This window comes from Sminthopsis crassicaudata, chromosome 1, assembly GCF_048593235.1.
Source record: "Sminthopsis crassicaudata isolate SCR6 chromosome 1, ASM4859323v1, whole genome shotgun sequence".
NCBI lineage: Eukaryota > Metazoa > Chordata > Mammalia > Dasyuromorphia > Dasyuridae > Sminthopsis > Sminthopsis crassicaudata.
In genome coordinates, this window is record NC_133617.1 from 64,999,338 (window position 1) to 65,124,925 (window position 125,588).

The window sequence follows — 125,588 nt, forward strand, 5'->3', positions numbered from 1 at the left end:
TGAAAAACTCAAAAAAGCCTGGGAAGGACATGTCTGAAGTGATGTAGAATAAAAAAAAGCAGTCAAGAGAAACATGAACACTACAGTCTAAAATCAACAGCAGCAACAAAAGCCAAGCCACACACTGAAGAGATCTTTGTGGTTACTTTGTGAATATGTAAAGCTTTTGTCTCTTTAAATAATTGATATATAAATTTATAAGTACAAACAGAAGTTTATAAGTACAATCACTTAAAATAACTTTTTTTCCCCAGTTTTGTCTAGTTTTTATTCTATTAGTTTTGTTTGTATCTTTACCATCAAATATCTGAATATTGTGCTGATCAATAGAAATTAAAGCTTTTATTTTTAAAATACATAAAATGTACATATACCTAAAATATATGTATTTTAGGAAAAAATCCTCCTCATTCAAGCTTCCACTTCAAACTTTTCTTTTAAACTGTAACATCTTGCTCTTACTGTCCCCACTTTTGTTTCTGAACACAGAGAGATAAATGGATAAAGAAATGGATGAATAGATCTCTCCAATAATTAATCAGCAACTATTTAGGAGAATATTTGCCTGTCTCCTCTTCATGTTCTGTTATCACCACCCCCCACCTATGTCCCAATCCAATTTTGCCCATTCCTTCCACTATGCCCTCTAGAATTTCTGTTAATAGCAAACAAACTTCCTCTTGAACTTCTTTCTTTCATACTTTCACAGAGATATGGCTCCCCTCTGCTGATATTGCATTCCTAGCTATTCTCTCCACTCCTAGCCTCTAAGAGAAATTTGCATTTTCTTCAATTATGAATTTTATTTTATTTCATTTGATGATGAAATATTTTAATGTTTTCCCCTCAAAATCATCCAGAAAAATAAAGTTTTTAAAGTATGCTTTGATCTATATTCAGCGTTCTTAAGTTCTTTCTCAGAAGGTAAATAGCATTTTTAATTGTGAATCCTTTGGATCAATTAGGAGTTTTAAAAAAATATTTTGCAGAGTTCATAGACTTCACCAGACTGCCAAAGGGGTCCATGACACAAAAGGGTTAAGAACCTTTTTCTATTCCTTTTCTCTCTCTGTGTCTGACTGTCTTTGTCTCTGTCTCCCTCTCTCTGTCTGTCTCTGTCTCTGTTATTATCAGCTCTCATTTCTGTGCAGATCTATATATCCAGTTCTAGTCTCTCACTTAAGTTTTAAGTCCCCTATCACCAATGTCCACTGGAAATTTCAAATGATGTTTTCCATAGATATCTTAAGCTCAATATATTTTTAATTGAACTCATTACCTTTCTCCCTAATTCTTCTGTTCTTCCAAATGTCCCTGTTTTCTACCTTCACAGCGTTCCTCTTATCTGATCCCTTTTTCTCTTCCCACAGCTACCATCTTAGTTCATGCTTTCTCTTGAGTAGTTTATTGTTACCTGACTGGTTCCTCTGGCTCAAGTCTCTTCATCACAGACTGCTGCCAATCAATTCCATTGGCTTCCTTTTCTCTCCAGGAATAAATCCTCTATTTGGGCTTTTAAAGCTCTATATAACTTGGCCCAAACTCATCTTTCCAGTCTCCTTGGATATTATTCCCTTTACCAAATGCTGTAATCCAGTTAAACCATCCCCTCTGTTCTCAATTTGTAAAAGAAGATTTGTACTGGAAGACGGTCTGTCTTCTCATATTTCTTTCACTCAAAGTAGTCATACAAAGTAGTAGGTGGTGCCGTGGATATTGCTGGATTCAAATTTCCCAAGATCCTAGTTCAAATCTGTCTCCAGACACGACCTAGCAGTGTGAGCCTGGGCAAGTTACTTATCCCTGCTTGCCTCAGTTTTCTCATCTGTAGAATGGGCTAGAGAAGCAAATGGCAAATCATTCTATTATCTTTTCTAAGAAAACTCCAAAGGGGATCACAAAAAAATCCAAAATGACTAAATAACAATATTATTATTCTACAAGTTATGTTCTAATGTTCCTCAAGCACTGATATTCCATGCTATACAGACCTGCAAGTTCTGATAATCTATAAGTTAAGTCATGTACCCAAAGAACTACATTATGAAGGAGTGTTAGGAAGTGTCCCAAATATGATAGGGGCTCTGAGGAGAAGAGAAAATCCTATGATAGATGAGTGAAACAGGGAAGACTTCCTGGAAGAGAAGGGCATGTGAGCTGACTGGTGAAATGTGATCAAGATTTATACAGGCTGAGACTGAGGAGGGCTGGGAGTTGTGATGATTCTCGGGCAATGGACAACAGGTGTCTAGATGGGGTGGGAAGGGCTCGGTCCTGGAATCTGGAGGTCTGGGGAGGACTGGGTTTCAGGGTGCCAAGGCTATTTAGTAGAAGGGAAGAATTCTTGGTAAGTAGGGGAAAGGTCATGGCAGACCTGAGGAGCTGGAGACTTTGAGCTTTGCCCACTTTGGACTGGAAAAGCACAAAACATTTAGATAACGGTCACCCCGCCTCCTCTAAACACACCTGGGAGGAGGGGTGGACTCAGGATTGGTCCTTTCTCCTGTCTCTCACTCCAATCCTCCCACCCCTACCAATTGGTCCCCAGGGGTGGGATTTCAGCTCTCTCTTGGTATTTTTTAGCTCTCACCAGAGTGGAAGTGTTGTCATAAAGTTGAGCCAGCTGGGCTTTGGCAAGTAAGCTAGGGGAGGTATTCGATGCCTGGTGGTTCGGGGAGTTGTGATCCAAATTTTCCCCCAGTGTGGGGAAAGGAAGAAGAAAACTTCCCTGAACATCCTCTGCTGAATGGGGATTTAGCCTCAGAAAAGGTGAGGAGGGCTGGAAGACGCAAGGGGCCGGGGGAGTGGGAGCAGCTGGAAATCCCAACCTCTCTAGGCCTCAGCTCTCCCTTCTGTACTAGGCAGTGGATTATACGCACCATCTCTAAGGATCCTTCTGGCTTTAAAGACAGTGAGTTCTTTGGGCCAGGAGTAGCTGTCACAGGGACAGGAGGCAGGCTGGAGGAAGGGGTCTGGGCCAGTGGTAGAGCGGGATACAAAAGTGGTAAAGTTGGGAGGCATCTTGAAACAGTTTATTAAAGCTGGAGATGGTAGGGGATTTGAAGATTTTCTATGTCGACCTCCTCCTCGTTATACAGATGAGGAAATTCGGGCCCAATACTTGCCCAAAGTTGGATAAGTGAATTTCTGGCAAGGATAAAAATAGGATGGATGTTTATCCACCCTGCTCTCCCTGGCTACCTGCTCTCCCAATCACTTATTCTTCCTCCTTGGAAGCTTAGGACATATGAGTAGGTGCCCACAATGCTTGGCAAAATATGCAGTCAGGCTTTAGAAAAGGCTAAAATAAAAGGCTATTGCTTTCATTCAGTAGAAACAAAAAGAGAAGAGAGGAGGAGAAATGAGAGAGAGAGAGAGAGAGAGAGAGAGAGAGAGAGAGAGAGAGAGAGAGAGAGAGAGAGAGAGAGAGAGAGAGAGGGGGGGGGGGAGAGACAGAGAGGGAGAGAGAGAGGGGAGAGGGGAGAGGGGAGAGGGGAGAGGGAAGAGGGGAGAGGGGAGAGGGAAGAGAGAGGAGAGAGAGGGGAGAGAGAGGAGAGAGAGGGGAGAGAGGGGAGAGAGGGGAGAGAGGAGAGAGAGAGGGGAGAGAGGGGAGAGAGGAGAGAGAGAGGGGAGAGAGGGGAGAGAGGGGAGAGAGAGAAAACACAGAGAAGACAGGAGGGGAGGAAGAAGGGAAAGGAGGAGGAGAAGAGACGGAAAGAGAGAATAACAAGTGATATTTTTACGAACCTCCTTGGAGTCAGTATATTCTTGTGAAGAAGATACTAGAAATATTAGCATTCTTATTTTATAAAAAGAGACTTGAAAAGACACAATTTTTACTAGATACCAGGAGTGGGATTTGAATCTAGCCCTTTTCGGCTCCAAGTCCTGAACTCTGTTCACACTGCCTTTCTCTAATGAGATGAGTAGGCACTAAAAGGGGGAGCTCAGACTGGGGGTGGAGGCAAAAGGTTCTCCATAAGGGGGTAACAATCAGCCTCATCTCTCTGAGAAAAGCTGGTCTGGTTCAGTACCCTGAGGGGAGGGCAAGGGGAGATGCCTTAATATTCTTTTTCCCTCTTAGTTCCAGATGGCCTCTTCTTGCCCCATGGGGTCCGTTGATAGCCTGGAGCTTCTAGACCTTCTCTTTGACCCACAGGATGGGGTCTTGTGGCTCATGGAGTTGGGGGACTCTGACTGTGCCCATGCTGAGGACAAAGTGAGTTCCTCCCAATCCCACAAGTCCTTGGAAGGAAGACCTCCTTCCAGTTGACTAAGGAGCAAAGCCAGATTTCCAGACTCCCAAACAGAATTTATACATGGATCTAGAACTAAAAGGAATCTTGGAGAGCTCTTCTTACTGTCCTGCCCAAGCCCCACAGTAATTGTTCTGTTCCTAACCACAGTTCTAGGAGGGGGGAGTAGAGTGCCTGTTCATCACCCTCCCCAGCTCCAAGCCTTCTTTACTTATGTTTTCCTCCTATTTTGGTCTCCAGCAAACCCAGTTGGCTCCAGAACCAGACAAGTTCCTTAGCTCCATCTTAGGAGGTGGGGACTCTATCTCCAGCTCCCCGATCTGGTCGCCAGCTGCTAGTGACAGTGGGATCTCTGAAGATCTGCCCTCTGAGCCTCAGGACAGTCCGCAGTGTTTTCAGGCTGGAACCAGCCCAGATGGCCAACAAAAGGTTTCTATGCCTTCCTACCGTCATGGTGGCCCCTGCCCTGGCTCCACTGGGCCTGAAGGACCAAGAGCCCAACAGCTAGAGTCATCTGTGTCCATAGATCTGGGTGAGTTCTGACAGTGACAAGGATCTTTATGAAATCTTATCAGAGTATCTCCTCCCTAAAAGGTTTTTTACTAAATTTATTGATAAGGATTAAGAACAGGGAATAGGGGACTCAAGAATTAAATTCAAGCCTATCCATATGTGCTATGGGGGAGATAAGAAAAGAGCAAGACCTTAAAGGAAAAGTAATAACTCTAAGAAGTATCTTTTCTTGCCCTGTTTACCTGGGGCAGAAATGTGGAACCCAGATGGCATCTTCCAGGGCAGCCCCGATCAGACAGGCTCGAGTCCATCCTGCACCCTCACAGTCAAGGACCTGCTCCTGTCCAGTAATGCAGACCTGGTGAGCTCCTTCTTCCCATGCTCCTGAACTGTCCCCTACTTCCCCTTCATGCTTTGTCTCCTGGTAACTTCCCACCCAAGACCTCCAGCTCCATCCCTGAGTCTTGCTCCCAGATTAGTCTCATTGTCCTGGCTGCCGTCCACAGCCGTCAGATGTTCTTGTCCATATCTTGTCCATAGCACAGAAAGTCAGAGCTAAAGGGATCTTAGGGGATCGTGGAAAGAGCTGGAAAAGATGTTGGAGATTAGATGCACTCTCTCATCGGCCAAATAGGAAGTCCCCTCCCAGAGGAGGGGAATGAGGAGCCAGCGGTGGAAGAAGGCCTTAAACTGGTGCTCTCTCCACCATGACAAGGCCCTCTTGGCAGGTGGGCCATCTGAAGTTCAGAGGTGAAGGCTACACAGCAGACCCGGTTAGTGGCAGAGATGGGACTTGAACTCAGGCCTCCTGCCTCCTAGGTTAGGACTCTTTCCACCACATTCGGCCACTCCCTTTGACCCTGAACCTTCAGCCTCCCTGGCACGGAGCCCATTTACTCCCTCCCTCCTCCCCCTCAGTCTCCCTTGCCAGCTTGGGCTCTGCATAAGCAGCTTTGGGGGATGGTCCTGATCCTTGACTGTCCTCTGAGACTTTGGGTCTGCCCGCAGCAGCAGCAGGGCTCTCCAAGTGTGCAGCGGCCCAGTGTTGGGCAGAGCCAAGAACTGGTGCTGACTGAGGATGAGAAGAAGCTGCTTGCCAAGGAGGGCGTCACTCTGCCCACACAGCTACCCCTCACCAAGGTGAGCCCCCTCTATCATCCAGCAGCCACTCTGAACCTCCGATCCTCACTTTCAGAAGCCCTCTTACCATCGCCTGTCCACCATGACCAGGGAGAACAACTCACCTCAATGCACAGCCCTTTCAAGTTTATGGATGGCTTTCCTCCCAAGTCTGTGAGATCCTGATGTGAACATCACTGCTCCCACGTAAATGAGGAGACTTAAAATCAGCTGAAGTGACTTGATCAAAGTCACATGGCTAGCAATTGTGGGGACTAAAATCCAGAACTCCTCATTCTCAGCCTAATGCTCAGTCTATTTAATTCATTTTTCACAAATATCCCACTGCATGACATCTTAGTTCTGGAAGACAACTTTACAGACTATCTTGGAAGCTTATACACAGAACTATGGGACCTGGACAGTTCTGAACCCCAGTTCTGATACTTGTTAGTCATGTGGCCCTGAACATAGTTTGTTAACCTGTCACAGCCTCACTTTTTTCATCTGTAAATTGGGGATAACACTATAGACTTCAGAGGAGTGTTATAAGGAAAAATGATCTGTAAACTTTTAGACAGTAGAGAAATGTGAGTTATTCTCCTCACTAATACTATGGTATGCTCAGAGAAAAATTAATGTGACAAATCATGAATTAGATGTTTAATGTTACCCCTCCTAGGAGCACTGTTTAACATGGGGAATAAATTAGTAAATGGAGGGATTTCAGGTGATCTGGGAGGAGACAGTTTGATGGAGAGTCTTCCAGTTGCCCCACCACATGCCAGTTATGCTTTTGTGCTACCAGAGAGCCAACTGTTCCCTGTAGGCAGGTGGTTAGTTCTTATCACCTTAGATATACCCATCCATTTGGGGGCCAGGCCAGCAGGTACAGGAGACAGGTTCCCAGACACAGCAAATCAACAAAACATTGTCTTGTACATTGGTCTTGTACAGAGTTCCTCCTAACCAAAGGAATCAAATAGAGGAGATAGAAAAATAATGGGACCTGAAGTCAAATGTCTTGAAGATTTTGACATGTTGCAAAAATAGGGATTGCACCAAAATATTTCTAAAAGCACTTTTTTGATATCTCAAAAATAAAAATAAAGATTCCAGGATTCCAGGAACCTCCTGGCAGATAACATGAGGCAGAGAGGCTGGGATTCTGAGGATCAGGAGAGCTTGGGACAGTGGGGGCTTGGGCTGCCAGGACCACAGACTGCCCCCTTGACTCCTCCATGTTTTCTCCGGCAGTATGAAGAACGAGTGCTTAAGAAGATCCGGAGGAAAATAAGAAATAAGCAGTCAGCACAAGAGAGCCGGAAAAAAAAGAAAGAATACATTGATGGGCTGGAGCTCTGGTAATGAATTTCCCTGACATCTGTTCTGTGCTAGGAATAAACTTATTTCTCACAATGTCCCTGATGAGAAAGGATGCCAGGGATTGTTGCCCTCATCTGACAGATGAAGGAATTAAGGCCCAGGGAGAGGAAGGCCTTGCCCATGATCATATACAATAAATGAGTAGCATAACTATTTATTCTGAAAGGGACCATAGAATGGTGCAATCATTTCATTTGCTGCAGAAGGAAACTGAGACAGAGGAGGTAAGTGACTTGTCCACAAAGGGCTGTCAGTGACACAACCAGCACTAGAACCGAGATGCTCTGACTTGGTACTGGGTTTCATGTGGCTCCACATTCTCATTTCTCTCATTCACCTTGGTTCCTAAGGAAGCCTGAGCCAAGAAAGACAACAGATCCTTTGAGGAGGGAGCTAAAAGGAGCAAGAGATAGGGAGAAAGGCCCATTGAAGTAATTAAAGATGTTTAGCCTGAAAAAGAATAGATTTAGGGGGATAGATTACTTATCCTCTGGCCCCTAACTGGCCAGGAATGTCCCTCAAGGCACTCCTCCCTCTACATCCTCTTCTGGAAATGGCAAGGGTTTTATTATGTCTGTTCCAATGACTCCCAAATTTACATATCGAGCCCTAATCCAGTCCCACATCATCAAATGTCTGCAAATTCACACCTCAAATTCAATGTTATCTAAAAACAGATTTTCTTATCTCCCTCCAAGTTTCCAAACAGCAGTCACATTTAGTTGTTTCTACTTCTGCAACATCTCCCGAATCCATCCCCTTCTTTCTTCTCTACTCTTGTTTTGACTCTCATTATCTTAGATTTGACCTACTGCAATAGTCTCCTAATTTGACTCTGTCTCAAATTTCTTAAATCTGTTCTCCACCTTGCTGCCAAAGTGATCTTCCTAAAGCCCCATTCTGACTGTGGCTACTTCATTATTCCAAAAAACCAAGTGGCTTCCTACTATCTCTAGGAGCAAATATCAACTGCTCTTCATAGGCTAGCTCCTTCCTATTTTCCAGTCTTCTTACGTTTTTTTCTTTCAATACATTTTTATTGATATTTTTTGTTTCTTACAGTAGCAGAGTATCCCATGTATTTTGTTCCCTTCCCTCCCAAAGAGTCAATGTATATAATCAATACTATTTTTAGACAGCGGAAAAAAAAAGTCAGCACAATTGATGGCTACATTGAAATTTTTAAAAGTCTAATTTGTAACACGTGTGAACCTGCCCTCTTTACAAAGGGGTAAATTGGAAGTGTTTTTTCATTCTTTGTCATTCAAGTTCCATTGAATCTTTATAATTTTGTTACTTTTACTTTTGTTTTTTTTGTTATGTTATTATTTCCATGTATATTTTTGTAAGTTAATATGTTATTTTCTTGGCTCTGATTTCATCTTATATTAGTTCATACAACTCTTTCTCATCCCAGTAACATTCCATTACATTTATATACCACTAGTTGTTCAACCATCCTCTAATGAATGAATTTCTATTTTTGATATGTCAAAAAAGTGCTTTTATAAATATTTCAATGTACTCCCTATTCTTGCAGCATGTCGAAGTGCACAGCCCAGAACCAGGAGCTTCAGAGGAAGGTCTTACACTTGGAGAAACAAAACTTGTAAGTGTGAACATTCCTTCTTCCAGCACCAACAGATACAGGGAGGGGAGAGATGCCAGCCCAGCCCTATTAGCCCCAGAGCCCCGCCAAAGAGCAAGGCCTTCACAGCCCAACTCTGATCCCAACTGTTCTTCACAGCCACATTTCCCCTCTCCCCCCAACATCCACCAACATCATTCCTGTCTCATCTCCTCAGGAATGCTCTCGATTCCTCATCCCTCAAGGGTCGGGTCAAGTTCCATTTTCTTCAGAAAATCTTCCCAGATTCTCCCCACCACCACTACTCTTCTCTGATCACCTAGTTCTCTCTACCTCCTTCATTTGGCGAGCCCACCTAACCATTTGGAACTTTTTTCCTACTTTTAAACTTTTGGTGTATTTGTGTCTCATCTCACCACCTGGATTGTAAGGTCTTTGAAGGCTGGGCCTGGGTTGGCTCCTTTAGAATACCCCCGGGAGAAGGGGGTGGTCAGTAAAAGAATAGTGAACTAATTCTTCCCAGTAGGGCTTCAAATGCAATTTAAAGAGCTGCCTGAAGCCTACAACATGCTTAGGACCCTGGAAGGTCAAAGGAATTTAGGGATAGCTGGAACCTGAAAGCTGGCCCCTGCCACCAAGGAATTAAGAGTTTAGCTGGGGAGACAAGATTGATCCACGAAACGAGGAGACCATAGCTCATGTGTACAACCTGCTGGATATGTGTCATCCCAGGACCAAAGGGTGGCTGACCTCAGAAAGACTCTTCAGCACGCAGTTGGCTACCAGGGGATAAAATGTTCTACTCAGATCAATTCATAGTGACTCCTAACCTAATTGGAAAATCAGTCAGTGTAATTGGAAAAAACTTCAATCTGTGTCCATGGGAGGAACCTCCACACAAACAGAAATCTGCCACTGGGGTTTGGAAGCAAGACCCTAGGAGTTCAGATTCCAAGTCTAGCTCTGTCACCTCTTTGCCATGTCTCTCTTTTCATCTTTGGGCCTTGGTTTCTCTTTAAGGAGTGGAGGAAAGGAGGGGATAGACTTGATTTCTTTTTTTTTTTCTTTTTTTTTATTAAAACTTTTTATTTACAAAACAAATGCATGGGTAATTTTTCAACATTGACTCTTGCATAGACTTGTGTTTCAGATTTTCCCCTCCTTCCTCCCACCCCCTCCCCTAGACAGCAAGTACTCCAATACATGTTAAATATGTTAAAATATATTAGACTTGATTTCTAAGAGCTCTTCTGTCCTAAAATCTGGGAAGTGATTTGTGAGATTCAGTCCTTTAAGACAGCCCCGGAAGTTACTTAGTGTATACATTCATGTCCTATTTTACACAAAAAGAAATTGAGACTCAGAGAAAATGGCTTGGCCAAGATCACACAGCTTATAGCCAAGTCTTGAATTCAGATCTTCTGTGTGCAACATTGATGTTTTTTCCATTACAGAATATGGTGCCATGGAATTAAGCCAGAGTTAAAGGAATGAGGGGGAGACAGAGAGACAGACAGACAGACACACACACACACACACACACACACACACACACAAAGAGAGAGACAGAGACAGAGAGACAGAAAAAGACAGAGAGAGTGCGTGAGCACACTTTGGAAAGGAGATATTGTGGGAAGATTTCTTCAAGGAAGCAGGGATTTAACTGGGCTCTGAAGGATGGGATTGGGCAGGGGGAAATTTGGGAAAGGTAGGGAAGAACATTGATCAAAGTGTAGGAAGCAGAAATAAGAGCTGCCTGGGCTTGAGACACCTAAATCTGGGCTCTGTCTTCACTAGATTTTTCCTTGTACCCTGTTCTTCTAGGTCTCTCATGGAGCAACTGAGGAAACTCCAGGCCCTCATGGTACAGTCGACCAGCAAATCAGCCCAGACCGGCACCTGTATAGCGGTATGTTCCTTCTCCCCTCCAAAACCTTTTTCGGTTACTTTTTCTGGGAATCCTTAACCTGAACGGTGAAATGCCAGAAAGCTGCCCCCTAAGCTGTGCCTGAAGAAAGAGGCAGAGGATACAAGGGACAATGACTTTCTGATTCAGACTTTTAGCTCCAGTGCAATCCAACACACATTTGTTGAATTGCTCCCATGTTCAGGCATTTTGCCAGGTGCTGGGAAACAAAGGCAAAAAGAAGCACCATCCTAGATCTCAATTAGACTTAAATTCTACCTGAAAGGGCAAAAGAGTAACTCCCACAGAACTCCACAGGCCCATTTGAGACTCAATAACTCAGAATGAAGAAAGCGGAGAAAAGATCTGATTAACTTCTGAGATCATGAGAATCAGAGATCACAGAAAACAGAATGTCAGAGCTGGAAGGAGTCTCAGAACATAAGAGCACCAAAGCCAGAGGTGTCTCAGGGAAGACAACAGAATGTTAGAACTGGAAGAACTTTAGACCTGAAGAGCACCAAAGCCAGAAGGCATCTCAGGGCAGAAAACAGAATGTCAGAGCTGGAAAGGCGCTGAGAGAGACCCCAGAACAAGAATCTCAGGGCCTAGAACAGGTAATACCAAAGCTGGATAGGACCTGAGAAGGCAGAATGTCAAAGATGGGAATACAAAGGAAAAAACAAGCCATCTGCCTGTGAGGTGACACAGTGGAAGCAGTGTTGGATAGGGAGTCAAGACCACTTGAGTTTAATTCCCTCCTCAAGCTGTGTGACTTTGGGCTGGTCACTTAACAACTTAACAGCCTCAGCCTTCTCATCTGTAATATGGGGATCATACTAACAAGGTTGTGAAGATCAGGTGAGGTGACAGGTAAATTGCCTTGCCCTCCCCAAAGTACAATACAAATGCTAGCTATCATTATTGCTTTGAAGGAACGTACAATTTTCTGGGGCTTTTGAGCACTGAATAAATGACTATTGGATTGGATTTAATATGGTTAGAGCAGGAAGGGAGCTTAGAAATGATAGTTGCCAAGTTGAAGAGCCTGAGGCCAGAGATGGCAGAAAGGAACAAATCCAGGGCTCTTTCCACTGCACAGAGGAGAAAGCAGAGAGGGGAGTCAGAGGGTGAACAGGACCTCCGTGGTCAGCACACAGCTGACCATCAGGCAGGGGAGGGCTGGGCTTTTCCTACTTTGGAAGTCAGTTCTGGAGATGTGGGACAGGAGCCTTGGTGTCCGTGACCTTTGTTCTTCCCACCTCAGGTCCTGCTGCTGTCTTTTGCCCTAATCATCTTCCCTTCCATCAGTCCTTTCGCCCCCAACAAAACTGAGGCACCTGGAGACTTTATGCCAGTCAGAGGTAGGTCCAGTGTATTCCCCTTTCCCTCCCTGATTTTCCTTTGACCACTTGGGACCCCCTCCAACGTGACCCTACTGAGAGTTAAGATCAGCAGGAGCTAAGATTGGCATTGTGCTAAGTACACATCTCATTTGGTCCACACAACAATCTTGAGAGATAGGTGCTGTTATAATCCTCTTCTTACAGTCAAGAAAACTGAGGTTGTAACTTGTCCAAGGTCACATATCTAGAAAGTGTATGTGGCTGGATTTTAATTCAGATCTTCCTGACTCTAAGCCCAGCATTCTCACCACTGTGCCACCTAGCCAAATTATAAAATACTAAAAGTATTAGGAAAAATATTAAAAGTGTATCTCTATAGAATTTAATTTATAGCAAGTATCTTGAAAAATCTCACAGTAACTCTGGGATGAGAGTATCAGCCTCATTTTATAGATGAGAAAACTGATGGGCACCAGTTAAGTGACTTGATGAAGGTTGGGGGAAGGAAAAGAGATTCCAAAACTAGGAATGAAGATGAGCTTCTAGGGCTTTGCATTGGTTTCTGCGGGGTCCCAGGGACCCTGCAGTTTGCCCTCCCTACATTTCACCTCTGCCAACTCTCTTCCCTGACTGCCCTCTTCTTGCTCCCAGTATTCTCCAGATCATTGAACGCTGATGCTGCCTCCCGGGTGTTCCATGCTCCAGTCCCAGGCGGGGAGGAGCTAGGACCCCGAGCCCCTAGCCGCTGGAGCCGGTATCCCCAGGAACCCAGCAGCCCAAGGCCTCTGTCTGATGCTGCCACGCCAGGCAACGGGACGCCGGCCCAGACACCAGAGTCTACGTCAATGGCCCTCTTGGACAGGATGGAGCCCCGCCACACTAAGGCTGCAGGATTGCTAGAGGCCGAGGAGGAGCTCTGAGAGGCCTGTCCCCCTGGAGACCTTGCTCCACCCAGAGGCTAGGCCATACTATTCCTACAGTGTTGTGGGGGAGTTTCAGCTCCCCCAGCTTTAAGTGGAGTGGTCCAATATGGGGCAGGTCCCTGCTCTTCTCTTGAAAGTAAGCTACACCCTACCACCCTGGGCTGGACCCAGGCCAAATGAGGTGGTCACCCCCTACCTCCCTTCATGTCTTCCCTGCTTCTGACAGAGAAGCTATTAGACAAAGACTGAAACATACACAGACTCTCACAAAAGATATAAAAAAATGGAAGGAACCTTAAAGATCAGGTTAGTCCTGATTCTGCATGTGAGAACACTGACGCCCAAAGGTGGGGCAGGAACTCACTTAAGGTCATCCAGAGAGTCTGGGACCTGGTCAGGACACGGACCAGAACCAGATCTCCTGAGTCCCAGTCCAATGTAATTTTATAAAGATATATATTACTACCAACAGTATATCCCCAGGAACAAATCTGTCCACATGACCAGGCTAAGGTACATGTCCTGGCATCCCTGAGAAAGATAATTCCAGAGCTCCCAGAAGTGAATGGGGTGAATCTTGGATCTCCAAAGCTCCCTCATCTCCCAAGTTCTGCCTTTGAGGGGATCTCATGGGCTCTAGCCTTGGGGATGCCTTCCCTTCTCTCCCAATTCCCAGGAGAGTGGGATTTTGTAAGCTGAAGTGATCTTTTAATAAAGTATTTTGGCAGAAAGCAGCTGTAATGTTTCTGGGTTTGGTGAGGAATGAGCAGCATGGATCATGCAGGATGGGACCTGAAGTCAGGGATGTTACTGGGGAAGAGTGTTCTATGAATTCAAGGTAGAGTCTTCCCCTTTCCTCATAACTCCAGCGAGGCCTGCTTGGCTATGGTAAAACTACTCTCCGGACTGTGCCTGTCTGGCCATCTTAGCGTGTTCTCTTTCTCTCGTCCTCGGTGTGATCCCCTTCCCTTACTTGCCACAAGCAAACCGAACTCAACACTTCCACTGATGCTGTGTGAAAAGGAGACTGCAAGGACAACAAATACCCATGCAGAGAAGGTTTCAGGACCTTGGAGAGCAGCACTGCTGCTAGCCAAGCCTGAGGTTTGGAATCCAGTCCTATTCTATCAAATTGGAAGCTTAGGGTTTGCCTGCTCTAATCCTCCAATTTTAAATAGACAGCCTTGAGAGATTACTTTCCCATATCACACATCATATTTGTGACTATAAAAGGACAGATAAGTTGGGACCAGATCTAAATCCTATGATTTTAAGTGAATATAGGTGGGGAAACAATAGATCTGCCAGGTCTATTGTTCAAGAGAAAGAAGAATCTTCCAAGTCCTTTCATTTTAGAGGAGAAAAAGAGACCTAAAGAGATGAACAATTATTCCCCAAATCAACAGAGCCTGAATGTGGTCAAATCCCCTTACTCTAATCCAGTAGCTCCAGTTTCTCCCTCCTCCAATTCAAACCTCCTCCCCTTGCTTGCTGGGACAACATTGGGGCCCAGGGCAACAGGAAGAATTCCAGAAATTCAAACATCCTCTGCCTGGTCCCTAGGCAGGGCAGTATGCCTGGCCAAGGTTTAAGGGCTTCCATGGAGACTCCTCAGCAACTGTTTCCCTATTTGTATTCAGCTTCCTTACTGGTATGAAAAATCTGGAGGATTAGAGGAAGAAAGTAAGGAAGGGAAAAAGATAATAAGCAGAATAAATACAGGACATTTGGAGCCTTCTGGAAGAGACCCTGTGGATCGTAGTATCTGAATAAGCAGAATAGACCACAAGAGGTCATTTAGTATGTTTAGTCCAACCCCCTCATTCACGGATGGGGAAATTAAAATCACAAGAGCAATGACTTTCCCAAACAATGCAAGTAGTGATATAGGCAGGATTTTAATCTGGGACCTGTAGCTAGATTCAGGGCTCCTTTAACATGTTCCATGAAATCAGTGGGGGAGATGAAACTAGTAATATAGTGAAGTCAGTCACTGTCCCCCAGACTAACTTTCCTGATGTTTCTTCTACACAACGCTCTCACCTCAGAGCCTTTACACTAGCTGGCTATCCCTCCTCCCTGCCACCTTAACAGTCCCTTCTTTCCTTCAAAACTCAGCTCAAGCAACAAAATGGAGGTGGGGGGGAAGGGAAAGGGAGGAGAGGAAGAGACAGAGACAAAGAGAGAAAATGACAAATGTTTTTATTCCCACTTCCTGGCCTCTGCTATAAAAATTTCAGGAATACCACCTCCCCCTTGGTTGGGAGTAAAATACAGGCTCCAAGTTTTCTGGGAATTTCCCTTTCTATTATGCTATTTGCTTTCTCACATCTCTCAATCCAGGGGTTCATTGGACAGATACCACATGAAAAATGTTAGATGTAGCCCCAGTGGATAAGTCCAACTGTCTCTGTAAAAAGACCTATGGGTCAGGCTATCCCATCCTCCCCTTCTACCCTCGACAAATGTCTACTTCTTATCCAGGCCAGAGGCCAGACAGACTCACTGACTCAATTACCTCTACAAGCCAAATCAACTCAGGCAGATACGATTTAGAGAAGCCTCCAAAGCTTGGGACAGGATGGGATGACTGCACTGAAAGCCTCCCCACCTTGGTCCTGAACACCAACGCCCACACTCAGGAGATCCAATCAAAAAAGCAAAAAGATTAAGAGAAGTTTAGCTGGAAAAGACAGCAAACACTAGTTAGTCTGCCCCCTCTTGTTTAATAGAGAGAGGAGCAGGTCCTGGGATGGGAAGGGACTTGCCCAAGATTACACAGCTAGTATTCAATATAAAACTGGAACTTTGATGTGGTTTTGGGACTTGTCTCAGCTGCCACTGACAGCTTCCTGATCAAGCATGGCTGTGATCCTTGTGCTGAAAGAGGTAGGTATTTATGCCCAGGCAACAGAAAGGGAGGGATGGCAAAACGTTCTATTTATGCCCAAGGACAAGATTTGGGAAGATAAGTTTCTAGAAGTAATCAATTAGTTCCTTCCCATCTGCCTATGGGTCACTAGTTCCCTACCTTTGTGTGACTCAGAAGAAGAAAAGAGAGAGGAAACAGAAAACAGAGAAGGGATGAAGGAAGACTCAACAGAACCGCTCCATGGAACCCAGAATCAGTCCAAGGTCTGCCCAGGCTTCATTCCTCCAAATTTCAGCAGGGCTGCCAGAGGTAGAAGTCCTAGAGGCTGGCTGGCAATGGGCCCAGACCCTCTCACGCCTGGCGCTGCTAGCATCAGATACCTCAACAGATTCTAACTGAGAAGACAAAACCAGGCACAACGGAATCAGAAGATTTAGAAACAGCAGAGACATCAGGCTGACTCCCAGAAAGGGAAAATGAGGCCCAAAGAAAAGGAAATTAGTCCAGGTTACAGGGCTCCCCAGTGAGCTGCTTCCTGGACTCAAGTGGAGAGAACAGAACCTGGCTACAGTGAGAGAGAATGGCAAAGGACTGCAGACAAGGTCCTCAGAGGAGACCAGAAGGCCTGCAAATGTTGTTTTACAAACAACAGAAGGGTGTGAAAATTTTATAGCATAATAAAAAAAAAAAAAAAAACTACTATGAAAAAGGAAATCAAATTTATTTAAAAGTAAAAAACCCACCCACACCTGCTCAAAGGATCATGGTTATGGGAACTGGAAAGATCCTTCAATCACCTAGTTCCACTTCATTTTACAGATAACGAAACTCAATTTCCCCAGGATGGGGTCTGAATCCAAGTCCTCTTGACTTTCAGTGCAGTGCTCCTTCTACTAGGCCACACTGCCCCCAGGAGTGAGGTTGGAGGGGCCAGGAGATATCATTTGCATGCCCTTCCCCTTGGCAGAGTGCACCAGCCTGAGTCCACATGCTGTCTCAAACCAATTCAGCTGGGCATAGGCTCCACCTTCATCCTCTTGGGCAGCCGGGGGGCAGGGGGCTGCTCCCGTTTGCCACCTTCCAACTCTGGTCTGTGGCGATGGGCAGGGGGCTCTGCCTTGGGTGCTGAAGGCAGGTCTGGGAGGGTGGGGGGCTCAGCCTTTACTGGTTTCAGAAGGGGCAGCAGAGGTGGGGCCCGTTCCACCACAAGGGGCCCCTGCCATTCAGGGATCTCCAAGCACAGGTGCTTCATGAGCTTGGCCATGACATCATCGACGTAGCCATGAATTCGAAGGTCAGCCTGGCGGTCCTGGGAGGAAAGGGGAGGCAGACCTAAGTGAGGGGAACCTGACTGGCTGAAAGATGAGGTCCAGGAAGCTGCTGAGGGGCACAAGACCCTCTTGAGAGGTAAGTACTCACGTGCTTGGTGGCTTGCAGATTGACTATGACCAGGCGGCCTCCTTTGCGTTTAGTGAGCAGAGGCAGGTTGCCACTGGGCCGGATCTGCAGTGATGTACCCAGAGTAATGGATAGATCAGCATTCCTGGAAATTAAATGGGAAACCTCAATACCCTCAGCTCTCTGAATCCCCCGGACCTCCCCACTGTCTCCTCACAATGGTAAGACACAAGAATGAAAACACTCTTATCTTGCATTCTCCCCCTCCCCCAACAAGGTGAGGTGTAGGGAAAGAATGCTGAATGCTGCCTGGGCTAGAGCTTTTGTGTTCCTTCTGCCCCTTGGGGTTTTGAGCCTGAGCTGCTTCATCCGTTGAAAGAGAGAGTAACCCCCATGCCAACCTTCACAAGCTTTTGTGAGGCGTACTCAATGAATTTTTAAATGTTGTAGAAAAAAAATGAAGATATTAGTATTTTATCATCTAGCCTTCAGTGCTGTCAATTCTGGCTCCAGGAAGTCAACCAGCATTTAAAAATCACTACCAGGTGCCTAGCACTGTGTTAAGCGCTACAGATACAAGAAAGGTAAAGGGGGGTTGGCACTTTCATAGGAACTGAGTTTTATGAGGGAATAATATGGAAAACAGCTCTGTACAAAAGCAGCCTGGATAGATTGGACACAGACACAGAGGGGAGAAAGTAGCATGGAAGGGGACTTTCAGAAAGCCCAGAAGTAGAGCTGAGGAGTGAGAGAATCCCAATATCAGACAGAACCAGTGACAATGCCCACTTCTAGAAGCCGAAAGGAAGCCAGTATCACAGTGTTGTGTATAAAGTGTAAGAAAACTGAAAAGTAGGGAGGGATCAGGTTATAAAAGGTTCCAAAAGTCAAAATGGGGATTTTATGTTTGGTCTGGGAGGACAGAGAGCCACAAGTTGGTCAAACTCAAGCTTTAAAAAGATCCATTTGAAGCTGAACTGGAAGATGGGCTGAAGGGGGAAATCCAACTAGTAGCTATTCTAGGAGTCCAGGCATGAGACACTGAGGGCCTGTACCAGCGGAGAGGAAGAGCCCATATAACAGCTTAAGCCTTATCCAAAAGCCTACTAGCTTTTGCTTTTCTGGCTCTAGCCTTCCCCCTTCCTCATTCATTCCCAAAGGCTAAAGATATTCCCCTCTATCTCCAATCCCAGAAGGAAGAAGGACAGGGAAGGAGATGAAAGAGGAGGCAGCAAAGTATTCAGAGTTTATCACACCTGCAGGCTTCATCAGCAAGGTTGAGGTCTCGATCAGGCAGGGCATCTTCCCAGTCCAAGATTGTATCTCTCAGTTCCCCCCTAAAATGAGCAAAGAGGAATCCATGAGTTACTAAGCATCTGTGACTGGCTGCCCACCACCTTCAAGCAAAGTCAGAATGAACTGCTTGACCCTAAGCAATCAGTAGAACATCAAGGAAGAAGCTAGCTAGAGCAGAGTTGGTGGGAGGCGGGTTCTATCAACTGACCTGAGATACCCAACTGCTCTAGGAGTGATTCTGGTTAATGATAGGGCAAAGCAGAGTAGGAGGAAAAATTTGAAGTCAAAATCTGGACCTGGTTCTCACCTGTCTTCTGTGACTGTGGGTTCTAGATCATCCCTAACCACTGCCTAGCTCCATGACCTTGGTCAGGTCACTTCTCCTGAACTGGATAATCTTTAAAGATCCTTCCATAGCTAAACTAACACGACTGTAATTCTGGCAGGTGCAATAAATGCAATCATTCAGTAAGAGCAACAAATAAGAGGAATCTCTTCAAACTAAAGGGATTATCCAAATTGATCAAGGCAGAGGTATCAAAGAGAAATGTTAAGTGAAAAGAAAATATAACAAAGTAAATTTGTGGTTTTCAAAGTCAATATGCAGCCACAAAGATCTGCTTCTATTTGAGTTTTAACTTCTTACTCTAGAGTATTAGAAACTTACTGAAAAGACTGAGAGTATTATTCTCCCACTAAAATTTTCCTCTGCTGTGCCCTGGAGTATCAATAGAATGGAAAGTCTTTTTGCCTCTGCCTTACAAGAATCACAAACAGTACCTGCTGGGTGAATGGCAGCAGTCTGATAAAAGCATGTCAACTGAATGGAGAGGCCCTGGCAGCTTCCCCAGGTTAAGCTGGCTGAGCTCTGGATCCAGTCTATGCTACAAAGGGCAGATGAGGGGCCAGACTAACAGCTACCTCTTCCATAGGGAGCACTTCCTTGCCAAAGGGAGCAGAAGGACAATGAATACTTTTTTACATATGAAATTGAAGCACAGAAAAGTGCCATCACATAGCTAAGATGACACAGGAGTTAATCATAGACCCAGGGGCTCGGACCTCACACTAGAAGGAACCTCAGGGAGAAAAGAAAACTGAGAAGAGAGCAGAAGTTGTTAGAACAGATGTTCTCTAAAATTCCTTTCAGTTTCCCAAGCTCATAGGTCACTCACCTACAGGCCCGAAGGCCTCGGGCCTTTGCCACAGTGCATAACCGTCCTGTTGCCTTGAGGCCCATGCTGCCTACCACCACATCACGTACATACTGCCTGAAGAAGAAAGTCCAGGAATGAGAAAGGGGAGAGAGGACAAGAGAGATCTGGGGGAGATCTGCACGTGAGCTTGGTGAATTTCTTCAGACATATACAACCTTATATCAAGTACTCTTGCCAGCTATCCAAATGATAAATCTACCACCTGATCAGCCTATTGCCTGACCTGCTCTGAAAGTAAAACTTTCTCCTTTCTAGCTCCAGGTTCTCCAGAGCTTGGCAGAGCTCTCCCCCCAAAGATAGCTTCAACAAATTAAATTTTATGTGATGGCCATAATTTCCCATTACCTTAATATAAACCTTGTTTTAAAAAATAATTTTAAATTAAATTAAAATTAAATTAATTTTTTTTCTATCTTTTTGAGAGAACTACAATCTTTTTCCTGGCACTTCACATCAGGAAGCATCTCACAATTCATCGTTGCCCTCTAAAATCACAAATAAGTCAGGTGTGATGTCCAACACCTAGAACTCCAGCTGAGGGTCAGGCTGTGCATTGCTGAGCTCAGAAATTCTGAGCTGCATTGGCAAAACCCAGGATGAGGGCCACCAGGATTTCTACTGAGGGGTGAACCAGCCCAGGTCAGAAGTGGGCAAGTTAACGTTTCTAGGTCAATAAGGATTGAGATAAGGCCTATGAATGATATGGGCAAGACAGGGAGATGTGGTCTCTAGAATGGATAAAGAAATAGATACAATAACAAATAAAACCGCAAACTCCAAACTATTGGGAGTTTTTCAGAAAGATGTATATATACAGCAATTTAAAAAAGTAGTGTCTGAGTTTAACCTCCCTTGGATTTCCATTTTTTTCCTTTATAAAATAACATGGCTATTGGGACCCCTTCTAGTTCTAGTGCCTGATTCAAAATCTGACTTGTGTGGTGTCTCCTTCCAATTTTTGCTAATGTGTACATTATCAAATCTTACTGCTGTTACTCATAATTCACACCATACAAAGCTTTATATGGGATAGTGCAAGAGCAAATTAGTTTAACCAATTAAAAATGGTAATCATATTTATCAAAATGGGCACCCCTTCATCAGGAATCCTATCAGACACTGCTTCCTTAGGAACATCTAATATAACTTACATAATAGCTTTAGTATGTAGACCCGTTTTTAGCTCTGGATCCTTGATAAGTTCTAGTCCTGCCTAGGCTCATAGCTTAGGAAAGGCCTAGAATTGAACTGGCTGAAAAGCCGTTGGGCTCCTCGTTAGTCTGCTTCCCTAGAGCTTCTTCACCAGCCCCTGCACGCTCCCCATCTCCCACCTTCCATCCTCAGGCAGCTGGAGCACTCACGTCTTACACTTGGCACATTCTTCCACAAACATGTTCCCATGGAGTTCAGCCAGTTTGTCCCTGTGGAAAGGATGAAGCATGGTGGATGGGACCTTAGAGCTAAAGCTTTCTTGGCCTTCAAAGTCCAGGGTACTCCTCTACCAAGAAACCAGAGACTTTGGAGTTAAAAATCTGGGCCTTACCAGTTTGAGTAAGTAATTTTTTCTGTTCCAGTTTCCTGGTTACATTTAGTTATTGCTCCTCCTTCTCCAAGGGCTTTAGAAAAATGATATGGAAAGCTACCAATGTTCTAACAATATAAAAGCTTCTTGCTAGAATTATTCCAAAGTGTTGGAGACCCCTCAGATAGATAAAAGATCTGAGAGTTGTTGCGTAATAGGGGATTCCAAGGAGAAAGCTCCTTCATCATATGACCTCTAAAGGAAGTCTGGGGCAGCGACTCTCAAAGGCATGCCCACTGTCCATAAAGATCCTCACATTAACTCTTAAGCCTGGTTAGGACATACTCTGAATTTTCCCTCAGACTCACTCTACTTTGTTTCTCTTGTGTATTTTCGTACATCAAACACAAACCCCTCCTCTTTCATAGAAGGCTTTTAGCTATTTCAAATTTCAGCTTAATAGAAATACAGCAATAGATTCTTGCTCTCAGACCAGATTATGTCTGAGGCAGATCAGAATTGATATTTATAATGCCTAAAACAAACATAAAAATAACGTGTGCCTCAAACTCCAGTCAAAATGCATAGAAGAAAACTAAAAGAAGAAACTTGAAGTCCTATCTCAGGCTGGAAAACTGTTGAAGGGGTCCTTATTCCACTAAAAAGTTCGTCACTAGAACAGAGTGATAGGGAGTTCCCAGATGGTCCCTGACAAACATTTAGGGGAGTTGGAGATTGATGAGAGAGGGATAAAGACCCTAGGCTTGCCTTGACTCTGGATTCCAAAGAGGGCATTCTTGCTTGTAGGGTTCAATGATGGGGTGATGAGGTGTTGAAAGTATGAAGAAAACATGGATAGAGAAAAAAGTACCTGGGGAAGCCGGAGCGCACGTGCAACCCATCTACATTCTGGCTCACCAGGAACTTCAGGATGCCCACTCGCTCCAGTTGTAGCAGGGCCATGTGGGTCTTAGAAGGCCGGGCACTCTCAAATGTTATGTCAAACTTGGGTGCAAGACCCTGTTCCTCCATGGTCCACACACCCTGGGGACCCCTGGAGTGAAAAAAAGGAAGGACAGGACAAGGGAAGCAAAGGAAACAGAGGACTGGCTAGACAAGAATTTTTATCACTTGTACCTTTCCTTAATATCTGGTGATGAATCTGGCTTCCCTGCTCAGACTACAAGCTCCTGGAGGCAAAAAGTCTGGTTGAACCTTCATTCTCATATCTTATAAACAATATATTTCTTTAGCATTTTCTTTAGGTTTTTTTTTAAATAACAAATAATCATGCAAAATAAATTCCTTCCTGTCCAAGTCCAGAAACTTTCTATAGACTTAGAAAGTGACTTTCTTACAACAACTCTCTGAGGTAGATAATACAAGTATTATCATTCCCTTTTTACCGATTGGGAACCTGCAGTTAAGTGATTTGCCCAGTATCCCATAGATAGTAAGTGAGAAGAGGGCTAAAATTTACATGTTCTGCCATCAAAATCCATGTTCTTCCCCCCCGTCCTAAGCTGCCATTGTGGAGTGGTTAAGTCATAAAGCTTGAGTTTAAAATGCCAATTCCAACACTTCTAGCTATCATCCTAAGAATCAGAAAATCACAGAGATGGGAGGGAGTTGAGAAGCCAGTGCATCCAGATTCCCATACAGTACAGAATTCCCCTCTTATAAGATTCCCAAATAACTGTTATGTAACTTTTGCTCTAATTATTTCCAGTGATGAACAATTCATTACCTTTTAAGCCAGCTCAGTCCACTTCTTCCTTATTAGGAAGATGAAATAAAATCTGGCTATTGACAGGTTCTGTCCATTGGTACCAGTTCTGCTCTTTGAGGCCAAGTACAGAAAAAGTACCATCCAGAAAAGTAGGATTCTTCTCACATATGACAGCCTTTCACATACATAAAGTGATTATTTCCCCTGTCAGTCCTCGCTTGTCTAGGTTGAACCATCTAATGTCCTCACTGTGTCCTTGCATAGCATCCTCTTCACTCCCTTCCCCAGCCTGGTCACCCTCCACTAGACACACACTGCAGTAGTCAATGTCCTTCCTAAAAGGTGGTTCCCAGAAACAAACACTATACTTAAGGGCAAAACAGTATTTAGAATGACTTGCAAAAAACACAAAAATCAAGGAAGACTGACATTTCAGCCTGCTGCCTCACCAGTCCTTCCTACCCTGAGCTCTTTGCATGGAATCAATTTAATGATCACGAATGGAAAGAACATCCAACAGGGACTCCTAAACTAGATGAATTTGGAAGAGACAAAGGGTTCAGGTCTTATCCTAGGTGGCGAATCCCATGTTATGACCACCTGCCAGTGCTGTCCCCTCCTCACCTGAAGTCTGGGATGCCTGAGGAAGTGCTGATACCTGCACCTGTGTGAAACACCACATTGGAAGAACTCTGAATCATCTGTGCCAGCTCCCATACTTTTCTGTCTAGCTCTTCAGGAGAGTCGAAGATCTATGGACAAAAAAAGGATCAGGAAGGTATTAGGATATCTGCAAGGGAATGAGATGCCAATCAATCTGCTTTCAGGAAGGGTATCACCCACATGCCAAGCTTATGGCAGGAAATTGCCTAGGAAGTTGAACCTTGAACAAGCATTGCTAAGGGATGAGTTGGGCTTAAGTCTGAATAGCAGGAAGAGAGTGGACAGGATTGCATTTTTGTGGTATTTCAATAATTCCAATAAGTTCCACATCACAAATGCCCATTTCTGAACACCAACATACTCCCAGTGAAGCTAAAGGCCCTCAAACATAAACCACAACCTTGGAAAAAATTAAGATTATGGTTGACCCCAAAGTCAATAGAAAGATACAATATTCTGTAAGAAACAATCTACAGGATGATTTCAGAATGATCTGGAGAGACTTCAATGAAATGATGCTAAGTGAAGTGAGTAGAATCAAAAGAACATTGTACAGGGCAACAACAATTTTATGTGATCAACTGAGATGGACTTGCTCTTTTCAACAATAAGGTGATTCAGACCAATGCCAACAGACTTGTGATAATGAAGAAAGCCATCTGCCTCCAGAAAGAGGACCATGGGGACTGAATGTGGATCACACCATAGTATTTTCACCTTTTTTTTTTTTTTTAATTGTTGTTTGCTTTCTTTTTTTTTTTTTTTCTAATTTTTTTCCCTTTTTCATCTGATTTTTCTTGTGCAACATGAGAAATGTGGAAATATGTTTAAAAGAATTGCTCGTGTTTAACCTGGATTGGATTACTTACTGTCTATGAGAGGAAGGTAGGGAAAGAGAGGGAGAAAAAAATGGAACATAAGGTTTTGCAAAGGTGAATGCTGAAAACTATCTATGTATTTTGAAAATAAAAAGTTATTTTTTTAAATCAAAGAAAGAGTAGTGGGCTAGTAATTTAGAAAGAGAGGATAGTTAGCCTAAGACACATCAATATTCAAAAATGCAGAGAAAATATCCATATAGGAAATGTGTTTTGCAGGACTACAGATGTATAACTTAGGTCAAATTGTTTGCCTTTTCATTGGGGGAAAGTGGAGAAATGAAAGGAGAGAATTTGGAACTCAAAATTAAAAAAAAAAGTTAAAATTGTTTTTACTTATAATTGAGATTAAATAAATATTTTTAAAAAAATCATATAGCAAGCTGGACAGATCCACTATGGAGGACTTATGAAAAGACCAGGACCTACAGACTAATGAATCTTTCAAGAAATTAAGAGATGCACTGATAAAGGAAATATCTACATTAAGGAGATAACAGATTTATAACTAAAGTAAATAAGCGCCTCCCTTTTTTCTAACTCCAGAGAAGCTGACCACCTGTTCTCACCTCACTCTCTTTAGTAATGAGCTCCAGCAGCTCAATATCAGGCTATTTCTGGCAGTTAATTCTGTGGTTTCCACATGACACTTGTTTTATTTTCTGCCTTACCTGAGTTAGGGAGAGGTCTTCTTCATCTTTTACACAAGAAATTACTTTTGTGCTTTAAGTGACTGACCTGCAAATCTAGATTTATTTCTTTTTTTTTTAACTTGGGTTCCAGAAAGCATATTTTCTGGAATTCTAGCCAGATTATAAACTTCTTGAAGACAGGAATAATAACTGATTTATATTTTATCTTTCCTAGGGACAAGGTTATATGAATGAATCTCTTGGGGATTTGGAAAAGGTGCAGTTGAAAGAATCAGAGATTAAGAGCTAGAAAGACTTTACAGGTCAATGAGTCTAATCATCTCATTTTATAGATGAGAAGTTGAGACAAAGAAAGATTGATTGATTTGCCCAGGATTGCATAGCTAGTGTCTGAGGCAGCATTTGAATACTATTCTTCCTGACCCCAAGTCCAGATTGCTACCTATTACCCCACTCAAAGGTTATGGAATCTGCTCCATCTTTCCTGAGTTCTCCCATCATCATACAAAGTTCAGGGAATTCCATAAATATGTGGGAACAATGAAGGTTCACATTTACATAACAATTTATATTTATGAAATAGGCATGTGAAGCAGATAGTAATAGAATGATCATCTTCATTTTGCAGAGAAGGAAACTAAGGCTGAAAGGATAAAGGGACATATAACTAATAAAAGTCAGTTAACTCCTCTAAATGATGAACACACATAAGGTCTCTTCCCACAATTCACTGATTCTTCCACTGTATCACATCTATTCCTGAAAGAAAAATGAAATTGGTATCTATTTTTCAAACATTTATTAAATTCCTACCATTTGCAAGGAACTGTGCTCCACATAGAGAACACAAATATATTTCATGTAAACTTTAAAGTTTTGGGTCCAGGATGGTTTGTTTCCATCTACAGGGATGTGATATGATAGCTGTGTTAAAGAGAAAGGAATATCTTGAGAAAAGTATATGAGCTCAGGAGTGAGGGAGAAGGAAGACAAGAGGAGATGGAAGAGCGATGAACACAGAATTAGTGGGATCCTAATTTGAGCTCATCTAAGCTCCTCTGCTCCAGGGTTGGCTGCTAACACATCTCAGGCCTAGTTCCAGTGTTCATGTCATGTACCCCTCTAACTCACCTACAATTTGAGACCTGTCAGTTATCCTCAACCTTGATTTTTGACTAAGATGTAGACACCAAAGGGGGAATGAAGAACCCTCAAAAAGTCTTGGCAAGCCCTCACACTAGAGCTGTTAATTCTCTTTGAAACTCTATATAATTAAGATAATATATGTAAAGCACTTGTAGCACAGTGACTGGCACAAAGGCAGCCCTTTACAAATATTAGATGTTATTATTATTAGGAGGTAGGATTCAATTTTACCAGAAGTCTTCAAACAAAGACTAGAATGATCATGTGGTGAAGATGCCCTTTTCAGGATTCTTAGCCAAGTACAGGTGCCTGTTGGGAAATGGTATTTCCTAAACATAAGGTCTCAGTCTCACAGAAGGCTTATGAGAATCCTACAACTATGAAAATCTATGGTTTAGAGAAGGTAACATTTTGAATAACAGAAGATTTGAAGCTGTATTTCCTCCATACTCAATTTAAGGAAAATAAGGTTCTGAGAGGTTAAATAACTTATTTTAGATAGTAAAAAGGCAGCAAAAAGCAGAACTGAGATTTAAATTTGGGTCATTCTCCTAATCCTGGGCTTTAAAAGAGTGGTAGAAATCCAGCCACAAAATCACCTGGACACCCAGTACAGCCCCTTATTTTATACAAGCGACCTTCTAGATTCTTTGATTCATTCCGTGTTCTAGGTTCTTTACAGCACTGATATTCCATGCTTTATATCTTTCAACTATGACATTTTAAGTTCTAAAGTCTTCTGTTACCTAGTCTGAGACCTTGTTCTTCCAAATGACATGTACTCATACTTCTCAACCCTTTGTCTTCTGACATATATAAACATATATACATGTACATACATACATTAATGTATGTACAAATATTCACACATATATACCCTCATACACAAATATGTCTATATATACATAGCTACAACTATATCTCAAGGTCCAGTTCTAGTTCTATTTAAGGACTCTTGAGTCCAGCCAATTGTCATTCAATCCATCAATTAAGCACCATCTTTATGCAGGGCCACATGTTTAATTTATGCATATTTTTTTTCTTCTCTTCCTCCCTTCCCCCAAACGAATGTAAGCCCTTTGATGGTAGTGTCTAGTACATAGAAGACACCTGATAAGTGCTTATTGATTGGTTGAAATTATAATAAAATGAAATCTATAAGGTTGCTTCCTACTGAAGAAACATGAAAAATCTTAAAAACTTCAGTGTTTTGTCTTGGGGAAAGGAACAAAAATAACAACACATTCCTGCTATCTCAGGTTTCCAAAATGCTTTCCTCACCACAATGCTATAAAGAGTAGTAGTCCAAGGATGATGTCCATTTTACAGATGGTGAATTAAGAGTTTGAGAGATTAAGCTAGGTGGCCCGATGGATGAGCAGGCCCGACAGGTAATTCAAATTCAGCCCCAAATTTTTCCTAGCGTTTGGGAATAACTTAACTTCTGTTTGCCTAAGCTTTCTCGGATGTAAAAATGGGGATAATAACTCTCTCGCTGGGAGCAAGGAGAATAATTGCTATAATAATAGCAGCTACCTCCCAGAGCTGTTGGGAGAATAAAATAGCACCTATACAGCACTTTGCAAACTTTAAAAAGCTACATAAATACTGGTTATCATTGAATGAGCTGCTAAAATCCCATCTGCTCCAAAAAGCCTTTCCCGATGCCCATTAAAAGGAGCGCCTTCCCTCCACTATTTCCAACTTATTTTTTACATATCTTGTTTGTACGTAATTGTTTCTCTTTTTGTCTCCTCGGTCATATCGTGAGCATCTTGGAAGCAAAAAGTCTTTGCCTGAGTCCCGGCGCTCCGCACGAAGCCTGGACACAGTCGGCGCTTAATGGATGCTTACCGATTGACTGAGGGACTGACCCAGTTAGGAAGCCTCTGAGGCTGGACTTAAATCACGTTTCCTCCCTTTCAGCATTTTTTGTGGTGGGAATGAGACCACTCTCTGTCCATGTCCACCCCACCACTCACCCACCCACCCATTAAGTGTAATGTGGAAACAGAGACGGGGACCCAGCTAAGAAAGGAGTGCCTCCGTCTCAGCATCCTTCCTCCCCCCCCAGGATATTGATGGCGGGGGACCCCTGGGCTGAAGAAAGGGTAGGAAGTCGGTCTATAGGAGTCCAGTGGTCCCCCATCCCGAGGGCAGCATTGGGGGGGGCGAGTAAGGGCTCAAAGCGACGCCCTTCAGCCCACATGCTGGGGGAGGGATGCGGGGACCCCGGCCCAGTCCCTCCAGGCCCCGCCTAGCCTCACCTCGGGGAGCCCGCACTTGCCCTTATCCGCATAAGGCGAGAGCCCGGCCGCGTAGTTCACCGACATCGTCTCCCAGGCCGCGGCCCGGCCCGGCCCGGAGGCCCCCTCCCCCCAGCCCCTTCGGGTTCAATAAAGTTTTTCTTGTCGAGGATATTTCCGCCGGAAACTCTCTCGCGGGCAGCCAGGCTAACCCAGAGAAAGGTTTCGGAAGAGAGGGCGGGATTTAAGGGTATACGCCTGAGCAGTAACGTGAGTGGGAACGGAGGCGTCGGGGGCCATCTTGATTCCTGGCACAGCCTGTTTGAAAGTTTAAACATAAAGCAAGGGGGAGGGGAAAAGGGAGGGGGAAGGGACTCCAAGATGAGCTGTGGGCATGCGTGGCAGAGCGGCTCGCTTGCCAGACCTCGAGGCGGGAAGACTTGGGTTCAAATATCATTCTGGCTTCTTAAAGGAACCGCTTTTGTATAGCGCTTTAAGATCGGCAAAGCTCTCATTTTACCTTGAGTAGCTTTTGATTTGTATGTTTTTGTTATATAAAGAGTATGACTTCTGCTTCTGTGCAATGGGTTCCACGGTGCATTTATTAGAGCTATTTGAAATGGTGATGTAGCCTCTGAGGAGCTGAAAAGTAATTAATTGTAGGTGGGATTTTAAAGTGTGTACATCCAGCTACCTGGATTCCCCCCCACGTTGTATTTCTGTTTTCTTATGGTAAGAATGACGTTTTGAGATTAAATTTGTGAACGCGCATTGATATACACACGCGCGTGCACGTGTGAAAGAATGACTAGTCAGCAATATTTAAAAATAAATGATTGGACAAGAAAAAAAAAAAAAGATTTGCAAAGCCCTTATCTTCGCTCCTCCCCCCATCTGATATTGGGAGACTGCTAGGATGTTGCTGACTTCGGAGTCAGTACTGAGGCTGTTTGACAACTTTCAGAACCTTAGTTTCCACATCTGAAAAATGGATCTCCCACTAAGAGGGATATAGGTTATCTCGGGTGAGCAAAAAAGTGGAATTTGGGCTTAACTAATCTCCGAACTTCAGCTTCCTTATCTGTTACATAGAGCCGATAAAGCCAGCGGGGATATCAGATGGAGGGACGGCGGCAGAGTTAAAGTCCTACCTGACCCGCCCGGCGGTGGGCTCCGGGCAAGCTCCGGGCAAGCCCCGGGCCTCTGAATGTTTCCGTCTCTAAAATTAGTTACTACCGCAGTTACATTGTTGCTGGCGTCGGCAGAATGTGTCTGCGCTGGCGAGTCCCTGCGCTGGTGAAGTCCCAGGTTATCCCTGCTCCCGCAAACACTTCTCCGTCCTGGGTAAAGCGCTCTGTAAATACCAGTTGTTATGAATAACAAAGCGACTGTTAGGTGTTTGGTTGTTTTTTGTTTTTCGTTTTTCTGAATTGGAATCATAAACATCCATCCTTACAGAAACGTTGTATAAATCATTTCCCTCAAAAACAAAACAAAACAAAAAAAAAAAAAAACCTGCTCTTTCTGATGTCTCCTCCCACCTAATTCAAAGCTATAAAGAGAATTCCAGAAGAGGGAATAAGCTCAAAAATATTTAGTCTAACCCATAACTGCATAAAGCTTTACACTACTGATGACAAGTCCCTTGTAGGAACATCTCCTGGACAATTGCTAAAAATCTGCCTCTGCGACTCGTGCCCCTCGCAAATTGTCTCTTCTCCATGAGAGCCCTTCAGATAAACACAGGAAGACAAGGGGCCTGTGCTCTCTTTCTAAAGGCACTACACTCAAACAGACTACAGACTACAGAAGCTCACTTTAAAAAAAAAAATACACATTACTTTATGAATCATGTTGGAAGAAAAAAGTCAGAATTAAGCAGAAAAACCACTGGAGAGGGAGGAAAAAAGCAGAAAAAAGAAGTGAACATAGCGTGTGTTGATTTATGTTCGATCTCCTTAGTTCAAAATTCAGTGACTTACATTCAGTCCCCATAGTTCTCTTTCTGGATACAGATGGCATTTTCTATCCAAAGTTTATGGGGATTGCCTGAGAAGAATCAAGTCTTCCTTAGTTGATTATTGCACACAGAAGTTCACTCTTGAAAGGCATCCTCAAGTTATCAGAGTGGACCCCATATAGCTAGAATTAATATCTGGTCTCCTTTTTACTGTTATTCCTTTCCTTCAAGCAGAAAATTGGTTTGGAACTTTTTGACACTTTTTTAAACCCCGATTTTCATATTTGCAAAATATTTCGCTAGTCACCAAAATCCTCAGTCCTGGACCTAAGGACCTCATTTTAATTTTCATTAAAGACTTCATTATGGCATGGAGTTATTCCCTGAGCTCTCCAAACCAAGGTCTAGATAGTCCAAACTCTGAAAGATTTTGACTATGAGAAGGCTCACAATGCTGACTGGTGACAGATGGTGTGAAGAAGTTCAGAATTAGGTAATTTCACAACTCAAGACACTATCTACTATGGCAGAGGTTCTCAAACTTGTTTTGCTCCTGGCACAGTATTATTTACTATGCACAGTTGTGGCACATTGATTTTAAGTTTCTAATGTTATAGAAAAGGCAAAGACTTGTAATTGCATAGTTTCCTTTCAAAAAGAGCAACTATTTGCTTTTTGAGACTGAGTCTTCATATTTTTGTCCGTACCAGAAGTGCATCAGCCACTCATGGATTGATCTCAATAATGACTGGCCCAGAAGCTTTAACTGCTTTCTTTTTCCAATAGGAGATTTGGAATCCTTGTGGGCCTCTGCTCTAAGGCACTCATCACACTGGTACCTGGTTTAGCATGGGCACCCTATTAGTCCAACCTACTGCAGGTCAGAACCCTTCAGCTCAAGTGACCCACTATTCTCAGCCTCCCTTTAGTAGAAATGACATATATATATATTGGCACATACATATGTTTTTGCCTCATCCTTCACAATGTCAAGGTACATTGTGTTTTGAGATTAGTAGTAGGCAAATGTTTATTTTGTGGATAAATACTTCTCTGGTGGGTAAGAATAATTTATACTAAACAAGATAATTTATTGTCTTTATCTGCAGTACGGTACCATACAAATTTTTCCAGCATGCCAGTATTGAGGTGTGGAGTGCAAATGTTACTGCTGAAGAGATCATTCAAATATTTTAAATAAGGGATTATTGAGATGTCTCTGTGTAAGATATACCACTTACTTCATAGTGCCATTTTGAGAAAAGTGTTTTCTAACCCACCCAATGCTTGAGAGACTGGAATTATAAGAAATGTTATTCACTCAATATCCATAGTCATAGACAAGGATGAAACTAAGTAAGAGATCTTTGCCTGTATTCCCATAAGATCATTCTTTTTCTTCTCCCTGGTCTAACTTCACTTATATCATCTGGAGAAAGAAGTGTGGGTTCCCCATTCCACACGAATTTCATCTCAGAGCTCCGAAAGGCAAGGCTCAGGTCTGTGCTTCCATGACATCCTTTTTACACAGCCAAAGAGCTAGAAGACTTTTGAGGTCTAGGGACTCAGGGACTCCTATTGCAGCCCAAGGCTTCAGCATGCTCTCTGAGTCTGAACAGTCCCAGAACAGAGGATGGTTGTCTAGGACAAATCCTGGAAAGTTCTGATGGCTGGACTAGGAGCTAAAGGTGGAATTAGCAGAATGGAAGCTACCAGAAGAGGGACAGGCTTGAATTAGAGGAGATTGGCTGCAATGGCCACTTCCATGAAAACTTCCAGCCCCCAGACAACTAGCATAATGTGGTGCTAATCTCTGTGTTTCTCCTCTGTTTCTGTGCTTGGTTTCCAAGCCAATTTCAGCAAATTTCAAACCTTTCTCTGATCTCTCTTCCCCTTTCTTTAGATCACTTCCTAGAGGCAGGAAGACCCATTTCGAATTTAGCCTCATATAGCATTAGCTATGTGATCCCAGATAACTTATTTAGTTTCTGCCTACTTCATTTTCCTCAACTGTAAAACAGGGATAGCACCTACTTTCCAGAGCTATGGTGAAGACCATATGAGACCAGATTTGTAAAGTGCTTAGCACAGAGTGTTTGGTACATAGCAGGTGCTTAATAAATGTGTGTTTTCCCTTCCTTCCCTCTGGCTGGAAAGAGATAGAGGACGAAAGTAATCTAAGACTTTTCTACTATTGTCTTTCGGTTGAATGAGTTCAAGATCATTAAAAAGTAAATCATCTAAGTCCTATGAATAAAGTATATTAGTCCTGGGAGGTTTCCCAAAACAGAGCAGGGACTTAGAGCAGAGAAGAAAGATTTTAAACTATTTTTGTAATTTTTCAGTATCCTCTAGGTCATATAATAATAATAATAATAACAAATTGTTAACATTTGTATAACACTTACTATGTGCCAGACACTGTGCTAAGCATTTTGCAAATATTAGTTCATTGATCCTTACAACAATTCTGGGAGTTATTCCCATTTGCAGCAGAGGTGTGACTTTTTCAGGATCCCACTACTACTGAGTGTCTGAGACTGAATTTGAAATTCAGATCTTGCTGACTTCACATGCTCTGTGCACTATGGTACCAACTCTTACCCCAGTCCACCCCTGGGATGCTCCTATCATATCTCTAGATCTCTAGCTCTAGAACTTTTATGCAGAACTGGGAGCAAGGCAAATATGTCTCAGCTTGAGAGAGCTCAGTATATGGATAGGGAGAGTAGAGGTGTCCTCTGATAAGCAATAAGAGACTGAATGAAGCCTGTGGGAAAATCAGGCTGCCTTTGGAAAGAAGGAAAGAAGAGGCGTAGAAGGGAAGAAAGAAAGGAAAAAAAGAAGAAAAGAAAAGAAGAAGGAGGAAAAGAAGGAAAGAAAGAAGGGAGGGAGAAAAGAAAGGAGGACGAAACAGAAAAGGAAGGAAAGAAGGAAAAAAGAATAATGGAAGTGTAGGAAGGAAGGAAAGAAGAAGGAAAAAAGAGGGAGGAGGAAAAGAAAAAAGAGAAAGAAGGAAGGAGGAAGGGAAAGAAAAATGGAAGGGAGGGAAGGAGGAATAAAAGGAAGGGACGAAAGAAGAAGGAAGGGAGGGACATCCACCAAACATGCTAGAGACTTTCTATTTCTCCTGGCATGGCAAGGATGCCAGTAGGGCACTCACATTATCCATCTGTCATCCTCTACTTTCATTGGATGATCAACCCATCTTTTCTTCCTAACATATATTTTTCTGATAACATCTTTTAGTTCTGTGTTTCTTGGAAAATATTGATCATATATTGCGTCTTGCTTCATTAGTAATATTGATTTCAGTACTTCAGAGCCTGTCATGTTCCACACCTCACCACCTTAAAATATCAAAAAAAATATTGATATAAAAGAGACAGACCTTTGTTTCCTAGGAAAACTCAAGTTTTTTAAGGGAGCTTTTCCTTTTCCTGAAGACAATCCAACTTTCTTCATGTTTAATACTAGGCCCAACTCATCATTCATGAATACTGTTTGTCCCAGATATAAATACCAATGGACAAATTCTATAGGAAATGCCTGTGACATTTCAGACAATAGACAGTCTTCAATCATTTGGTCCCCTCTTTATGGATGATAAGATTCTACCCCTCATCTCCACCCTTTTTAAAAATGGACAATAAACATTGTTTTGAATGGTTACTTATATCTTCCAGAAGGCTCTGAAATGTTCCAGGGTTTGATGCCATCAGCACAAAATCATTTTCAAAGAGGAACATCTAGAGCACTTCATTCTCTCCAAAGTCACTAATGATCTCCTAAATGCCAAATCTAATGGCTTTTTTTTTCAATCCAATGACATTGGACAACTTGTGCTTATTCAAAAATGATATTCCATCTTCATCTTCTTGTCCATACTTGGAACACTGTTTTTCCTTAACTTTAATTCAGCTCCCCTGGTTTCCATCAAGATTCAGTTCAGGTCCCATCTTCTTCAAAAGCCCTGCAAATTGGCAGGCCAAAGGCACAGAGAGGTAAGATAAGGTGTTGGGAGTGAAGGACAGAGAAAGGACAGGATCATAGAATGTGGAACAGAGAATAATATCCAATGAGCGGCTGAAATGGTAGGAATTTAGAAGCCAAATAGAAGAATTTACATTTTAATCTAGAGATAGTAGAAACACTGGAGTTGGTTGAGTAAGGGAGTCAAACACTTAAAGAAAATTACTTTGGCAAGAGTACGTAGAATGAATTGGAGTGACAAGAAGCTCACAGAACTGAGATCAATTAGGAGATTGTTATGATCATTTAGGTGAGAGATGATGAAGACCCAAACCCAGATGGCAGTTGTGTGAATGGAGGGAAGGGCCAAATATGAGAGATGGCATGGCAAGATTCAGCAAGTGACTAGATATATAGGCTGAGGAAGAGTGAGGTGTCAAGGATAGTGTCAATATTAGGAACCTGGGACACTGGAAAGATGACACTGCCTTCAGCAGAAGTGTTGTTCTCAGTGAACAATGAAATCACAAGGATGAGGACTTGCTCATAAATTGGATTTAAATGAGGCAGAGGCAGAGCAGTGCAAAGCCATCATCCTCGCCCTCTCCACTAGAATCTTTGGAGTCCAGTAGCAAGGTAAAAGTCAAGATGACTGGTGATGGTCCAGGATGCAGTGGGTGATCTTGGCCTTTTAAAACTAAGGAATTTCCCAGTTTCCAGTTTAAATCAATACACATTCAGTGAGTAAGGGCTGGGTAAGAACTGAGACAAAAGATGGCCTGGTTTGTCATCACCAGAGAATCAACAGGAAGAGGGAAGTTTGAAATAGTGGAGATTTTAGGTCAGAGAAAGATAATCAATTCTGTTTTTGAAATGTTGAATTTAAAAATTCTTCAGAACATCCAGTTCTCTAAGACATCCCAACAGGAAATTAGTGATATGGAACTATAGCTCAGAGGAGAGATGGATAGAAAAGGCTTCTAGTACTTTCTTCATATTTCAGTCAATAACAAGATAGTAAAGATATGGGCCTATTGTGGAATATTGATTATGAAAGCCTGCCCAATATCTGTTATTACTCTCATTGGAGATGCATCAGTTCATGTGCAGATAAATCTCATAAAGATTTTATTGAGATGGGAAAGTAGTCCTATAGGTCAGTAATTGATATTTGTGGGTCTGGAATTTTCTAAGCAAGGGAACTCTGAGCTTCTCTCCCATCTCCAACCAAGAAGCAAGCTAATTATATCAAAGAAAGGCAGGGAGCTCCATTATGATTATATAAGTGGTTTACTATTCATATGGATTATTTACATAAGGGTAGTCTTGAGAGAATGGCTAGATTATTCAGTGGATCCCCACAAAGACCCCCCAAAAGTCCCACGATAATTATAGAAATCAAAGGGAGGAGGAGCTGCAAAGCATCGTACATGTCATTGGGGATTTGCATTAATGCTTAGTAAGTAGTTCTAATTTGGGCCTGAAGTCAGGCCAGCACTATTAGGTGAGTGCCTAGACACTCAAGGCTAAGTGGTGGACACAGTGAAGATTGTGTTCTGATCACAGTGTCCTTGTTATATTTTGCTACAGCTTGCAACTGGTTTACTATATCCTTGTTATGGCTTTCAACCCAATAGGGACCCCACAAGAACATGGGCTGGTCAGTTTGAGTAAGTTCCCAGGCACACACAAGGTTATTTTCTAGGCACAGTGTCCCTGTAACAGTTTTCATTCTCCTTGGAATGGCTTTCACTACAGTTGTATGGCTTTCACCAATCTGGATCCCACCATGTTTTTTGGTCACTAATTTTTTCTTCAATATTGGAAAGAACTGAAATTCCCCCATGTCTTTGACATCTTTTTCTTTAGATATCTTATGAAACACTCTCTCAATGCCCTCACAAGTGCTTTAAGGTCAGTCTCTTATTCCTATCATTGTTCTCTTTATTCCTATTTCCAAGACCACCTATAAGTATATCTGGAACTGTAATGATAGAATCCCAGTATGGTGGCTCCACTGTCCTTGGCAGTGAAAACAGTAATTAAAACTTTGTATATATTTTCCATTTTCCTCAGGGATTTCTGTTTTGGCCCATTTTCATCTTCCAAATGTCCTCAAGATGACTTTGCTTAATTGGATCTTTGAGAAAACATTTTATAAACTGGCATTATCCTCCATGGCTCCTTTTTCCTTTATGAAGCAATTCTTCTCATTCTCAGCAATCAGTCTTCATTAAGATTTTTTACAAACCAGAATTGCCTTTGGCTGTCCTCCCTTCCTACCTGGCAAGGAAGTCAAGTGTTTGCTGAGTAAGGTGATTTTTGTGATGTTTTAGTCTCCTTGTTAATGGTGATTGATTTACATGTATTAGACTTCTATATAAACTTATGATGATTATTATTGAAGTCGTTTATGCTGTCTTTACTCACTTTTCCAGTATCAATTGCTTCTTTAAATGATTTAGGACTGAGTTTTTCAATTGTTTGCCTCATTATTCTTCTAGATTTGGGCTAATTCTGATCCTTGTTCTAAGAACATAATGTTCTGACTGTATACAGACAAATTCAGTGTTCAGATTCCACATCAGCAATGAATCTTTTATTATCTATTAAAATATAAACAATTTCATTTTTGTGTGTGTGCGTTATCCTTTGGTGCTCAATTATCAAGCTGTTCTTTTAGCAAAGAAAGTATTCATGATTTGAAGGGCTGAGATTCCTTGGTAGTCTCCCAGTCTTTGGCCTCCATTATTCTTCCTCATCCATGTTTTCTGACATTCCCTGCCATGCACTAAACTTTATTTAATTTAATAAATTTTTTCTTTTAATTTATTTATTTAATAAATGCTTGTTGGTGGACTGAAATTTATGCTCTAGAGTTACTTTTCTGTGTTTCTGTGTACTTTCTACTTATGTGACCTCAGACAATCATTGACTTATTATTATTATTATTATTATTATTTTGGTATAATGAGATAGTTGAATGCAATGATATCTCAATTTTCTTCCAGCCTTGAATTCTGTGTTCCCATAATTCTCTGCCACAAGTCTGGGTGATAGAAATGGAGTACAATGACACCAGATGCCTTTCCCGCCAAAGGCCTGCCTCTCCCTTCAAGAGGAGGCACTGGACCAGAAACCGGCACATAGGCCCCTGCCCCCCTCCCCATGCACACATCCAATCTCCTCACCAGCAGCCTGGGCTGAGGCCACCTGTGTGGAGTCAGGTGTCAGCCCGGGCTAAAGTAAGGAGACACTGAGGGAGAGCTGCCGCCCAGTGCTTGGTGCTGTAACAAGAGCCAGGAGGCCCTGCTCGGAGCTCGGCTGCAGAGCAGGTAGGAAAGCAGAGAAGGACAGTGTGGGCAGTGAGGGCCGCTCTGTTGTGGCCTTGGGGATTGGGACACCTTGTTGGATCTCAGCCTCTCATCTCTTAAATGGGGTAGCTATAACACCCTTTGCCCCTCACCTGGTTAGATGTGGTTGGATGGCCGGATGTCTGTGACGTGCCTGTGGTTGGGGCTTTACTGTGGAGAGCTATTGCCTCCTGGGTTTGTAGCCTGAGACCTGGGACCCAAGGAGATGGATTTTTTTTTTTGGTGGATCAGACACATGATGTCAAATTATCCTGCTGGATGGCTTGGGGAGAGCCTTTAATGCCAGGATGAGGGGTGGAGTAGAAACAATGACGGCCTCAGACTAGTTACCAGCAACCAAAGACACGCAAGGAACGGTACTGCTTTGGAGCCAAGAAAAATGGTATTCAGGTCCCTTTTCTTCCCTGGATCCTTTCACAGACCCCACAGAAATAATACTCAGAAGCAGACAAAGACATCCAGAAGATGCCCACATGCAGCATCTCTCTCTCTCTCTCTCTCTCTCTCTCTCTCTCTCTCTCTCTCTCTCTCTCTCTCTCTCTCTCTCTCTCTCTCCCTCCCTCCCTCCCTCCCTCCCTCCCTCCCTCCCTTTCTCTCTCTCTCTCTCTCTCTCTCTCTCTCTCTCTCTCTCTCTCTCTCTCTCTCTCTCTCTCTCTCTCTCTCTCTCTCTCTCACACACACACACACACACACACACACACACACACACACACACTTACCTAACAAGGTAATGATATGAAAAATATAGGTAGCTTTTGGTGCTTTCTCTGTCATTCCTCTCACCTCAGTGTCTTCCTCCAAAAACCATTCCACTCCCTGAGGTCACTATTAGTACCATTACATTAAAGTTCATGGAAGAAGGTTAGATGGAGCTTCCCAGGAAACATCGATGTTGTCCACAGGACTCTCATTCTGTCCCTGTTTCTAATGATAGAACTTTCAGAGCAGAGAGGAGGGGAGGGGTTCTCTGGAAAAGAGGAGATATGTTTGAACCCCTGGTAGAGCCCCTTTTGTCCCTTTATGCAGGCAGCTCTTGGCTTTGCCTACAATCCCATCTCCTGAAGGGATTTATCCTAAATGTCCCCAGTCTACTGTTATCTACGGGGAGGAGTCTCTAGAAGAAGCTCCTACGGGTCTCAGCTTTCCAGGCTGGACAGCCAGGCCTGTCTCCTACTCTGGCTATGGGGGCAGGTGTGTCTATTCAGGGCTCATGCAGAGGTAAATGACCTAAAATTAATTTTAGGCATGCTCCTCCCTGGAGGACATCAGGCTAGACAACAATCCCTTTGGGTTGCTAAGCACTGGGCTTAGCTACAGGGCTACATAATGAGGATTTCCTAGAAGCAGAGAATAGGATCTAAAAATCAGGGATCTAGGAAGACATGTATGAGCCTCAGAGTAAAAATACCTGGGTCTTAGTCCTAGCTTTGCCCTTGACCTGCAATTTGAGTCTGGACAAGTCATTTTCCCTCTCAGGTCTGTCTCCCATCTAATAATGGGACTTCTAGTCCTTGCCCTCCCTCACTCAGAGGGAGTCAGAGTGTAGAAACACAGGATGTAGAAGCAGAAGGGACCTTAGGGTGCAGCCTCTCTGTTTTACAGACAGGAACATTGAAGCTCAGAAGAGACTGTCTGAAGTCACACAAGTTGCCCAGGTCTTTGATTTGGAGACTTTCCATTATGATGCCAGAGAAATATTCTTTCTCTTAGTTCACATGATGGGAAACTGCTGCCAATATATATTTACCACAACATAGAAATTATTGAGGTGAAAACGTAGGTTTTATTATTATGCTCAGTCATCAGAGAAAACCTTAACAATTATTAGGATTCTAACAGAATTACTTATGGGAAAAATTACTTCAGAGTATAACAGAGAAATAATTCATTTACATACTGCAATCTTGTACATTTCTCTCAGGCCATAAAAGTTGAAGAGGAGATAGATCCATAATCTTGTACTTCCTTCAGGGTCATAAAAGTTGGACAAATTTAATTAAACACAGTCACAATCTCAGACATCCCCTATGGAAACAAATTTCATCAAATAATAGGTGAGCTAAATCAGGTTATAAATTAAACTACATTTAGAGGATTCACACAGAAAAACAAAAAACAAAAACAACAACAACAACAAAAAAAAAAAACTGCCACCCAGGAGTCAATGACAGCTGAGATTCTTCTTAGGCTTTTTATCTAAGGAATGCTTAAATTTCTAAGTAAATTTGTGTATTTGTATGTTAATATTAATCAAAAGATGCAGGAGGAATAAAAAAATTCTCATAACAGATATATAGTACCAACCTTGAAAATAATTCCTAACATTTATAGAGTGCTTACCATGTGTTAAGTGGTTGCATTTTTTTTGTTGTTGTTTTTATTTTTTTCAAATATCAACTCATTTTATTTTCACAATAGCCACGAGAGGTAGGAAAATTATTATCTTCATTTAATATTTGAGGAAACTAGGGCAGACAGAGATTAAGTGATTGTCCAAGGTTACACAGTTAGTAAGTGTCTGGGGTCAAATTTGAACTCATGTTTTCCTGACTCCAGACTTAGGGGAGTCTATCCACTGTACCACATAGCTATCCCCACAAACCTTGGCACAAACCTTTGAAAAATAGAATAGTAAATATGATAGTAATAATATAACATATAATAAAATGTAATAAAAATAGGTATCATTTGCTTCAAGATTTACAAAGTATTTTATATAGATTGATGCATCTGATCAGTGGGAGAGCACTTTAAAGAAACACAAGGGATTCTTATTTCAAAATCACATGGTAAGGCAAGCAACCTTTCTCAGACATCAGGAATGGCTACTAGAATTTCCCATATAGGAATTTATATTTTCATGTCATTGTCATATATTTGCATATATCTTCAAAATGGAATGGAGTTTCTGAATTGTCATGTTAGGGTAGAAAAAGTTCTGGAGGAGTAGAAGCAAGGAGATCTCCATGCTGGTTTCTGCTCTGCTTCTGTCTAGCTATTCAATCTCAGACAAGTCGTTTTCCTTCTCTGGCTCTCAGTTTCCTCCTTTGTAAGTGGAAGCGATTAGACTCAAAGATATCCTAGGACTTCAGAACAGTCCTTTCTTTTGTATCTCTGACATTCTTGGTCTGTCCCTCTGACTAAGGATTTGGGGTGAGAGGTGGAATAGTAAGAGGTCAAACTCTTCACTCATTTGACTAACAAGTTAGAATTGTTTAGTTCTTTTTATTTGTATCTCCAAGTGTCTAGTACAGTGTCCAGCATATAGTAAGTACTTAATAAATGTTTGTTAATTTATTGTTGGACTACTAGTCCAGAATCTACCCCAAGATTTTGACTAACACCCCTCATACTTCCATTTCTCCCAGGTTCCCCTGGCAAAGTCAGAAGAATCTGGCAGTAGCTATGAAGAGCCTTCGGGCTAGATTTAAAAAGACAGAGGTGAGTCCTAGGGGCAGGGATGGGAGGCCAGGAGACACCCACTAACTGGAGGTGATGCTCCTCCCCAAAGAGTCCTTTACCTGAAGCATACTTGGAATGTCATCTCTCTCTGTGACCATCCTGGGTTCCTGTTCTCAGAAAAAAGAGTCTTGTTAGGGCCTGGTCAAGGCAGGTATCCTGCAGGGTTCAGGGTCCTTAATTCCTGGGGGAATCTGCAGCCTGGTTAGGAAAACAAGACTCATGTGCATGGAACACAGAGAAAGAAATGACTTAGAAGAATTGAGCATTTAGATGAATGGCCTGGGGAGAGAGTAGTCTGAGATTATCTGGAGATTTTGGATGCTGACGTCATTGCCAGGAAAGTTAGAAGGAGAAACAGGTCTGGAGAATGAATTCCATTTTGGATATGTCATACTAGATGAAGCAATAGGACATCTTGGTAGAACAGGCAGTTGGAAGCAGAAGCTCATCATGGAGGCTGAGATTGAGATTGAAGTTGGAGTCACAGTTTGGGAAAGAATTCATAAAGAGGTAAAGTCAGGGGTGTGCTGGAGCCAAATTGTAGAGGTTATCAAGCGTCTATTGTTAAATTTCCAACATGATCATTTACATATTGGAAACTGGAAAATGCTATAAATCCTAATTCTGAACCAGCGCTGCATTCCTGATATGACTCTTACTTGGTCATACTGTATTATCCTGGGGATGACTTTGTAATCTCTTTGTTAATATTTTATTTAAGATTTTTGCATCAATATTCATTAGGGAAATTGGTTTATAATTTTCTTTCTCTATTTTCACCCTATCTGGTTTCAGTATCAGCAACAAATGCTATAAATCAAGCTTTGATGTATTGCTTTGGTGATTATCAAGACTTAAGAAAGTGATGGAAAAAAAGTTGATATTGCATGTTAAACTTTAAAATGTATCCTGCATATATTTTCCCTCAAAGAGCCAGTTGTTAAAAGTTTACCAGCATGCTCCTGAAGATAAAGTTGGAAGCCACAAAAGTTCTGCTGTGGAAGCAGATAAGCGCTCTAAAAAGGCTAAAACCAGAAAAATTCCCCTTCCCAGATCAGACCTGTGGTTCACAGTGTGTAGGATTCTTTTCCTGATAAAACTACCCAACGGCAAAATCTGGAATAGAGTAAGGGTAAAGGCCCTTGATAAAACAATTTTACATAGCTAAAGTGTAATTGTTTTATTGTTTTCCATTTTGTTCAACTCTTGGTGATTGTATTTAGAATTTTCTGGCACAGATATTGGAGTGTTTTGCCATTTCCTTCTGTAACTCATTTTATAGATGAGAAAATTGAGGCAAAAAGGGATAAGTGACTTGCCCAGGGTCACACAGCTAGTAAGTATCTGAGGCCAGATCTCTCTCTCTCTCTCTCTCTCTCTCTCTCTCTCTCTCTCTCTCTCTCTCTCTCTCTCTCTCTCTCGCTGAGGCAATTGGGGTTAAATGACTTGCCCAGGGTCACATAGCTAGGAAATATTAAGTGTCTGAGGCTGGATTTGAATTCAGGACTTCCTGACTTTAGGACTGGTGCTCTGTCTCTTGTGCCACCTTGCTACCATAAGTAAAATAGCATTGTTTATATAAGAAAGAACCCTGGACTCTGTGTCAGACAGATATGGCCCCCTGTACTGCCTCTGCCAATTCCTAGCTCTGCAGCCCATGGGCAAGCCACTTAACATTTCCAAGCCTCAGTTTCTCAGGTAAAATGAGGGAGCTGCCCCAGATGTTGGCTCAGGTCCCTTCCTGCTCTGACATTCTTTTCCTATCTATTTGATCTTTGGGTTAAGAAAACAGAAAATGTTTTTAGGGAATAGATGACCTCGATAAAAAGAAAAATGAGAGAGTTCAGTAACTCTATAAATAAACATTTGTTAAGTGCCTACTATTTACCAGGTGCTCTGTTAACTGTTGGGGATAAAAAAAAAAAGAGGTAAAAGAAAAATCAATAAACATTTATTGAGAACCTGCCATGTACAGAATATTCTTCTGAGTGCTATGAGAGATAACAAAATTTAGTTAGGACTTAATTCTGTCCTCGCAGAGCTCAAAGCTTAGCAGAGAGACTGAGACATGAACAATATAACTAAAATATGTAACATTGGGTTATAATTCAATTTAATAAGCATTTAGCAAAGAACAACTACTGTATTGGTATCCCTGGGATACAAAGACAAAAATCAAACAGTCCCTGCTCTCCAGGAGAGTCTATTCTACTAGGGGAAAATAACATGTAATCAAGTAAACAAATGCAAAGTATACCCAAAGTACTATATGGTGCCGAGGAAAGAACGCTAGATTAGAATTCCAGGACCTGGATTCAAATCCCATCTTGGGCATTTAACCTTTCTCTGCTTTAATTTTTTTGTCCGTTAAAAAAATGAATGGGCCCTTAGAGTTCTCAGTCTGTGACTGGAATAGAGAATAATTTCAATAAAGAAAGAACATTTGGGGGAAAACAGGAAAGGTCTCATGTAGAAGGCGGTACCTAAATAATGCTCTGAAGGAATCTAGGGATTCCATAAGGCAGAGGCATGAAGAAAAGCATTATAGATATGGGAGACCACTTGGGGAAGGTGATAGGGGTAGGAGACAGGATATTATGTATGAGGCACAGCTAGGAGACCAAGAAGGAGAGGAAAATGAAGAAGCAAAACAAAGTGCCAGGAGATCTTTGTGGGAAGATCATTGTAGCTGGGAGCATCTGAGAATCCTCCCTGGAAAAGTGTCTGTGGACTTGGACTTTAAAGGAAGGGCAGTTAGCGAACAGGTAAAGAGAGGTAGGGAGAGCAGCATAAGTAGAGGGGTCCATGGAAGCAAAGACAGGGAAGGCTCTTCATCCTCTGGCTTCACACCTCATCCTTCAACTAAAACTGCTGGATCTCCTAACTGCCTAATCTAATGGCTTCTCAAGCCTCATCCTTCCTGCTGGCTCTGCAGCCTCCGGCACTGTCCATCAGCCTCCCTTCCTGAACTCGCTTCTCTCTCTAGAGTTTGGTGAGGCTGTCCTGGTTCTCCTCTACCTGACTCATCCTCCTGTGATGGGTTCTCACCCAGTCAAGCTTCCTAATGGTTCATATCTCCTAGAGCTCTGTCTTGAGCCCTCTTCTCTCTCTGTTTCCCTTGGTGATCTCTTCAGCTCCCATAAATTCAATTATCATCTTTATGCTGATGGTTCTCAAACTGTCCCCAACTATCTACTGGACATGTTAAACTCCTGTCCAAAACTGAACTCATTGCCTTTCCCCTCATCTTCCTCCACTGCACCCTCCAAAATTCCTTGTTACTGTTAAGAATACATCATCCTGATTCAGCCCAGTTCCAATGATCTTGTGCCATCTGCACCCAGAGAGAAAACTGTGGGGACTGAGTGTGGATCACAACATATAATTTCACTCTTTTTGTTGTGGTTTGCATTTTGTTTTCTTTCTCATTCCCCCCCTTTTTTGATCTGATTTTCCTTGTGCAGAAAGATAATTGTATAAATATGTACACATATGTTGAATTTAATATATATTTTAACATGCTTAATATATATTGGATTACTTGCCATCTAGTGGAGAGGGTGGGGAGAAAGGGAGGGAAATTGTAATACAAGATTTTGCAAGAGCTAACATTGAAAAATTATCCATGCATACCATGCATATATTTAAAATAAAAAGCTTTAATAAAAATATTAAGAATACATCATCCTCCCCAATTATTCCTATATCATCCTTGATTTCTCATTCTTTCTCAGGCCACCATAACCAATCTTTTGCTAAAGGGCTCTCAATTTTGCTTTCATGTAAACAAACACACCCTTTTCTCTGACACTACCACCACTCTAGTACTGCCCTCACTGAACAACTAGGCTACTGCAATAGCCAGCTAATTCACCTGCCCATCACAAGTATCTGCTCATTCTAATCCATCCTCATTCAGCTGTTAAAGTGACTTTCCTAAAGAGCAAATCTGACCATGTCACCTGCCCTACTCAATAATCTTCAGTGGTTCCCAAGGTGAAATATAAAATCTTCTGTTTGCCATTCAAAGTGCTTCATGATCTGTTCCTCCCCCTCTTTCTGGTCTTACACCTTGCTGAACCCTATCTCCTGAACACCCTCTTTTACTCCCATGGCCCTGACCTTCTCACTGTCCCTCACACAAATCACTACATTCTCCTCCGGGCATTTTCACTAGTCATTCCTATACCTAGAATTCTCTCCCTCCTCATCTCTACCTCCTGATTTCTCTGGCTTTCTTCAAGTGCCCATTAAAATACTACCTTCTATGATTAGCCTATTCTGATTCTTCTTAATTCCCGTGTTTTCCATATTTATTTCCTATTTTTCCTGAGTATAGATAGCAAATAGTTGCTTGCATCGTCTCCTCCAATAAATAGTGAGCTCTTCAAGAATACAGACTGTCTTTTACCATTTTTGTATACCCAGGGCTTAACCCAGCGCCTAATACACAGTAAATGCTTAATAAATGTTGATTGGCTGAAAGGCTGTATGGAGGAGGGTAGGGAAGAGTTCAGAAAAGAAGGAAGAAGAAGAAAGCCAGAGCTGTGTTGCAATCATGGCATCAAGCTTGCCAGCTGGGATGCCCTCTGCTTATGGGGCAGAATGGGATGAAGCTGGCTCCTTCAGATACCTCCTTAGGCTAAGATCCCACCTCATCCCTACTCTCTATGCACCTGCTCCCCTGCCTCTCTTGTTTCTGTGACAAAGGGAGTCAGGTTTGCCCTGCATTAAGCATCCCAGAGGAGGGAACCAGATACCAGTCAGGATGGGTGACTGCAGCTGCTCTAGGGGTGACGGCTTGGGGCAAGGGGTTTGGTGTCCAATCTCATTATCTTTATCAGAGAGCATTTATCCCATGACTAATTACCCAGGCGCTGGGTTGGGCGCCGGCTGGTGGGGATCTCTCTCTTGGGAAGAATAGGGTCTCCTTTTTATCTGGCTTTTCCTATCATTCCCTGCATCTATTAAGTTTATTTTGTTCTTCTTGCCCTTGTCCTTCTTCTTGTCCTTTCTCTCAAGTCCAGAATGTCGTCCCTGTTTATAATTTTGCAACATTTAATTTTGATTTTGTGCTTATTATTCTTCCCATTTCTGTTGTTTCTGTCATTGTGTAGATTGTTTCTCTAGTTTCAATAACTTCACTTTGTGTCAATTCATCCACATCTATCCATGGTTCAATCCGTCAGCTTATCATTTCTTATAGCAAAACAATTTTCCATTTAATTCATGTATCATAATTTGTTTAGTCAGTATGAGGAAACACTTGTTAATGATGAACTGAGCTCCCCTTGCCACAAAGATGGCCCTCAGACAAATTAATTTACAGAGCCCCCGGTTTTCCCCTTTCTTTCTTTTGATCCTACTTTTTCACCCTACTGATAAATGTCCATCCAGAAAACTGAACATCCTACATTCTTCCTGTCCTTACTTTCTCTTTCCTTCGATCCTTTCTTTGGGCTTAGAGCTGAGTTAAGAGTACACTATAAGAAAGACAGTAATAAAGAAAAGTCAGGGTCTTTGCCATTGGGAAGCTCACAGTCAAGATGGAGAAATAAATTTCACCTTCACAGATAGTTAAATGTGAAGTTTGGATGACAGAAACTTGAAGTACAAATAGGAATTTGAGGGATGGATAAGTAGAATCAGAATGATCAGGGAAAGTTTCTTGAAGAAGGTGAGGTTTGACCGGAGTCCGGAAGGCTGAAGAGGATTTGGAAAGACTAGAAGGAGTTTATTCCAAGCAAGGGGAACTCCGAAGTATGTGCAGTCTAAGGAAGAAATGGACAAGGCTGAAACAAAAAAAGGCATAAGAAGGAACGGGAAAGGAGAATGTGATCCTTGGCTTCTGTTTTCTCATCTGTGAAATGGGGTTAATGTTAATTGTTGGTCCACACACAAGGTAGTTTTGATAATCAAATGAAATAATGAATATATAAGGATTTCTAGACATGCAGTTGAGAAGTACATCGAACTGGCCTCCAAGCTAAAAAGACCTAGGTTCTAATCTCATCTCTGACACACTAGATTCAGGGCTCCTGGCTCTAAATTACAATTAAAAAAGGTGTGTGGTGTAGAAGATCAGGAATGTACCTATATCACTGAAATTATGGGTGTAGACCATTCCTAAAGAAATCACATAAAAAGCTGCAAGGATGCTGACAAGGGCTAGGGAGGGGGGCAGAAGAGAACATTCTGGAGTCCTAAAATACTAGATAGAAAAGTTGGGATTCTGACCAGATATCTTTATCTGTCTTTAGGTATTTGAAAGCTAGTCAGGTAGAGGAAAGATTAGATTATTTTGCTTCAATTTAGAGAGCAGTCTAAGTGCAGCAGATGGAAGTTGTAAAGAAGTAGATTTCGACTCCATTTATGTGAAAAATTGCTAAAAAAAAAAAATGTGTCTCTGCAAAAAGGAAAAAAGGTGTCTTGGAAAAGTATTGGAGGTATCAAATGAGATAATATGTAAAGAACTTTGCATGATCCTGGCAACGCTGGTGGTAGTGATGAGGAAGACATGGTGTAGATTTTGACAATGATGGGTGGTGATGATAGTGGTGCTGTTGATGATGACAACAATAATGATGGTTGAATAATAAATTAATGATAATATTCAAGGACGATTGAACTATCGTCTGAGGTCCCTTCTAGTTCTAGGACTCTATTTTTGTGAATGTCAGAGTTTAAGGAGCAGGAAGTGACTTTTGAAAAAAGAATGTCACAGCTGGAAAAGTCTTAAAACATAGACAATTAGAGTTGGAAACGACTTCAGAGATCATGAAGTTTAAATTTAGAGACAGGAAAACACTTGATGGTTACAAAACATTTTCTCACAGGGACATGAAACAAAATGTTGTTCAGCATACCCAACAAGCTTTCAGATACTTTAGTATTTTAAAATACTATTTTAACACTACTATTTTAAAAATACAATTTTAATACTACTATTTAAGGAAATACTTTAGTTTTATTCCAGGGGTTAGAGAGGGGGATGAAAGAGGGCTAAGAAGGAAATGGAGGGACAATGGCAAAGATTGAGGATAGAAAGGAGGTCGGGCAGTGGTAGGCACAAGCCCTTTGCCCGGTGAAGTGTGACAAATTACTTGCACAATTTATGTGCAGGAACCTCCAGGCTTTTTAAAAAATAATAAGTTGGAGGAGTTCTGCCCTGTTCTTTTCTGGAGACCTTTCCCTGAAGAAATCGGGAGAGTTGACCGAGACCTCTTCCCTGTTTCCCTCTACCCCTCCCATCCCACTAGGAAGGGCTTGGCCAGTGGTGGGGGGCGAGGAGGGATAGGGGTGAGAACATCGATGGGGGAGGGTTGGGGAGAATAGGGGAAAGGGAGAGGGAGTCAGGGGAGAAAAGAGGCTTAAGGAGAGAAGGGGACCGGGTGATGGAGATTAAGGGGGAGATCTTGGAAAAGGGGCTGGGGGTGGCAGGGCAGGGGACTGGGCAGGGGACTGGGCCGGGGCGGGTGGTGGGGTGAGGGGGGAGGTGAGGCGGGGCTGCGGGAGGCTGGGAGGCTAGGGAGCTGCAGTGTGACCGGCGGGAGGCGAGGAGGGGCGGGAGAAGCAAGAGAAGGAGCAGGGGCTCTCGGGTTCCGGAGGATGAGGCTCGCTGGGCTCCCATCCCGTATTGGGGCAGCACCGGCCCGAGCCCTGAGCCCCAAGCCCTAGGCTTCTCCGCCCCAAGCCCCGAATGGCCGCAGCCCCGGAGCTCGCCTTGGACGTGATGAAGCAGATCTGTCTCTGCGCCACCGCCTCCTTCTCGGTAGGAGCGGGGCAGGGGCAGGGAAGGATGGGACAGAGGTGGCAGTGGTTGGGGGGCTGCTGGCTCACCCCTCCTCCCCCGCACCTGGGCTCTGGCCCCGCACGGGATCTTCTCAGCCCCTTAGAATAGTTGGGGTTCTTTTCTTTTGGTTGTGGGGGTGGGAGTCGGAGTTTGAAAGAAGCTCCTCGGGATGGGGGAGAAGTTTATAGGGATTAGTGTCGGGAGGGGGATTTGGGGGACAGCAAAAGATTGCGGAGAGATAGAGTGGGTGGCTATGCACTAGCTGAGCTGAGATTTAGAAGGACGGGCTTTGGGGCTGTTAGAGAGTTTTGGGTTCTGTGGGAGGTTAGGGATGGAGTTGGGGAAAGGTTGAAGAACATAATGTGGAGGGGAGCAAATTTAGAGTTGAAGGGCTGAAAATGGGCTGGGGGGACTGAATTGGGGGAGGGGTTTCGAGAGATGGGTTTCAGGAGGATGTGCTGGCAGAACAGGGGCCCTGCCCCAGTCCAGGACTGCCCTTCCCAAACCCCACCCCCGCTCACAGCTATGGCTGAGCCCAGCCGACCTTGGCACCTGCCCCCCCTGTGGCCGATGCCTGATCCCGAGGCCCACAGCGAGAGGCTGGCAGCAGGCAAGTTTGCAGGCACACTGTGGTGGGTAGACAGGGAAAGGGAGAGAGCTAAGCTAGCTGGGGGTTTCAGGTGCCCCGCCTGAGGCTGCCCTCTTCCATGCCTGCCCATAGGCAAGAGCAAAATTGAAGGGCAGAGGGGACTAAGTAGTGTTTGGAGATCCCGGCCTGACCTGGTCCCGAGGCTCAGGCTGAGGCAGGAATCTAGCTGGGAGATAGCTGGGGAGGAAGGGAGCCAGCCAGCACCCGCTAACCCCATCTCCCGGCTGCCCAGCAGAGCCAGGACTGGGGAAGGAGTGACGAGAAGCTGATGCAGGCTGTGGAGAGTAACGACGCCACTCGGGTCTCTGCCCTGATTGCCCGAAAAGGGCTGGTTCCTACCAAGTTGGATCCGGAAGGCAAGTCCTCGTAAGTGCCCCACCCAGCCCCGGGGGACCACCAGTGAAGCAAGCCAGGAGGCAGGTCTCGGCACCCTTGGGATGACAGCAGCTTCCCCGGGGCCTCAGTTCCTTCCCTCGCTCATGAATGCATTCAAGCACAGGCTTCTCCTCTTCATGCACCTTTCAAACCAGCTGAACTGGCTTCCTCTGTTCCTTTAAAAAATGTTTGACATGTGAAGCTCTTTGTTACCTGGTCCCTTCCTTCCAGGCTAGTCCACTTACTCCACACCCTCTTTGGCCCAGCCATACTGTCCGGCTCCACATTCCCTCAAGTGGACACTTCACCTCCATGTCTTTGTCCCCTTGCCTGCCAGCCTCCCAGAACTCCTCTCTTCTACTGGGAGCTTCAAATACTACATTCCAAGCATCCCCTCAGCCTCCAGAACCCCTCTCTGTCAATCATCTCAGATATAACTCCTTTTTATTTATTTGCCTTCATTCTACTTATATTTATATACTCATATATACATATTTATAAATATATTTATTTTGTATGAATATATATATAATATACATGTACGTGTAGATCTATGTGTATTCTTGTCTCCCCTGTTAAAATGTAAGCACGTGAACATTGAAGCCTATTTCATTTATTATTTTTGTAGCCCCATCACCTGGCATAGTGTCCAGTTCATAGTAGGTGTTTAATAATAATAATAGCTAATATTTATGCAATGCTTATTATATGCCAGGCACTATGCTAAGTACTTTGTAATTGTCATTTGATCCTCACAACAATCCTGTGGGCAGATGCTATTATTATTCCCATTTTACAGAAGAGGAAACCGAATTATAAGGAGGATAAGTGATTGTCCTTGGCCTTGAGTATGCTTGACTCCCTGGGTTCCTTATGACCTTTCCCATATTTTTTTGCAGCTGCCATGTTCATTTATTCAACTTCTTCTATACACTACAATCAATAATAATAATATCTAGCAATGTGCTTTTACAAGTATTATCTCATTTTATCCTCTTAACAATTATGAAAGGTAGGTGGTATTATTATCATCCCCATTTTACAGATGAGGAAACTAAGGCAGAGAGCACTGAAGTGATTTGCTCAAGGTCATACAGTAAGAATCTGAGGCAGGATTTAAATCTTCTTGATTCCAGGTCCAGCACTCGATTAACTGGGACATCTAGCTGACTATAGACAAGATGCAAAGTTGTGCATTGGTAGTAGTGGAGAATTGTATAATTATAAAATTATGTTTAAGGAAAAAGTAGGTGATACAGACTAAGTAATACCTTACTATAGAATCTTATACAAGGAGTAACTGGCTGAACCTGTGTTTGAATTCAGCTGTGTTGACCCTGGATCTAGGGCTCTTTCCATTATACCTTACTATTTATCAAATTAATCTTTAAAATTTTCAAGGCCCGGATTATTATTATTTCAAAGCACTTTTCTTAAAACAACTCCATGAGGCAGACAGTACAATTTTTGTCCCCAATTTTTTTTTAAGAGAAAAACTAAGGTTAGGGAGATTAAAAGACTTGTGTCACAACTACTGAGTAAGAATTAGGGATTGAACACCGGTCAGAAAGTCTTCTGTGCTATCAGTAATTACTGTCTCTCTATTTGCCTACAGTGGAAGAGGGGGAAAATGTTAAAATGAGCCTGACAGTAGTGCCCTGTCACCCAGAATAAGAGAATAATTCATCTCAATACCAAGTTTATTCCCAAAGATTCCTCCTTTTCAAGGCCCAAAATTTCCTGTTCCACATTCCAAGATCTCTAGGATGGTCAAGATGGCAGCCCTAGCTTCTCTGGGTTGATGCACTCCTGGGAAAGGACAAGAAGTTCCTCTACCCTCACCCCAGCTCCCAAGCAGTATCTTTTCATTTTCACTGGGGCCTTGTAGAATAAGGCTTCTTAAACTTTTTATGACTCCAGGCACATAAAATAGCCATTTGCACATAATAAATCATATTTTCACAATTCCCAAATTCAATTATGTGACTCCATATGGGATCTCAGCCCACAGTTTAAGAAGCTTTATTCTAGAAAATCTTCCCTTAAATTTTTTGGCTAAACCATTTCTGACTCTAAAGGTAGAGATTGGAAGTCTCCTGCCTTATTTTCCTCTATCTTTAGCAATTCAACAAATATCTCAACAGCCTAAAATTTTTTAAAGAGATCTCAATGTGTGGCCAATACCATTTAATTCCTCTGGGATTTTACGAGGATGAATTGAGTTAATCTATGTATATGGCAGCACTTAGTATTATTTATTATTCATTCCATTGCTGGAATGAACTAGATCATAATGCAGACTTTCTAGGATGTAGCTAAAGGTGTTAGGGTAGGAATAGACTGAGGAGAGAGTAGAATGGTGAGAGAATTCTAGAGCAAGAGGCTTTGGTAAGAACCAATTAGTCTATTAAACCATGGTGGTTTTCCTCTTATATAAAATTAGCTCGAATTTGAGGACTTTTACATGTTCTTCCAGTGCTAAATCCTGTGACCAGTAATCACTATAAGCTCCTTCTAAGTCTCTGATTCTGTGAAATAGCTCTCATTCTTTGAGGATCAGTTCCCATGCCATCTCCTCTAGAATCTTTTCAGGGATCTTCACAGTATTCTCTTCCTCTTTCTCTATGCTTTTTGTAACTATATTCTACACTGGGGCACTGTTTTCTTAGTGTACATTAGGCCCCCTAAAAACTGTGGGTTCCCAAAGAGCAGAGACTGTGCTCAGTCAGTCAGTTAATAAGGATTAGCAAACCCCTGTTAAGCATTTGTCATGTGCCAGGCAGTCCGCTAAGTGCAGGGAAAGAAAGGCAAAAACACCGCAGGAGATACAAAATATCTACTGTATGTAGATACAAAATATATACACTGGAAAGTAGTCAGAAGGAAGATGTAACCTCAAGGTTTGGGGATTGGGCCTGGAAAGGCCTCCTGCAGAAGGTAAGATGTAAGCCAGGTCTAAAGGAAACCCAGGCAGCCTGGAGGGAAAGCACTCCTGCCCGGGACACAGCCACTGAGTCGGGGCAACAGGAGCATTTTGTTCAAGGCACTGAAAGTAGGTCACTGTAGTTGAAACATAGAATGCATGGAAGTGGGGAAAGCCTGGAAAGGAAGAAAGGGGCCAGATGGTGAAGGGCTTTAAATACCAAGCAGAGGATTAGGACTCCGAATTTAGTGTTGATCACATTTTGGCTGTATTGAGTTGAAGGTGGTAGGGTTTGAGAAGCCAAATCAACCCCAGGGATTTTTGGACAGGCAGGATGGGAAAAGATATTTGGAAACTCACCCTTTTTGGGTAGGTTTTGGGCCTCCTTAGCAGAGAAGGGCCCTAGGGAATGGGAAATTGGGAAAGGAACATTTTTATTCTCATTGGTGGGAAGGGATGGTGCTTTCAGAATACTCTGGCCACCTTAATGCAGATCATCCTTACTACCCACGGAGACAGACTACTGCAATAGGCACCTGGTCATTCTTCTTGCTTCTACTGTCTCTCCTTTTAGCCTTTACTTTCTTAGCCCACATCTGATCATCTCACTTCTCTGCTCAAAAACTTTGAGTGGTTCAACCTCTTAAGTAATGAGCTCTTACCTTTCCAACTTTGGATTCCATTCTTTGGCCAAAATACCCCAATCTCTCCCAAAAACAAGCCCAGAATGTTTCTGCTCTGTTTGTTCTTCACCTGACTGCAGTCAGTAAAAATTTTTCCTCTCAGACCTCACGTGGTGTTCTGTCTCTCAATGATGCATTTATATAATACCGTGCATGGTAACTGTTGGTGACATCTTCAGAGACTATAAACGCTTTGAGGCCAGAGAATATATGTTCTTTGAATGTTCTCAGCACCAGATTCTGTACCCAATAGATACTCAATTCAGTAAGGATTTATTTAGGGTCTACTGGATGCAGAGCTCAATGCTAATTTCTGGGAATGCAAAGACAAGTGGACACCTTTGGAGAGATTACATTCAGCTAATTTGGAGGTGGAGGGGAGAAAGCAATAATGAGGAGGGGTTTGAAGAAAGTCTTTCTGAAAAAACGAGTGCATTCCAGATATGGTGAGACAAACTGCAGATCAGAAGGTGGAATGCTGATATCCGCAAGTTAAGCCAGTTTAGATAGAATATAGAGGACATGGGAAAGTAGGCCGGAAAAGGAGATTAGAAGCAAGTTGTGATGTAAATGCCATCCTGAGGAGTCTGTATTTTATCCATGAGGAAAGCAGTGTAGCTCTATGGAAAGAAAGCTCCATTTGGAGTAAGTGGACCCAAGTTCAAACAGGCCTGAGCCACTGTCTCTTGAGTAAATCACTTAAACTTTCTCTAACTCGGTTTCTTCATCTGTAAATCGAAGAGGTTGGGTTAGAGACATCCATGATCTGTTTCAGTTCTACCTCTCTGATCCTGCAAAATGGGGAGTCAGTGAAACTTCTTGAGCAGAAGAGTGTTAGACCTGTTTTAAGATGTACCCTGACTGGATTGTTGCACTGTATTGTCTGTTATGTTGTGTTGTATCATATCCAAGGTTCCACTTGGCTGCTATGCGAGGGGCATCAGCCTGCCTGGAGGTGATGCTGGCCCACGGTGCCAATGCCATGAGTACTGATGGCTCAGGTAAACACCCTTCCCTCATGACGGGACTCTAGGTGAGGATTAGGGAGGAGCAGTAGGAGGATCTGCCCTGTCCCGGACTGGAGGGCAGAATGCTGAAATAATTCAGTTTCTCCCTCTATAAAACGGGGACTTATGAGCCTGTTGATATTGATGCAACATGGCTCTTGGGAGACACAAAGAATTAGCTTCAATGGTGTGACTGACACTCACCAGATGACTTTGGGTAAGCCCTTCCTCTCTCTAAACCTCTATTATTTGTCAAATGGATAGTTTGTTTGGTCTAGATCTCTAAGGTTCCTCTCCAGCTCAAACGTTCTAGTTCCAGAAGCCAGATTGACCCAGGCCTCAGCCAATCCAGCGGGGGCAGTGAGACCGACCTTTTTATCACCAGAATAATTTTGGCTGACCTCTCCTAGTTTAGAAAATGTTCTTCCCCAGGTGCCTCCCGATAGGTGGCCCAATGGATTTTCTGTCTTTCAGGTTACAACGCCCTCCATCTGGCAGCAAAGTATGGACACCCTCAGTGTTTGAAACAACTGCTGCAGGTTCACCTCTCTTTGGACCTCCGTTTTCCACCAGTATTAGATAATCTCTAAGGTCCCTCTCAGCTCTGTGTTCTAAGGTGCATCCTACTCTAACACTCTCTAGTCAGATCAGGCATCCTACACGTAGACTACTGTCCCTGAAGGGAGCAAGGGCCTAATAGGGAGGTAGGGGCACTGAGAGAAGAGGTGGGAGGGAACAGCCATAGACCTCAAGATCCCTCCTGGTCTGGCTTCCCACACTTTTCACCTCCTCACCTTAGGCATCCTGTGTGGTGGACACTGCGGACAGCAGCGGCTGGACAGCGCTCCATCATGCAGGTGAGTACTGAATCCTGACTTCCCTTGCCTCCTCTCAGGCCCGAGGTACCAGCCTGATAGGGTCTCTTGAATTCCACTGCATTCCACCTGATGGGAGCTCTATAGCCAGCATTGCCTCCTGGCCTAGAACCTCCTATTCAGCAAGTGTCATGATTCAGTTTCACACCATAATATAGTGAAAAAAACCAGCCATATCAAGAGATGTGGGTTCAAATCCTAGTGAACATGGGAAAGTACCTCTTAGAGACTTTTTCTTAGATAATAAAATAAAAAACAACTTAGGGAAAGTACTCCATAAATTATAAAACACTATAAAATATATTTTATTAATAAATTTATATTAACAAATATAAAGTAATTTTATCAATTTATTAATGTCTTAATATCAGTGGGTCATTTGAGAATGAAAATTTGAGGGCCAGGATAATTAGTTCATTCTTCTGGAGAAACATTCCTAGACTGATCTGGGTTCTACTACTGGCTTAGGCAAGTTGTTGTCCCTCTCAGTTTCTCCCCTGGCACTTTAACATTTTTAAAGATCCACGATCAGTCTGGGCACAACTTCTACCACATGCAGATTACAGCCGTCTGTCTCCTTGGTAGGTAGCTTAATGCAATGCTGTGACTAAAAAAAATTTTTTTTAATGATCCAGTTGTCCATGTTCTAGTAGATTGGCCTCTGTAGGCTTCGCTGGGAAGGAGCTTGGACAAGAAACACACGTGGCCTGTACTTAAAGTCTTTTCCAAAAGGCATTAGGCTTCGTACTAATAATCAATTGATGGCCACTGTGTTATGATGACCCATCAAAACCTGTAGTCCTTTTCTATAACCTTTGAGTAGGCAACCGGAGGCCAATGAGCTTGGAGTCAGAGAATGTGAACTTGAGTCCCAGTCCTGCTACATGTTGCTTAAGTGACCCCAGGCAAATGACCACTTCTCTAGGTGTCAGTTTCGTCATCTGTAAATGGAGGGTGAGGATGACTGGACTGAATGACCAAGTCACTGACCCTCTGAGAGCTCAGATTCCTCCACATCACAAGGATAGCAGCAGAGGCATTCTTAACAAGGTTAACTCCTACATTCTCCTCCTCATAGGGGTTGAGAAAACAGATATGAAATTGCTTTTGAAAAATCTTAATATAAGGGATGAATAAATGCAGAGCTTGATGGTGGTAGGCACAAGAATTTAGAGAGTGAAGTCTATTGAGGCTGTCACCTTGGATACAGCTATAAATGTAGAAGCTGTAACTTCTGTAAACATGTAGTGAACGGTAATATTCATACAGCACTCTAAGGTATGCAAACTGTTTTACACATATATAATTTCACCCAAGCCTCAATAACTCTATAGAGTAGGTGCTATTATCATCTCCATTTTACAAAAAACTAAGGCTGAGATGGGCTATGTGACTTACTCAGCTAACAAGTATCTAAATCAGATTTTAAACTCAGATCTTCCTAACTCTATACCCTAGACTACCACCCCTCTCTGGGTAATGCCTTTGCCTTGACATTGAGAATGTCTCTTAATTTTTTACATCTCAATATTTCAACCCTCAATCAGAACCAGGGCACTCTTTTTAAAATTAATTTTATAATTATAATTTTTTGACAGTACATATGCATGAGCAATTTTTTTAAATAACATTATCCCTTGTATTCATTTTTCCAAATTTTCCCTCTACTCTCTCCCCTAGATGACAGGCAATCCCATACATGTTACATGTGTTACAGTATAACCTGTGTGAATCCAATTTTCTTGTTGCACATTAAGTATTGGATTCCAAAGGTATAAGTAACCTGGGTAGATAGACAGTAGTGCTAACAGTTTACATTCAATTCCCAGTGTTCCTTCTCTGGGTGTAGTTGTTTCTGTCCATCATTGATCAACTGGAAGTGAGTTGGATCTTCTTTATGTTGAAGATATCCACTTCCATCAGAATACATCCTCATACAGAATCATTGTTGAAGTGTATAGTGATCTTCTGGTTCTGCTCATTTCACTCAGCATCAGTTGATGTAAGTCTCTCCAATCCTCTCTGTATTCCTCCTGCTGGTCATTTCTTACAGAGCAATAATATTCCATAACCTTCATATACCACAATTCACCCAACCATTCTCCAACTGATGGACATCCATTCATCTTCCAGTTTCTAGCCACTATGAAAAGAGCTGCCACAAACATTTTGGCACACACAGGTCAGAGCACTCTTTCTAAAGCTGAGGGATACTTCAGAGGTCATCAGGTACAACTCCCTCCTTTTGTAAATGGAGAAACTGAGGCCTATAGAAGAAAAAAAAAACTCACACTAAGTATCAAAGGGGGATCAGAACCGAGCTTCCAAAGCCTATTCTCAATTGATTCCTCTCCTCCTCTCTGATGGCTCCTTCCCTATCCTTTTTTGTTCCCCCTGCAGCAGCTGGTGGCTGCCTGGCCTGCTCTGAATTGCTTTGCTCCTTTAAAGCCCATCTGAACCCCCGGGACCGGGTGAGCCTTCTCCTTCACCCCTGAGCATGCCTTATACCAGCCTGAGTTGTGCAGCATCCCTCTCTTTCTGGTTGTGTTTGCCCATGTTCTTAGGGCTTCATTTCGGGGTTGGGGTGTCCCCCTAAGTGATGTAGGAAAGGGGGAGGGCCACCTGGAGTTCCCTTTGCCCTCAAGGCATGTCTTTTCATGCTTTCTCTTGCTCTCCCCACATCCCTTCCCAGTCAGGCGCAACCCCCCTCATCCTGGCAGCTCAGATGTGCCACCCAGAACTGTGCCGGCTCCTCCTGCAGCGTGGGGCTTCTGTGAATGAACGGGACCAACAGGGTAGGTGAGTATGAATCCCTGGGCCTCAGCCATTTTGGAACTGGTCCAGAGGACCTGGCCCTCCCCACCAAGGTTTCCTCTTCCTTAACTTTTTTCACTGATCTCTGAATACAAACATGTCTTCACACCTTCTCGTCCTGGGATAAGAGCTCGGGGGCACCAGATCCCTAGTGCTTTTTCCCTTTTCCTGTGGCCCCTCACATCCTAGGGTCCAGTTCTAGCATCTGGTCGCACTCTGCCATCTCCTTTCTGTACTGCTGGGCTATTTTCTGTTGTTTCCTCACAAAGGTGTAGAAAATACAGAAATATTAAAACTAAGGTTACATTTTCAAGAGCCCTGTGCTCGGAGAGGAGAGCCTTAGGATCCACAAGATAAGGCACTAATCAAAAGATCATTTATCTTCAGGTAAATGTGCTAAGAACTAGGGATACAAAAACAAGATCGAATCAGTCTGTGCCCTTAGGGACTTTCCCTTCTGTAAGACACCCCCACACAAGCAGAGAAGTGTCTATGTGAGTGAGCTATGGGGGCCCAAGAGGATCAGGGTTTCCCAAAGATTTTAGTGCCCAGGATGAGCTTTAAGAAGTGTTTACTGAATTACATTACTAGATTCTAAGAGGAGGTGGGAATGCATTGCATGCCTGGAGAACAGACTGTGGGCAAGAGAATAAAGTGCCCAGTGGAGGAGGAGATAGGAGCTGCCACATAGACAATGTTCTTTGTAAACATTCAAGCACTTTAGAAACAGGATTATTACCTGTCCAACTAAAGTAAGCTTCTCTCACTATCCTCTCCAGGCCAGAAGCTGGCCCCCTTGGGATCCCAAAGAGAAGTAGCATCTTCCTCCATAGATCATTCCACATGAATCTGGGAGTCCACTCACCCTCTCCCTTCCTATCCAGCACAATTTGAAAGATATACGTCAATTGAAAATTGGTGACTCTAGCTTCCTTCCATTACCACAGGTTATCATGCATTAGTTGTCACCTTGGGCATCACCCACCCAGTTGACATCAATCAGGATAGGTTCAGGAGCAGCTTTCTGTTGGGGAGACCACATTTGGGGCCTGGTTTTCAGGATAGACTAACAATGGGACACCTGGGCTGACTACAAGCAAATTGCTTCTCTTTTAGGGTTCAAAGGGTTCCCAATTTGTTTCTCTCTGTGCCAGAGGTAGTGAGTGAGAGGTCCAAAATGGGCACCACAGAATTGAAATAAGGAAGAAAACCCAGGGAGGGGGATCTTGGCACTCAGCTCCCATTCCATACCACTTTGTCACAGGACAGCTCTGATGTTGGCATGTGAGGCAGCCAGCCCAGAGACAGTGGAAGTGCTACTCCAAGGAGGTGCTCGGCCTGGGCTCACAGATGCCTTGGGCCAAGATGCTGCACATTATGGAACCATAGCAGGGGATGCCCTGATCCTGCACCTCCTACAGGAAGCCATACAAAACCAGGTTCTGACCAGTGGTATGTGCAGATGGAGGTGATGTGCAAGGTGGGCAGAGCCCCACCTTCCTTGGAATTTCCTACTTGCATTTCCCAACCCTACTCTACCTTCAGGTAGTTTTGCATCTCTTACCACATCCCCCTCCCCCTTCTTAGAAGGCTTCTTTCCTCCCCTGATCTAACCAACATCAAGGCACTTCTCCACTTGGGCATTTCGTGATCTACATATTCCCAACTCACAGTGGTGGTTTCACAAGTTCTTCCTCCACCAAACATCCCTAAGTTAGCTGCATCTGGGGTATGAATTATCTTGGGACCCAACCTTGGTAATTCTTGGCCCACCTAGCCTCAACCCTGTTCCCATCAAACCAAATCCCCATTGGATTTGGTGACAAGTCCCCCAGTATCTTCTCTGCAGCTGGTGATGGGAGGCAGAGAACCAGGGTCTCTAAGCCAGGACATTAACTACTGCTCTTACCTCCACCTGCTACAGAAGAGGAGTCAGCAGAAGTGTCTTCGCAGGTATCAATCGCCAAATCTTTACTGAGTCACATCCAGCCTTGTGTGCTAGGTTGAAGGGGTTAGAGAGGATCCAAGGGGTAGCCCTGCCTTTGGGAACTTACCAGTCTTGGGGAGGCAGAGGAACAAATCTGGCCCCGCACTTTGGTAGCTCCCAGTCTGGTGGAAGACAGAATTCAGGGGCAAACAGCAATGGAGGCAGCTACAGAATTGCAGGGTTTAGTTAGACTTTTCAGATTTAGGTCATTGGATCAGAGATCGATATGGACTAGAGAAGTCAAGGAAGGCACCCTAGGGGACGTGAGACCTAGATCATGTTTGGAAATTAAATATTTGATGGAAAAACTCCTTTCTTCCTCTTTTTAGCCCTTTGTACTCTGGATTGGTAGAGCCAGGGTGTTGCAAAGCTCGATCTAGTTCCTCTCCAATGAAATTCTGACATCACATTAAATTACTGAGTCCCAAAAAAAAAGTGACTTTCAAGCAAATTAATGGCAGAATCAGGATTTTAGCCCAGACAAACGGGAAGGGGCGTGGTGGAGCTGGAAGGGCAATTCCCTTATACTCATCATGTGTTTCCCTCCATAGACGTCTCAGTCCAGTCGGGAAAGGGCAGCAGCCCCCAAGAAGAGGAAAGCCCCTCTCCCTCCTGCTAACATTCCTGTCCCGGTAGGGAGATACCTTGGGGATGGGGGTGGATGGAGGGAGAGAGCTCACATGGAAGGTCCAGGCTTGGGGGGCACTTCTCTCTCCCAATCTGAAAGTGTGAGAGGCAAATCTGATGGTCCAAGGCCTAAAACCAACAACTGCCCTAGGATGACAGGGAGGCTTATGAGGAGATTGTACGGCTAAGACAGGAGCGGGGTCAGCTTCTCCAGAAGATCCGGGGTCTGGAACAGCGGAAAGAGAAGAGGAGGCAGGAGGCGAGAGCTGGGGGAAGGGGCCCTCCATATTACGCTCATGTGTGCTGGGGGAGCGGGAAGGGAATGGCCTAATTTGGAGGGAGGTAAAGAGATATGGAACATGGGGGAAGGAGACAGAGCCTTGCAGAAGAAGCCATTACCTTGGAGAGGGGAAGGGAAGGCTGATAAGGGGTTCTGAGGCCCTATAGGCTCTGACCAGTCCACTTCTTCTCTTCCCCTCCCATAGCACCAGGAAGCCGAAGACAGCTCTCTACAAAGCCTGGAGAGACAGGTTGGCCTGGAGGTGGGGGGAGAGGCACAGGATGCTGATGTCAGGCCAGGCTTGTGGGGCCCATTGATGGCATTTCCTTTCAAGCAGCCTTTGCACCCTGTTATCTGTGGTTGTCGAAAACCACCTCCAAGGAGGCAGGTCATGCAAACTGCTCCCCACACCCTAGGTGCAAGAGCTGCAGCAACTGTTAGCTGAGAAACAGGAAGAGAAGGAGAGTCTTGGCCGTGAGGTGGAGAGTCTGCAGAGTCGCCTGTCCCTTCTGGAGGTGGGGACCAGGGAAAGGAGGCCCCCAGACACACTTGGATACAAAGGGAGTTACAAACATACACTGACCACATGTATGGCTTCGAATAACTCAGAGAGTAGACTTTGGAAGGGGCTAAAAGTGACATGGGACCCCCAAAAGTTAGAAACCCCTTTCTGCACTGACTGAATAGACTAAGGAACCCACAGGTTTCCTCCAATCCCTTGGCTGGGCAGTGTGAAAGAATGGGGAGTTCCAGTGATGTGCACCTGCAGTTTAAGAGGGGGCCCCTGACTCAGGCTCTGCCTCCTCTCAGAATGACAAAGAGAACACCAGCTATGATGTGGCCACGTTGCAGGACGAAGAGGGAGACCTGCTGGATTACCCAGGTTTGGAGCCAGCCTCGGGGGAAGGGGTGGGGACCCCTTTATCTTTGTCATGCTATTTCATTCCCTGGGAGCTAAGGTTTTATTCCATCATCTCCCAATTCCTGCCCTTTTTGAACTAGACCTGTGAACTGTGCTGCAGTTCAAAGCTGAATGAGACCTTAGAACACATACTGTCAAAGCTGGGAGGGCACAGGAAACTCCAACTTCATTATATAGGTGAGTTAACAGATCTAGAAAGGGGAGGTGAGACTAGAACCTAGGCCTCCTGACTCCCACCCTAGCTAAGACTGTCTCCCATCACCTATAAGGCTTGCTGCCATCTTAATCAAGGGGCCTTTCCTCCATTCCATTTAAGGGAACCCCTGCATTCTAACTAAGGCCCTGCTTCAAAGGATAGACTAAGGGTTCTAAGTCAGGCTCTGAATAGAACCTGGGGATCTTCCAGCCTCCTCTTTCCCTTGAGCAGAACAAGATAAGGGTCCTCCGGCCCAAATCTGGATGGTGGAACAGCTGGCTCCTCCTGCCACACTCCCTATTTTTCTGGGCTGCACCATTCTCTTCCCCATCACCCACAATTGAATACTAGTCAGCCTTCTCTTCCTGCAGCTTTGATATATTTCTAAGGGGACTAAATTTGGAGTCTGAGGAGCAGAGTTAGCTCACTGCTCAGCTGCATGCTGTCAGCATGACCTTGGGCTAGTCTGAACTTCAAATCTTCTAAAGTAGAATTAACTATTTTTTTGCGTCATGAACCCCTCTGGCAGTCTGGTGAAGTCTAGAGATTCCTCAGTATTTTTTTCAATCCATTAAATTAAATGAAATGCTAAATTTTAGCTAGAGGTTAAAGTAAAAATAAAAATGTAATTTTTTCCCATCCAAATTCAAAAACCTCCTGAAACCTTCCCATGGACCTCAGGTTAAGAATCTTATAAATCACATCTATTTTTCCTCACATTCCTTTCTCACTCCCATACACATTATTCCCTCCACCTCTCTTACCTGGATTATTGCAATGGCCTCCTAAAAGGTCTCCTTGCCTGCGGCCTTTTATTTTTCTAATCCATCTTTGAAGTGCTGTCAGTCACTCAAGCATTGGTCTGAGCACACAATCTTTTGCTGAAGTTCCACCTATATTTCCTCTAGCATACAGTTCAGGTGACTCAGCTCAGCACTCAAGATGCTCCAACATCTGGCTCCAATACTTCCTTTCTAGTCTGTTACACACATGTGTGCACACACAGAGTCAACCAAACTGGACCACTTACAATTCCCTGATCTTGACCTGACATCTCTCTTCCTACATAGGCAAGAGTCTTCTGGAAACCGACAATTTACTTTCTCCTTTCTGTCTCTTGAAATATTCCTTCAAGATTGAGTTCAAGTCTTTTTCTCCAGGAGGCCCTGATTTTCATCATCCCCCATCAATTTTTCGCTTCTTTCACATTTTCCAAAAGTATTTTGTCCTGATCTCTCCTTAGCTTTCATTCCACTTTGTGTTAGTTGGGCTGATTTTTCTTCCTACCCCTTCTAGGTAAGGATGATTTCATCTCAAGATTCCCAAATTCTTCGTGGGCTCCTAGGAAATGTGATTTAAAAAAAAATGCTTCTGCAGGAGTGGATGGGATGCTGTCCAAGGGGCTGAGCCCTGCCGCTCAGGAATTGCTAGCCTCCCTACAGGACCAAGTGGCATCACTTACTAAACAAAACCAGGAATTGATGGAAAAGGTCCAGGTACAACCCATCTTTATCCTGTTCTATGTTTCAAAGCCTGAATCCATTCTTTATCCTTAATCCCACCCTATCCCCACTCTCCCTAGCTCCCTCCCCTAGTGGGAGATAAAGCCAAGCTGGGACTCACTATCACACTCACCAAATGTGCGATAGAACAGTGGGAAGAAGATAAGTTAGTCTAAACGTCCCACTTCACCTCTAAAGTGCCGTCAATAATAGCTCACTTCTGTAGTGGGTTAAGATTCAATTTTGTGATTTTTCTACACAACCCTTTGAGGATGATTTTCTGCCTAGTTTACAATGAGGAAACAGAAGCCCAGCGAATAAATGGGGGGGGGGGGGTCCAAGATCTGAAGCCAGACTTCCAATTCCAAGACCAGGGCTCTCTCTATGACGTTCAGGCTTTGGGGTCTCCCATAGAGGTGAACGTCCCCGGCAGGGGAAGCCTTTCCCTCCCCTGACCCTTTCACACCCCACCTCTTTTCTGAGTCCCTTCCCTAAATGGAGCAGATGATAGAGCAAATGATGGGCCGGACTATTTCCTCTAAACTCATTTTTCTTCTTAGGTCTTGGAGAACTTCGAGAAAGACCAGATGGACTTGGAGGCCTCGGCAGACTTTGTCCCAGTCCTCCTCTATGACACACTGAAAGCGGAGCTTGAGCAGGTCCGCAGGCAGCACCAAGAAGCTCTCCAGGCTTTACAGCAGAGGGGAGCTGAAGACCTGGCCCAGGGATCCCGGGAAAAGGAAAAAGTCAAGGAGAAGGATGGGGCCCAAGGGAAGGGGAAGGGGAAGGAGAAGGAAAAGGAGGAGACGGATCAGAATGAAGTGGAAGCCGAAAAAGACAGGGGGAAGGAGAGAGTAAAGGAGGGGAAAAAGGAAGAGACTGAAGTGAAGGAGCCGGAAACAAATGAGAATGCAGTGAATGGGAAAGAAGAGGAAAAGGAAGTGAAGATGAATGTGACAGAGAATAACAACGTGGAGAAGGAAGCATCAGCTGCAGCCACAGCATCAGGTGAGGACCAGGATGCAGTGGCGGCCACGGACCACGACGGGGTGGCGGCCACGGACACGCCCCCAGAAGAGCCCAAGCCGCCAGGGCCTGCTGCCCATGAGAAGCCCAAGGCCAGCCCCGCGGAGGCCTCGGAGCAGCTGCAGGAGGAGCTGGAATCCCGGATTCGGGCTCTGGAGGAGACCCTGAGGCAACGGGAGCAGGAGGCGGCTGCGGAGCTCGAGGCTGCCAGGGGCAAGTGCGAGGCCGCAGAGGCCGAGGCCGGCCGACTTCGAGAGCGGGTGCGGGAGGCGGAGGGATCGGCCAGCGGCGGGGGCAGCGGCGGCGGGGGAGGGAGCAGCGGCGGCAGCGATTCCGCGCAGCTGAGGGCTGCCTTGGAGCAAGCCCGGGAAGACCTCAGGGACCGCGACGAGAGGCTCCGGAAGCTGGAAGCCCGGGCTGAGCAGGCCTCTGCCCTGGAGGCCGAGAGGGACCAGCTGCGGGCCGAGATGGAGGCGGCTCGAGGGGAGCAGCAGCGGCTGGAGACGGAGGCCCGGGAGCTGCGCGAGGCGCTGGAGCGCGGGGCCCGCGAGCAGCGGGAGGCCGAGGTGCAGCTGGAGAGCCTGCGGGAGCAGCTGGCCTCCACGTGCGTGCCCCGGCGCCAGCACCTGGACACCGTGGAGGAGCTGGGCCGGGCGCGCGAGGCGGCCGAGAGCCGGGCGCACGAGCTGGAGAGCGTGTGCGAGGAGGCCCGCAGGGGCCTGGCCGAGCTGCGTGAGGCTTCCGAGGTGGCGGCCCGGGAACTCCGCGCCCGGGCGCAGGAGCTGGAGCAGGAGCTCGTGGTCAAGGGCAAGGAGGCGGCGCGGCTGCAGGCCGAGCTGGAGCGGGAGCGGGCGGGCAGCGTGGCGCGGTCCGAGCACGAGCGCGTGGCGGGCGCCCTGCGCGCCGAGGCAGAGCAGCTGGCGGCGCGCCTGGACGAGCTGGGGCGGCGGCACGAGAAGACGAGCGCCGAGGTGTTCCAGGTGCAGCGCGAGGCGCTCTTCATGAAGAGCGAGCGGCACGCGGCCGAAGCGCAGCTGGCCACCGCCGAGCAGCAGCTGCGCGGCCTCCGTGCCGAGGTAGAGCGCGCGCGCCAGGCCCAGGGCCGAGCGCAGGAGGCCATGGACAAGGCCAAGGAGAAGGACAGGAAGGTGTGGGGGTGGGGTCGGCAGAGGGGCGGGGGAGGGCAGCTGCTAGGGGGAAGAGATGGAGTGGAGCACGTGCTTGTGGACTGATCGCTGGCTTGGGGATGTGGCTTCAGAATGGGATGAGTTTTAGGAAATGGTTTATGGACTGGCGGGATTGAAGAGTTGGGCCAATGTGCGGTGGGTGTGAAATAGAAACAAGAGGGTGGGCAGGAAGGTGGGGGTGAAGTGGAATGGAAGTGGAGGGTGAGATGAAAGCGGGGAGCAGGTGGGTAGAGCAGTGGCTGGAGGCTGGCATGGTGGGCACATGGGAAATGATGGGATGGGGATGAACTGGGCAGAAAGGAAGTGGGGGCAAAATGGGGATTGGGTGGTGTTCAAGGGGTGGGGGATGGGATGAGGATTAGCAGTGAGTCAATGGAAGTGGGGGGGCGGAATGAAGATGGTGGTCGGTCAGACGCAGTAAGATGAGTTGAGTGTCCCAAGGTAGAGAGCGCCCTTAGGGGATGAATTTGTCACCTTCTGGGGTGAGGTGACCTTGTGCATGGCATTTTATTAAGAAGGTGCAGAAACTGGAAAACTCCTGCATTTCTCTCGAGGCCCCTCCAAAGGCCACCCCCAGAGAACTATCGCTCTCTCTGAGCCAAAGGTCCTCTGAAGATTATCTTTGACAACAGCCAGGAATCCCAGGCTTCATCATAACTTTGTGGCTGGGTATTTGGAGGGCATGAAATTTAGGCATTGAATGATGAGTCTGGGGTCTTTTGTAGGAAACCCAAGGGGCAAAATTAAAAATCACTGCCCCCACAACTGACTCTTGGAGTGGAGAATATTGCGCTTCATTTTAGCCAATGGAGCTTTTAAAAGCACTTTTGAGGACATTTTCTTGATAGGGCCCTCCAGTTTAGCGGAAACAAGCTCAGAAAGAGGAAATGGCTTGCTCTAGTCAGTGGTCCTCACACTTTTTAAACAGGGGCCCAGTTCATTGTCCTTCAGACTGTGGGAGGGCCGGACTCTGTCTCCACCCCTCAGCCCGTTTGCATAACCCGGCGGGCCACATAAACGTCCTCAGCAGCTGCATCTGGTCCTCGGCTAGTTTGAGAACCCCTGCTCTAGATCATGCAGTGAGTCAGTGACAGAACTAGGATTAGAAGTCAGAAAAGTCTGATCCTCCTTCTTGGGCCATTTTTGCAGTGCCGTCTTTCCTATATGCCCTGGGTCGAATGGGGGAAGAAGGTGGGTGGAGAAGGGTGGGAAGAATTTAGGCTCGCAAAAGATGGGGCTTTGCAGTTACCAGTGCCCCATCCCCTCCACAGATCACAGAGCTGTCCAAAGAAGTCTTTAACCTCAAGGAGGCCCTCAAGGGTCAGCCTGTTGCTCCTTCTCCAGAGGTGGCCACCCTACAGGGACAGGTGAAGACACTGCAACAGCAGCTGGAGGTGAATGGAGACCCGGGGTCTGGGGATGCCTGGCTTGGGCTCTGCATGGAGAGGAGAGGGAGGTCCACAGTGACTCCCTTTTTTCTTATTTCTCCTTGTGCCTCTCATACAGGACACACACAAATGTCATAGCACAGTGGTGGCCTTGTATCGGAGCCATTTGCTTTATGCCATCCAGGTCAGTTTCTCCTCCCCGACTTGGGATACAGGAGGTGGGGCAGGGTCCCTGGGTTAAAGTAGAAGTGGGTTAATGCCTAAATTGTGGAGTTGTGGGACCAGGAAGGTGGAGGACTCTGAGGGGAGAAACTTGCCAGCCAGGACTGGCTTCATGGTCTGACCTGGGGAGAGACCATTTGGATTGCTGGGGTATCGGGGTCGTAAGAGAAGCCTCAGAGGATCCTAAAAGCCAGGTGGAACCTGTCAGTCCCGTAATCAGAAGATACTGCTAAGGTGAGTTAATTCCCAGAATAAGCCCATTCCCTGAGCCATTATTTTTTAAAATGCCCTGGATTATAAAAGGGAAGTGGGGCTGTTCCTTTCATCTGGAGGTTGGTGCTGTTTCATTCATTCCCTCTCTCACCAAAAGTGTGTGAGGATGAAGAGTTGGCTCTCCCCCTATCCCAGTAGTAACATCTTCTCCACCCCAGGGTCAGATGGATGAAGATGTCCAGCGAATCCTAAATCAGATCTTACAGATGCAGCGGCTCCAGGCACAGGGCCGATGAGAAGACTGGGGCCCGAGTCTCACCCACTTCACTCTGAGCATATCCTCCAGACCCTGGCACTGCCCAGGGCACACCTTCTGGACCCTGGCATCACTGCAGGGATGCTCTCAAACACAGCATACCTTTTGGACCCTGACACTGCCCAAGGCACACCCAATAGAGCCTGGCACCACCCCAGGACAATCTCCAAACCAGCAGTCTCTGGACTTGGGGGCCCCTTGCCTTTATGGCTCATCTCACAGATGCCCCCTTTCCCCAAGCTACCTGAAAACATACACACACACACACACACACACACACACACACACACACACACACACAAAGATGGCAGCTTCCAGAGCCCCTGTGATAAGCCTCCAGCCCACAGCCTCCCCATCCTCAGGCACACCAATAAACATATTTATACTCACAAAGTGCGGTGTGATGTGGCTGGTCTCTGTCAAGGGATAGGGAAAGGAGGGCTCCTTCTTAGCTCCATGACCTTGGTCACAACCTGTGTCTGCTCTTTCGTATCCCGGTCTGTAAAATGAGAAGTCTGAAGAGCTAGTATTACAAGCAGTGAAGAAATGTGATGGGCAAAAAAAAATGAGTAACAAACGAGGTTGACAGCCATTGCTAGTCTTATTGACTAGTTTTTAAATTAATACCTGCCGATAGTCCAATGTGATCTCATCCATGTGGATCTTCTCTCTCAGAAGGCCAATTTCCATTCATTCTTGCTTTTTCATTCTCTACCATCTTTGCCCTTATCCTCCCATGAATCCTTTACTTATAAGTGAAGCAAGAAAAATAAAGAAATAAGTATTGACAATGAAGAGATGTCCAAAGGCTACAAACAGGGTAGCTAGTATTGAACTTGAAGTCATAGGAAAGCTTGAGTTCAAATTCTGCCTTTAGAAACTTACTAGCTATGTGGCCCATTTAACTTTTTTTCTGCCTTCTCTTCTTCATCTATAAAATGAGATTAATAATAGCATCTACTTTACAGGATTATTACGAAAATCAAATGAGATGAAATGAAAAGAGTTTGGCAAATCTTAAGGTTTTATGTAAATACTGTTATTGATGTTGTTATAGCATAAGTTCTGGAAAGCCTTCTTGAATTAGAAAGGTTTAAAGGCTCAGTGATAGACTGAAGTTCAGGCTAGATAAGAGAATCTCGTTACCATGATGGCTACAGGATAGTGATTTTGGGGATCATAGCAGTTCTCAAAGGCCATCTAGTAATTCATGATAATGATATTATGATGGATCACTTTACAGAACATGACATATATTTGGAAGGAGTTTGTCCTTCAGGTTGTAGATCTGGAAGAGGAAGTTCATGTGGACAGTGAATTAGGCTTGAAATTAAATAGGAATAGGATATTCAATCCTGTAGGAAGTAGCCAAGCACCTTTAAAGCCCTTGCAGCTCTTGAATCTCCATTTTGCGCTTTGTGGTAGATGGCTAAAATACAGAATACGGCTGTCTGAGGAACTGAAAGGGGAGTCACCTAGAAGGCAGTGGAGAGGCCAGATGAATGTAAGCAGGCAGCAACTTAAAAAGAGTGAGAATCTTGGGGAAAAAACAAGGAGGGAATGATGTCATCTGAGAAATACATGAAACTGAACTACTCCTCTTTTTCCCCAAACTCTCCCCTCTTTTTAACTTCTCTATTATATTAAGGGAACCACCCTCCTCCCAATTACACAGTTCAGGGTCTCTGGTCTACACCCGTTTCTCTCTGCCCCTGCCATCACTCTGGTGCTGGCCCTCATTCCCTCACATCTGGGCTTTACAATAGCTTTCCAGCTAGTTATTTTGTCTCCAGTCTCTCCCAACTTCAATCTGTTCAGCTGCCAAAATCTTTCTAAAGCACATGCCAAAGAGGGCATCAAGGTAGTTGGTGACCCTGAGCAAGTCACTTATTCCTGTTTGCCTCAGTTTCCTCATCTGTAAAATAAGCTAGAGAAGGAAATAACAAAACACTCCAGTATTTTTGCCAAGAAAACCCCAAATGGAGTCACAAAGAGTGACTGAGATAACAACAAAAAATGCCGCAAACATTCATTCCACACACATTTGCCCCATTTCCCAATTCCCTCAACTCCACCAGCTCCTTATCATGATCAAATATAAAATCCTGCTTGGCATTCAAAGCCCTTTCTTACCAGGCCCTCTGCTATAATTCCAGTCATTTTACACCTTATTCCCTAATCAGGGACTCAGTGAGGCAGACTTCTTTGCTGTTGCAAGTCCAGATTCTGTATTTTTTGCTTGATGTCTCCCATATCTGAAATCCTCATCCTCCTTATCTCTGCCTCCTCTCTTCCCTGTCTCAACCAAAGTCCTTCCTTGATAAGAAGCCTTTCCTAGTCCTTAATATCAACACTTTTCCTTTGGGATTATTTCCAAGTTGTTCTATATATGTCTTGTTTGTATATCCAGTAGTTGTTTACATGTTTTCTCACTTATTAAACCTGAGCTCCTTAAATGTTGGAAGGGTTGTGGGAAAACTGAAACATTAATACATTATTGGTGGAGTTGTGAACTGGTCTAACTATTCTGGAGAGCAATTTGGAACTGTGCCCAAAGGGCTATCAGACTGTGAATATCCTCTAACCCAGCAGTGTTCCTACTGGGTCTGTATTCCAGAGATCTTAAAGGAGGGAAAGGGACCCATGTGCAAAAATGTTTGTGGTGGCAAAAAAAAACAAAAACCTAGAAACTGAGTGGATGCCCATCTATTGGAGAATGGCTTAATAAGTTATGGAATATGAATGTTAGGGAATACTATTGTTCTATAAGAAACAATGATTTTGAAGAGGCCTGGAGAGAGTTACATGAACTGATTCTAAGTAAAGTGAGCAGAACCAGGAAATCATTATACACAGCAATAGCAAGATTATATGATGAGGATGATCAATTCTGGTGGACATGGCTCTTTTCTTTCTTTTTTATTTTTATTTTTCCATTTTTTATTATAGCTTTTTATTTACAAGATATATTCATGAGTAGTTTTTCAACACTCACAATTGCAAAACCTTTTGTCCCAATTTTTCCCCTCCTTCCCCCTCTCCCCCAGATGGCAGGTAGACCAATACATGTTAAATATGTTAAAGTATATGTTAAATAAAATATATATATGTATATGTATATATAAAATATATACATATATATATATAGTTATTTTGCTGCACAAGAAGAATTGGACTTTGAAATAATGTACAATTAACCTGTTAAGGAAATAAAAAATGCAGGCGGACAAAAATAGAGGGATTGGGAATTCTATGTAGCGCTTCACACTCATTTCCCAGAGTACTTTCGCTGGGTGCAGCTGGTTCTATCCTTATTGAACAAATGGATGATTTGGTTCATCTCATTGTTGAAGAGGGCCATGTCCATCAGAATTGATCATCATACAGTATTGTTGTTGAAGTATATAATCTCCTGGTCCTGCTCATTTCACTCAGCATCAGTTCATGTAAGTCTCCAGGCCTTTCTGAGATCATCCTGTTGGTCATTTCTTACTGAACAATAATATTCCATAAAATTCATATGCCACAATTTATTCAGCCATTCTCAAACTGGGGGGCATCCACTCATTTTCCAGTTTCTGGCCACTACAAAGAGGGCTGCCACAAACATTCTTGCACATAAAGTGGACGTGGCTCTTTTCAACAGTCAGGTGATTCAGACTAATACCAATGGAGAAAGCCATCTGTACCCAGAGAGGGGGCAGTAGGAACTGACTGTGGATCCCAACAAAGTATTTTCACCGTTTTTGTTGTTGTTTGCTTGCTTTTTGTTTTTTCTCATTTTTTTTTCTTTTTGATCTGATTTTTCTTGTGCAGTATGATAATTGTGGAAATATGTATAGAAGAATTGCAATTTTAACATATCTTGGATTGATGTCTAGGGGAGGTGGGAGGAAGAGAGGGAGAAAAATTTGGAACACGGGGTTTTGCAAGTGTGATTGTTGAAAACTATCTTGGCATATATTTTGAAAATAAGAAGCTATTATTAAAAAGAAATTCTATATATATATGCATATATATATGTAAAGGAAAAAAAACCTGAGCTCCTTGAAAACAAGCTATTCTGACCTTTTTTTATATCTCCTAGTACTTAGCAGTATAGTGTTTGATATGTAAGAAGTAATTAATGTTTATTGATGACAAGTTTAAATCAAATTTTGAGGATAGAAACTGACAGATAGCTTGTGCTATGATGCTATCCCTAAGATATCAGAAGAAATAGAGAATGGCCTTCAGTATGTTGTGATATAAGATAGGCAGGCATGAATGAGATATAACATGCATCAGTGAATGAAACATCCCATTATCTGACAAACAGGACTTTTAAGATTTATAAAAAAGGTTTGGTACCAAAATAGTTAGTGGCTCAGTGACTAGAGCACCAGTCCTAGAGTCAGAAGAGCTGAGTTCAAATCTAGCCTTAGAAATTTGCTAGCTTTGGGACCCTGGGCAAATCACTGTGTCACACTGGTGCCTCAGTTTCCTCAACTGTAAAATAGGAGTTATAATAACAGCTACCTCCCAGGGTTACTATGAGGATCAAATGAGGTAATATTTATATACCATTTGCTTACCACAATGCCTAGTGCCTAGTAGGTGCTGTATAAATGCTTATTCCATTTCCTTCTTTTCCCTTTCCTACTGAAGTACTGATGAATTTTTTGTTGTTCATTTTTCAGTTGTGTCCACCTCTTTGTTGGCCAACTATTTGGGGTTTTCCTGGCAGAAATATTGGAGTACTTTGCCATTTTCTTTTCCAGCTTATTTTACAAATGAGGAAACTGAGGCAAACAGGGTTAAATGACAAGATCACATAGCTACGACATGTCTGAGACTATATTTAAACTAGGGAAAATGAATCTTCCTGACTACAGGCCTGGCACTCGATCCTCTGCAGCAGCACCACCTAGCTACTCCTGATGAAATTACAGAATCTTTAAATTCCGAAGAAATAAAGCAGTTAAAATATTTCTGTTAGCAGGTGACATATAACCCAAAGCAATCAAGGCAATACTTATTTAAGCAATCGATCTATTGTGAGAAAAACACAGGGGCAGGTAGAGGGAGCAGTGAATAGAACACAGGCCCTGAAGTCAGAAGAAGCTGAGGTCAAATCCTACCAAAAGAAAAGAAAAACACAAAAGTCAGATGCATTTCTGTATGTGTGTGTTGCAGTGGATAGAGAGAAGGTATAAGAATCAGGAAGACCTGAGTTTGAATACTGCCCCAATCACTTAATTTCTATATGACTGTATGGACAAGCCTCCTTCTTTCTCTGGGGCTGTTTCCTCATATAAAATGGGTATGATAATAGCAGCAACCTCGCAGCATTAGGAGGATTGAATGTAATAATATTATTATTATCACTCCTAACAGAAACCATGAGAAATTGGTAAAAAAAAATAGCATGAATAGCACTAAAAATATGTTAAATACTTAGCCTTAACATGTCAGGACCGATGAGATCTTTATAATTTTAAAATTTTGACAGAAACAAAAGAAGCACTGAATTGAGAGAAAGGAATCCTTTTTCATGTGGGTAGGTCTGGTCATGATAGATACTTCTCAAACTATCATAATGCTAGGGCAGTAAAAATGGAAATGCTTCAGAGAAGATTCCTTCTATCCTGTGTACTAAGGCCCATAGGCTGCTCTGAAAGCCTTTGGTCTGTAATTTCTTCCTGTCCATCTGGGTCTCTTTAGCCATGTCCATCTTGCCCATGAGATGTCCTGATTCAGGTCCTCCTGGAACCAGTGTCCAGCTTCCCAGTTGACAATGTTCCTAAAAACCCCAGGGGGGTTTCTTGGCTCTTCCCAGTTGGGGAAGTTAGGGAAATTAGGTACTGTTTCTTTTTGTCTGTATCTGTAAATTTTAGTTTTGTTCAATTGTGATTGAGTTGTGTAATGACACTTAGATGGGGGAGAAGGTTGATCTGGAACTAAAGTCCCTTCCAAGGGTCAGCTTCTATGATTCTCAGCTCTCTTCTGTATTCATCTTCCATCCTGGGTCCAGATGTTTCCCTGAAAAAATAAAATGAGCCAGTGAGAGATCAGCCTGCAACTGCTCTTGATCTCCTTGACTAATACACTGGAGCCTCTAGCCCCTGACTCAATGGGGAGAAGAGGACCTGGTCATTCCAAATGACTCTAGCCCCCCAGAAAGAATGAAGTCAGAGAGGTTATATTCAGATGTTAGCTACTAGTTTTTCTTACAGCTAAAAATTAAATTAATTTCCTAAGGTCAGAGCTAGTAAGTGGCAAAGCTGGAATTTGAAACCTGGCTTTTCTCTCTAAATAGAGTTCTCTTTGCAGGACATCATATTGCTAGGCAAATCCCTTATCTTCCCTGAGTTTTGGTTTCCATATTTATAAAATGTGGCTGAAACACTGTGATTTCCAAGGTCCATGTCCTGTGTTGAATGATTCATTCTCGTTTTCCAAGGCTTCCTGGATTCCCCTGAAGAGAACTAGAAACTATGCTTTTCAGTTTTCTGGTGGGGCAAGAGATCAAAGGCCAGAGACCTTTACCCATACTCTGAACACTGAGTCCAGGACCAATAATAGCATGAACAGCTGGAGGGAGACAGACTGGCAGGCTGTCAAATGAATGGGTCCTAATATTGGGCTCTTGGATCATTGAAGTCTCTTCTGCCACATTCCCTGAACCCAGTCATTTGAGCTATTTCTGACTTTTAAGATTAGATTGTCACTTTAGAAAGCGAAAGGCAACAGGGACAGGAAGGAGGATTTCCCAGAGGGGTATGATCAGGGGATTTTGGGGAAGCTGGGTTGCTTAGATATAAGAAAGCCTAAAGCAGCTGGTAAGTGGACGAGCAGAAGCTTCTGCGCTGCTCCTTCTTGGTCTCCTACAGAAGCTCTAAGCCTATGGGATCTCCTGCCACCCGGCCCATCCCTGCCATGACTTGGAGGCTGGCCCTGGCTCTGAGCTGGGCTTCCTGTGGACACCAAAGAGTTTGGACAAAAGTAGAAGGTACGTGGGGCAAGTGAGTGGATCTCAGAAGTGGTTTGTAAAAGTAAGCTGCAGAAGAGGGGCCCTCTTTAATCAGTAGAGAATGGAAGATGTCAGAGCAGGAGATAAGATAAAATCCAAGGAACCCTTGTTCCAACTTATCTTTGCCCCACAATCCTTACACTTTCAAAAAGCAAGGATGAGCAAAGATATGAAGTCAAGAATTGTATCTCCTCTTCCCTGATCCCTTCTCCCACATACCTCCCCTGCACATCTCCTTTTATACATAGCAAGAAGGCCAGTGTCCCTGCATTGCAGAGTACCAAGAAAGGAGGGGCTGAAAATGCCCAATATTTGGTTCTGGAGAGAAGAGGGAGCTATTAGAATCATTCAATAATGCAGTGACCTGGGCAGACTTACAATCTAAGAAGATCAGTTAGATGACTAAATGGAGGATGGATTGCAGCAGAGAAAGGATTGAAGCAGGGAGACCAAGAAGCTGGATATTGGAATAATACAAGTATGATGTTGGGAAGGGGGCCTGCTGCAAGGTGATGGCAGTGTCAGAGGCAGCAGGGTCTCATTATATGGAGGAGAAATGTTATAAAGATAGAAACAATAGGATTTAGTGACCATTTGGACACAGAAGGAGAGTAAGGAGTTAAAGATGACCACTAAGTGGTGAGCAGGGATGATAGGTTGGATGGTGGTTCCTTCTACAGTAATGGGGAAGATAAGAAGAGAAGAGGGGTGGGTTTGGGGAGAAAGATAGTGAGTTCCGTTTTTGACATGTCGAGTTTAATATGTCTATAAGATATCCAGTTTGAGATGTCCAATAAGTAGTGAAGATTCAAGCCTGGAGGTCAGGACATACATTAGGGCTGGACAAACAGATATGGGAATCATTTACACAGAGATGATAATTGAAGGCATGAGTTCATGAGATCACAAAACAAAACAAAATAGCAAGAGGGAAAAGGAAAAAAAAAGAGAGCCCTGAATAAAGCCATAGGAGGCAGCCTGCTGAGTAGGCTCTATTTGGATATGGATCCGGCAAAGGAGCTTGGCCAGACAAATAGGGAGGGCCTCAGGGAGAGGCCAGGGTCATGACATCCTAGAGAGAAGAGACTATCCAGGAGAATAGAGGGATTGGCAGGGTCACTGGCCCTGAAAAGAAGTCTCTGTCCTCAAAGAATTTACATGTTACTACATAATATTACATTCTGTTAAAAAATAATAATAAAAATAAACTATCTTACATTTATATAGACCTGGTGGGATCTTGAGTTTATTCTAAAAACATTTTGATAACTGCGTTTCTTTTATAATCCTACAATTTAATTTTATGCCTTTAAAAACAGTATTCTGAGAAAGAACCCATAAACTTCCCCAGACTCCAAAAGGGGTACGTGACACAAACAAGTTTAAGAACTCCCACAATATAGAGATATATACTAAATAAATATCCATGATCATTCAAAGAGGGAGAGACTATTAATAAATAATTAAGAGATCAGGAAAGTAGGTGGTGCCAAATGAGTTTAGTCTTAAAAGATGCTCAGTATTTTAAGGAATGGATGGAGAAAGGAGCCTATTCCCCATGTGGGAAACAGCCTATTCCACAGTATGGAGGACAGAAACGGAACACTGGGTTTGATCCTCATTGGAGGATGCTAGTTTAGCTGGAGGAGCGAGTGGAGGAGAGTGGTAGCATGAAGAGCTTCAAAGGTTCCTGTCCCTATCCTCCCCGTGCCTTTTTCTTTCATCCTTCAGAGTCCCCAAGCCCTCTGTCTGTGCAGTGTTGGTCTGTGAGGTATCCCAAAGCCGTAGACTGCTCCTGGACCATCAACAAAGTGACAGAGATGACTCCTGAGCCGGATCTGCAAACCTCATTTATTGCTACTTACAGGTCAGAGTCATAGAATTCTAGAAATTTAGAAGTTTAGTCACTGGATGGGACTACAATGATATATTTCAATTTTCTACCCCCCTCCCAAACACACACAAAAAATGTTCTTATAGGAAATTATCCAGCCCCTGACAGGACACTTTTAGTGAAAGAAAGCTCATTTTCCATGTGTGTATTTCATTCCCTTGATCCCTCTGATCATTTGGAATTTCTTCTTTATACTAAGCTGAAATCTGCTTCCAGTTGTTCCTGATTCTAGCCTTTGAAGCTGGGGAGGACAAGTCTGCCTTCTCTTTCCCATGGCAGGCCTTCAGCTACTCACAAAAGCTGTCATGTTCTTCCCACTCCCCCCCCCCCCAATTTTTCTCTTTTCCAGACTAAACGTCTCCCGTTAATCCAGTGACTACCCACTGTCCTAACCGCTTACCTCTGGATGCATTGAAGTCGCAGAAAGTGGAACTTTAGAACTAGGAGAGTTCTTGAAGATTATTGGTGTAACCTTCATGTTTCAGAAGAGGAAGATAAAACGGAAGTAGGGAGAATATAGCTCCGTGGCCCAGTAAATAGAGCACCAGGCCTGCTGTCCAGATACTAGATTAAGAAACGATGTGGGCTTGGACAAATCTGTCTGCTTCAAATATAAAATAGAGATATTAATAGAATCTAAAACTTGTAAAGCACTTAGCACGTGCCTGTTCCATAGTAAATGGTGTAAATGCTAACTGTTTTTATTATTTTTGTTGCTATTTTGTGACTTGCCCCAGAATCACGCAGAAGCAGGTTTGGAATGCAGGTTCTTCCCATTATATACTTAAAATTATGATACCTAGACTGGGATAGAGGGAGGGATGTGGGAAATGACATAAATTTGTGGTGCAAACGAGAGGATGTCCCTGAATCAGGAACAAGGTGAAAGGGTTGCTGAGCTCAGATTCTTGTCTTTTCAGGTTAGGGATGATCACTCAGGGAGAGGCGCATCCCTGCCTGCAGCCTTCCCCCGAGGCCCAGAGCTGTGTCATCCCCAACATCCAGATGTTCTCCATGATCCCCTACATACTCAATATCACAGCTGTCACTCAGCAGGGAGCCACAAGTAAACTGGTCCCCTTCATCGCAGAGCATATAAGTGAGTCCAACCTGGGAATCTCAAAGAACGGATCAGGAGGTCAGAGTAGAGGGATGGGCGCTTAATAGAATATCACATCTTCATGCTTGACTTTGGGCAAAGACATAAACTTGGTGGGAGGGGTCTTTAAAGGGGGCTCTGGGAAATAATGCCCCTCCATAACCAACGAGTTTGTATCTGGCAGTTAAGCCCGACCCCCCCCAGTCTATGAGTGTGAGTCCTCTCCCTGGCAAGCAGCTCCGGGTGCAGTGGGAGCCCCCCCACTCCTGGCCTTTCCCCGGCTACTTTCCACTCAAGTACCTGCTCCGTTACCGGCGACAGGGGGCCGCGAGATTCCAGCAGGTGAGGCCTTGCCCGGGCCAGATCTCGGAAGGGGGGGGTTAGAACAAGCGGAGCCACTTGGGGGGGGCAAAGGGTTTTAGAGGCAATCTGGTCAATTCCCTCATCTCACTGGAGGAGGGTCTGAAGTGCGAGGATATGGAGGATTATTCGAGCCACAGCGGGCAGTGGGCCAGAGTCCAGTTGTCCCGATTAGTGCCAGGCTCTGCCCTCCAAGATCACAGCTTCCCTCCGTACCAGGGAAACCTCTCCGCGATCTCTCCATAGGTACTGACCGCCCATTTTGCTCTCAGGTGGGGCCGACTGAGGAAACATTCTTCATCCTGCAGGGCCTGCGCCCCGGGACCCGATACCAGGTGCAGGTGGCGGCTGCGGACTTTATGGACTACGGGGAGCGGAGCGCCTGGAGCACTGCGGGGGCCACCACCCGCGGCGGCCAGTAGTCCGCTCCGGCGCTGGGTACTCCGGCCGGACCCGCCAGTCCCGAGCCCGCCTGCGGAATCCCTGATCCAGGCCGCCCCGTGGGGCTTCTCCAACATCCTCCAGACCCCTCGGTCCGAGAGTGTCACTAGACTGGGTCAGCCACCCTCCAGCCCCCGGGGCGCTCCCTCCTTCCTCGGGGCGGCGCCGCGTTTTCTCTCCTCCCCAAGGCCTCGGTTGGAGACCGGCGTAGTCCCCTCGATAATCGGACACTCTCCCAAACACTCAGGCTTCCCCATCCCCCGCCGGTCGTTGTCGTGCCCCCCCTCCCGTGACACGTCAGCTGTACAGAGACCCTCCGATAGCCTCTGTTTATATTGTTCGTGTTGCCTTCCCCGTAGGCTGGGAGCTCCCAGCAGACGGAGGCCCAGCGGGGAGCCTTAATAAAGCTTGCTGACTGACTGAGTGACTCCTCCCCGCGATTCCGACTTTAGCCCTGCGGCTCCTGGCCAGACTGGGCTTCAGGGTCACATTCTGCTTGCAAGGGGTCAGGAGGAGGAGGAGACAGGAAGGAGGGAGGGAAAGAATAGGTGAAGCTCAGAGAACGTGGAATGTCGGCGCAGGAAGTAATTTCCACCCATTTTATTGATGGGAAAACTGAGACCCCGGGAGCGGAAATGAACTTCCCCAAGTTCGATCGCGTCTCACTGAAACCCGGACCTCCTAACTTCTAGACCCTTAAATTGCCCAGAGAGAAAATTAAATCAATAAATGGCGGGACGCACACACGCATGCGCATGAAGTAGGCACGAAAGCGCCAGTGATCGGGGCCGGGCCGGGCGGAGGTTCCGGACTTCCTTCTCCGGTCCCGGGTTTTAAAAGGTTTTTCCTTGGGGAGGGAGCTTTCCTGTGTCCGCGGAACCTTCCCACGGCGAGCCCGAGGCGCCACCGGACCCCATAAGGAAAAGAACCGTATGGAAAGGACGTGAGGGGGAGAGTGAAAGAACGGGGCATACGTCACAGGAAAGGGGCGGGCCTTAGCACCCTCGACCAATCAGCGCAGTGGTCTGGCTCGTACTTCCCGGAAGTGGGCTGTGCGGGTCGGGAGAGCCGCGGTGCAGTCGCCGGTTCTCGGAACAGTTGGTAAACTGGTGACTGTGGAGTGGGCTCCGTGAAGTGGCACCAAGATGTCTGAGAGAAAAGTCTTAAATGTGAGTAACGTGCGCGCAGCGGGGGCCCCAAAGCCCCAAGCATTCCCCGCCCCTCCCGGTGATGGGCCCCCCTCCGTGGGGCGCGGGGACCCCCGGCAGCTCGCTGTGGATGGGCGGGGGGCCGGGAGGTGTCCTGGCTTTGGGGTAACATCACTCTTGGGAGAGTGCAGGCCGACTCAGAAGTGACTTTGGGATGCGGAGCCTCAGGGGCCTGTCAGCTGTGAGCCCATTCAGCATCCGTTCATTCAGTAAACACTGATTTGGCGCCTCCTGTGTTCCTGCACCCTGCTGAGCGCCGAGGTTACCGAAAAACAAACAAACAAACAAACAGTTTTTGCCTAAAGCAGCTAAAGATCCGAGGCAGGGGGAGGTCAAAGTAATACAGGATATAAAGTAAATACTGGATCCACGGGAAGTAATTTGCTAAGAAAAGGGGCTGGAATTGAGAGGGTTTTAGGAGGGAGAGATGATGGCTTCCTTCCCGGCTGTGGTCTCCTTGCCCAAGGGGGACCCAGATCCGTGTAGTCACCGGGGCTCACTCCCCACACGGAGAGCGGCCACGGCATCGCATCCTTATATCGCCCAGGGCTTCTCGAGGTTTCCCAGAGTGGGGGAGGTTGCCCCCCTCAGTGCATGCCTTGCTCTCTCGCCCCTCCCCCAGAAGTTGCTGGGTGCTGATGCGCCACAGCTTTCTTGCTGTTTCTGGCCACAAGGCTCCTCTCTCCCTGCTGACTGGGCTTCCAGCTCTCTTCCTTCAGTTTTCACTCTCCTCTATTGGGCTGGAGGCCTTTACGGCTTCTTCCGTCTCTAAGCCTTTGAGATTTTCCCCCTTTTAACCTCTTCTCTCCGCTTCCTGCCCCACCCCCATCTTCCCTTTCTTTCCTTATATTTTACCCCAAACTGCGTGCCTTCCAGGCCTCCTGATGTGCCTCCTTCTTGTTCACAGAAATACTACCCACCGGATTTCGATCCATCCAAGATCCCTAAGCTCAAGCTGCCCAAAGATCGGCAGTACGTGGTGCGCCTGATGGCCCCGTTCAACATGAGGTGAGGACGCGCTGACAGCGGAGGAATTCCTCCACCACCCCGGCTGTGAAGGCCAGAAAAGGCTGATGGGGAATCCTAGACATCGGCCCCAGAAATCCTCAAAAACAGACTTCTTTATCTGGGGGCCACGAATTGCCTTTTAAACATATTCTGATAACTATTTCAGTAGAAATGCTTTCTCCCAGCAGGGATGAGTCTGGACCAGTTTGTGGGGAAGGAGGCAGGGAAACAGTTTCCTTTCCATCAGGCAGCGGTGTTTCATAACCGACTTAGGGAGTCGTTCCTGTTTCCTTCTCTTTCTTTTTCCAGATGTAAGACATGTGGTGAATATATTTATAAAGGCAAGAAATTTAATGCCCGCAAGGAGACAGTGCAGAACGAACTCTATCTGGGGCTCCCGATTTTCCGTTTCTATATCAAGTGTACCCGATGTCTAGCTGAAATCACCTTCAAAGTAAGTTGTTAAAAATCTTTTATGCACATGCAAATATTTTATTACAAATGTAACATGGAATAATACAAGCAACTAAACTTTAGAACTATTTACAATAAATTGAATAATTTCAATGCATAAAATAATGTATCACTTTTTTCATTCATTCATCCTATGTCAGAATTTTGACATTTATTCGCAATCATTTTTCCTCTTGTATGGGAGTAGTTGATTTGTACCTAATTCTTCTGGTTCTGCTCTAGTTCTGTTATTTCAGAAAGGCATTAGAAGGGTATTAGAACTTTGTAAAAAATTATATTTGTTTGTTAAAATGTATCACCATGTACTTGGAAGTATGAAAGGATGCTAACCACCAAATTTAATTATGAATTATATCACATACGCTTTTCCAAGTATATTCACTGGGAAAAGTATTCAAAAAGAATAATGCATAACTTCCTTAAATCACTAGATTTTAGATTCTGGACTTCATCAAATACAGCTCAGTAGGTTTGTTGAAGACAGAAAATGTTAAACTTGAAGTGGGGGATATAGTGGTCAGGGGCTTGTTTGAAATAATCCTCTTATAAACCTTAAAATATTCTTAATTCTGATACTGCTGTCAAGTGAGAACACCTTTACTAATCAGTCATTCAAGAACATTGAATTAAATAAGAACAACCTAGGCAACCAAGTTTCAGAAAGAATAGAATACGTTAAGTCATTGTATTGATCAAATGAAGTGATGTTATACAGGAAGTATGTTGGGATTGGCTGAAATAACTCATTTATATCTGTGAGTTTTGCATAGAAGAGCAAGCCAGATTGGAACCCAGTTTTTAGTCCCTGTCCTGCTCCAGCCAAATCTCTTGAGAGGAAATCATTTTGAGGAATGGGAGACAGAGGAGAGCCTCTGTTTCCTCTCCCCTTGCTGGAAGATGTAAACTTCAAAAGGATTCCATGAACGCTCTAAGATTCTAGCTTCCTGGAATAGCTGATGTCAGTGTCTACATTAGGAACTGAGGATAAAATAGACACTGACGTGTGTAGGTTGATCATATAACCCTCTTTCCTTCCCCCCTCCCAGCTCGGTTAACTCTAGTGGTTCCTTATTACCTAGAGGATCAAATATAAACTCTTCGGTCATTTAAAACCCTTATATCCTGCCCCTTCCCACCCTCCCAGTCTTATACTTTACCCTTCCATACCCTCTACAATCCAGTTACTTGGCCTACTTGCAGTTCCTTGAAGGCAATCCTTCATCTACATTTTCTTGCCTTTGTGATGACTCTTCCCCAGACCTGGAAGCTCTGTTCCTAATCTCCTATTCTTGGTTTCTCTGGCTTCCTCCAAGATTACCATCTTCTACAGAAGGCATTCCTTAGCCCTCCTTCCTTCCATCTCCACCCCCAACTACTAGTACCTTTCCTTCTGAAACTATCTTCTGTCTACTCTATTTTATAGATACTTAGTTATATTCATATTGTTTTCTGTATTAAAATGTATGTACCTTGAAGGCAGATACTATTGTTTTACTTTTCTTTGTATCACCAGTACTCAGCTCTAAGTGTAGTAATTACTTAGTGCTTTGTGCAGAGTAGGCGGTCAATAAATGCTTATTGATTGACTGAGTAAATGTTTATTGACTGACTTTTCAGATTCCTTTATACTCCTCTTGCTTCTGTGTTTCTTGAATTCTAGCATTCTATTGTAGCACAGTTAATTATCTAGTCTAGTCAAGTTAACAGGCAGCTATTAAGTGCTTACTACATATCAGGCACTATATTCAGTTTTGGGAATAAAAACCTAAGTAAAAAAAGAAAGACATTTCCTGCCCTCAAGGAGAGGGAAGACAGTACATAAATGGGAGCTGAAAAAGATGGAGTGCAGTCAGGGAAAAGGCATATAGAGGTTTCATGGTAGCAAAGTCTCAAGTCTGAAGCCAGAGGAGAAAGGAAAAGTAGTACTTCCTTCATGAAAATGGAGGTTTTGCCATCTTGTTGAATAGGTTGCTTCCACTGTTTAAAAATCACATACAATGCTACTAGAAAAATCTTTGAATATAAAACTATTTTGTTTTTCGTAACATTTTCAAGATATATTCCAAGATAATGAATCTTAACCCACCCTTATAGGCTCTCTACAAGCTACTTAAACCAGTCTCCTGGATCTTTTGTAAATTTTCAAGTTGGTAAAGGCAGGACTAGCTCTGAGATAAAGGATGAAAGGCAACTGAGTACACTCCCTTGACTGTCAGATGTCTCAAGAAGGCCATGGGTCAGACATACAGCTTTGTGTACATCCCTTCCCTGCCCCTTGGATGATTTAGAACAGTGGTCCTCAAGCTTTTTAAATAGGGGGCCAGTTCACTGTCCCTCAGACTGTTGGCGGGTTGGACTATAGTAAAAACAAAAACTCACATTCTTGTCTCTGCCCCTCATCCCATTTATAATCCAGTGGGCCCCATAAACATCCTCAGCAGGCCATATCTGGCCCACGGGCTGTAGTTTGAGAACCCTGATTTAGAACATCCTTATGAAAACTTTCTACTTACTTAGAGTGCCATTGCAAGCTAGTAATTGTTTTTTCCTCATAGAATGAACTGATCAATACTTAGTATTTCTAGATCCCAAGTCCAAAAGCTGTGGGAAATGCAGTGGTGTATGAGACAGTGGAAACTAATAAACTTATTCATATTTATACTCATACTATTTTACGGTTTGTAAAGTACTTCCTTTACAACAAGTCTGTGAGCTCAGCGTGTGCAAATTTTATTCCCATTTTCAAGGAGAGAAAACTGAAGCTGAGAGGAGTTGTGGCTTTTTGAGTTTCCCAGGAAAGAAATATGAGAGCCAGGCCTGAAGCCCAGGCCTTTTGGCTCTGTGTCCAGTGTTCTTTCTACTATCTCATAAAATAAGAAATAAGGAAACTGTGTCATCAGATCCAGTCAGGCATGGCTGAAATAACTGTTTGTATCATTATCTGTGGCCTTTTCTCTCCTAACTCATTCTGAAATGGAATTGTTCCTGATCATTAGCCTCACTGGATGAGGTTCCCCTTGGCTACCTAGGTTTGGGTTTGACCAATTGGGTTTTCTTATGGCTTCTTTTTCATTTGACAACTACATAATAGCAGCTTCTAAATCAGATCTCTTTTGACCCAAAGCCTGGATTCATATAAAACTGATGTTTTTACCTCCAGACAGACCCTGAGAACACAGATTATACCATGGAGCATGGAGCCACCCGGAACTTCCAGGCTGAGAAACTACTAGAAGAGGAAGAGAAAAGGGTACAGAAGGAAAGAGAGGATGAAGAATTAAATAATCCTATGAAGGTAATATAATATCAGTACCTCACATTGTCTTTTTATCTTGAGCTTTATAGAGCACTTTCCTCACACAAGAGATAAATAGCATAGATATTATTAATCTGGTTTTAGAGATGAGGAGGCTGATACTAGAGCAGAAGTGACTTGCTCACAGTCATATAAAAAGCTAGTAAGTGTCAGCACCAGTACTTGGCTCCAAATCTCTCTTTTTCCTGGCTTGGAACCAGCCATTCCCCAGGGGTCTGTGCTTGAGGTGGCAGTGCCATGTGGCAGCTGGTAGTGCCAGAGCCCAAAGGTAGGAGCCCCACGCACCTGCACCAAGGCCCTTGCAGGGTGTATTCTGAGGCACACTCCTCCTCTCACATTCTGGATTCTGTGTCCCAGAGTCCCTTCCAGTTTTTATCTTATATTACTGGGAAATAGTGAGGAGTGATGATGATGATGATGATGATAGCAACTGGCATTTGTAAACTTTAAGTTATATAGGATGCTTTACATAGATATTATCTGAAAGTACAGCAGGAATTCTATCAGTTTTATAAATGAGGAGACTGAAACACTTGTGTAGTGCCTGAGGTGACATGGCCATCAAGCATCAAAGGAAGGATTGGAACCCAGGGCCCTCCTGAGTTTAAGTTCAGCATCAGGGTGGAGATGTGTGATGACTGGGGCTCTGGATCCTGGGCAGTTGAGAAGACAAGACGTAGCCCCAGAATCAAACTGCAATCCTGCATTTGTCCCCATTACAACACTGGGAGGCCAGTGATGCAAGTATTAGCATGAAAAAACTGAGGTTGAGACATTTGGGCACAGTACCAGGAGCCCAGCTGGCCCCGAGTCTCATTCTGTGCCCTCCCTGTCTCTTCCTCCCAGGTGCTGGAGAACCGGACCAAGGACTCCAAGCTGGAGATGGAGGTCCTGGAGAACCTGCAAGAGCTGAAGGAACTCAACCAGCGCCAGGCCAATGTGGACTTTGAGGCGATGCTACAGCAGCACCGTGTGTCCGAGGAGGAGAAGCGCCAGCGAGAGCAGGAGGAGGACCAGAGGGAAATGGAGTAAGTGTAAAGAGGAGGAGGATGGGGGGAGGGATGTTTTTTGGGAAGGACATTGATAGCCTGGGGACGGGGGACAGAGGAAGGTGATGTCGACACAGGGGGTGGCCCTGTATGTCTTAAATCAGAAGCTTGATGTCCTTTTGTAAGGAATGTTGTAAGAAAGATGCTTATTTGTGTTTCTATAACATTTTAAGGTTTACAAAATACATTTCTTACATGGCCAAGATGTCAGTAGTATGTGTTATTATACCTATCTTACAGATGAGGAAACTAAGCTAAGACTGTGTAAGTGCCTTGTCTGTAGTCACATGATCACCCTGCTGGTAGGTATAAGGGAACTTGAAGCCAGCAGGCTTTTTTCTTTTCTTTCTTTCTTTCTTTCTTTTTTTTTTTTTAAATTAATTTTATAATTATAACATTTTTTTTTTTGGATAGTACATATGCATAGGTAATTTTTTTTTTTTAAACAATCCCTTGTATTCCCTTCTGTTCCGAGTTTTTCCCCTCCTTCCCTTCATTCCCTCCCCTAGATGGCAGGCATTCTCATACATATTAAATATCTTATAATATATCCTAGGTACAATATATGTGTGCAGAACAGAATTTTGTTGTTGTTGCAAAGGAAGAATTGTATTCCGAAGGTAAAAATAATCTGGGAAGAAAAACAAACAAAAAATGCTCACAGTTTACACTCATTTCCCCGTGTTCCTTCTCTGGCTGTAGCTGATTCTGTCCATCATTGATCAATTGGAATTGGATTAGCTCGTCTCTATGTTGAAGATATCCACTTCCATCAGAATACATCCTCATACAGTATCATTGTTGAAGTGTATAATGATCTCCTAGTTCCAGCAGGCCTTTTTTCCAGGGCCATTCCTATGCACTGTACCACTGCTAGGAGACTGCTAAGGTCTTTGCCAACTCTTGAGATTCTAGTTTTCCAAGAAAGATTACAGAACTTGCCGATGGGTTCCAGACCACACAAAGGATCTGGAATAGAAGTGACCCTGGGAGCCTTAGAAGATTTTATCCCTTACAAGTAGAGTTGTTAGCAGGGATAGAGGCAAAGTTGTCCCTTAGGTTATAATGGGAGTGGAGAAGGAAGATCAGAAAGAAAAGTCTTTAAAGAGATTTGAGGGAACAGGGAGGTAGCCAACCAGCCATGGGAAGGATGTGGCTCACTCATTGCTAAATTGTAAATTCTCTTGAAGAGATCCACCTTCTTTCTGTTATCATCCCATCTACCTTGAGCAGGAGTAGACAACTAAGATGTATTTGCCACCAAGTAGCTACAAAGTTGCTTTTTGTTGTCTTCAGTATTTGTATTCATTGCAAGCCTCAGCTCATTCTGAGCTGTAACATTTTTAACATTTCTGTGGAGTCTCGACACTTTTGTATTCATATTCACTTACTTGCTCTTTCTTTAATTTTCTGTATATTAAAAAAAATCTGATTCTTGATGCACGCACATTGCTCTCTTTAGAGTTTCCCTTTTCTTCCTCATTAGGATAATTTGTGTTCTTTCTTGAGAGCCTCCATGTCCTGTTCAGTGAACTTTACCTGTAGAATCTTTAAGCCATAGGATTCTATCTCTTTATCTTAATTCTTTGAAATTAGATGTTCTCAGTTGTCTGGTGACCCTCGGCCTTAGTTTTCCCAGCTCAGAAACAGATACAAATGAGTGTTTCCTCCTTCACTCTTTCTCCCCATACCCATGTACCCCTTAATATTTTGACAAATTCATAAAATGAAAATGACTAGGGATCCTAGCTTAGCTCCCAGCCTCCAGGGCAAACCCTACTGCAGACTTTCCAGCCTGCCCTTTCCTTAGTACAATTGGCACCCCTTCTGTTGAGGCCAGAAGGAGCCCAGGATGGGAAGAGCTGTTAGGAAACCCACCCGGGGATGCCTCCTTGATGCTGCACGATGTCATGGTGATGGGCTGCATGGGAAATATCTCTGGAGCCCATTCTCTTCAGGAGGAAATGGAAGGGGAATAGCTTTGGCGGTCACTGAGGGAGAGAGGAGCACTGTCCATGGTTACTAACTAGCGGGAGGCTGCCTCTGAAGTCATAGCTGGGACTCCCAAGAAGCAGCCAGGAGGCCCTCACTGACCATGGTCGATCCCACAGGGCCATGATGGAGCAGGCTCGGAGACGGCGACTCATCGAAGACTCAGACTCTGATGAGGAGCCCGCCCTCACACCTTCCCAGCTGCCCACTCGAGGCACTCCCACAGCCATCTTGGAGGAGGTAAGGTCCAGGTTTCCTCCCTGCCCACCAGCAGTCACTGTGTGGCTGCGCTGGGCACCCAGACCTCGTCCTTGGGGCCAGTGAGGAATTTAGGCCGTGTGGAGGTGGCCGCCAGCCAGAGTAGTCAGCAAACATGTATTCAAAGCCCTACTTGTGTTGACCATTGGGGACATAAAGACAAGGAAGAACAGGTATGGCTGAGCCATAGAAATCATGGAAGGGAGAGTATCAATAGACTGAACAGGCATGAGAGGGCCAGGCTGTGGGGAATCCTAAACACCCGGCAGAAGTTTCTATGTAACTCTAGTGGTAATGGGCAGAGCTGGGGAGGAAAGAACAATTTGCCTGTTCCTCCCCACCCTCCCCATTCAGGTCCCTCCTAGACTTGGTGTCCTCTGATGGCTGTTAGGGAAGATGCCCACTGTTTTCTCCAGCTCTTCTTCCTAAGCCAGGTCTTTCACCTGTATCACTTCTATCCTGGGGCTTTGATGAACGTGCTTCCTGAGTGGCCAGCCTTGTGAAGGTTTCTCAGGAAGTGATTTGGGAGAATTTGCTCTCTTCCACACCTTTGAGTAAGAAGTCATTGAAAACTGAGCCAGAATGGACTGTCATCTTTATAGCCTAAACTCTCCATGGGCAGGAATTGCATTGCTCAGAAAGAATGCACTCCTTTTGAGTGACTACACCAAAGGCTGGGCATGGTAATTATGGCTGTCATTTGTTTAGCACTTTCAAGTTTACAAAGGTCCTTGTGTGCTATCTCAAGAAAGGATTGAGCACTAGTTAATTCCAAATGAAAGGGTAATTCTTGAGAATTTTTGAGAATAGACTGCCTCATTACTCTCCTCTTCCCCCCTCAGGTCCCTCAACTAAAAAAGCAAAAGTTGGAGAGCTGGGAACGAAGTGTTGGTGCACTGGGCAGCAAGTCAAAGCTGGCAGGCCTGGTTGTAGCAAAGAAAGCATCTGCCCAGAGACCTAGCAGCAGCAATGGGCACATAGTCTTGCCCTCCTCCAGCACAGGTAATGGGCTCCAGTGTCACAAAAGTCCCTTAGCCACTGGAGAAAAAGTGTCATTGGCAATTAGAAGTGGAGGACCATGAGGTCAGAGCCAGCTTTGCTGCTTACTAGCTGCGTGACCTTTCTTTATTTATAAAGGCCTCAGTTTTCTCAACTATAGAATGAAGGATTTGATCTAATCCAGGGATTCTTAATTTATTTTGTGTCTTGGATCCCTTTGGAATATATCCAGTCATATCTGTAGTCCCCCTTTTGGAAAAAAATTTTAAATAATTGAAGGAAATGTCAAATTTCATGTAGAGGTTGGGAAAATGTAGATCTAAACTTTTTTTGGATACAAGTTCATGGATCCTCTAAAAATCTATGAACTCTAGGTTAAGCCTCCTAGGTCTAGATAGTCTCCAAGGTCCTGTTCTCTGAATTTTATACGGTTTTCAAATTCTTGGTCTGTATCCTATTTGCTGAAGAAGCAAGAAGCATCTTTCAAGCAGCCACTAGGGGGCAAAGGATACCCATGCAGGTGCAGAGAATAGCTTTGTTTCTGATCTTTGATTCTCTTTGTACCCCAGAGTCAGATTGGGTAGAGAAGCTCATTCTGAAGGTGTTGGGGGGTGGGGAAGGGGAGGGAGAAAGTAAGTATTTAAGTTTTCCTGTTCTGCTGAACCAACCATGACTTTGTGGAGTGCTGGGAGTCCAGTATGGGGGAGGGTTCAACCAAGTTGACCCCAGCCTGTCTTTGTAGGCGTACCACAGAGTTTGAAGGAGACCAGTTCGTCGCCCAGAACCCCCAGTGCCTCATCCCTGAGCCAGCTGGGGGCCTACTCAGACAGTGAAGATAGCAGCAACAGCAGCTGAAGCCTCGATCCCTCCCCATAGAGGGAGGTCCCAGACCCTTATGGCCCCTCCCCTGTGGGGCCAGACACCAGAATCAGGCTGCAGTGGGTTTATTTCTTTGTTCAGTGAGCCCAGCAATGTGAAGAGGAGGACTGGGATGGGAGCAACACTGCCAGATCCTCTGTCTAGTGAGCTCACTGTGCTTTCCCCACTTCTCAGCTGCCTGGGAACTGGCTGCTCCTCTCCTCTCCGGGCCCATAGGCTTTGGGAAGATTTAGTGTTGTGACACTCTTCCCTCCTTAGGAAGTGGCAACTGAAAATCTGCCATCCATTCCTAGCCTAGTGCCCCACCATGAGATCAGGGGTAACCTTACAGAAGATATTGGGAATCAGTCCTGCTTCCTTTGGCTCAGCCCCTCGTGCTCGTCAAGCCCAGGTGATCAAAGCAGAATCACTGTCAAAGCACAGAGTTACCTCTTGGCACCTTTGGAACTTTTTTCTCCTTGATGGGGCTAGAATTCATTTTTTCTATTGCTAGTATGTCATGGATCACATACCCCAGAGAATGGCACTTGAACCTTTGGGAAATGAATTATGAGATATATGATGCTCTATCACAATGGACATCTTTTTCCCTCTACCTCCTTCCTTCCCAGACCTAAGTAACATAGGGGCAGATCCTAAGACCAACCATGCAACTACTGACCAGATCAGGCCAACCTAAAAGTCCTGTCCCCATTCTCCCTGCTCCTCTTACCCACATCCCCCTCTGAATCCTACCAGCTCCACCTGATTTGTATCTATAAATCATTATCTTAACCAAATAAAGAAAACCGAATGGACTGGTGATTATGCTGATCTTGAGCCTTAAATCTCTTGATCATTGCTAGGGGAGGGAGGCAGCATGGGGTGGTTATCAGGGGATTACTGTTCTAGTGGGCACTGGAGCAGATGCAGAGGTCCCTGTCATCTCTGAGCTGCTGCAGTTCTTTCATAGTCCTTCACTCCTCCTTTGGCCGGGAACAAGAAGACCTAGATTCTGGTGCTCTGCTATTGATAGTCTATTAACTTTGAGCAAAGCATATCACCTTAACTAGAAAAAGAGAAAGTTTTACTGGATGATGTCCAAGGTCTCTCTCAGCCTTAAAGGCTCTCTGATAGTGTGAAGAAGTAGGGTCTGGATCCAGTAAGTTTAGCAGGATTCCTGAAACTTCCCTCAGGCTCCTGCAGCAGGAGGTTGAGGCAGAGTTGCCTCCCAACCCCATTATCTCAGCTGGTAGTTCTGTTGTCCTACACTTAGCCAACCACCCTATAGGGTGAATGACTGGTGAATGGTGGTTGGACCCCTTCTTCTCAGTGGGGTCCTTCTTCTTTCACAGCAGGACTCAGCAGAGTAGTCTAGCCTCATCTATCAGAAGGCTATGGTCTGTGTCTTCCATGAGTACTTTGCGTGCAAGGAAGCATTGTTAACAGCTGGGATATGGGAAGCTTTAAATGGAAGGTCCTGATTTGGCATGACAAGGGAATGAGCTGAAGTGGGAGTAGGACCTGCCCAATCCTACATACATACCTCCCTATTGCACCAAAGGTCTGCCCAGCCTCCTGGGGCGTTAGACTCATGTAATTAGCACTGTAGTGGTCTCCAGATTTCAGGAGTTAGGAGCCCTGGCTTTGCTGAATACTACCTTTTTGGTCTTAGATAAATATTCAGTTTCTTGGCCTCAGTTTATTCATTTATAAGACAAGGATGATAATACTTTCATAGAAGTGAGAAAACTTGTGAATTTCAAAGTGTCAGTAATATGAACAAGATGTCTGGAAGTACAAACAGTTCTTGCTTGATGTAAATTCACGTTACTGTGATTTTATCTAAAGAATTCTGAAAGAAATCTGCATTCCAGAAAAATGAGGAACAGAATTTCAGACTTATGAGTAGGATAAAAATTTGTGAATAAACAAAAGATAGAGCATTGTAATATATAAAGTAGATACTTTAAAAGTTTTGTACAAATAAAACCAATGTAATCAACAATAAAAGAAAGCAGAAAATTTAGTTTCTCACATAAAAGACATTTCAAAGATAGAGAATTTTGTCAAATTTATAAGAATATGAGTCATTCCCCAACTGATAAATGGTCAAAGGATATGAATAGGCAGTTTTTCTGATGATGAAATCAAAGCTCTTTGTAGTCATATAAAAATGCCCTACATCATTATTGATTAGACAAATGCAAATTAAAACAACTTTGAGATATTATCTCATGCCTAAATCAGATAAGGTAAAATGATAGAAGAGGAAATGACAAATTTTGGAGAGGATGTGGAAAATTTAGGATACTAATGTACTATTGGTGGAACTGGAACTGTAAGCTGATCCAACCACTTTTGAGAGCAATCTGGAATTATATCTAAAGAATTATAAAACTTTATTCCTTTTGACCCAGCAATTTTATGTCTTTTTTCCCAAAGTGCTTAGGTTTAAAAAAAAAATCATATGTTCTAAAATATTTATAGCAACTCTTTGTAGTGGCAAAGAACTGAAGATTGAGGAATGTCCATCAATTGAAGAACAGCTAAATAAGTTGTGGTATATGATTGTGATGAAATACTACTGTGCTGTAAGAAATTATGAAGTCGTTGATTTTAGGAAAATGAAATAATGAAGAGTGAAATGAGCAGAACCAAGAGATTACTGTATACAGTTAAAGCAATATTGTTTGAAGAATAACTGAATGAGTTATTCTGAATATTACAAATACTTATCAGCTACAAAGGATTTATGAAGATGCCCTTCACCTCCAGAGAATGGATCAAAAGAAGTATGCATAGTATTATTTTACACATATGTGTAAAATAATTATATATATATATATATATATATATATATCAAATATATACATATATGTGTATATATATATGTATATGTGGGTGCATATATATCAAACAATGGTTTTATCTAGTGTGGAGTGGGAAGGTGGAAAGACAGTTTAAATGTAAATTTTAAAAATTAAAATTAAAAAAGAAGTCTATTCCAAAAGCCCTTGTGTACTAAAGTCTCTCCCCTCCTGCTGCTTACATACCTTGACACTCATCTGCTTCCCACAACCCCTATCTACAAACAACCAAATCTTTAAAAAACAAAACAACCTCTCCAAGTGAAAGCAAAACTAAAGTGGGGAGTGTTTTAATATTTGTAAGGATTTTACAAGTATCATTGTCTCCGGTTTACAAGTGAGGAATCTCAGTGAGGCACAGAGTTGTTAATTGCCCAGTGCCACACAGCCAATAAGTGCCATGGGTGGGTTTGACTACAGCGTTCTTTTCGTATTGTGCCATGCTGCTGCCTCAACACCTAAGTGTTGGTAAAATGTTTATTGGATTGAATTGAGTTAATATTAATAAAGCCTGGATAACTGGACCCTGAAGGGATTTGTCAGAGCTTTTAAAGATATTGATTTCCCATCTTCCCAACTCCTTTGTTCATTCTTTACCTTTTTAAAGAATATCAGTCCTCCAGTTAAATGCCTTACCCTTCAACCATATCTTCCCAAGGCAAAAGACCATTCCTGACTGCAGAAGTATGAGTTAGTGCCCATTCATTTCTGTGTTTCTTCCTTCTGAGGAGTCAGAAGACCTAGAATCTGGTTCTATCATAAATTTGCTTTATGACTATCAATGAGCCCACTTCTGTGGGCTTCATTTTCCTGTTTGTAAATACAAATATTTATTAGCCATAGGATATATTGGAGATGCATAGATACCTGCTCTCGAGGAGCTAACTAATGAGGGGAATGGGTATAATCACAGAGGAGTTGGTCTCACTCAAACTCTAAAGTTCCTTACAGATCTGGCTTTTATCTCTTCTAAGGACCCTCCCAGCTCTGACATCTTGTGTTCTAAGGGCTCTCCCAGCTCTGACACCCATGTTCTAAGGGCCCTCCCAATTCTGGCATCCTGTGTTTTAAGGATCCTCCCAGCTCTGACCTGGGTTCTAAGGGCCCTCCTAGCTCTGACACCCTGTGTTCTAAGGTCCCTCTCAGCCGTGACCTCCTGGGTTCTAAGGGGTCCTCCCAGCTCTGCTATTCTGTGCTTTAAGAGCCCTCTCAATTCTAATTGTCTGTGTCCTGAAGGATAGTCTATGTTAATTTCTATGAACTTTGGCCAGTCACTTCCCTATTTGAGTCTGTACCTATATCTACATCTACATCTATAAAATGGAAAGAATTGTTCTACCTGTCTCCCACGGTTGTTATGAAGAAAGCCTTTTGTAAATCTTTTTTCTAAGCTTTCTTCCAGCTATTAGATTCTGCAAAGGTCCCTTTCCTCTACATCTGATGTTCTGTATTCTGACGTTATGTGTCCTCATGTTCCCTTGCCCACACTACCCTCCCCCCACCCCTCCAGGCCCCTTCCTCTCATTTCTCACACCCACCTCCTGGTGATGTCAGCACTGCCTCCCTGCTAGTCCTTTGTTCCAAGTTTTGTTAACAAGGTGCTCCTGGGTATGTGTGTGTTGTCACTGTTTCAGGGATGGATGACGAGGGTTCCTTATTTTTAGGCACTTGTCTGTGATATACTCCCAAACCCAGTAGCAACAAGGAGGCAGGGTCTGGTCCCCAGAGCCATCAGGTGGGGATGGTTTGTGAGGATTCAATAAACACACCTGCAGAAGAGAGGGAGGTGGTAGCATGGGGAGGGGCCATTCTGGTTCCCATCCAGCCAGGACCCTTCCCTTTAGCCTGAGTCTGACTAGTGAGGAAGAAGTCTTGGCATCTGGGAGAGATTATAGGCAGCTGTTTCTCCCAGGGCTCAGCCAGAAAGAGGACTGGGCATTTTCAGCCATTTTCCATCTGATACACCAAGATGCCTTGAGTAATTCCCTTCATATTCCTTATGGCTCAAGCACGTGTTTCCAGACAAATCTCCCCAAGAAGCCTTTCCTGGCTGCTTTAGCCCCCACCTTCCCTCTTTAACTTCCTACATGCTCAGAACTTATCTCTTATCTGATACTTTGCATGTAGATATAATGGGAAAATCTGTGATCTGGGAACCAAGAAGACTAAACCCCCTTTTTTATTTGCATCCCTAACACTTAAACATAGTCCCTGGCACACAATAAACACTTAAATGCTTGTTGACTGACTGACTAGTCTTTGTTAGCATCAGCTAAGTGGCAAAAAGTACATAGAGAAGTGGACTTAGAGTCAAGAAATTCTGATTTCAAATATAATCTAAGGTACTTACAAGCTCTGGAATCATGACTCTGGCCAAACCAACTAGCTTTCACCTCAATATTCTCAGCTGTAACTGTAGGTGACAACTCCAAAGGATTCATGATATTAAAAAAAAAAAAAATGCTGTTCACCATTAGAGAAAGAACTAAAGGAATCTGAATGCAGGTTGCTGACACTCTTTCGCTTTATTTTTTAATATCTTTTTTTAGTCCGTGTTTTCTTTCCCAATATATTGTTGTTTAGTTGTGTAGGATTTTTTGTAACCTCATTTGATGTTTTCCTAGCAAAGAAACTGGAACGGAGGGGCAGCTACTTGGTGCAGTGGATAGAGTACCAGCCGTGAAGTCAAGAGGACCTGAGTTCAAATTTGACCTCAGTTACTTAACATTTCCTGGCTCTGTGATCCTGGGCAAGTCACTTAACTCCAATTGCCTCAGCAAAAAAAAAAAAAAGAAAGAAAGAAAGAAACTGGAACTATATGCCATTTTCTTCTCCAGCTCATTCTACAGAAGAGGAAATTGAGGCAGAAAGGATGAAGTGACTTGTCCAGAGTCACCCAGCTAGTTTCTGAGGTCAGACTTAAACTCAAGTCTTCCTGACTTGAATTAACACTGGACCAACTAGTTGTCCCTTCATAACATGACTAACAGGGAAATTAAAAATAAATTTTTTTATTTTATTAAGGTTAATTTTTTCAACATTGACCCTCAAAAAACCTTATGCTCCAATTCTTCCTTGCCCCCCCCATTCCTCCCATCCCCTCCCCTAGACAGCATGTAATCCAATATATGTTAAACATCGTAAAAATATATAACATGGAAATTTAAGAAAATAATAAAAAATAAAATGAGGGTAACACAAATCTTCAGGGTTCTTGGGAGGATCAAATGAGATGATGTAAAGTGCTTAGCATAGCACCTGTCACTTAGTAGGCTCTTAATAAATGCTAGTTTTTTCCCTGTTCAGATGGCTTGAGAAGATTCTTATTCAGATGTCTCAAGAGAGGTGATATCCTTAAGTTTTAGTGAGTAGAAGATAAAAAAAATAGAAGAGGGAGAAATCTAGAATTCAAAGAAATTTGTGAATAGTACGAGAAGGTAACAGAAGAGCACAGTGGAAAGGAGTAGCAAGGGAATGGAGTTTTAAATTGAAAGGGAGGCACTCAGCCCTAGAAAAGAAAGTCCATGCATGGAGGGATTGGTTGTAATCTTTGGGAGAAAGAAGTATCCTGTCCCTTCCTTCCTTCTTCCTTTTACCTTTGCCACTGATGCTTTATCACTTCTCCCAGCTTCCTTTTCCCTAATCCCATGGCAGAAATGTTGATGAAGGTCAGTGAGACTTCAGATATAGAATCTGCAATCTCTAGACAAGGTTTCTTAAACTTTTTCCACTTGTGATCCCTTTTTGCCCAAGAAATATTTGTGCAACCTCAGGTATATAGGTATATAAAATAAGTTTACAAATTAAACATTTACAGATGATAAATTGCCTCCTGATGGGGTCAAGATTCCACAAACATTGCTCTATATTGCAGCAGGGAAAAAGTAGAGTCCTTATAGATATCAATACCTGAACATGTATGTGAAGACCGAGTTAGCAGCCTGGATACCTTAGAATCAGCCAGAGTCAGGATGAGCAAAAGTCCTTGGTCTTTATTCTTGGTTTTTAGGGGTAGAAGTGAAGGGAATGCATGAAGGCTCTCCACGACCTCTCCTTTGTTCCCCTATCACCAGAGTGACTCTGGCTTGTCTTACTCCCACTCCCTAATCCTTCCCACTAGAGAGTTGAATACCCTGGGCCTGGGCAAAATTATGGGGCCAACCTAAGTCCCAGGACTGAGAGCAAGTTGAAAGTTTATAGTAAATCCTGCACTTGTCCAGCCCTATGTTGGGGAATGGAGGAAGGCAAAATGAGGGGAGAAAGATACTTGGGGCTCTGGAATGTAACAGCAAGGCAAGATTGCATTTGGACCAATTAACAACTTGATCTGACCCTTAACAAATCAGCTTATTCAGGGTCAGTTCTTTCCTCCTGAGCAGCTCTGAGAATGGCTCTCAACTCATACCTGACTTCTCTTCCAGTCCTTCTAGCCAAAGACCCTCTCATCTATTGAACCTCCTGCCTTTTTCACTGGGAAAGAATGGCTGGAAGTTGTCAAGAAGCAGATTTTTGCCTCAGTGTAAGGAAAAATTCCTAATAAGAGCTGTCAAAAAGTGAAATGAGATGCCTCAGGAAGTAGTGGAGCTTTTCAAGTAAAGACTGTATTACTTCTTGCTGTGAATGCTGTAAAGGAGATTCTTGTTCTGGTAGGGATGGTGGCTGTGAGGTTCCTGCTAATCCTGAAGTTTGAGGATTCTTTGAAAAATTCCCAGGATCCCTCCTGCATCTCTCTAAACCCAGCAGCAGTTACAATCCAGAAATGAGTCTGGTTTGAAGATCATGGGGTCTCGAGTTACCATTCAGTGCACATAAAAATGCAATTAGCCAGGCTCTATATCATATTTATACACCTGAGAGGTGACAGATTTGATCAGATTTGTCAACAAACATTCCCAGTGTCACTGAGCAGCCTCCTGGCAGTTCTGAATAGAAAATAGAACAACATCCTGCCTTTACCTCAAATTTCGTGGACCATTTCTTCTCAAACTCAGGATCCCTGAACTAGTGAGGGGATTGAGTTTGATCTTTAGTGAGAAACGTGTATATGTATGTATGTATAATATATACATATGCAATATACATACACATATATGTGAATGCACATATATAGCAAAATGCTATGTAAAAGCTATTTTTTAAAAACAAAAATTTGTCGAGTTTCCTTTTTCTCCCTTTAAAAATTTCCAGTTTTTAGCTACTGATTTGCTATGAGACCTTGGCCAGACCTCTTCTACTCTTGGAACTTCAGAAACCTCATCTATAAAACAAAGGAGATTGTACCAGATGATCTCAAAGCCCCGTTTCATTTCTCAGTCTGTGATCTTGAGAAAATTAAGGCCTCTTCCAGCTCTTCCATGTGCTGCCTTCCTGGAAGAGGAGGCCTTTAAGAGAAATGGGCTATCGAGGAGGAATAAAACTTTAAATCCAAAGTGTTCCTTGTCCCTGGGTGGAAGGGATGGAGCACTAAATTTAGAACTGGGAGACCAAGTTTGTCCAGCTTTGCTGCTAATTCATTGGACTAAATTGTGAACAAGTCACTCTTTCCTCTTTTGGTTTCTATTTTTTTTTTTTTTTTTTTTTTTTGTCTATAAAATAAGAGGATTGCAGTGCAAATCTTATTACTGTGACTTTAGCTCTTACATTCTAGGTTCTAGGCTTCTCTAGCTGGAGAGGAGTGTGGCAGGGTTGGTAGAAGGTAGAGAGATGGAACAAAATCGTGGATCTGGAAACTGGGGAATCTGAGATCCCATCCCAGACCAAGGGACTGTCACCTTGGAGCTGTCATTCCCCAGAGGCATCAAGAATGACAGAACTTTCTTCCAGGGAACAGAGCCTGAGGGAAGAGAAGTCCCCAATAAGGCAGATGGTAGACAGGGAAGATGGGGGAGTGCAGAATTTAAGGGGGTGGACATCAGTGAAACTGGATAACCATGACAGACAAGGGATCATGGCTCAGCACTGAAAGGATATAGGGAATTACTTACATGAGAGACTTACTGTTCCAGAATAATGAAAAGTTTATGTCTTAGATATACCGTAGCAGGAGTCAAGTAACCATCTTTTCCTTCCCCTGAGAGAAGCAGCTCAGAACCCTGGACTGCAGCCTCTAACAATCTTGAGGTCCTATGCCAGGTTTTTATTCTGGATCATTGGAGTTTGAGGTGTTTAACAGACTTGTGAAATCAGCTGGCAATGGAAGGTAGCAGTGGGAACTTTAACAATGTGACCTTAAGGAAGTGAGGTTTTTACTGATGTTAAAAGCTAATTTGCAAAGTACCTGCAAAGCTGGGTTGTTTTTGTTTCCCTCACTAAGATCAGATCCTCCTGGGTGGAAAATGAACTAAGACCATGGCTGGGGGCTTTTTTAATCATTTCAACATGAAATGCTCTCTAACCAGGCAGGGCACAGGGCATCTTTAAGAAAGAAACTGAAGCTGGGAGAATTTGGAAATAAAAAGTGGGACTATTACACTTGCCAGGGGATGCCGAAGGGCCAAAAGGGAAAAGTAGGGGAAGAAAAGCCCTGGACCTTCCATCCTGGTGGGTGGGCATATGGGGGTGTGTGTGTGCAGAAATTAGGCCCCTTTAAACACTTGATTGGCTGATAACTGCTGACAGCCAGATCACTGTACTCCCCAACCACTAATTTGGTTTATCAAAGCCAGAGGCTGGGGCTAATGGGGGAGGGGTGGAAAGGCAGCGAGAAAGAGCTGACCAGGGCCATCTCTGATGCCTTAAATTTTTCTTTCTATACTCTGAGATCCTTTGTGGTCTTAGCAGAGCAGGACTGGTCACATGGGGTCTCCAGTAGGTCTTCAGCTCTCGGGGCTTTAAAATGGGGGGGAGGGGGAAAGGGGTGGGGAGTGAGGAACCCAGGGCTCCAAAGAGCAGCAGATGGGCCGGGCTGGGTCGCGTGTCAGAGGAGCGATAGCATCATCTGCCCCGAGCTTCCCTCAGCAGCTGCTCTTAAACCTCCCCCTTGACAATAACAACCCCCAGGAGTAGGAGGAGGGAATAGGAAAGCTGCAAAAGATCTCTGGGGCTGTAAGAGAGGGAATAACAGCCAATGACCTCTCCGCCCCCTCCCCCACGGCTGTCACCTTTGTCAGCCCCAAACTCGCCCCGTAATGCATTCCTGTCTCTTTATTTCCCGCAGCTTCAACATCTGCCCAGCGAGCCTGGCCCCTCGCTGACCCGTTCCCCCCATCTCTCCTCTTCCTCCTCCTCCCCCTCCTCCCTCCTTCATTCCCTCCCTCCCCCTTGTAACTGGAGGGGCTTTGGGCACTGCTAATGGCTCGCAGGCAGCTGAAGGTCTAGGTCACCGCCAGGAAGACAGAAGGACGAGGGAGAGAGGAGCAAGAAAGGAAGGGAAATAAAGATGAGGGGAGGAGGCAGAGTAGGGGCTGTAGGGCCTCGGAGGGTGAAAGAGGAGGAAAAGGGGAGGAGGGGGAAGAGAGGGGGGCTGGAGGCTAGAGAAGAGTATGGAGAAGAAGTAAGGGGAAAACGAGCAGAGGGGAAGAAGGGGGAGGACTAAGGCGGATTAGAGCAGGAAGATGAGGAGAGGGGGAAAGAGGCAGGAGGAGAGGGAAGAGGGGAATGGAGGAGAGAGGGGAGGACAAGAAAAAAAAAAATAGAAATCGAAGGCGTCCCGTAGGGAGCCGGAGGAGGAGAGGAGGGAGAGCGGGAGTAGAAGGGCGGGAGCTTTGACGCGCTGCTCCAGCCCCCCGCCCTCGCCTCTCCATCCGAGTTAAAAGCTCGGCAGGTCTCTCCAACGCCGCCCCCTCTGCAGGACCAGCAGCGGGGCCGCCTCTGGCTGGGAGCCGCTTCCCCGGCCCGGCTGCCCGCCGCCCACTGCCCACCTCTGGTGCGCAGCGGGACGCTCACTCCTCCTGTGGCAGCGGCATTCAGGGCTGGCCTGGAGGTTGGGGGAGCTCCCGCCTCCCGCCGCTCTGTAACCTGCAGAGCGGAGGAGCGGAGCCAGCAGGGATTCTGAGCTCCCCGCAGCCCAAGTTTGCGCTCCTGGAGCCACCGACGCCGCTACCGGAGCCTGCCTTCTCTTCCTCGGTCCAGAGGTTCCCGAGAAGCTGACCCCGATCTGTGCAGGGCTTGGGGAGAGGACACTAGCATCCCGCTCTAACAGCTGCCCAGTCCCTCTGGATCCGGGGTCCTGGAAAAATCTAAGCTTTGAAAGCCGAGGCTAATGACGATCGGGGGATCTCAAATCTGAAGGTGGTCGGCCGGCACCTAAGAAATTCCTTGGCTATTGCCCCAGAGACATCAGGGGAAAATGAGTCACGATTTCAGAGCCTGCTGCGTCCCTGCTGGTTGGGGGTTCTGCCCTCTCTGAATCTGCGCTGACCCCACTAAGGAGGTCACCTGACCTTCCACCTCCGAGGAAACCTGGAAGCTTTGTCCTCGAGACCCTCCAGCAGCCTGGACTAGGATGGGATCGATAGCTCCTTTCCTCCCTTCTCTAATCCCCGAATCTGACTCGCCCTCTCTGACTTCTGAATGTATTCCTCAGTTTCCCAACCTGGTTCCAGGAGAGTGCTGATGAATCCCCCCAGAGACAGGGAGCAAAGATTGAACCTGAGAGCGTTCTTAAATAATCCTTTACCTGTCTGATTCTGGAAGGCTAGACTCCCTGCCGAGGAGTAATTAGAGAGAGAATACATGGCTAAGTGGCTGAGGGACTACCTGAGCTTTGGTGGACGAAGGCCACCCCCACAACCCCCCAAACCCGATTATACAGAGAGTGACATCTTCAGGGCCTATCGGGTTCAGAAAAGTCTGGACTTTGAGGATCCTTATGAAGATGGAGATGGGCAGGAGGAGCCCGAGTCATCCTGCCTCAGTTGCCCCAGCAAACCTCCCTGTTCTGGGGACCAGCAATACGGCTCCCCCAAACACCGGCTCATCAAGGTGGAGTCAGGTGACCTGAACCGCAGTAAGATGTTGCTGGGGACTCCTGAGGAGGATAATGTAAGTACCTGAGTGGGGGGAGGAGGGGAGGAGAAATTTAGCCCTTAGACAGTTCAGCCACAGCTACTCCACATAGACTGGCCACAGCCTAGGTGACCTCAGAAAAATGATACGCTGTCTTTGTCTTCTGCCCAAGGTCAAGAGTATCAGGTTGAAGAGCAGACCAGAAAAAAAAAATGGATAAGAATAACTCATGTTCCTCTAGCCAAAGCTCTTTCCAAGAAATAACCCTCTGGGTTAGGTATCAAAAATGGCATTAAGTCCATTTTACAGATGAAGGAACAGGCTAAGGTTTATCCATTTTCATATAACTATTAAGGGCAGAAGTTGGAATATGAATTGGTTTCTTCTCATTCTAAATCCTGCATCTTTGTGTGTATGTGTACACACATAAACATATATAAATAAAATATATGTATGCACACATGTGTATATATATTTTCTGTTTGGAATAGGGAAGAAAGGGAAGTCAAAGATCTGCCTTGTGACACCTCCAGGAGCTGGGAAAGGCTGCCTAAGAGTAGTGAATGAAAAGGAGAAAACCTCAGGAGGACCAGCATCAGATCTGTCAGGGGCAAGAAAGGTTGTGTGTGATCATGGGAGCCTGATTGGGAAGGGGCTTAAGGCGATGAACCAGATATTAGATGTGATAGATGGTGATTAAATAGGAAAAATGGCCAGGGCTCCTCGGAGAGAATGAGGGAGAGGCTGTGACTGCTGATAGAAGGGAAAGGATAGAGGAATCAATCTAAGATAAGGGGACGAATGAGCTTTGAAAGAGAACGTCAGGACTGGAATGGCAATAAATCACAGAATGTCAGAATTTAGACTTTAGAATACAGAATATTTGAGTTGGAAGGGACCTTAGAGCAGAGAATGTCAGAGCTGGGAGAGATCTTAGACACAGAATGTCAGAAATGGAAGGTCAATAAAACAGAATGAAAGAATTGGAAAGGAATTAAAACAAAGAATGTCCAAGTTGAGAGAGACCTCAAAACACAGATTTTAATGTTAGAAAGACCCATGAACCATGCAACAGAAATGATGAAAGAGACTCAAGAGACAGAACATCAGGGCAGAAGGGCTGAGAATGGGGAGAGGGGAGTATTTGGGAGAGATGTCAGAGAACAACACTGAGTCCCTTGTCCTCACCTAGACTGCAGGTGATGGTGAGTATTCGGATCCCTTTGATGCCCAGCCTGAAGCTCAGTTGGGCGCCTCAGAGCAGCTGCCCCCTGACAACAGCTACATGGAACCCTATGATGCTCAGTGTGTCGTAACAGGTGAGTGTCACTGCATTGGAGTGGGTGGATAATAAGGCTTTCTCTCCAAGTCCTCCGTTTGTCCTTGAAGTCTAGTCCTGGCTGACATTCCTAATCCCACCTCCAGCCCCAACCAGGAATGGAAGTGTAGAAACTAGCTCTCATCACTGACTCATTCACTCCATCTTCTATTCTGTCTCTACAACTTCTTCTTTCACTATCTCAAACACTTCTGTGGCTGTAATTATCTCTTCTAAGTAAGTGACTCCCAAATCCCAATCTCCAGCTAGCCTGATCTGCCTCTTGAGCACCAGCTCCATATTTCCCAGAAGCACAGAATTTCAGTTAAAAGGCACCTCTGAAGTGATCCAGCCCAACACATACCTGAATAAAGAAACCTCTTTACAACTTAACTAGAGTGTCTTCACTCTAAGATCTCCTGTGAAGGGGAGTCCACTGCTTCCTGAAGCAGCCCGTTCTACTTTGGAATAAATCTAAAGCTAGAAAGCTTTACCTGATATCAACACTAATTCAGCCTCTTTGAATCTCTTACCCATTGCTCCTAATTCTAGTTTCCAGGACAAGGAAAACAAATCCAATCCTTTTTCACATGAAGTCCTTTCAAAAACTTGAAGTTGTCTTTCCTACCTTCCAGTGATTTGTCATACAGGGCAGGTGGGTGGCAAAGTGGATCAAGAATTGGATCTTTGTCAGGAAGACCTGAGTTAAAATCTTGACTCAGACATTAGCCATGACTAGCCAAATCAGTTATCCTCTTCCCTAAGTTAAATGAAAATAAAAATAGCCCCCACCCCACAAGATAGTTGTGAGGATCAAATGGCATAATATATATAAAACAATTTGCCAACCCTAAAGCACTATATAAAAGTGAGATCCTTCAACATGAATGGCTTCAGCTGATCATTTTTCTTCCTCAAATATGGTACCTACTACTGAGAAAAGTACTCCAGAGAAAGGTCAACCAGGACAGAATACTATAAAACTGTCACTTTCCTAATCCTGGACATCATACCTCTCTTCCGGTAGCTCAAGATTGCATTGTATATCTCTGGGATTCTGTGTCTTCTTTTTGTAAATTCTTTGTCTTCCTGGATTTCTCAAAGAAAGTCACACTCAAATGTGTCCAAAACAAAACTCATCATTATCCCTCTTGTGCACCCCTTTCCCCAAGAAAAAAAATCTTCTTTTACCAACTTTCCTATATGTATTGATGATACAGCCACCCTGTATTTCTTTTTTTTAATTTAATAATAATCATTAATAATTGTTATTACTATCATTATAGCATTTGGGAGTTTGCTTACCAATAGCCATACACAGAAAATACAGGAATACAGGGGCAGCTAGGTGGCTCAGTGGATAGAGCACCAGCCCTGAATTCAGGAGGACCTGAGTTCAAATCTGGTCTCAGACACTTAACACTTCCTAGCTGTGTGACCCTGAGCAAGTCACTTAACCCCAGCCTGGGGGGGGGGGGGAAACATACATGAATACAAATCCAAAACCCTTTTCATGGACACAAACACATCAAAAAAAAAATGGAGAAATATTAATTGCTCATGAGTAGGCTTTTTTAACATAATAAAAATTGGCAAACTACCCAAATCAATTTACATGTTGATTGTCATACTAATAAAATTATCAAAAGATTAAAATGTCAAGTTTTAAAAGAAAGTTCATTTGGAGAAACAAAAGATCAAAAGTTTCAAGAGAATTAGTGATGAAAAGTAAAAACGAAAGGGACCTAATAGTACTACATTTCAAACTTTTACATATAGAAAAGCCTTCATATGTATAGTGGGAATCATATTTGTTGCCTTCTCTACCTTGTATTTCTTGCTCAATCTCAGAAGCTCTTTCCCCTCCCTTGACTTCCACTCTCAGTCAGTCATTCTACTTCTGCATCTCTCAAACATGTCAAATCCGACAAAAGGATTATAATTACCTCCCATTTGGTCTCTTCCTGATTCATCTCTTCCCTCTTCAATGAATTTAATCCACAATTGCCAAAATTATACTTTAAGACAGATAGATCATGTTATCTCTCTCCCACTTGAAAACTTTCCATAGCCCCCCTATTGTTTTTAGGATAAAGTACAGATTAATTCTGTAAGCTGGCATTTATGACTATCTACAGTCAAGCCTCTGCCTACCTTCCCAAGCTTATTACTCTCCTCTCACTATACATTGCAGCCATGCTGTACTCTCTCCTGCTTACCTAATTCTTATACTATCTTAATTCTTGAGGAACTGACTCAGGCTATTCCCCTTAAGATGGGGACATGCCCCTCTCTTGCATGAGGGAATCTTTCTCTTTCTTCAAAAGCTCGTCTTTGATTCTTTCCCAATCAAAAAGCTTTTTCCTACTCCAAGTTAAAAGTGTTGTTGCCTTCTCCCAATATAACAAGTGTTCCTTCCCCTGTCTCCAAGCTGACAGTGTTCCTGCTTTCTTCCAATATGCTAGAGACTTTTGCTTATAGTATTAGCACTTTGATCTGGAAGCTCTGGGTTTTGGTTATAATATTCCTGAGATTTTTCATTTTGAGGGTTTCCCTCAGGAGGTAGTTGGTAGAATCTTCCTATTTTCATCTTGTCCTCTTGTTCTAATATGAATGGGCAGCTTTCTTTTATGATTTCTTTTTTTAATAATAGCCTTTTATTTTCAAAATATATGCAGAAATAGTTTTCAACATTCACCCTTGCAAAACCTCATGTTCCAAATTTTTCTCTCTCTCTTCCTCCCAGACCCCCTCCCTTAGACAGCAAGTAATTTAATATAGGTTAAATATGTATAATTCTTTGAAAAATTCTTCTAAATTCCACATTTATAATACTGCATAAGAAAAATCAGATCAAGAAGGAGAAAGAAGCAAGCAAATAACAACCAAAAAGGTGAAAATAGTATGTTGTGATTCACATTCAGTCCTCTTTCTGGATGCATATGGCTCTCTCCATCACAAGTTTATTAGAATTAGCCTAAATCTTCTCATTATTGAAAAGAGCCACGTCCATCAGAATCGATCATTACATAATCTTATTGTTGTGTACAACATTCTTTTGGTTCTACTCACTTCAATTAGCATCAGTTCATGTAAGGCTTTCCAGGCTTTTCTGAAATCAGCTGCTCCATTATGTTCATATTTCATAACTTATTCAGCCATTTCCCAAATGACAGGTAGCTACTCAGTTTCCAATTTCTTGCCACTATAAAAAAGATTGCTACAAACATTTTTGCACATGTGGGTCCTTTTCCCTTTTTAATGATCTCTTTAGAATACAGACCCAGTAGAGACACTGCTGGGTCAAACTGTATGCACAGTTTGACAGCCCTTTGGGTATAATTCCATCTTTTATGATTTCTTAGAAATATTATCCAGTATCACTTTTTGGTCATAGTTTTCAGGTGGTCCAATGATTCTTAAATGATCACTCATTGATTTGTTTTCTAGGTCAGTTTTTTTCATATGCAATCCTTTACATTTTCAGATATTTTCAGTCTTTGGGTTTTGTTTTAGTTGTTTCATGAAGCCTTGAACTTCTGTTTGGCCATTCTCGTTTTCAGAATCTGTTGCTTGGGTAGAAGTTTTGTACTTGTCATGTGAAACTGTTTTTTTTTTAATATTAGTTTTTTTATTTTCAAAGTACATGCAAAGTTTTCAGTGTTTATCCTTCCAAAACCTTGTGTTCCAAATTTTTCTCCCTCTTTCCCCACCTTCTCCCTCCCCTAGACAGCAACTAATCCAATACAGGTTAAATATGTCTAATTCTTAGAAATATATTTCCACATTTATCATGATGCACAAGAAAAATCAGATCAAAAAGGGAAAATAGAGAAAGAAAAAAAGCAAGCAAACATTTGTTAAACTGTTAATCCATTTTCCAAGTCTGTCCTCCAAAACTCTCATTTCCTTCTCTCATTGCTCTCATTTATCACATAATTTTAAACTTTTAAAAAAATGTGTCATTTCTTTTAGGAATACTAATTGATCTTAGAGTTAAGTTTTTGGTTTGTTTTTTTTTAAAGTTTTCTTGATATTTTAAAGTTATTCTTCTCTTCTGGGTTTGTGCCTTGGGCATCCCTGCACATCCCTTTGCTCATTCTTCCAGGGTGATTTCCATACTTTGTGTTATGACAAACTTCTGAGTACTTTTGACAGTATGGTTGTGGCCTTATACAGTCCATATCTGTTTTATTTGGAGTCCTGCTATTATATTCTTTGGGTACTGAATGCTGTGTTCTTTGAGGGCTGAGCAAGGAAGCTGCATGCTTTTGGTGGATCTTATGGGATTATATCATGAGTACAGTCTGATTGCTGCTCTCCTGGGCTTTCCAACCTTGAGTTGAATCTAGACCACAGAGCTGTCAGCATGTTCCTGGATGGGACTCCAGTAGAGTTGCCCTGAGCTCCTGTCTACTAACTAAATGGTTCAGAAGGTAGAGAATGATTGTTCCATTGGAGATCCTTGTTCTGTTTCTTCTCTGGGGAGAGTTGAGGACTGAATACTCCCTCAGGTCCTTCTGGGAAACCCCATGCCTTTGGTCCAGGGATGTCTTCAACCTTCTTTGAGTCTAAATTTGCCCTGTGCTGCTCACCTAGCTCTATTAAGTCTAGGATTGACTCCGGGATCACAGTTCAGCCTGGGAGGCTCTGTCCTCTTGTCTGAGCTCTGTGGCCAAAATTCTGACCTTTCTAGATGACCCCACACCACTGGCCTGGGCCTGGGATGAGTCCATGACTTGTAAACCCTGAGGATGAACCCTGAAATTTGTTTCAGGTGACTATACAGTACTGCCTGTTGAGAGTCCTGGGAGCTAAGTCAGCTGTGTCTTTGACCTAGAGCTATCTTGTCACAGTGCTTGACCTGGTCATTTGCTTTTCATTCCAATTTGTGACCTTGAACTGAAAAGGTCCATTGTAGTTGCCTCTTAGATTTCCTATCACTTCTAGATCTAGAGCTCTTCTTAGGACTATGTTTGTCTTGGAGAGAAATTGAGGCAGTCTTGCTTACTCTTGTGCCATCTTAATTAGTCTCCCCCAATCAGTCATTTGTCTCTTCTTCACCCTGTCACTCTCTTACTTTGCCAACGTAGCATATCCTTACTATTAGACTGTAAGCTCCTTGAGGGTAGGGACTGTATTATCTTCCCATCTTTGTGTCCCCAAGCACTTTAAGTGTAACGGGGCAGAGATAGGGACTGGACCTGTAATTTTATAGGAAACTCCAAGGTGAGGAAATTACCCTCACCAGTTTCATTATGCACCTTTTCTACAAGTCTTAGAGAGTTGCTTAGAGAACTAAGAAGTTAAATGTTCTGCCCAGGGTCACATAGCCAGTATGCATTAGGGTTGAGATCTGAACTCAAATCTTCCTGGCTTTATGGCCACCTCTCTATCCACTGAGCCACACTGCCTCCCAAATATATAAAAAGCACTTAATAAATATCTATTGAATTAAACCAAATGTGGAACACAAGATTTTGTGAGAGCGAATGTTGAAAACTATCTTTGCAAGTGTTTTGAAAAATAAAAAGTTATTATTATTTTTTTTTTGGTAAAAAGAATTAAACCAAATGTAATTACCCAGCAGACCTACAGCTCTATGACACGCCCTATGAGGAGCAGGTGGTGGGGGACAGCCCAGAAGCTGAAGGGAGGCCCCGGCACAGCCGCCTGCCCCGGGATGATGAGCGGCCTGCCGAAGAGTATGATCAGCCCTGGGAATGGAAGAAAGACCACATCTCCAGAGCTTTTGCAGGTATCAGTCTCTGACTAACCCTGGCCTTGTTAGCCCTCCCATTTTGGTCTCCTTTCCCCCACCCTAGCATACACACCCTGCCAACCCCATTCCTTGCTTAATGCTAGAAGTCACCCTTTTCCTGCAGAGCTTTCCCTCTGATAACTCCCATAAGTGCTGACTCTGTCCAATCCCTCACTCTGAGATCTATCCAGGTTCAATCTCTTCCCAGTCCCTGACTGTGACTGGTCACTCATCAGACTAGTTTCATTTTTAATACATGGAAGCCCTACTCCTCTTAAGCCCTGAGAGCATCCCCTAATTCCCACGTCTTCCTCCCCAAGGCTCACTCCTCTGAATCCAATGATCAGTCTCTGGTTTTTGCCTTCGGAAGGACCAGCTGGTTAAATAAAAGCATTCCTTGGTTTCTCTGCCTGATCCAGTGCAGTTTGAGAATCCTGAGTGGGAACGGGCCCCAGGCCTGGCCAAGGAGCTCCGGAAGCCCCCAGCTAAGACCTCTGGCGGCTGGGTGGGGAAGGGGCCCAACCCAGAGGAGCCTAGCCCCCAGCCAGCTGAGCGTGTGGACCCAGCCCTGCCCCTGGAGAAGCAGCCGTGAGTGATGAGACCAAGTTCAAATATAGCCCCTTTCAGGAAAGAGTTCCCTTCCCCTAGACAGAAGTGACCCCCAGCACAGCACTTGATGTTGATGGTCCTTCTCCAGAATAATTGTCTCTCAATTCTGTCAGGCCCTAAGAGGTCGTCTGTCTCCCTTGGGTTTGTTTGTGGGCACATGCCAAGTTAGGAACAGAACTGGGATAAGACTCAGTCTGGAGCTTTGAGTGTCCAAATGTAAGGAGGGAGGGGCGGGGCAGAGCCTGGTCCATCTCTGAGGGTGTGGCCCTGGCCCCCTCGGCTTCACTCCCTCTTTCTTCCTGTCCCCCGTCAGGTGGTTCCATGGTTCCCTGAGCCGGGCCGAGGCTGAGAACCTCCTGTCCCTGTGCAGGGAGGGCAGCTACCTTGTCAGGCAGAGTGAGACCAGTCATCCAGACTTCTCTCTGTCCCTCAGGTGAGCCCTGGGTTCTAGGTCACTGGCCACAAGGGAGAGCAACCTGGAGGGCAGACTCCAGCAGGGAGGGAGAGCTGGAAGAGGTCACAGTGTCCTCCTGGGAACTAGAGAGGGAAGGCTCCATTTGGACAACATAAGTTGCCATGATCAAAAAGTGACTGTTAACAGGTAGGGCATCTCTCTGCCCTTGGGCAGGCTAGTGGATGTGGTCTGCCACCAGGCTGCTATTCTAAGCCTTTCTGTCTGCTAGGAAGCTTGAGGAGCCCCACAAGGGGACAGAGAATAAGGCTAATATACTTCTCTAGAGCAGCGTCTCCTGCTTAGTTTATTTCTCTGTAGAATGGTGACAGCAGTAGTGCCCCGAGATCCAGGGCTTGGAGGCCATCTGTCCTTGGGGAGAACTATAGTCACACCCTGGGGCCTGATTCTCTGGACGGTGTCTCAGTGACTGACTGAGGCTAGCTAAGTCCCTCCCCCCCTCTGTCCTTCTGGAGCTTGAAGCCCCCCCCCCCCCCCCACAACCTCCCTCTGACCCAGGGTCTCCTCTTCATTCCTAGAGGCAGCCAGGGCTACATGCACATGAAATTCAGCCGGACAAAGGACAACAAGTTTGTGCTGGGTCAGCACAGTGGGGTCTTCTCCAGTGTTCCTGAGGTTGTGCACCACTACAGCATCCGCCCACTGCCGGTGCAAGGCTCTGAGCACCTGGCCTTGCTGCACCCCATTGCTGTGCAGACTCCCTGACTGCCTCTGCTCTAGGACCCCAGGCTCTTCCTGCCCATCGTCCCCCCCCCCCGCCCCAGGCTGCTGCTGACCTCGGGCCGTGGTACTTCCATTCCAGGCAGAGTCTCAGAGCTGGAAGGGCTCTCACACCATCTGGTCCAGTTTCCTTTCAGCAGCATCTCCTTGCTCCTTGGAAACCTCCCGTGATGGGAAAGTAACATCTCCTGAGGTGACTGTTTCACTTCTGGGTGGCTTTTGGTGTAATCTGATTGAAATCTGGCCCTCCAGAACTTCTCTCTGTTCTCTTAGTTCTGGCCTTGGAGGCCAATAGAGGACTGGAGTGTCTCCAAACCAGCCCTTCAAGTGCTTGGACAACAGCTCCCAAGTTCTATTCTCCACATTCAGCATCTATGTGTCTCTGCAGCGTCAGGTCTCAAGGCCGTGTCTGTCCCGGTTACCCTTCTCGGGACCAGCCAGTCTGTCACTGCCCTTCCTATTAGGACCCCCAAGCCTGAGGTAATACTACTGAGGAGATCTGACCGGACACACAACTCCATAGCTCTGGACTTGGTGCTGCTCAACAAAGGCCAAAAGTCTAGGTGACTACAGGGTGCCACTGGCCTGATGACTTAATTTGAGCTCTTCCAGGATTCACTGAGTCCCCACTTTAGTTCCTGGGCAAAGGCCCTTGGGGAAAATGAGTGAACCCAGCTAAAACAAAAACGGGCCCCTAGCTCAGCCTTATGGTGGCCCCCAGACATGATGCTCCCATCCAAGACAAGCCTTGGACACGGAGGAGTCCACTCTATGCTGGACACAATGGAGAAGATATAAATGGTGAGAGGAAACTCAGGTTTGCTCCCCTTTCTCTAGCCCAGTGGTCCTCACACTTTTTAAATAGGGAGCCAGTTCCCTGTCCCTCAGACTGTGGAAAAGCCGGACTAGAGGTAAAAACAAAGCTCACAATCTGTCTCCGCCCCTCAGCCCACTTGCCATAACTGGGGGAGCCACATAAAAGTCCTCAGTGGGCCGCATCTGGCCCGAGGGCTGTAGTTTGAGAACCCCTGCTCTAGCCTTTCCCATCCCAGGCTGGAGGAAGCGAATGGTACAAACGGACAGCCGTGGCTCCTCTGTGACACTGCCTGAGTTTTCAGACTCCATAGGTTTTTCCAACTCTCTCACACTCAATAAATCAATTATCTCTGGCTCCTACATACTGTCACTGGGGGAGGAGAGGAGGACAGAGCTTGGGTGCTTGGGAGGAGGACTGGCTGATCTACTGGCATGTGGGACCTTTTCAATCGTGCCTTGTCCTGGGTGCTAGAATGGGCAAGGCACTTGGAGGGGATGTAGGGGGACAACGTGGTGGAGATTGTGTGGTTCAGCCCCTGTACCTTAATCTCCCATCTATTATGTAGGATGGTGTCCCACAGTTCATTCCTGTTGGGGGACGGAGGACTAGATGACAGTGTGGCAAGGAAACTACTGATTGGGAGGGCAGACCATGGCTTATAGCCTTGTTCTTGCTGAGTGTCCAGGCAAGTCCCTTCTGTCTTCTAGACCCCGAACTCCTGTTTGTGAAATGGAAATACTTTTTTAAAAAGACTGTTTTAGAGACATGGAGCATAGGATGCTAAGCACAGGAACATCTGGAAGATCTTCTAGCCCAATGACCAAGATAGAAGAACTGAGGTCGAGAGAGGGAAAGTAATTCGTCCAATGTCACATAAGGACTTGGGATCAAAAAGCCAAGACTGGCACTGGGGGTCTCATGGGGTGGGATGGGGAGATGGGAGGTCATCCGGGACGGGGGTCTGGAGGCCTGAGGCTGGCGGAGGATTCCTGGAGCCCCTTCACCTTCTGCAAGTCTGGGTCTGCTCTGCTTCAGTGCCCTTCAGGTCCCCTTGGCTCTGCCAACCTTCCAGTATGTCTGTGTCTCTGACAACATCAGAGAGGACATCTGTCTCCATGGAAACAGGAGAGGGAAGGCTGCTCTGAGCCAGTGAAGCTTCAAGGTGACAGGCAGAGGCTGGAGGGAAAAAGGCCCCCATCCCATGGGGGTCTTCAGAGGCAGAGAGGGCAGGTACAAGTGGGTTACTCTGGACACCTGCCCTTCCTCCCAGGTCCCTTCTCTTCTTGAGGGAGGGGGGTAAGAAACAGCTGCAGGAGGCTGGCCACAAGCGCTTGAGCATGCACACGTGTGTGTGTGTGTGTGTGTGTGTGTGTGTGTGTGTATGTGCGTGTGTGTGTGTGTGTGTGTCCATGCTGCATATATGGGATGGGAGCTCTGGGCTGCAGACCCAGTCTAGGGAAAAATCCTTAGTACTCTGATCCTGGGACACAGGCTAGGGATTCCAGGATGGCCTCAGACCCATAGCTTCCCTCAGGGTAACCAGAGGAAGCACAGTGTGTGTGAGGAGGGGATGGAGAGTCAGTGAGTAAGTTACTTGAAAACTGAGTCTCTGCTCTCCCAATATCAAGGAGTTCCCCAGGAAAGGTCACTTCTTTCTGCATCCCCCAATCCACTCAGCTATTCCCCTATGAATAAATAGTTATTCCTTGGGGAATGGAGGGATGTATTTCAGTCTTTCCCCTATCCCAATCTCAAGATCTCTTCCCCAGATTTTAGTCCTCCTCCAATGAAATCAAGATCCCCAAAGTTCCTTAATCTACCCCTCCCCTAAATCTCAGCATCCCCAGGTTCCTAGAGAGAAGAAATGACTTTTGGAAGGTCCTTTTCATCAGATGAGCTAGTTCTGCAGAAAAGCCTGCCTTCTTTCATCACTCTCTCCTCTACATTCTCTTAACTTATTTTCACTCTCAAGTCTCCCAGCCACCCAGCATTTAGCTTCCCAAATAACAGATTTTTTCAGATTTGTCTCATCAATACTAACCCATAGATCCCAGTCTCTCCAGCTCAGCCCTACTCAGCCTTCCAATTTTAGTTTCCCCAGACAGCAGCCCCCAAGATCTAATGCCCCCAAGTCTATTCTCATTTCATAATATCCCCAAATTACAGCTCCCAGTCTGCTCCATTCCAGTTGCAAAGATTCTGCTTTCCTCAGATGCAAGTCTTTTAATTCAACTCCTCAGATTTCAGTCTCTCAGATTCCATCTCTTCCCCTATTTCTTCTCAGGCCACACATCAAACATCATACATCCTGCCCTCATCATCAAACAAGGGCCTCTGGTTAATTAATACTAGGCCTTATGGAGAGACCATAGGCTACTAAGTCACTGGGCATTAGGGATGGGGAAAGGGGAGAGCAAGCTCTGGTGGTGTTTAGGAGATGATGGAAAAAGTGTATGAGAAGCAGTCTCCCATATCAGAGTCATATATCAGATAATCTTGGTTCTTTTGTTTTTTCACTTTATTTTTCAATCAACAAGCATTTATTTTCTCCGTTTCTCCTCCTTCCCCCAAAAAAACAAACAAAAAACCCAAATCCTTTATAACAAAGATGCACAGTCAAGCATAACTTTCTTGTGTGTCTGTTTCCAAAAATGTAGCTCTGGCTCATCTTTGAGCATTGGATCCTATCCTCAATGACTTGGCTGAAGAGCCAACCTCCCAGCTTCTGGGAAACCTCAGTCCTCCCTCATTCTCCCGCTCCCGGGAAGGCTGACCTCTCCCCCAAACCTCACTGGACTGAGAAAGAAATCCTATGTTAAGTGAGGGTTGGAGGCAGGGAGCAAGCTGGTTTTATTGGCTAAGAGCCAGCCTGATGCAGGCTGGAGTGGGAAGGGACTATCCTAGGCGGTAGGGGTGGGGGTTGGGGACCAGCAGAGTAGATGCTCTCTCCTCTCTTTTTCTCTGGTGACCATTGCAGAGGCTTGTCCTTGCTTGGCGTGACCCCCTTAGTTCTCTTGTGGAAATAGAGAACATTGCCATAAAAGTGGCTCTCTGTGAAGAGACAGAGGAGCATGTGTCTCAGTCCAGATATCTTTCTCCAGGACTAACATCGGAGCTTCCATCTCAGTTTCTCAGTCATCTTCCCCGCCTCTGACACCAGGAGCAGGACCTGTGTGGAATACCTATCTCTGGGGATGGAGAATCCCTTTGGGAAAGTGACTTAGGGAGCAGTAATTGGATAAAAGCAGCAGCTATGGAACAAATTGGGCCATCCTTCTTTTTTCCACCAATGGCTGAGAACACAGTTTGGTAGAGAGGCAGCTTGTGGGGCCTGGCCAGGACTCTGGGGCGGGGGAGCAGAGGGGGGGGACACTGCACCCCTGGGGTCTGGCCGGTGCTGGGGGACTACTCACCGGAGTCTGTGCTTCTTCTAAAGCATCTCCAGATCATTGTTCCCAACACAGCCCCCAATCCTATCACGACACACGCCACCAGCAGCCATAGGAGAAAATCTTGAGAAGAGATAGAGATGATAGGAGAGCCAGTGAGGACGTCGTGAAGAGGGGAGATTGGCAATGGAAAACAAGTGCAGCGCAAAGAGCCATGGGTTGGGAATCGGGTCTAAACCCTCCGCTCCCGCCTCTGACTCACTCACTGCAAATCTGCCTTCCTCCCCAGGTTCAGTGTTCCCATCTATAAAATGAACTACATGGTTTCTAGGGCCCTCTCCTCCTGACACTGACGTTCAAGAAAATTTTCAGTTTTCACTCTACTCTCTGTTCTAAGAAATGTGTAATGCTGATGGTCGCCAAGCTAATTATATGGATCATCTCACAGGGAGAAGGGACAATCTGGGAAATGGGGAGACACTAGATGGGCATTTCCTCTTACCTGGAAAGCCTTTGATCCAGCTGCTTGTGAAGGAATCTGCAAAAAGAGAAATCTCTATAGCTCCCTCTACATCTCCGTTGGCGTGTTTTTGCCCTCATTTCTCTGAAAGGTTTGAGCTTTTATCAGTTTTCTTCTCCCCCTTCCTTTCCCTGAGGATCAGAACCTGACCCCTCTGTGTGCTCACTAAGGCTCCTGTAATTTTCAGAGATCATTAATCCCCTGGGGTGGGGACAGCCCACATAATTCTCTATGATGGTCATATCTCTGGAAGATGCTGGGTTCACCGCTACCCCCTCTCATCACTAGGAAGAAATATCACCCCCTGACTCCCGAGTTGGAAGTGATCTCTATCTCTGGAGGGTCCTGGTATGTTCAGCCATCAAGGCACATGTGTGGAGAACTCAGGATTAAATCTCCATCCCCTATAATTTTTTCAGGGAATGGAGAAGGGCACCCCTGGCGTAATTCTTCTCCCACCCCATCTCCATGGGAGGGGGTGCAGCAGCTGTTAATGTTGGGTCCTTGCCCGGGGGCCAGGCCAGAGCCAACACTGACTCCTATGTCTCTGCTAATTGGTAATTGGCCCCTCCTGGCAGAATGGAAACTGGTAATTGGTAATTGGCCCCTCCTGGCAGAATAAAAACAGGGTAGCCGTGTGGGTGGCACAGACTGGCACCCTGCCAGAAAACCCATTGAGCTTCAGAGAGCTGGGATGTCTGTGGGCGGGTGTCATGGGCTGGCACATGGAAAATCTGGGGACATCACAGGGTGTCCTTTAGGGGCCAGGCCAGAGGCTGTGAGAGCCACTTCTGGGAGATGGAGATGGGGGAGGGAGGAGAGGAGATGACTGGGAAATGGGCCAAAATCAGCCAGAAGTCTGAAGATGAGAAAGGAGGAGACCCATAAAATTTTTCCTCCACAGAATCTTGTTCTAGAAGATAGGATACCTGAATTTTTAGTCTTGGTTCTATCACTGATCTCCTGTGAGATTAGAATGACCTTGTCATTAGTGAGACCTTGTCACTGTCCATGTAACCTTGGACTTCTAGCTGTGGACCTCTTCTCTGTCAAATAATAGTGTCCTACTCAGCTCCCTTTAAGATCCTTTCCAGTCCATTCATTCACTATATACTTTTTTTTTTGAGGCAATTGGGGGTAGTAAGTGACTTGCTAGGGTTGTTACCCACCTAGTCAGTGTTAAGTGTCTGAGGTCACATTAGAACTCAGGTCCTCATTCCCCCAGGGCTGGTACTCCATCCACTTCCCCCATTCATTCACTTTATGAGAGACATTTATCAAGCTTGTGAGCAAAGTTAACCCTATGCTAAGTACTGGGGACACAGAGATAAAGGGGATACGGTCCTTGCTCACAAGAAGCTTCCAATCTAATCACGGAGAATAATCCTACTTAGATAGCTGTGCTATAATAGAGACTGAGAAGTACAAGGTAGGGTCTGATACGCAGGAAGAGCCTGAGATCTGGAGAAACAGGGCCTGACCTGAGTTTGTAATCTTAGCCCTCCCTGGGTCATCTGTAAAAAAGAAGTTATTGAATTCCACAAACACTTGAGTCCCCTCAGCTTGTCAGGGGCTAGAGATACAAATGCAAAATCGAAAGAGTTTCTCCTCTCAAGAGACTCACATATTACTGGGTAGGCTGGAAGAAGATCTAACGTGGACCCAGACAAAGAAATAAAAGCTCATTTGAAAAAGGTGAAAGAGGTAAAAATGGGAGGGATCCAAGAAAGGCTTTGCAGAGGACGTAACACTGAAATGGAATCTTGAAGGAAGTAAAAGATTCTGAGATACAATGAGGAGAGCGCTAGTGAGTTCCAGGTATCTATGGGAGAACAACCTATTCAAAGGCACAAAGTCATGAAGGGGGCATTGAACGTCAGCCAGATCTGGAGAGTCCAATTTGGCTAGAACACAGTGTCCATGAAGGGGAGGAATTCAAAAGAAATCTGGAAAGATAGTTTGGAGTCAGACTGTGGAGTCTGGCTTAATAAATGCTTGCATATATGATATAATAATAACTATAATAAAAGCTTAATAAATTTTTTTTTTGATGTAGTGAATGAATGAACTGGAAGGGACCTTTGAGGAAGATGTATTTTATCCCAGAGGCAATGGGAACAAACTGAAGATTTTTGAGTGAAGAGTGACACAGTTATACTCACGACCTGCAGGATAGACCAAAGAGGGAAGAGACTGGAAGCAGGGGAGGTAATTAGGAAACCTTTAAGGTAGTCTAGGTGAGAGGTGTTGAGGATTTCTAAAAGAGATAGGACATATAGTGAAGGTAGAACCTGGTAAATATTTAACAATTGGCTTCCCTACCCCATCAGAAAATGTTCATGTGACACTTTCAAGTTTAATCAGCATTATTAGCACTTTCTCCATCACTTCTTAAAATCTAAATAATCAAGAAAAAAATCAAATGCTTCATTGTAGAATCTGCCAATTTCTGAGATGTAAATAAATGCTCACACTGAAAAACAGCGATCTGGAACCAAATCAAGCTGTCTCCAGCACAGTCTTGGATTGAATCAACAAGAATTGGCAACAAGAAGGTAGATGGGGGGAGGAGGGGAAGTGTACAGCTCAAAGTTGAGGTCTAGCAATGTTGAAGTGAGGATAGAAACAGAAGGCATGGGATTCAAGGACAGAGGGTAGTGATCCTTGGTTAATAACAGAATTGAGACTATGAAGGAAGGAAAGTAAGATCAGAATAAGAATGATGGACAGGGAGTAGATGGTAAGATGGAGGGATCAGAAATAGCTGCAAAAACAAACAATATATGTGCAAAGAGTGAGGGAGAGAGAGTGGGACAGGAGAGGAATTTCAGAGTTCAGCATCATGGGAAATGCCACAGTCACGATCAACACTGGATTGTCAAGATGGCACTGTGCTCCTCCTCTACTGTTCCTTCTCCCCACCTTCTCCCCATACCTGAGACTATGAGATGTGTTCCATTGCCTTCAGCTGTCTGGAGCTCTGGGATTTCCATTTTCACATGACACACATAGTGCCCGCTGTCATTGACATTCACATCATCCAGACTCAAGGTGATGGTATTGTTTTGTCTTCGGACTAACTTGTTTCTGGAACTCCATATAACCTGGTTAGAATTCTGACTGATGGGCAGGGACTGGTACAGTTCTTTGCCATCCTTCTTCCACTCTACTCGGAATTGCTGCCAATAGGTCCAGGTGACTTGGCAATCCATGTTCACTTTGCTACCCAAGTCCACCTTGATTTGTTCTACCTGCTGCACCATCAACTTAGTCTCTTCTGTGAGCACTGGTTGGGGGAAGAAAGAAAGGTCACGGTTGATGATGGGGGGTTGAGCAGGAGAAGAAGAAAAAGGAAGCAGCAGATGAAGGCTTAATTCTTCTAGAGATCACAGAATCTAAGAAATCCAAGGGACTTCTGAAACTTCATAGAAGCAGAATTGGAGCTAGAACCCAGGTGCCCTGACTTCTGGTCCTGAGCACGTTGTTTAATCTCTCATCCTTTCTGATATTCTACGTGCTAAGATCTTTATCAGATCTGATACCATGTTCAAAATCCTTCCAGTTCCAACACTTCCCAGCTAGCTTTTCTTTCTTCTCTATTTTGGACATTTCTGTTTTCTATGTTCTAAGAGTCTTTCCAGCACTAATGATCTATGTTTTACGATTCAGTGGTTTCTTCATCCATGCTGAGAGTCTGAAATACTGTCCCCATAAATTCAAACAGTAGCTTGGAACTTGGTTCACTCCTTAATAGATAAATTTTAGAGGAAAAGTAGGAGAAAGGAGGGCTCCTTCAAGATTCTTTGAGATCCCCATGGTCTGAGAGGACAGAAACTCAGCTATCTTGGAATTCTAGAGGGTTATGGTTTCTTTGGTGATACAAGAAGATGTCCTAGTAGGCAGGGACCTTTGACTTGGGTACTTACCCCCCAAAAGCATCAGGAGAAAAAGGTCTGTAAGAAGACATCCCATCTCTTCTCTCCCCTCAGGCTCCTTTCTACCTTTAGTCAGCTCTGCTCTTCCTTTCTGCCTGTAGAGGCGAATGTTTCTCAGGGTAGCTCTATTCCTCCCTCCCTCCCTCCCCACCTCTTTCCACCCATATGTTCTCTGTATATGGCCAACCTGACAGCACTTCCTGCCACAATATCTACCCCTTCCTCTCTGAAGAACTTTGGAAACAATTGAATGACATGGGAGATACTAGCAAAGGACTGCCCAGCATGGCATCCCCACTGTATTGTATGAGGGAAACAGAATTTTAGGAGCTCAAAAGAAACACGAGACGTACACATTTAGAGGCATTTCTACCACAAATGTTGTGCCCGACCTATGTTAGAGCCTTCCAAGCTCACATTGGTCTGATCAGCAACAGCTGGACACACTGTACATAGTGCCCGCTGTCACTAGCATTCACATCATCCAGACCCAGGGTGATGGTATTTTCTTGGATCCAGACCAACTAGTTTCTGGACCCCCATGTAATGTCATTTTGATCCTCTTTAAGAATGAAGGACAATAACTAATCGATTGGAATGGTTTGACATTTCTTTCTTCTGCTCATTTTACAAATGAGACAGAGTTAAGTGACTTGTCCAGAGGCACACAGTAAGTGTCTGAGGCTGGATAGAACTCAGGTCCTCCCAATTCTAGGCTTAATGCTAATTCAGTCTACTTTTCTGTGAATGAATCCCTTCTACAGATATCCTGAATAGAGTGGGAGGGGAACCGTTCAGTCTCTGCTTCCATATCCAGGAACAGGGAGCTCACTACCATCAAAGCAAATCCATTATGATTCTGTCTCGTTGGTTAAAAATGTTTTCAGCTGAATCTGAAAACTGCCTTGCTGTTGCTATTAGCAAGATACAGATATACCGTAGAGAACTGGAAAAGGTTCATAATCACAGGTTCTCAAGGTTAGAAAGGTAGAAATCCTACCTACAACATAATAGTAAATGACATGTTTATAAATCATTTTCCATACATTTTCTTTTCTGATCCCATAAGATCACATTACTTTTAGCCTTGTTTGCACCTCTCCATCATGTCTTCCTTCTCCAGGAACTGAGAAATCACATTAAACTGCAAGATTCAACCTTCCCAATCCTCTTATCTCCTCAGTACCCTCTGACCCTGATTGGACCCTCTAACTAGAGGTCAGGGTAATGGACTTCAGTGCTTCTATTTAGAAAGCAGACAACACAGGTTTTTCTCCCCTTTTCACCATTTTAGAATGGTCCATCACACTCTTGATTCAGGCTTTTCTCTCAATTCCTCCTTAACATAAACCAGACAGCCCCCCCTTTCTGCTTCCTTTTGGTTGTAGTCTTTCCCCATTAGATTATAAATTTCTTGAGGGTAGGGACTGTTTTTGTTCTTATTTATATTTTTATCCCCAGTGCTTAACACAGTGCTGGACACCTGGTAGTAGTTTAATATATGTTTATTGGCTGACTGATCCTCACAACAACCTTGGGGAATCTATCATTGATATGATTATCTCTTTTACAAATGGGGGAACTGAAGCTCAGAGAGGTCTAAATGGTTTGCTTATAATCCAATAGTCTATAAGGGCCAGTTAGCCAGTCAAAAAGCATGTTTTAATTCTTTCCCAACATGACTAAGATGGAACTATGCTTAACATAATTGTACATGTATAACCTATATCGCATTGCCCGCTGTCTTGAGGAAAAGGGAGATGGAGAGGAAAAAAATGTTATAACTCAGAATGTTACAAAAAAATGAAAGTTGAAAATTATCCTCACATATAACTGGAAAAAATAAAATACCCTTGAGAAAAAAATTTAAAATAATTTTTAAAATATAAAAAAAAATTTAATCCCCTACTAAGTTCCAGGCACTATGCTAAGTTCTGGAATTGCAAAGAGAAGTCCCTTCCAACACTGCGCCCCCCCCCCCAAAAAAAGAAAAATTAATACTCTCAAGGAAGTCATAATCTAAAGTATAGCTAACATTAAAATTTAAGTTTTAAACTAAAACAGCACTAAGACTTTTGGGACATCTTATATAAGTCTTTTAAGGTTTGTAAACCCCCCTTTTTGTGTCATTTATGTTCTCATTTGATCTTCACCACACACCTGTGTGTTTAGATAGAGGTGAAATTTAAATCTATATCTTCTTGACTCCCAGTAAGCCCAACAGTATGAGTTGAACAATAGAATAGGAGACCCTGCAACCAACAATGGTGGGGAGATTTCCGGCCAGAGAGCTACTACACTTAGTCTCAGCATCAGAAGCTCTTGTGAGCATCAACCACAGGCTGATCTCTTTTTACAGGCGGCAGCAGCTGCAATGGGGTCTGTCTCTTGAGAGGCTTCAAAGAACAGGCGGCTCACCCACAAACCAGGGCTTCAGGAGTTCTTGAAACTCAGATGAGAAGACTTCTGCCTTAGAAAATAACTTTCACTTTAACCATGATCTCAAATAAACTTAAAGTTAAAATAGATTTAATGAAGAGAGAATTAGAGGAACTACACTATATGTCAGCTATATTAATCAATATTGATGTATTTAAATTTAAAATAACTAAATAGAATAAGATTGGAGTTTTGTTGTAGTGTAAGAAATGATGAACTGGTAAAGTTAGGAAAATACAGGAAGACTTGAACTTATGAAAAATGTGATTCATCTTTAGAGAAACAGGACAAGTGGAAATAAGCATAGTATGGTCTTATATATGAACCTATATTTGTATGTATGTGAATGATATATGTATAGATAGATACAGATATATATCTCTGAGCTTAATTGTAGAGAGAGAAGGAAGGAGGGGGAAAAAAATAAAATTAAAAATGCATAGCAGAGAACAAAAGAAAACTTACAAGGAAGTAAAGAAAATATGGATAGCTCTGAACACAATGTGTAGTATTTATTATGTAGCCTTTCTTGAAATGGAAATTTATTTCTTTATATTTCGAATCCTCTCAGGTTCTGCTGTGTACTGGCAATTTTTTTCTTTTCTTATTTTGTATTTATGTTTAAAATTTTTAAATAAATAAAAAATTTTAAAGAGAAAAAAATAGTTTTCATTTTATAGGTGAGGCACCTGAAATCCAAAGTACATATTATTGGCTGAACTGTGCTTCAAAGACAAAACTGTCAATTCCAAATCCTGTCCTCTCTTCTTTCTACTCCAGACTAAAATCCCTTTTGCCTCAGCCTCTTCTACCCTTGCTCCTCAGGGAAGTTAGAACTTGTCCTGGAAGGAACCTCAGAGATCATCTAATCCTGGAGTTCTTAACTTTTTTGTGTGTTCTATATTATTAGACTAGTGAATATTGTAAATTCCTTTTAAGAATTGTTTTTAAATGCATAAAAAAACACAGAGGATTACCAAGGAAACCAATTATCTTGAAAAATAATTTTCAACATAGTTAAAAAAAATTTCATGGACCCCAAGTTGAGTGCCCTCATACTACAGATGGGAAAATAAGATTCATAGAGTAGAAATCACCAGCTGAGATTACACAGGCAGTAAGGAGCAGAGATTCAACAACTGTGAAAACAAACAACCTAAGAATCATAGAGATTATGTAACTACTGTTAACACTAAAATACCAAAAAGTTCACACAGGTTATCACAACTATAGTTAACTTTGAAAAATAAAATAGAAACAAAATAATACCAAAGTGCTAGTCACAAGCAAAAAGCTTTCTTTATTTCCCTGGAGGAGAGAAACTAGACCCCCCCCTCCTCCAGCAGGAGACCTGCTTTAGTGTGGACAAATCTCAAGATATATTAGTGGCTGCATAGTCAGCTGTAGCCCTGACAATGATGGGGTAACAGCAATAATGAGATAGGGTTGATTGATAGTGGGGCTTCAAGACCTGAACATAGGTACTGCAGGTGCATGTCCAAGCTCAGAGACCTGGTGCTGGTGTGAAACAATTCTGGGATTTTGCTGTGGCTGAGTTCGTCCAGAGGGTGAGCAAAAGGGATTGTTATCACCCTAAGCTCAGAACAGAACTTGCTTGCTGGACCTTGGCTCTGCTAAACATGGTATAGAGAAGTATAAAAAGAGAGAGAGATGGTCTTAGCATGGGCAGATTCAAATCCAGATATCTCAACTCCACATCCAGGTCTCTTTTTAATACATTATAAATTAGAAACACTCTCTCTGGTAAATGATGCAAAAAATTGGAAATGAAATAGCAGAAACTAGGCTTAGATCAATATCTTACACCATTTCCACTTTAAATTTAATTAGAAGAGAAGCACATCACTTATCTTTACATCTATGGGTGGAAGATGAATTCTTAACTAAACCAGGTATATAAAGGATTACAAAATATAAAGCAGATAATTTTGATTATGTGAAATTGAAATATTTTTACAGCAAAATAATGTATCCAGGATAAGAAGAAAAATAATGCATCTAAGAAAAGAAGGGAAACAGTGAACCAGGAGGAAAAAATCTCTATGTCAAGTATCTCTGATAGAGATATCCAAGATATGTAGACAACTAACAGAAACATATGCAACCAAAAGCTATTCCTTAACAGAGAAGTGTTCAAGGGAAAGGAATAGTGTTTTTTTTTAATAATAGTTTTTATGTGCCAGATATTTTTACAACATTGACAATTGCCAAACCTTTTGTTCCAATTTTTCCCCTCCTTCCCCCCCCCCCAAGATGGTAGATCAACCAATACATGTTAAATATGTTAGAGTATAAATTAAATACAATATATGTGTACATAACCAAACAGTTGTTTTGCTGAACAAAAAAAAATAGGACTTTGAAATAGTGTAGGGGGAGGGGAGCTAGGTGGCGCAGTGGATACAGCACCAGCCTTGAATTCAGGAGGACTGGAGTTCAAACTTGATCTCAGACACTTAACACTTCCTAGCTGTGTGACTCTGGTCGAGTCACTTACCCCCAGCCTCAGAAAAAAAAGAAAGAAAGAAAGAAATAGTGTACATTTAGCCTGTGAAGGAAATCCAAAATGCAGGTGGACAAAATTAGAGGGATTGGAAATTCTATGTAGCGGTTCATAGTCATCTCCCAGAGTTCTTTCTCTGGGTGTAGCTGGTTCAGTTCATTACTGCTCTATTGGAACTGATTTGATTCATCTCATTGTTGGAGAGGGCCCAGTCCATCAGAATTGATCATCATACAGTATTGTTGTTGAAGTATATAATGATCTCCTGGTCCTGCTCATTTCACTCAGCGTCAGTTCATGTAAGTCTCTCCAGGCCTTTCTGAAAACAGCCTGCTGGTCATTTCTTACAGAACAGTAATATGGAAAGGAATAGTTTTTAAAGAAAAATTTGTGACTGTTAATATCACAAAACCAAATGTTCCAAATTGTTAATGATAAGACAAATAAAATCAAAACTACCTTGATGTTTACCTCACACTCAACAAATTTGTAAAGATGACAAAAGACAGGAGCAAACATGATCTCATAGGTTTTGGCTCTCTATCTTGTAGCCACTCTCCTTCCCTCACATTAGACAGGATGGAGCCCTGAACTCCCAAACCTTCATTTCAGAAGGAAAGTGAGCTCAGAGCACCCCATTTCTTACCTAGAAGAACTACGTTAGGGCTTTTGGGAGTTTTCCACTTCTCTCCACATGTTTCAGTTTCCTGTTGTGTGTTATCTTCCCCATTAGATTGTAAGCTCCTCGAGGTTAGGAACTGTCTATCTTTTATCACAACACCATATCATGGATGCTTAGTCAATATTTATTGATTAATTATTAATAATGGTATATGGAGAAGCATGGAAAGACTTAGGTTAGGCAAAATGAAGTAAGCAGAGTAAGTAAAA

At 44.0% G+C, this 125,588-nt stretch overlaps 7 protein-coding genes across 13 annotated transcripts; 5 read left to right on the forward strand and 2 right to left on the reverse strand.

Annotated features, from left to right (window-relative positions):
• Positions 1 to 2,587: 2,587 nt before the first annotated feature.
• Positions 2,588 to 13,768, forward strand: CREB3L3 (cAMP responsive element binding protein 3 like 3). Of its 2 annotated transcripts, none has more exons than XM_074308016.1 (10): positions 2,588 to 2,769; positions 4,085 to 4,219; positions 4,497 to 4,788; positions 5,021 to 5,130; positions 5,781 to 5,909; positions 7,146 to 7,252; positions 8,815 to 8,883; positions 10,687 to 10,771; positions 12,036 to 12,132; positions 12,766 to 13,768. In XM_074308016.1, the coding sequence occupies exons 1-10, from the start codon at positions 2,659 to 2,661 to the stop codon at positions 13,032 to 13,034; spliced, it is 1,404 nt and encodes a 467-aa protein (XP_074164117.1). In that variant the 5' UTR covers positions 2,588 to 2,658; the 3' UTR covers positions 13,035 to 13,768. The 2 variants fall into 2 exon arrangements, with proteins under 2 accessions (XP_074164117.1, XP_074164107.1); XM_074308006.1 differs by having other exon boundaries at positions 2,590 to 2,769; positions 5,778 to 5,909.
• A 2,845-nt stretch (positions 13,769 to 16,613) lies between these two features.
• Positions 16,614 to 28,977, reverse strand: SIRT6 (sirtuin 6). Its single transcript, XM_074308030.1, has 8 exons — positions 28,679 to 28,977; positions 23,696 to 23,823; positions 22,214 to 22,396; positions 21,182 to 21,241; positions 19,779 to 19,874; positions 18,564 to 18,644; positions 17,329 to 17,452; positions 16,614 to 17,218 (listed from the first exon to the last, which is right to left on the reverse strand). Exons 1-8 carry the CDS (start codon positions 28,742 to 28,744, stop codon positions 16,916 to 16,918), a joined length of 1,041 nt encoding a protein of 346 aa, XP_074164131.1. The 5' UTR covers positions 28,745 to 28,977; the 3' UTR covers positions 16,614 to 16,915.
• A 19,986-nt stretch (positions 28,978 to 48,963) lies between these two features.
• On the forward strand, positions 48,964 to 68,796 carry ANKRD24 (ankyrin repeat domain 24). Of its 3 annotated transcripts, none has more exons than XM_074308044.1 (19): positions 48,964 to 49,196; positions 50,102 to 50,232; positions 54,760 to 54,848; positions 55,329 to 55,393; positions 55,654 to 55,711; positions 58,130 to 58,200; positions 58,422 to 58,528; positions 59,808 to 59,995; positions 60,468 to 60,496; positions 61,082 to 61,162; positions 61,309 to 61,416; positions 61,643 to 61,687; positions 61,854 to 61,952; positions 62,248 to 62,320; positions 63,852 to 64,051; positions 64,618 to 66,231; positions 67,542 to 67,664; positions 67,777 to 67,842; positions 68,312 to 68,796. In XM_074308044.1, exons 1-19 carry the CDS (start codon positions 49,125 to 49,127, stop codon positions 68,387 to 68,389), a joined length of 3,297 nt encoding a protein of 1,098 aa, XP_074164145.1. In that variant the 5' UTR covers positions 48,964 to 49,124; the 3' UTR covers positions 68,390 to 68,796. The 3 variants fall into 3 exon arrangements, with proteins under 3 accessions (XP_074164145.1, XP_074164153.1, XP_074164162.1); XM_074308052.1 differs by having other exon boundaries at positions 63,933 to 64,051; positions 67,979 to 68,796; XM_074308061.1 differs by having other exon boundaries at positions 63,933 to 64,051.
• A 6,279-nt stretch (positions 68,797 to 75,075) lies between these two features.
• EBI3 (Epstein-Barr virus induced 3) lies at positions 75,076 to 79,635 on the forward strand. Of its 2 annotated transcripts, none has more exons than XM_074308089.1 (5): positions 75,076 to 75,400; positions 77,153 to 77,288; positions 78,236 to 78,414; positions 78,599 to 78,756; positions 79,083 to 79,635. In XM_074308089.1, exons 1-5 carry the CDS (start codon positions 75,295 to 75,297, stop codon positions 79,194 to 79,196), a joined length of 693 nt encoding a protein of 230 aa, XP_074164190.1. In that variant the 5' UTR covers positions 75,076 to 75,294; the 3' UTR covers positions 79,197 to 79,635. The 2 variants fall into 2 exon arrangements, with proteins under 2 accessions (XP_074164190.1, XP_074164181.1); XM_074308080.1 differs by having other exon boundaries at positions 75,078 to 75,400; positions 79,047 to 79,635.
• A 592-nt stretch (positions 79,636 to 80,227) lies between these two features.
• On the forward strand, positions 80,228 to 91,209 carry YJU2 (YJU2 splicing factor homolog). The gene is made up of 8 exons (XM_074308075.1): positions 80,228 to 80,384; positions 81,331 to 81,431; positions 81,741 to 81,885; positions 85,066 to 85,200; positions 86,068 to 86,249; positions 88,382 to 88,502; positions 89,363 to 89,522; positions 90,262 to 91,209. The coding sequence occupies exons 1-8, from the start codon at positions 80,361 to 80,363 to the stop codon at positions 90,372 to 90,374; spliced, it is 981 nt and encodes a 326-aa protein (XP_074164176.1). The 5' UTR covers positions 80,228 to 80,360; the 3' UTR covers positions 90,375 to 91,209.
• A 9,666-nt stretch (positions 91,210 to 100,875) lies between these two features.
• On the forward strand, positions 100,876 to 112,238 carry SHD (Src homology 2 domain containing transforming protein D). Of its 2 annotated transcripts, none has more exons than XM_074308101.1 (6): positions 100,876 to 102,229; positions 103,386 to 103,512; positions 109,099 to 109,269; positions 109,692 to 109,860; positions 110,195 to 110,314; positions 110,872 to 112,238. In XM_074308101.1, exons 1-6 carry the CDS (start codon positions 101,921 to 101,923, stop codon positions 111,056 to 111,058), a joined length of 1,083 nt encoding a protein of 360 aa, XP_074164202.1. In that variant the 5' UTR covers positions 100,876 to 101,920; the 3' UTR covers positions 111,059 to 112,238. The 2 variants fall into 2 exon arrangements, with proteins under 2 accessions (XP_074164202.1, XP_074164211.1); XM_074308110.1 differs by having other exon boundaries at positions 109,102 to 109,269.
• A 2,185-nt stretch (positions 112,239 to 114,423) lies between these two features.
• Positions 114,424 to 119,842, reverse strand: TMIGD2 (transmembrane and immunoglobulin domain containing 2). 2 transcript variants are annotated; one of them, XM_074284640.1, is made up of 5 exons: positions 119,726 to 119,842; positions 118,735 to 119,085; positions 115,782 to 115,817; positions 115,304 to 115,402; positions 114,424 to 114,941 (listed from the first exon to the last, which is right to left on the reverse strand). In XM_074284640.1, exons 1-5 carry the CDS (start codon positions 119,769 to 119,771, stop codon positions 114,748 to 114,750), a joined length of 726 nt encoding a protein of 241 aa, XP_074140741.1. In that variant the 5' UTR covers positions 119,772 to 119,842; the 3' UTR covers positions 114,424 to 114,747. The 2 variants fall into 2 exon arrangements, with proteins under 2 accessions (XP_074140741.1, XP_074140744.1); XM_074284643.1 differs by lacking the exon at positions 115,782 to 115,817.
• Positions 119,843 to 125,588: the final 5,746 nt, after the last annotated feature.

Coding starts and splice junctions, on each gene's coding strand:
- CREB3L3 (XM_074308006.1), top strand. CDS start 2,659: ATGCCTGGTGGTTCGGGGAGTTGTGATCCAAATTTTCCCCCAGTGTGG. Junction 5,131..5,777: donor TGTCCAGTAATGCAGACCTG/GTGAGCTCCTTC, acceptor GTCTGCCCGCAG/CAGCAGCAGGGCTCTCCAAG. Junction 7,253..8,814: donor ATTGATGGGCTGGAGCTCTG/GTAATGAATTTC, acceptor CTATTCTTGCAG/CATGTCGAAGTGCACAGCCC.
- SIRT6 (XM_074308030.1), bottom strand. CDS start 28,744: ATGTCGGTGAACTACGCGGCCGGGCTCTCGCCTTATGCGGATAAGGGC. Junction 22,397..23,695: donor TCAGGCATCCCAGACTTCAG/GTGAGGAGGGGA, acceptor TTTTCACTCCAG/GGGTCCCCAGGGTGTGTGGA. Junction 19,875..21,181: donor GAATGTGCCAAGTGTAAGAC/GTGAGTGCTCCA, acceptor TTTCTTCTTCAG/GCAGTATGTACGTGATGTGG.
- ANKRD24 (XM_074308044.1), top strand. CDS start 49,125: ATGGCCGCAGCCCCGGAGCTCGCCTTGGACGTGATGAAGCAGATCTGT. Junction 61,163..61,308: donor CTGCTAACATTCCTGTCCCG/GTAGGGAGATAC, acceptor CAACTGCCCTAG/GATGACAGGGAGGCTTATGA. Junction 61,688..61,853: donor TACAAAGCCTGGAGAGACAG/GTTGGCCTGGAG, acceptor CCCACACCCTAG/GTGCAAGAGCTGCAGCAACT.
- EBI3 (XM_074308080.1), top strand. CDS start 75,295: ATGGGATCTCCTGCCACCCGGCCCATCCCTGCCATGACTTGGAGGCTG. Junction 77,289..78,235: donor TCATTTATTGCTACTTACAG/GTCAGAGTCATA, acceptor TTGTCTTTTCAG/GTTAGGGATGATCACTCAGG. Junction 78,415..78,598: donor CTTCATCGCAGAGCATATAA/GTGAGTCCAACC, acceptor TGTATCTGGCAG/TTAAGCCCGACCCCCCCCAG.
- YJU2 (XM_074308075.1), top strand. CDS start 80,361: ATGTCTGAGAGAAAAGTCTTAAAT. Junction 81,432..81,740: donor ATGGCCCCGTTCAACATGAG/GTGAGGACGCGC, acceptor TTCTTTTTCCAG/ATGTAAGACATGTGGTGAAT. Junction 88,503..89,362: donor CCACAGCCATCTTGGAGGAG/GTAAGGTCCAGG, acceptor TTCCCCCCTCAG/GTCCCTCAACTAAAAAAGCA.
- SHD (XM_074308101.1), top strand. CDS start 101,921: ATGGCTAAGTGGCTGAGGGACTACCTGAGCTTTGGTGGACGAAGGCCA. Junction 102,230..103,385: donor GGACTCCTGAGGAGGATAAT/GTAAGTACCTGA, acceptor GTCCTCACCTAG/ACTGCAGGTGATGGTGAGTA. Junction 109,861..110,194: donor CTGCCCCTGGAGAAGCAGCC/GTGAGTGATGAG, acceptor GTCCCCCGTCAG/GTGGTTCCATGGTTCCCTGA.
- TMIGD2 (XM_074284640.1), bottom strand. CDS start 119,771: ATGGGATGTCTTCTTACAGACCTTTTTCTCCTGATGCTTTTGGGGG. Junction 115,818..118,734: donor AACACATCTCATAGTCTCAG/GTATGGGGAGAA, acceptor CTCTTTTTGCAG/ATTCCTTCACAAGCAGCTGG. Junction 115,403..115,781: donor CTGGATCAAAGGCTTTCCAG/GTAAGAGGAAAT, acceptor TCTCTTCTCAAG/ATTTTCTCCTATGGCTGCTG.